General features: G+C 39.2%; 15 protein-coding genes and 1 non-coding gene across 18 annotated transcripts; 12 read left to right on the top strand and 4 right to left on the bottom strand.

Moving 5' to 3' along the window:
• The first annotated feature begins 810 nt into the window (after positions 1–810).
• On the top strand, positions 811–3,893 carry LOC126784437 (transcription factor HHO6). Its single transcript, XM_050509898.1, has 5 exons — positions 811–1,225; positions 1,512–1,765; positions 1,851–2,229; positions 2,705–2,781; positions 2,977–3,893. Exons 1-5 carry the CDS (start codon positions 1,012–1,014, stop codon positions 3,241–3,243), a joined length of 1,191 nt encoding a protein of 396 aa, XP_050365855.1. The 5' UTR covers positions 811–1,011; the 3' UTR covers positions 3,244–3,893.
• Positions 3,894–6,811: 2,918 nt separating this feature from the next.
• On the top strand, positions 6,812–9,634 carry LOC126784442 (la-related protein 6C). Its single transcript, XM_050509903.1, has 10 exons — positions 6,812–7,123; positions 7,838–7,919; positions 8,003–8,097; positions 8,200–8,271; positions 8,359–8,438; positions 8,544–8,622; positions 8,754–8,801; positions 8,871–8,939; positions 9,048–9,179; positions 9,398–9,634. Exons 1-10 carry the CDS (start codon positions 6,812–6,814, stop codon positions 9,632–9,634), a joined length of 1,206 nt encoding a protein of 401 aa, XP_050365860.1.
• A 780-nt stretch (positions 9,635–10,414) lies between these two features.
• On the bottom strand, positions 10,415–10,488 carry TRNAI-AAU (transfer RNA isoleucine (anticodon AAU)). Its single transcript has one exon. It is a non-coding gene; the product is annotated as a tRNA-Ile (tRNA).
• Positions 10,489–12,303: 1,815 nt separating this feature from the next.
• Positions 12,304–14,565, top strand: LOC126784439 (peroxidase 10). Its single transcript, XM_050509900.1, has 4 exons — positions 12,304–12,566; positions 13,299–13,490; positions 13,612–13,777; positions 13,921–14,565. The coding sequence occupies exons 1-4, from the start codon at positions 12,339–12,341 to the stop codon at positions 14,328–14,330; spliced, it is 996 nt and encodes a 331-aa protein (XP_050365857.1). The 5' UTR covers positions 12,304–12,338; the 3' UTR covers positions 14,331–14,565.
• A 1,049-nt stretch (positions 14,566–15,614) lies between these two features.
• LOC126783820 (uncharacterized) lies at positions 15,615–16,130 on the top strand. Its single transcript, XM_050509354.1, has one exon. The coding sequence runs from the start codon at positions 15,615–15,617 to the stop codon at positions 16,128–16,130; it is 516 nt and encodes a 171-aa protein (XP_050365311.1).
• Positions 16,131–24,524: 8,394 nt separating this feature from the next.
• Positions 24,525–27,892, top strand: LOC126784438 (peptidyl-prolyl cis-trans isomerase CYP40). The gene is given in 9 exon segments (XM_050509899.1): positions 24,525–24,908; positions 25,430–25,933; positions 26,084–26,171; positions 26,313–26,365; positions 26,718–26,822; positions 27,019–27,094; positions 27,237–27,274; positions 27,383–27,456; positions 27,697–27,892. Coding segments are annotated over 8 exon segments (1,092 nt in total). The 5' UTR covers positions 24,525–24,734; the 3' UTR covers positions 27,437–27,456; positions 27,697–27,892.
• Positions 27,893–28,893: 1,001 nt separating this feature from the next.
• Positions 28,894–30,762, top strand: LOC126784436 (cysteine protease ATG4-like). Its single transcript, XM_050509897.1, has one exon. The coding sequence runs from the start codon at positions 29,361–29,363 to the stop codon at positions 30,591–30,593; it is 1,233 nt and encodes a 410-aa protein (XP_050365854.1). The 5' UTR covers positions 28,894–29,360; the 3' UTR covers positions 30,594–30,762.
• Positions 30,763–30,829: 67 nt separating this feature from the next.
• On the bottom strand, positions 30,830–34,245 carry LOC126784435 (uncharacterized). Its single transcript, XM_050509896.1, has 8 exons — positions 33,961–34,245; positions 33,492–33,776; positions 33,125–33,408; positions 32,843–32,971; positions 32,334–32,456; positions 31,920–32,024; positions 31,525–31,703; positions 30,830–31,214 (listed from the first exon to the last, which is right to left on the bottom strand). The coding sequence occupies exons 1-8, from the start codon at positions 34,112–34,114 to the stop codon at positions 31,091–31,093; spliced, it is 1,383 nt and encodes a 460-aa protein (XP_050365853.1). The 5' UTR covers positions 34,115–34,245; the 3' UTR covers positions 30,830–31,090.
• A 1,628-nt stretch (positions 34,246–35,873) lies between these two features.
• LOC126784440 (uncharacterized) lies at positions 35,874–36,816 on the top strand. Its single transcript, XM_050509901.1, has 2 exons — positions 35,874–36,182; positions 36,420–36,816. The coding sequence occupies exons 1-2, from the start codon at positions 35,927–35,929 to the stop codon at positions 36,680–36,682; spliced, it is 519 nt and encodes a 172-aa protein (XP_050365858.1). The 5' UTR covers positions 35,874–35,926; the 3' UTR covers positions 36,683–36,816.
• Positions 36,817–39,506: 2,690 nt separating this feature from the next.
• Positions 39,507–40,143, top strand: LOC126783818 (uncharacterized). The gene is made up of 2 exons (XM_050509353.1): positions 39,507–39,699; positions 39,881–40,143. The coding sequence occupies exons 1-2, from the start codon at positions 39,507–39,509 to the stop codon at positions 40,141–40,143; spliced, it is 456 nt and encodes a 151-aa protein (XP_050365310.1).
• Positions 40,144–41,990: 1,847 nt separating this feature from the next.
• LOC126784441 (uncharacterized) lies at positions 41,991–42,917 on the top strand. The gene is made up of 2 exons (XM_050509902.1): positions 41,991–42,322; positions 42,475–42,917. Exons 1-2 carry the CDS (start codon positions 42,067–42,069, stop codon positions 42,729–42,731), a joined length of 513 nt encoding a protein of 170 aa, XP_050365859.1. The 5' UTR covers positions 41,991–42,066; the 3' UTR covers positions 42,732–42,917.
• Positions 42,918–46,850: 3,933 nt separating this feature from the next.
• LOC126783817 (uncharacterized) lies at positions 46,851–53,979 on the top strand. Its single transcript, XM_050509352.1, has 4 exons — positions 46,851–46,874; positions 50,411–50,489; positions 53,404–53,421; positions 53,508–53,979. Exons 1-4 carry the CDS (start codon positions 46,851–46,853, stop codon positions 53,765–53,767), a joined length of 381 nt encoding a protein of 126 aa, XP_050365309.1. The 3' UTR covers positions 53,768–53,979.
• A 19,318-nt stretch (positions 53,980–73,297) lies between these two features.
• Positions 73,298–78,874, top strand: LOC126784433 (CDPK-related kinase 5-like). Its single transcript, XM_050509895.1, has 11 exons — positions 73,298–74,050; positions 75,492–75,622; positions 75,837–75,878; positions 75,981–76,089; positions 76,656–76,734; positions 76,822–77,118; positions 77,207–77,319; positions 77,627–77,734; positions 77,854–77,916; positions 78,031–78,198; positions 78,384–78,874. The coding sequence occupies exons 1-11, from the start codon at positions 73,487–73,489 to the stop codon at positions 78,522–78,524; spliced, it is 1,815 nt and encodes a 604-aa protein (XP_050365852.1). The 5' UTR covers positions 73,298–73,486; the 3' UTR covers positions 78,525–78,874.
• Positions 78,875–103,500: 24,626 nt separating this feature from the next.
• On the bottom strand, positions 103,501–106,231 carry LOC126784530 (protein ACCELERATED CELL DEATH 6-like). Of its 3 annotated transcripts, XM_050509995.1 has the most exons (5): positions 105,892–106,231; positions 105,673–105,768; positions 105,099–105,146; positions 104,575–105,002; positions 103,501–104,185 (listed from the first exon to the last, which is right to left on the bottom strand). In XM_050509995.1, exons 2-5 carry the CDS (start codon positions 105,680–105,682, stop codon positions 103,574–103,576), a joined length of 1,098 nt encoding a protein of 365 aa, XP_050365952.1. In that variant the 5' UTR covers positions 105,683–105,768; positions 105,892–106,231; the 3' UTR covers positions 103,501–103,573. The 3 variants fall into 3 exon arrangements, with proteins under 3 accessions (XP_050365952.1, XP_050365951.1, XP_050365953.1); XM_050509994.1 differs by lacking the exon at positions 105,892–106,231 and having other exon boundaries at positions 105,673–105,870; XM_050509996.1 differs by lacking the exon at positions 105,892–106,231 and having other exon boundaries at positions 104,575–104,876; positions 105,673–105,870.
• Positions 106,232–106,271: 40 nt separating this feature from the next.
• LOC126783816 (uncharacterized) lies at positions 106,272–107,931 on the bottom strand. The gene is made up of 3 exons (XM_050509351.1): positions 107,897–107,931; positions 107,430–107,767; positions 106,272–106,807 (listed from the first exon to the last, which is right to left on the bottom strand). The coding sequence occupies exons 1-3, from the start codon at positions 107,905–107,907 to the stop codon at positions 106,272–106,274; spliced, it is 885 nt and encodes a 294-aa protein (XP_050365308.1). The 5' UTR covers positions 107,908–107,931.
• A 3,870-nt stretch (positions 107,932–111,801) lies between these two features.
• On the top strand, positions 111,802–114,704 carry LOC126782951 (pentatricopeptide repeat-containing protein At5g39710). The gene has a single exon (XM_050508309.1). It carries the CDS (start codon positions 111,820–111,822, stop codon positions 114,073–114,075), a length of 2,256 nt encoding a protein of 751 aa, XP_050364266.1. The 5' UTR covers positions 111,802–111,819; the 3' UTR covers positions 114,076–114,704.
• The last annotated feature ends 7,192 nt before the right edge of the window (positions 114,705–121,896 follow it).

Here is a 121,896-nt window from a genome sequence, read left to right as displayed (position 1 = left end):
TGTAACTCTTAGTCAATAAAAACATGATATACACTTATTACTATATTAAAAATTAATGATTAAATACATATATGTCGATTCAATTCAGTTCGGTTTGATCGGTTTTTACACGGAGGAAACCGCAAACCGAAACCGAACTATTCAATTTGATGTAAAACCGGAACCGATAGATCGATTTTGTTCTGTTTCGGTTTTTCGGTGTCGGTTCGGTACGGTTTTGATCGGTTTTCGGTGTCTAAAAGTCCACTCCTAATGTTCGTGACACGCAATACGCTGCCCATAACACGTGTCCGTGCTTCATAGACCACTACTATCTAGCTAGTAGCATAAAGTCCATGTAATTGTTGTTATTTCTAGCTAGAAACAACTTTTTAATTTTTGTTTAAGTTGGCAATAGCTAGCAGATTTGATGTAATCTGATGTTAAATGAAAGAATCATAAGAAAATAACAAAAATCCCAAAATCCATTTACCTAAGAATCCAAAGCTACTTAAACTACTCAAATTTGTGACCATAAAAGGAATTTAGTTCCTCACCAAATCCCCATCACCCTTCTATAGTGCTATTTGCTTTTGTAGATTCTGTTGCAAAAATTTAGATACGAGTATTTATGATTTACTATTTTGGACAGTAAAATTCTTAATTACCCCAGTTAAACAAGATCTCAGTTTAACTCTAAAATAGGGGAAAAAAAAATGAGACGCCACGTATGGCAATTTCAAATACCAAAGAAAATCGCCGACGCGTTTATCTATATCATCCGAATCTTCTTCCTCTTCCTCTCGATTTTTTTTTTTGTATTTTTCCTTCTCTGATTTCCCAAATACGCAACTCACTGTATATATCTTGTCTATATAAATAGCCCTTCTCTATTTCTGATTCTCGTTTTTCACCTCTCAGTTTCTCTCCGGTGTTGAATCACACAACCAGAGCAAAAACGTAAAACAGAGGAATAGAGATAACAGAACCAAACAACAACGTTAGAGGATCTGAAATCTTATATTACCAAACATGGGTTCGGTTCCTCCTGAACTGAGCTTGGACTTTAGACCCAGTTTTGTTCCGAAAACGATCACTGATTTCCTCAGGGAGGTTTCTTTGATCGGAAATGTGACGCAGAGGCTATCGAAGCTTGACGATTTCGTCAAGCGATTGGAAGAGGAGATGAGGAAGATCGATGCCTTCAAGCGCGAGCTTCCTCTTTGCATGTTCCTCTTGAATGATGGTTGGTCTTTTTCTTTGTTTTAACATTCTTCCATTTTTATAAGCAGAAAAAAGTAGTGATTTTTGAGATGGGTTTTGGTTTTGGAACGATGGGTGTTTGGTGAAATGAGATTCGTTTCGATTCTGGAGATGGGTTTTTGGTTTGTGTTGGTTGGGTTTATGTTTGATGTTTTGTTTTTGTTTTTGTTTTTTTACTCAAATGGGTTTTTGGTTTCAATGATATTGATGTATGAGGTTACGTTGGATTCTGACTCTGTTTTGTTTCTGGAATTTTGTATTGATTGCAGCAATTCAAGCTCTGAAGGAAGATGCAATGCAATGTGCGAAGCCAAATGTCCAACCAGTGTTGGAAGAATTCATACCGTTGAAGAAAGATTGTGATAAAAAGACAGGAGAACTCAATAATCTTAAGAAAGAAAAAGACTCTAGGGATAAGAAGAATTGGATGAGCTCTGTTCAGCTTTGGAACACTGATAATTCTCATCATCCAACTAGTGATTTCCCTTCTGATCGAAAGCAAGGTTCTGAAATTGAATCTAAGGTGAATATAAATGGATGATTGAACTTTGTTTCTTTAACTAGACAATCTGATAAGAAATATCTAATGAGGTTATTAATCATGGCAGAGAAATGAAACCAGAAATGGGATAGCAAATGAGGATCCATTTCAGACATGTAGAAATAGGAATGGTGGAAGAGCATTTATGCCATTCAAGGCATACCCTGCCTTTTCTGTCACACCTGTGAGGAAGGAAGATAAAGAGGATTTGACAGTTCACGGATTGTCTTTGCTCACCCCTGGAATCAAGAATCCAAAGGAAGAATCAGCTTCTAGTGGTTCAAGATCCACTTGTGGAAGGGCAGTCTCCTTCTCTGCTGTCAATGTTCAATCCAATATGAGGATTTCGCCGCAGCAGCCAACTTCCCGGAAACAGAGAAGGTGCTGGTCGCCGGAGCTGCATCGGAGGTTCGTGAATGCTTTGCAGCAACTTGGAGGTTCACAAGGTTAGTGAGACTCGAATTCAAGTTTCTATGTAAATTACTGTATACATGTCTCATTTTTGTGATTGAGAGTCTAGATTTTAGATACTTAAATTGGAGGAGTTTCAATTTTTTTTGTTGTTGTCTTATTTATAGTATTTATGGATTAGATTCTTAAGAAGTATGTGGAACTGCAAGTTACAGTGGTTGAATATGCAAAAGATGGAACCTTGCCATCTGAGTTGCTGTATTCTTCTCTATAGCTACGTAAATATTCCATATGATTGAACTTGAGTTTATTGTGTTTGGAGTAATGTATTTTGTTAGGCATCCATCTAGGTCCTTTGGTACAGATAACTTGTTGCATACCTATATTCATTCATTTGCTAATGATAAATTGCTCTCTGCCTGCATTGTTCTGGTGATTATTATACTCTCTGTACTCCCCTCATCAAGAGTTGTATCTGACTTGAAGTTTATTCTGGATTTTTTCTTTTAGTTGCCACTCCGAAACAAATTAGAGAACTTATGCAGGTTGATGGCCTGACAAATGATGAAGTGAAGAGTCACTTGCAGGTTGGTTCCATGTTTCCCCTTTTCTTGATTCAGTTTGACATTGTGAAAAACTTTCAGAGTAGAAGATTAGAAGTCGTTCTTGAGGAAGACATTAATAAGTTTTTGTCGTTTTGAATGATAGATGGAACTTTCATAAACATTAATAAGTTTTGGAATAATTTGTCTAAAGCCGGGCAAATTTTCTTGTCAATGCAGAAATACCGACTTCATACAAGAAGAGTTCCAGGTGCCAAGTCCGTCGCTTCCAATCAATCTGTAGTTGTTTTGGGGGATCTGTGGATGTCCCAAGATCAATATGATAACTCTTCAAAGGCTAATAGTTCTCAATCTGGCTCACCCCAAGGCCCTCTCCAGTTGGCCGAAAATGGTGGTGATGATGAAGAAGACACTGATGATGATGCAAAATCTGAAAGTCATAGCTGGAAAAGTCATATCCACAAACCTGGAAAAGATGATTTATAGAGTTTATTCACCATCAATTTTGCAGATATAAATTATACAAGGGAGGGAGCTAATGAATATAAAGAGAGAAATAATACATTATACATAAAAGGGGAAGGATGTTGAGAGAGACTGAAACATCGGCTTTCAAAATTTGCAGGCTTAGTTTTCCTTCCCTAGCGCCTTGAATATGAGTCTCTGAAAAATTGGTGTAAGAGTTGTTTCACCGATGCTCATGTTATGGAAGAAACAGTGCCATTTTCCAACATCTCAGCACATAATTTTCATGGACAATGTTTTGAGATGTGTAGCGTATTACGGGTCTCTTGGATAGGCTTTTGAGCATTCAGGTGGAACAAGTCAATCATGCTTTGAGTTTTAAAGTCATCGCAGAAGAAACAAGGGTATTTCTACATGAAGTTCATAGTTTTCATGGAACTTTTTTATGAGTTTTGAAGTCCAAGGAAGGAACAAATGCAATTTTCTTGCAAGTTCATAGTTTCCCTGCAATTTCTTTGTTTTAGTGATTTCAAGCCCTTTGTATCATTTTAGGTAGAACAATTCAATCATGATCTTATCTTTGATCTAGATGGACCCCTTTTGGGATCTATGTTCCCTGCATTCTATTGAAATATTGAGCCTGCAGCCTGGTCATCCCTCCTTATCTTCTACTGCTCATATGTATCATTTTCTCAAGAGAAATGATGAAAATGTGGTCTAATTGTGACAGAAAACCACAGTTTACATTTATTCAACTCTTAGAATAATTGTTTGTCAAAGAAAAAAAAACTCTTAGAATTAAAAGACTTTCCAGATCCTTTGGACAAATTCATGTGTTTAGTTTTGTTGAAGCCAACTCATTGATTTCTACTGAATTAAAAATGAACATAATTTTGTAAATCCAAAGGAAATTGTATTGCTTGGACCAGGAGAAACATGCCTGAATTAGCAATTACTATTCAATTTTCCCATGAATTCATGTCAGTGTTAAATTTGGTGGCTAGCAATTGGCTGTGTTTAGACTTTTTGGTAGTATTTGACAGCGTGAAAGAATAAGATATGGACTTATCTCAGAGAAAAGAATATATTGTATTATGCTTATCTTCTTGTCATCATCTTCCATCTTTTTCAATGATGGTTTCTTATTGATTAGAAAGCAAGAGACAAGGAATAAGTTGACATTATTCTCAAAAATGCAGGCAACCTATAAGTATCCAAGTATGGGTTCTCAATTAGAGACTTTTAGCTGTAATTAGGGTAAAGGAACAATTTAACCAAAAGATGATTATGCCATTTGTCCTAATTGCAGATACATAAATGGCAACAGAAATGATGAAGAATCAAATTGCAGAAGAAGCTTTTGATGAACTCAAATAAACCTACACATAGCCTTTCCTTTTCCAGTAATTTTGTTTCCTCTTTCAGAATTTCTGTTTCTTTTGTCCCTTTAATGATAGAAGCTAAGAGTATTAGGAATACAATACATCTTTTTTTCTTTTTCTTTTTTATCAAGGATAGTTTGGACATGTAGAGATTCAGTCATTCCGGACTAGAACAACGGAATACTAGGGTCACAGGATTCCACACACGGAACCCCTAAGAACAGTAAAAGAGAAGAGGGGATAAACAACTAATAACTCGACGGTTCCACGTGGTTCGAAGGTATAGTCATCTCCAAAAGGGCGATGTATTTCATGGGAAACCAAAAATTAAGAAAAAGAAATTAAATAGCTTATTCTGTAAAAACCAAGAGTTTCATTCTGTAAAAAGCATAATAAGTACTATTTCAAAAGCCATGATCATCAAGTTTCAATCCCAAAATGCTCTACTGTAATTTCAATATCAGTACAAAGAAAACTAAGAAATGTTTTCATGATTATAAGTCAATTATTATTTTTCTTATGGTCTCCGAACAACTTCCCATCCCAATGTAGTTGATTCTGTTATCCTTTTACCTAATCCAGTCATATCCCACTTAATCAAAACACAATCAGTTTGTATGTTTATATGGGTGCATGACAAAAGAGTCGCTCTCAGAAGCAAAATAATAGAGAGAATCTAATAGACGAGCATAAATAGGGAGTCCATATTGATGACCCCATTCTCTGGATGGTATAAATTTTATTTGTTTTGTGGCACAAGTTGGTGAAAAACTGAAAATAATGGAACTTGTCAATTCTCTTTTAACTTAACCTCTTCCTAAAAACAGATTTTAGATTATTCTTCTGGGTTGTCAAATTTAAGGGGTGTGGTTCTATTGGTGGAATAAACTCAATAGCGAATTAGAGATATAATAATATGGAGCAGCTAAGAACAATTGACATGATCACATGGCAGCAGAAGTGATACATAATCAAGCACTTGACCCACAGGAACAAATTTCATATTCAAGATTCCTTCACAAGCATGGATAATGTTCCCTTCTGATAGAAATGGTATGATATGGAATTATTGGAATGGAAAATGCAATCAGTAGGGCAATAAGAGATGATGATCATTGGAAATTTGGTATAAAGTCCAACAACTACCCATTTCCAAGGTGCTTAATCTGGTCCTAAATTCAATCTGAGATTCCATGGGTTGGAAGGCATGCATAATAACAAACTGGTTCGGAGTTTTTGTTGACAAGATCTGTGTCACATTACAGCTTTGGCAACTTGTGAGGACTCAGAGTGCCCGTGATTTTGGGCATTTCATAACCTATTTTGAGATATTTCAACTGTAATTATGAAAATAATGAACGCCTGTAATAATGTTTCTGGCAGAATAGGAGATAATCCACAACTAATGATCCGAAGAACTATAAAAATAAGGTTCTCGACTTAGGTTCGAATCCTGAAGCTGTTAAAGTGACAAGGCATATATTGTCTACAATGCATAGCTGGAGCATTTCCCATGCACGATGGATTTTGGCTTAGGAAAACCTTGAGGGAACTTCAACACATGATTTAAATTTTTTGAGAAGTTCTTGATAAAACTTGGTTCAATGCTAATAAGAACAAAATATTTTGATGGGCCTTTTCACCTTACATTTTTTATATGGAAGATTTCAGGGTCGGCAATTTTATTTGCTTTTGATATTAGCAAACTCAAATGCTATAACTAGTCTTTCGTACCACTTACAAAGAGAGATTATGCCATTAGATCAAATGAGAACAACGACTTTTGCAGAAGGTTTGAGTTCACAGGATTGATGACCATGTCTAGTTCAAGACCTAGCTAGTCTGCCCAAGTCCATGGCCATACTGGGATACAATTGATGTGTGTTTTTCTATGAAACATATTGAATGGTTAGGAGAGAGTTGTGAGATGATGACACTTGGTATGAAGCCCTGCCTCAGAAACCAGTCAAATGCATGAGCAACGGTCATGTGTAAGAAATCAATCCCCCACAAATCCACACTAAAATACGGATGCCCAATATTTGGGCGCCAAACAAGGCATGAATATCAACTTTCTGTTACTAAACTCGAATATCATGAACATCACAGACACACGAAAAACATTTACACAACAACAAAACTAATCTCACTGAAATTCACATAGATCAAACAGAGGAAAACAGTGTGTTAAGCCTTGAGGAGCAAACATGGCACAGGCAAAACCTTTGGAAAGATCCCAAGAATCCTCAGAAATGGAAGTGAAAGATACAGGAAATGCTGCTTCATTCAAATTCAATGCTCAGGCACCTGAGTTTGTTCCCAGATCACATACCCAGATGCCGATTTCCGGTTATTTCTATCCCTGCTTTCACTTTCTAGGTGACACTGCTTCCCCCGATTGGTTTTATATTGGGGACCAAGAGTTACCTCCTTATCTGATGACCAATCCGAATATACCTTTAACCAATCGATCCAAGCATGTTCTACCAGATGAACTTCAGCATAAAATCATCAAACAGGTAGTTTTCTCTGATCAAACAGATGTGTTTTATATAAATGAGAATAGATGTTCTAGACTTCTAGTTTTAATGCCCTACGCATTATCTTTCATGGATTTATACATGGGTTTAATGCCACCTTCTCAATGCAAATTGTTGTTTGATCTGCATGAAATTGGCCGTCTCATTTTAGGTTTGGTATTGTAAAAAGGCAGATTACATATGATTAGATTCAGGATCCATCTGTGGTGACACATGCAATTTGATGAACGTACTTAATGATGGTGCATTTGCTACTCATTCGATTTTGAGGTCTAATGCTTGTCTATACTGTATAGTACCAATGTACCATATGTCTTGGGATTAAACTTCAAATACTTGATCTGGGCTTCTAATTTGAGTTCATGAATAGGATATTCATGTAGTATTACTATAGATCTTATATATCCAGGTTAAGATAAGAAACAATTCCAAGGCTGCTAAAGGGAGCTCCTGTTTTATGTGATTAGATGTCCCATAGGAAAACACTGCTGAAAGCGTCTACAACAGAATGAGTCTAGGTTTTCAGCAGTTCATTTTCGATTTTAATTTGGAAACATGCATGCATGATGTATTATATAAATTAATACATGGATTGAATATCATCCTTATTGAGGACTATACTAATAAACAAAATTGAATTTGAAGTAGGAGAGTGCCACCGAATGAATCTAAGCACTGATTTCTGTAAAACAGGTGGAGTACCAGTTCAGTGACATGAGCCTGTTAGCAAATGAATCATTAGCAAAACATATTAGTAAAGATCCTGAAGGATACGGTAAGAACCCTGGGATATTACTTGTGCAATTTTTTTTAATTCTTCTGCCATTTCACTCATTCATGATTTTTGATGTGTATCAGTTCCTATATCTGTTGTTGCTTCAACAAAAAAGATGAAGGCGCTTATTAGTAACAACTATATGCTCGCACAAGCACTCCGATCCTCTTCAAAGCTTGTAAGTTGTCTCACTGAATGATCAACTTTTTTCTTTTACATTTGTCTTGAAGTATTATGTGAGGATTAATCTCTCACCTTTGTTCATGGATAATGAAATTAGGTTGTAAGTGATGATTCAAAAAAGGTTAAACGTAAGCACCCTTTCACTGAAAAAGACAAAGAAGACTTGCAGGTAAAACATACTTCCTAAACTAACATGAACCTAAATCCTTTATGATGAAACTGGAAATTTCAGTGTTTGCTCTTTTCTTTCTTGCAGGCTCGTACTGTTGTGGCAGAAAACTTGCCAGAAGATCACTCTCATCAAAATCTAGAGAAAATATTTAGTGTGGTTGGGAGGTTAGATATGATATCTGCATACACTCCCTTTCTGTTGATCAAATTATGTTGTATGAAAATCCTGATAACTGCATATTATTCATATATAATTGCTCTCAAGTACAGTGTGAAAACTATCCGAATATGCCATCCTCACGAATCCAATTCTTCCCGGTCCAAAGGCGATTTCATTATTAGCAACAAGGTATAAGATTATACATAATTCTGGGGAAAAAAATGTATACAGAACTTATTTTATACTAAAAGTGATATAATTTAAATGCATTCCCTATAAGTTTTGTTTTAATCTTGAATATTGTTCTGGCTTTGTTGAAGCTCCATGCACTGGTGGAATACGAGACAACAGAAATAGCAGAGAAAGCGGTATGTTGAGTGGTTATGTAAATTTAAAGTTACACCCCTTGTTTTAATGTTGTTCACACATGACATCAGGTTGATAAGTTGAGTGATGAGAGGAACTGGAGAAAAGGACTCCGAGTAAGGACATTGCTCAGACGCACAGTATGTCTCAATGAAATATGAGAGCATATGTTTCCTTCCAATTTATTGCCATGTATAGTCTTCTCAGTTGACAAAGCCTCATTTTTCCTAACTACATTAAATTTTCAGCCAAAGTCTGTTTTGAAGAATAGAAAGTGTGAATTCGATATTTTAGAGGATGATGACACAACACCACACTATGAATCTGCAGAAGATAATTCTCAACCAAGCCACATTGATACAGTTATTGATAATATGAATGTAAGTCATTTGTTGCATAAGTTGCATAACCAATCATACTCTCTTGGTATTATCACTATAATACTATCCCCTATAGCATACAGTTCCTGAATTGCTGTCCAAATTGTATAACCATTTGCATTCAGGAAATAGTGCGTCTGTTTATACTGAGTGACACACATGTACATGTAATCTAGTTACTGACTACATTAATGTTAACTGCATTTATATTGGTATAGGCTGAAGAAAATGCACTGGCATCCAAGAAAGGATGGGCATGGGGACGTGGAAAGGTCCGGGGACGTGGTGCAATCCAGAGTGGACGCGGCCTGATTGCTCCCTCTCCGCAATCAAGCTGTACCATACAGTGTGAAGCATCACCCAAAACAAGTACAAAAGGACCGAGAATGCCAGATGGTACTAGGGGTTTCACCATGGGAAGAGGCAAGCCATTAAGAACCGCAAGTTCCCCTTAAGCGCGATGGATGGTGGCTCATTTTTGTTCTGGTCTGCTTAGTTACTAGTCATGTCTGGCTCTGCTTTCCCTGAGTGTCTTGAAAAAGGAAATGTGGACTTGGTGGCCATTAAATCTGTAATGAAACTATATATTTTAGGTGATGCTGATATAATGTTGGCTTATTTGGAGATGTATACTATGTCGTAAATTTTGGGATAGTTTTTTTGGCAGGTGATCAATATGATCACCATATTTTGTTTCTCATCTTTGTAGAGCTACTTTGCGTTTTACATGGGTTTTTAGTTCTTGTACAATTCATTTTGAATAATAATGTATGGAGTTCTTTATGTGTTGTAACTGTTTCAATATTTATATACTACCTCTCAAGTCTCAACAGGAGATATTTGCCAGAAGCAGCTTATTTGATTCCTAGGAAATCTTTAGCTGGCAGAAAATAGTCAAAATACTACAAATGCTTTCGCCTAAATCCGTTTCTTAAATAATCGAAATGCATGATTCCAGTAGCAGAATAAGGGTGGTATTATGTCTTAATTCGACAAAGAATGAGCTACATTTTGCTCAGTAGTACATATCCCATCTAAATTCTGCAGTGGCTCTCGATCATACCAAACTAGATATAAAAAAGGACTATCTTTCCCTATAAATTTTTCTTGTTATCCTGAACAAAACAGTACGTACCAGAATGTAAAGAAGCTAGTGAAGCTGCAAAGTTTAGGTAACTGCAAAAAAGAAATTGCTCGAAGAAACCGAATTTTTACAAAAAAATATATAATAAAAATGGCCCATGCAGGTCTCGAACCTGCGACCTTCGCGTTATTAGCACGACGCTCTAACCAGCTGAGCTAATAGGCCTAGTTGCCAGTTTGATGAATTATTTATATAACACTGATAGAAGCAGCTAATAGGCCTAGTTGACAGTTTGATGAATTCTTTATATAACACTGATAGAAGCAGCAGCCCTAATTTTGTCTGCATATGCTTTGAAATTCTTTCACGATATATAGATGTACACTATCTTATATTTTATGATGAATCAAGTTTTTGGTTAATGGAATCCGCCACATACTGGCAACTGCCCATTTACAATTATTGGTACACCTTAAAGTAGTCATGAGATATACGCATGTACGTGGGATTCCCCATCCTACCTCAGTTGTTGATTCTGATGTGAGCATCCTTTGTCAACTGGTCAGGGCGGCGCAAAATGCAATGCATGATTTCTCATTATCATCGATCCATGGCCTTCAGAGTTGTGCTCTTTATTCCAATGTGGTAAACTTCATATATTGTCTTATCATACTCTTAGTTTATTGACCATAACTTATCTTTGCACCCTTTTCATGTTGTGCTTGAACTGGTAGCTTTTGCCAATGTAGTTATAGTGTTCGTGATCATTACAGTTCCTGCTAAAAGTCTTAAAACAGAATGTCTTTTCACTCTTTTGTTCTGCAACATGTTGTTGTTCTGTGTATATCTGCAAAGATATATATTTGGTACCATTCATATCATTCTTAACAGAACCTTAGATGTTCTTGCTCATGCATGTATACATATTAGTCATAAGTGAAACCACGCACACGAGACAAGTTATATATAACTAGGTTGCAATACAGATTATTTTGAAAATGATCTTGAACATATGTTTTGATAACCTAATTTGGTTTCAACCCATAAAAGGAAGAGGTAGGTTTTATTAGGTTTACATCATTTCTCCTTGCCAAAAAAGAAGAGCATAAACAATGGAGAATGCAGTTTAAATGGTGATGCACATAAGCAAAGTTCTTTCTCTAATATCAATCATAAGAAAGTGCAACTGCAGTAGTGCAGTTGTATATCATGCAACGTGCTAGTTAAAATATCTTAGGGTGACCCTAAATTTCAGTGACACTTGTACTTCCACTGATATTAACAGCATTTATGTTTCTTGCCTTATCGTGTCATTGACTAATTAGTCTAGCTAGTATAGAAGATATTCCCATGAATCTTTGATATGAGATCCTCGTCAGGTTGTGGAATTTAGAATTCTAACACATTCATTGACCATCGGATAACTTATCTTTCAACATACTAGAATTTCAACTCATGCAACTTCTGATATCTAGCTATTAGAGAACAGAACTCACTGAATATATAAGCTGGTAATGTCTATCAGCTGTAAAAGAACAGCATTATATAGCCTGATTATGTTTACTATGAGGATCTTAAATATGTAGTTCTCATGGAGTCATAGTGTTATTGGCTTATTGCATGCAACAATGAAGATCCAGTTTTATCGGTTTCATGCACATGTTCACTGAGATTTTGGCTGTTTCATTGTGATGTTGCGCCATCTGTGTTAAGTTGGACTATTAGACAATATAGACATTGCGAACTGCATATCTGCTTCAAAAGGAGAACAGTTGAATGCTATATATGGAACTTCGATCACTTTGTTAGCATGGAAAAACAAAGTAATAAAATAGAAAATGCATGATATCATGGATGCGTATCACCTCAAACAACTCCAATGTATTACTTTAATAGGAGATCAGATGGCCATTAGGTTTTTCCAACCATAGTGGCATTACCACTGAGTTTAACCAATGAACTCACACTAGTGCTCCCAGTGTTTCTGCCTATAAATAACCACTATATCAGAATTCCTTATAAACAGATTGAACTGCTGGTTTTAACATTGATCATAACCTAGGACGACTCGCAAAATGTTCTCCTACCTCACACTTCCCTGTTTAATCTTGTTTTTATCTCCCTATGTTCACAGCCAGATGTATCCCTTTCCTTATGGTCAGCAGCTTGATTACCATTTCTACGACAGAACCTGCCCCCGCTTGCCTATGATTGTTAGGTACAATGTCTGGGCCGCTGTCAAGAATGACACCAGGATGGCTGCATCTCTTCTTCGGATGCACTTTCACGACTGTATTGTTGATGTGCGTCTAGTTTCTAATGCCTCTTCTCATATTTGTTTCATTTACATTGATATCTCCAACATCCGCACTTATTTCAGAACTATAGGTTGGCATGCATGTTTAAAGTAAGAGTTGCTAATGATGTGCCTAGACTGTCGACTAGTAGAATTTTTATCTTATACACTTTCTAATCTCGACTGATTTAAGTGGCTGTCCAAAACAAACAAAAAACAAACAAAAAAAACCTGGCAGACCAAATATATAGGGGTGACGTATATATCCGCTGTCCGATCCATACTCTAAATGAACCAGGATTTATAATAAAGCTTTCTGTCTATATACATGGTAGTTGAATTTGTGCTATACCGGAACGTCTAATGCGTTAGAGATGCCTAATGATCGATCATTTGATTGTAAGAGGAGTTTCTGATAAAGGAAAAGAGACTACTGTAATTAAGTAGCATAGACTTATATACCACGATGTCTTTCATCATTTGAGGCCTAGCCTTGTAGTCGTTACTCTTTATCTTAAAAGCAGATACACTATCTTAGGTTTCTAACATCAATCGCAAACTATGAGATCCTTCTTTGCCATTCAAGTCCGTATGTGTTGTTAGCCTCACATACATTATTGTTGGTGTTTAGCTATACTTCAGAATTATAGAGCTATATTCATAGGAGTAAGTCTGGTGATATGATTCTTCATTAGGGTATTCATACTAAGAATATGAATTATGTACTTCCCTTTTGTAGGGATGTGAAGGATCAGTGCTTCTTGATGACACAGAAGACTTCAAGGGCGAGAAGAATGCTCTGCCAAATCGTAACTCACTTCGAGGGTTTGAAGTCATCGACACCATCAAAACAGACTTAGAAAGATTTTGCCCATCAACTGTTTCTTGTGCTGATATTTTGACTCTTGCAGCAAGAGAAGCAGTTGTTATGGTGCGCGCTAAACTCATTTCTGTATCTAATTATAGCAAGTCATGAACATTGCAAATCTATTTTTAGTCTTGCTAGTCGATCTGGCTCAATTCGTCTTCATTTTCTTCTGGTTTAATTTTAGGTAGGAGGACCATTCTGGAATGTCCCATTAGGCCGGAGAGACGGAACAACTGCGAGTCAGAAGTCAGCTAATGAACAAATACCATCACCTATTGAGTCTTTACAGAACATCACTGCCAAGTTCTCATCAAAGGGTCTTGACATTAAAGATGTTGTAGTCCTCTCAGGTTCTTGTTTCCAACTCTCTTTGAGTACATATTTCTATAAACTACGTTGTTAGAATATAGAACACTCATCCAAAAATGAGAAAATATAGAGCATAAGCATGAGTTCACAACCATAATGTGTTTCTTACTGGTGTTTATCGCAGGTGGACACACCTTAGGTTTTGCTCAGTGCTTCACCTTCAAGAGGAGACTCTTCAACTTCGACGGCTCCGGCAACCCTGACCCAACACTTGATTCTTCAGTCCTTACAAACTTGAAAAGCGTGTGTCCAAACAGAGATGCTTCAAACAGCAATCTAGCTCCTCTTGATTCCAGTACTTCCAAATTTGACAATGTCTATTACACAAGCCTAATTAACAACGCAGGTCTTCTAGAATCTGATCAGGCGTTAGTGAAGGATACAAACACTGCTGCAATGGTCAATTCCTATAGTGGGAACTCATTTCTTTTCTCTCAGGATTTTGCTGCATCCATGGTCAAGCTTGGTAATGTGGGAGTCCTGACTGGGCAAAAAGGCCAGATAAGGAAGAAATGTGGATCTGTGAATTACTAAATATGATGGTGTTCTAGTATGCAAGTTACCATGTAAGTTGGTAATTAATGGAACTATGAACATATATATATACATGAATAATTAGTTTGGTGTTCTAGTAATTAGTGAGTGGACCTTCTAATCTCCTAAGTTCTAAAATCTTCAGCAGCTGCGCAATTAAACTGAGTCATGCACTCATGATCATGTCAAGTGTAACAACTCTGACAAGTGTTTACATATTTGATATTTCACAGTACGAGTGCTCCCCGGGCAATTGTTTACATTATCACCTTACTAGCTAAATTGCCAAACAGTATTATCCATCACCAGCATTATTGTAGGGAGGTGGAAAAGACAATGAAGAATAAGATGATATGTCCAAATGCTTTGACATTGTTTAGACTTTTTTCTTCTGCCGAGCGAAGAAATAAGGTGCTGCATGCCAAACCTTTTTGACTATCAACCCCTAAATAAATCTATTCACACCGTACAAATCATATATACCGAGAACGTTTACAAGCGTCATGAATGATGCAGACCATAAATGGCTAAAGAGACGTCGCTCGCATCGATTGGCCAATTACGCCAATATAATATAGCATAACATCTTCGATCTCTGGCGAACCGGGTTTCACAGTTCACATCGACATTCTTCACGTGCTACAGAAATGAAATATTTGCGTTAGACAGTGAGCTACTGGTGAAATTTATTTAACTCAATACTTATTTAAATTCTTTTTGAGGAAATTAAGAGAATGAAAACCACAAAATCACCTCGAATAAGCTGATCTCGATCCATAAAGAGCTGGATCTCCCATTCTCCCTCATCATCTAAGATTCGAAAAGCACAGGAGCTCTGCAGATTATGAAGTGCCAGACATGGATGTCCAGCAAAGAAGCACATGATGAAGAAAAAGCGCAAAAGTGGTTTCTCATTTTTCTTACAGAACCAGGGAACCAGAGGAAAAGGGTTTTTCTTGGGTTTCGCCCCCTAAACATTGCCGTTCCCCCTCCGTCGCTTTCCCACATCTTTACCCTCTCACATTTTCCATCCATCACGTTCATTCTCAGATATTCCCCATCTTCTTTTCCGGCAAATCTGATCAGACTGAAAAGAAAAGGCTAAAAACAACGTAGCTTTGCTGCAGCTTCAGAAATCTGTAGCTTCTTTTCTCTAGCTACTTCACTCACCACTTCAGCCTTCTCTCTTTCAACTTCATAACGCAGAAAGGTTTAGCTTTTCTGGGTTGAAAGTTGACGGAAACCACAGTTTTGTCTCAGTTTCTGAGTACCCTTGCAACACCTATGGATCAGCTACAACCACCACCTCCACCACCACCAGCAGGTTATGTGACCCAGCAAGCTTACACGACCCATTCCGGTAACGGGTCGGTCGGGCCACTGATCGCGGTGCTGGCAGTGATCACCGTCCTCGGAGTTATAGCCGGAATGATCGGCCGGCTCTGTTCCGGTCGTCGGATCATGGGTCATGGACAGTACTATGACTTCGAAGCATGGCTGGAGAAGAAATGCTCGTCTTGCATCGACGGAAGGATTGGCCCTCCTCCTGCAGCGCCACTCCTTATTCCTGATACTGCCATAGTGGAGGAGGTTCCGGCGGCCGAGCCTGTGGTTGAGACCCCGCAAGAGATAAAGGAAGAGGAGCAAGTACAACCTCAGCAGCAGAAAAACCAACGTCAAAATCAACAAGAAGAACACACCAGCACCAGCAACAACAACGTACCACAGCAACAGCAGCCGCAGCCGCAGCAGCGAGCACAACAGGAACATAATTCAGAGGAAACAAGTGGTGCGATTTGATGAATGATGAGAAAGCTTGCTTGATGGCCACTCTTGGGTACTTAAGTTGGTTGTGTAGCCATCATTGCTTTCCAAATGCTAATTATTTTGAAAGATCATTGATATCCAAAAGGGCTGTGTACCATCGTTCATGAATTATGCCTCATGAACATGAACTGATGAAGCAATTATTTATGAAATTGGGGGGTTTTTTCTTCTTCTTTTCATTTTGTTATAATTTACTTCCAGATATTGATTTCATGGTGGGATCCCTTGTTCATCTAGTTTATAATAAGCAAATGGGATTTGTGAATCATGAGCAAAATGAAGAATGGCATAGTTGAAATCCAATTTGTACACACCTTGGCTAAGTTAGGGGTTGGTCTAAAATGTGTCTATGTCATATCTAAATTTTACTTTCCTCTTCAACCCTCAGGTCCATTTTGCTTACAATTGTCTTCTTGTGAGCATCCTTTATATACTACGTTGCGAGTTAAATTAAAAACATACTTTACTATGTTGATGATGAAAAACAGACAATTGGTTTAGTCTATTAATGATTGACATTTATAATTAAGTTTATATTCACTTTGATTCGAAGGTTGTTTTTTTAGGAGAATTAATTAACTTCATTGGGCATAAGCCCTTCCACAACCACAAATATCAAATACAAAAATGACAAGTTATCACATATACACTCTAACAATTAAGAAATCAAATAAATACGCAAAAATGTGTTTATTATACAAATCAAAGTCTGAAAAAGTCCAAAACAAACGGACATCTAGGAATGAAAAATGCAGATCAAGTATGTAACTCCTCAAACCCTAAGCTTTGATGACTCCATCAACTGATTTGGGCCTAAGGCATCAATTTGCGTACCCTAACGGAAGAATGGTCGAAAACCTAGAGATTGAGGAGGATCTTTCCCCATGAGCCGAAAACAAACCAAACACACATGGGAAGAAAGAGGTTTGGACTAAGCTAACCCAAAATACTAAGGCCCAAAAGCCCAACAACTCCATCTCCCACCGTAGCTTCGGCCAGCTCCGACGACATGGTTTCCTCCACCTCCTCAGTCCAGTGGCCTGCCTAGCTTTGGTGCCATAGTGAGGCTAAGAAAGGAACTCGACGTTGCCCCCTCCAAGAACGATTGAGCCGCCGCTAGGGAATTGAGCACACCCCGATTTCAATCAAGGACCAAAACAAACTCAAGTTTGTAAACGCTATTTATTGCGCTATTTGTTGCGAATTGTTGCATTCTGAATGAGAAATCTACCGCTGATGGAGACCTCCCCCTTGCACGGAGCTTGAACCCGCGCTCCTAACCGACCCTTACACGTCGACGACGCATAGAGGATCCCGCAGCAAGAGGCTAAAGCCTAGCGCCGCCTGCACCAGAAACCCTAGGGTTTAGTATTCTCAACTCCGACTTAGACAGTTAAGCTGAGCGATTTTCTTTTCATAGTTACATATATTGGGTTTAGAGAGCTTTGATTTGAAGGTTGTTGATTATGTATGTGGCGGAGAAAATCCATTTTAAATGTTTTAAAGCTGCCGGTGTATCGATCACCATGCCATCTCTCATTTAGGATGCTCTCTCTCTCAAGCACGAAGAATGTATAGTGGTATTCCCCTGCACGATAATATGAAAACTGAACAGTAGTCAGTCTCTTGCAAAAGTGTCGTATTTCTTACACTCACTGAATATAAAGACCGTATTGCATTGATGGAATTACCTTCATTTCAATATGCATGTACAACATTCGAGCTAGTTCTTGTAGAACTCTGGTAGAAATATATAGGATCCTCCATTATTTATCTTTCTTTGTTGTGTCGGGAAAGAATTTTAGAATCTTACGTACACATGCAACATCCGAGCGATGCAGCTGGTACTCATGTCAATGCAAAGTGATACAGATTTCTTCCGTAGTTGTAGTGATTGCAAATGATAAGTCAGATGACTACACACACGGGTTGAAGCTCCCATAGCTTAGTAGCTCTCTGCCTCCCAATTGATCACTGGAGGTGAGCTTTGGTCTAGTTGGTAAATAGATACTAAACAAAAATGAATTGTCCGCAACTAATGAGCCAAAGCAAGCTAGAATCATCTAGGGCTTGGCCCAAACCCGTATTCGTAGATCGAGGGGGAGGCATGAGTACACATGGCTCACTATTAAGAGTAGTTGAGGTTCCCATGGTTAATTCACTCGGATTTGGTGAAGGATTAGGTGTCATGATATAGCTTCAGCTACCTATAAATAAGAAATACAAGATCAAAGTCAATAAACATTGAACATTCAAATCAAGAACAAAGATTTCTATTTGTAATCCTAGATCTAAACTCGAATCCTAAACTACAAAAAATTATCAAAAACACGAGAGGAGGGTGGAATTACTTACATAATCCATCAAAACCCAACTTTTTCCTTACCTCGATTAGGTTTTTTTTTCAGTGCGGAAAGTGGAGGAGATGACTCATACGAGAGAGAGAGAGAGAGAGAGAGAGAGAGAGAGAGAGAGAGAGAGAGAGAGAGAGAGAGAGAGAGAGAGAGAGAGAGAGAGAGAGAGAGAGAGAGAGAGAGAGAGAGAGAGAGAGAGAGTTGAGTAGGGTTTTGTGCGATCCAGTGTGGTTGTGCTCACATAGAGCCAAGTCTAAACCAATAATATGCTAACAATACATTATAATATTAGAATCTAGTATCTATTCCTAAAATCGGTGCAGTCCGTTTTCGAACTGATTTTTGCAATGGCAGTTTTGGCGGTCGTCGGTGCGGTGACCTAATAGGAGCACTTTGTGCGACGTTCTTAACATGTTTTTACCTCTAGTTGTACTTTGCTTAAATCTTATTGTTGTAGTATTGAGTCATTTAGTAGAGTTAGGAGTCTATGGTGGCGTTGGTTGCATTTCGGTGTTAAAACAGGTTGAAAACACAGAAATTGTCGAGAATCCTGTTTAGAGTAGGAATCCTTGTGTAACTAGGAAACCTAGTTAAATTAGGAGTCTTCATTAATCGGCATTTTCTCTAACATTTGTGATATATTGAGAATCCTACTTGCATTAGGAATCCTTTTTAGACTAGAAAGCGTACTATTTAGGAAAGTCATACTTGAACTGAAACGCTTATTCCGTAACTTTCTTAATCTTACTCTCATATTCTAGTAACTTACTTGATCTTTTTATATGAATTATCTTGTCTTTATTATTTTCAGATTTTAAAATATGAGATTGTGTAGCTAGCATGAAGAAGAAAAATAGAGAAAAAGAAGCAAAAGAGGAAAATAAAGAAAAAAGGAGACACCTAAAAAGGACAAAAAAATGAATTTATCAAAGGAGATTTCACCCACCAATGACAAAAATAAGAGAAATAAAATGAAGAGAATAAAAAAATATAATGCAAGAGAGAAAGAATGAGACACCTAAAAAGGAGAAAAAGAAAGAATTTATCAAAAGAGATTGTACCCACCAATGACAAAAATAAGTGAAAAAATTGAGAAAGAAAAAAGAATAGAATAAAAAGAGATAATGCAAGAGAGAAAGAATGAGACACCTAAAAAGAAGAAAAAGAATGAATTTATCAAAAGAGATTGCACCCACAAATGACAAAAATAAGCGAAATAAATTGAGGAGAAAAAGTCCAAGCTATAATATTCAATGAGTCAAAACTCTTTTATAAATAGCACATAATTCACAAAGAAAAATCATCACTTCTCCTTTGCATTCAAGAGCCAAAACTCTACCAAAATACTACCTCAAACATTCTTCACCAAAACTGCAAGCCGTTCTCCCACATATACCAATTCCATCTCCACTAAAATCACCATTAAAGACACACCTCCAAGGTTCCTACAACGTGTGATTCTCGCAACTCATCTCCATGGGTTTGTTCTTTTTTGATTTTCTACAATACTTTGTCTATGAAGATTGTAGTATGATGTTTGTGTGGGATTATTATTTTGTATTAAAAATCGAAATTTTCATATTGTTTTATTGGATTTTTGGATCTTTGTCGAATTGATGGTTTTCTATAATTCATGAGTTTGTATTTCTATTGTTGTGTTCTAATCATCTTTCTCATACTTTTAGATAATTTTCAGATATGTGCATATGAATTTAGTGTTTCGATGCAGTCCCTAAGATTGTGTTTGAGTACTAGATTCATCAACCATATTGACACAAATCGAATCATGCCCTAAGTAGGCTCGGTTTGTATTGATTAAAAGTGGTAAAAATTCAGGAAATTTGCATGTAAAACCATTGTGGGTGACGCCATACATGAAACATGTCTCCAACAAAGATTTGGTGCTTAAATGTAATCTTGTTTGATTTCTACTCTAAGTATTATTGAATTCGATTGCATGCATATTTAGATTAGGCCGTAAGTCAATCTAAATGTTAATTGAAATCTTGCATGATTAGATGATCTCCTAAGGCTCTAATTGTATTGGTGTCTAAAAAGTATGTAATTGGTTGAATTAGAATGCATGATAGGTTCAAACTTGTAATTATGTGGTGTAATGATAAATTTGGTTTAAGTTTGCTAAAGATCAGTCGATCATATAAATAATAATTTAGGTTTTATTTTAGTAGTTAATAATCAATCTCAAACCCCTCATTATTTGTTAACACTAAAAGTTTAGAGTTTCCTTTATTTCCCCGGACTGAACGATCCATGCTTATTTTATACTAATGATAATGTTTTTACATGATTTTATTATATACGTTTTAATTAACGTTGCTCGAATTCACGTTTGACGACCAAATTACTAAGACAACTAAGCCACCTGAAGCATAGTCATCATTTGATTCCTACCTTTCTATAGAATCTTTCTGGGAGAAGAAGAAGCAAAAGCAAAAGCCTAAACAAGGTTCTTGCTTTGAGTTGCCAAATGCTTGATTGATTGATAAGATGGGGCTTCCATTCCATTCAAAGAGAATAAGGGTTTCCCGATGTACTTTTATCTTGGCAAGCACGCTAAAGATTGAAGCATATGAGGCGAGCTAACGTCTTTCCCACACGAAAAGGATGCTCTTTCTTTTTAGTAATTCGATTTTGGATTTTATCCCCAGATGTAATCAAAGACTTTATCGGGGTGAGGTTGCTCACCGTAGGGAAAGTGAAACTCCCTTACTTTAACAAGTAAAAAAGTAAACTCCCTTACTCTACCAAGTAAGAAAGTAAACTCCCTCTCCTAGAAATCATTTCAATAAGAAGGACATTCATGACCTATAGAATAGATACGACGGTTAACCTCACCGCTTTGCTGCTTAGGGGAAAATGTTCCGATCATTGGATAACCCTGTGTTTCTTCAGAATTATGACAAATATTAACTTGATTAACCTTAATGGATATGGATTTTATTATGTTGAAATGATCTCCTTTCACCGTGGGAGACTTTCGAGTAATGTAATCTTTACCATTCTATTATTACCGGTAGTTCGGAAAGGTGGAAAGGATAAAGATAGTGAGCTTTTTGATTATGTGGAAACTACTCTGCCCTCGTCCATCGCCCATGTAAGCCAGCCTGCTCTCGTTCGGCTCTGATATTTTCTTAAGAAGAAAAGAATGTCGGGCGGGGGCGGGCAAATCCACAACTTAAATTTAAAGCAATTTTTTTTCATGCCCGTCCTTTAGAGACCTTTGGAAGGCAGGGAGTGTGACAACGTACACGCTTCCCTTGACTCCATAGGGCCTTCTCATCAGTTGCAGGGTTTGGTGGCCCGAAATTCACTTGGCTTCGCCTGGCCAGATAGAACGAGGAGATAAGGAATACAATACATCAAGACCGAAAACATGATTACTGGGATAGGGTGATAGATATAAGGTAACAACCTACTCATGACCGCACCACTTTTTCCAGTGCAGTCCAGCCTGTTTTGCTAAGCAGATCAGTTTTCGCCCAGCCATAGAATCGTCATCCTCCTCACCATGAACCTCTTGAACCACTTTCGAACAACTCAAAAGAAATAGGAAGTAAGTTAATGATACATGGCAAGGAGGGTGTAAATTAAATCAGAAAAATATAAAGGTAAGAAAGCGGCGAACAATCGAGAAGAATGATTTGAAGATAGGTAATTCGCGCGTTCTAAGGCAACAACCAGCTGCTAAAATATTTAAGAAAATGTTCTTTTGGACTTTTCAGGATGCTCATACAAAATTACAGATTTAAATTCGCGAATCGAATTAGAGCAGAATTTGGCCATAATGTATGTTTGAGACGCATAATACCAGACTGGAATGAGAACGATGAAATCTACAAGGTGAGTCCTGTCAGAATTAAGTGAAATATTGAAGTCTTACCATTTTAATTCTAGATTTAGTATTTTATGCTTATTATATTTTCCTTGTAGAACTCTTTTATTTAGATTATTTGTTTCATTTTCAATTTGGATTCATTAGGTTTTAATGTTAGATTATGACTTTGATTTTGTTTAGGTTATTGATGCCTATATAAGCATCATCTTTTTTTTTCCTTGTATTTGGAGATCTTTGATATCAATAAACTTTTGAGTTTTCTCAATTATCCTAATATACTTTAGAACTTCTTGTGGATTCGAGAAACCCTAATCTTGTGGATTCAAGACTGTAGTTGGTGGATTCTAATGGATTAGTTCTGCTGCATCAGTTAAACTCCCCAAACTAAATTGCCACTCTTCCAACAATAGCCTCCACCATCTCGGTCACAGTAAACATGGCTAAATGGCAAGCAAATACCTCCTACAATAGTAGCCCCGGAATCACTGTAAACCACACCAACCCCCCCACACCGGGTAGTCACATTTTACTATTTAAATGTAAAATGGTAATTTTGTACTCTTCAAATTAGGGGACACATGAGACATTATACTCTTTAAACAATGTGCTGATTGCAATTTATGTTGTACAAATTTTACTACTCATTCTAGAACCATTAAAGAATATGTAATCCGTTACCTCAAAAAAAAAAGTAATCCGATTAAACCTTTCTTTTATGTTTGTATGCTATAATTTGCAAGATATTAATACAACATGTTTCTTTTAGGGAATACAATAACACTTTCTTTTTTGCATGACTTATCGTTACTTCCTCGTCTTTTTTTGTCAAAATAATATGTTTTTTAAAGATGAAATCATTCATATTCATAAGCGCACGTGCATGCCAAGATGGCCAGTACACATCTACCTGTTATGGCCTTTTTCGGATAGATAAGGATTCATGGTTCAAGCACCAAAAGGATACATAGGAACAACCTGTAACCTAAAAATAAAAAACGAGGCTAACAAACAGACAGACAAAACAAAAAAAACAAAAAAAAAGTAAAAGCTAGCCGAACAAATAAAAATGTTGGGTATGAAACTCAAAAAATAAGATCCCACAAGCCCAATCCCAACCACCATATAGCCTTATTAGGCCAAGAGATAAAGGCCCAGACCCAAGCTTGAAAGCCCATGCCCAATCCTACCCACCTTCCAAATCTGCTTCTGCACGCATCGCCGCCAACCTGTAGCTCAGCTCTATTCGCCGCTGACTCGACCTTTCTCTCGCTACCAATCAATCGAGCATGGCACATAAACCTCCTAAAGCATCCCCATGTCGTAAAGCCCAGAACCACCTGACCAAAGAGTACGATCGAGAGCCTTGTTCCGCTCCCAAAATTGGCTCCATCAATCACTCCCGCCATGCCAGTAAGTAAGGCCAACATCCTCAAGCCTAGATCCATTCAACTTTGACCTCTCCAACCACCTTTAAAAGGTGAAGCCGATAGTGGCACAACCATCCGGTTACCCAAACCAACACCTCGAGAAACTATCCTCGAACCCTTACCGAGTGACGCCACCATAGCACCCTAGGTTCTCGTGCTTGATACCTCCAAGAGACTCGGGGCCCCATCACAATATATACTGATCGATCTAAATTGATGTTTCATTGTGGCAAGATGCTACGATACACGACGGCACAAGGCTGCCTACACGCGACCAACAACCGTGCTTGCATAAATACTGAGTAGCTAGGTTAAGAGGCTTACGGTCAAAATCGTATGTAGTTCTTATACGAACACAGTTATTGCAACATTTTCCCTATATATCACCAGTTTTTTTTAATACAAAAAAAGAAGATTACAAGCTGAAGTGCCTAGGCATCCAACATTGACCAGATCGAACATCAGGGCTTTTGAAGCCTCTTGCGGCACGCGATCACTCCAAGAGCAAGCAGTAATTTAGTGACCAAGATTGGCAATGACATCGGCAACAAATTTAAATTCTTAAGGGACATATTTGAAGCTAACCTCCGGTTAGTATTCTAGATAATTACATTACTCTTCCAAATATTAAAAGAAGAAGAAGAAGAAGAAATATCTAAAACATTATGGACCGACTCACCCGAGTGTCTTCTGTCCCCATCATTACAGTTGGGCTAAACTGTAATATACGCTGAACAATCTACTATCGACCTTTCACTTTCTTCATTGAAGAAGGCGGTTGGAGTAAACTATAGAGGCAGCGGCGTTTGAAAGTTGAAAGGACTGTAGACGACTCAGCAGAGACGTTAAATAAATAGGGTTTTTCTAACCCTCCACTGCTTCCCACTCTGTTTGTTTTTTCCTCAATTCCTGAGAGAGAGAGAGAGAGAGAGAGAGAGAGATGGGGGAGAGACCAAGGTGCTTTCTGGACATTAGCATAGGAGGAGAGCTTGAAGGACGGATAGTGATCGAGCTTTACGACCATGTGGTGCCCAAAACCGCAGAGAATTTTAGAGCTCTCTGTACTGGTGAGAAGGGCATTGGTCCCAACACTGGTGTCCCCCTGCACTACAAGGTCCACTCTTTCTTTTGTTTCTTTCTTTTCTTTTTCTTATTTGTTTCTGGGTTCTTGTTACTTATTGATTTTGTCATGAACTTTGCTCAAATTGTTTTGATTGATATAAAGGATTGGTCTTTTCCTTAATCGAAGTTATGGTTTTATGTTTCAGTAAGCAGGCAATCTCAAGACTCGACCTTTATTCTTCTTTTTTCCATTACCTGATTGTAGGAAGAATTTGTCCTTATCTTTGAAATTAAGCACAATAAGGAATTGATTATGTGCCATTGTGGGAACAAATAACATGAACATTTTCACTGTCAGACTCTCTATTGGGCTCTACTTTGAGATTTTGTGGGAGAAGGCTGGACCAATCTATGAGCTAGCTATAGAAATGTTGGATAGTCTCTTAAGCTTGATTTATGTTGTCCTTAAACCCGAATGTGCTTTTGATGGCTTGCAGCATAGATTATAGCCGTCTCTGAGATAAGCAAAGCTTGTTTTTATTATAAAATCTTATTGTTTCCATGTCGTATCAGGGAAACCGTTTTCATCGTGTTATCAAAGGCTTTATGATACAAGGGGGTGATATTTCTGCTGGAGATGGCACGGGAGGAGAGTCTATTTATGGGTTGAAGTTTGAAGATGAAAATTTTGAATTGAAACATGAGAGGAAAGGCATGTTATCCATGGCCAATGCTGGTCCTGACACCAATGGGTCTCAGTTTTTCATCACAACAACTCGCACGGCTCATTTAGATGGGAAACATGTTGTTTTTGGGAAGGTAGTGAAAGGGATGGGAGTGGTTCGTTCAATTTAGCATATTTCCACTGTTGAAGGTGGTGATTCTCCAACTGTTGATGTTGTAATTGCGGACTGTGGAGAAATTCCAGTTGGGGCAGATGATGGAATATCTAACTTATTCAAAGATGGTGACACTTATCCTGATTGGCCAGCTGACCTAGATACTAGTTCAGATGAGCTCTCTTGGTGGATGACTTCTGTAGATTCAATCAAAGCTTTTGGAAATGAATGTTTCAAGGTAGTGACTAATGAGTATCATTTTAGTTTTTCTTGTATTTCATATTTTGATGTACTGAATTATATGTCAGAGTGATTTTGGTATGTTTACCTTGCCATTCCCTCCCACACAAAAATATGTTGTTCAAAGGGTGATATTTACTTTTTACAGAAACAAGACTATAAGATGGCTCTTAGAAAGTATCGCAAATCTTTGCGGTATCTCGATATTTGTTGGGAGAAAGATGGAATTGATGAAGGTAGCTGACTTGTGTTTCGTTATTTGAATGGATATTAAGTTCAATACTACTTTAATTTCCAGTTTCAAATTCACTATGGTCACAATGTTTCATCCTTCTCATGCTAATGATGCTATACTTGTTTTCCATGTGAATCTGCAGAGAAAAGTTCGATTTTAAGAAAAGTCAAGTCACAGATTTTCACTAACAGCTCTGTAAGTTTTGTTAGCCTTATAGTTCGATTGAATTTTGTAGTGAAGAAGTTTGCACTCTTGATAATGACATGGTCACATGCTATGTCCATATAATGCTCACAATGACATAGAGAAACAGAGTTATTTGTATCCAGAGTGTTGAAAATTTCTGAGGGTATCACGAAGTGTAAATCCTTGTAACAAATGTTGGAAAACATAATTGTTTGCTTAAAATTTGACACTATTTGTACATCAATTTCCAATATAGGAAGAATTCATGATTAACCTGTTTTTCATTGTGCTTTTGTTGTTCACTCTCGCCCCCTGTGCTTTTCTCAAATAGTAAATAACCTTTGTTGGTATGCTCTTCTAGGCTTGTAAATTGAAATTGGGGGACCTGAAAGGAGCACTGTTAGACACTGACTTTGCTATGAGGGATGGCGAAAATAATGTGAAGGCTTTGTTTCGACAAGGACAGGTTGGTATCTTCATTCGCAATTTCTCTTTAGTATTTGTGCTCATCCTATGTGTGCTGCTCTGATGTTCTATAATCCTTTTGAAACCTTTTGTTTAATGATGAGAGTGTAGTCCTAAATCTTCTTAATATTGCATCATAATAAATTTATTGCATCACAACACTAAATCCTAATGATTTATTTTCTTCTGGCTATCAGGCGTACATAGCCCTTAATGATATTGATGCTGCAGTTGAGAGCTTCAAAAAGGCATTGGACTTGGAACCAACTGATGGTATGGAGATAGATTTCAAACTTATAAGGCCTAATTAGAACCGTCTGCTTTTGATGTTCTCAATGCTGAGGTGGCAATTATGATTCAATCGTAAGTTGACGGTTTTCTGAGTTTTGCTGATTATTTGCCTCCGTTATTACAGCTGGAATAAAAAAGGAGCTTGCTGCTGCTAAGAAGAAGGTATTTATATAGTATGCAACCTATTTACCTACAATATATTCTATGTTCAATTTTTGTTATTATGTTATGAATGGAACTGGGTGTTGAACGTTTATATTATGTTTACAGATATCTGATAGGAATAATAAGGAGAAGAAGGCCTACAGCAAGATGTTTCAGTAATAGAGCAGTTTTGTCAACTGGTATGTTGAGTTGAAAAATGCTTCAAACCAAATGGTATTATTCAACCTTGATATCAAAAATATTTATTTTATAATACAGGCTGTCAATCCTTTGATAACGCATGATATGGAGTCCTATTATAGTATAGTATTTAGTTCAATTGTTCTTCTGCTAGCCAAGTGCGTTCATCGCATATTTGTTCATAGGATTTGTGGTTTACAAATTTAGGTTGACATGTTATTCTGCTCATTCATTTGCAGGTTCTTCCAGTTCGTAGGAGCGTTGTCTTATCCTTGCAAGAAAAGTGTAGTTGTAAAGAGAATAAGCCTGAAACTCTTCTCATTGAGTCTTCTTCCTCTTCTATTATCAGAAGCCAATGATTTATAACTCTTTATGTCACATCAAACCAAACAATTTTGCCCTGTAAACATTCAGAATCAATTTTGATATGATGGATTGATGGCATGTTGGACCAAGTTTTTCTCAGCTCTGTTTTTTTTTTCTAAATGGAACATAACAAAAGAAAGTTTTAGGGAAGCCACAAGAAAAGCTACTCTTCTTTTCCCTGGTCTCAGGCCCTCAGTGGAGCTGGAGGATGGCTAATGCCACTAAATCTGTCCACCTGCTGGCCTATCGATCCTGTGAACCTTTAAAATTTATTGTTAGGGGTGTTAGAAAAGTTACTACAGGGGTAACTGGTTAGAGCTAAGTGCGTTCATACTGACGTGTTTCATATTCATATCCTTCGATAAGAAGAGTCGACACCGTTATGAAACAGAATCTACCAAGTGTTAGGATTGTATGTTCACTCACCAATAGGGTACGTGACATAGATCCTTAGGCCGCCGTGAGGAAGGTTAGTTTACCTCAGTGATGATTGTGTCTAAAATCTAAATAATAGTTCAACCTAATACTAAAGTAACCGGCGCAACAGTTACTACAACTTTACTTCTTTAAGTTAGACTCTAGGTTAAGATTCAACACATGTGTCCAGCTGTCTATTTTCCCAACTTGTAGAATGGTGAGACAAACACAATGATTTAGGAAACTCAACAATAATGGTGACTCGTTTTTCGACGAGCATCATTCGTTTGTAAACATCTAAATTGTTTGTGTAACGGTTCATTATTAGAATCTAGGTTAAGATTCAACGCATGTGTCCAGCTGTCTGTTTTCCCAACTTGTAGAATGGTGAGACAAACACAATGATTTAGGAAACTCAACAATAATTATGACTCGTTTTTCGACGAGCATCATTCGTTCGTAAACATCTAAATTCTTTGTGCAACGGTTCATTATTCTAGTCCTCTCTTCGAGACACGCGTTACAGAATTTTGCTGATTTTATTTGTTTTTAGTAATAAAAAAAATTCCAATCTCTTAACTATAATGTCCTCGAATCATATGAATACAAAGTCATAGCATGAGTCTCATGAGATGTCACCAAATCGTCTCTCCATCACAGTAGGAGGTAGTATCGTCACCGGAGTAGAGGAGGTAGGTGGCACCCGCTCCAGCTCAGACAATTCGGTGACGGAATAATTCCTTATAAATTTTCCCTTCAATAAACAAAAAAAACGAATTCTTTTCGTACAGAGAAGTGAGGGAGAGGCGTAATAACCCGGTTCAAGTTTCCTGCTGAATAGTTTTTTGGAGTTATCTCAATTTCGGAAGGGCGGAGATTTTCTCTCTCTACGACACCCCAGTTAGCTTCAGTTGAGTCCACCACACGCTCTCTCTCTCTCTTAGGGTTCACAGTTTTGGGGCTTCTTCTCTTATGTTCCTGTTCCGCATCTCCTGCTCCCAATCAGTTCGATCTCCTTGTTGTGTTCTGTTCCAATTCCGGATCTAAAGCCCTGGCCAAACTCCAACTCTACCGAAGAGCCTTCGTCAAGTTCTGGAAGGATCTCGGCCGTCGATTGACGATGGACGGGTCGTGGACGGCGGCTGTGATGCGGAGGATTCACGAGCGTGTAGTCGGATCCAGCCGTACTGCTGCCATCTCCTCCACCAGTGATTTATGGCTTCTCGGAGTTTGCTACAGTTTCGGCGAGTCCTCGGCTTCGCTGCTGGAATTCGAGCAGGACTTCTCGTCGAGGATCTTGATGACGTATAGGAGAGGGTTTGATTCGATTGAGGGTGGAGATTCCAAGAGTTATACGAGCGATATTAACTGGGGGTGCATGATTCGGAGCAGCCAGATGCTTGTGGCGCAGGCATTGCTGTTCCACAGGCTGGGGAGGTCATGGAAGCGGCCGCTCGACAAGAGCTGCGTATTGGAAGGGGAATATGTGGAGATACTGAAGCTGTTTGGGGATTCCGAAACGGCGGCGTTCTCCATTCATAACTTGATTGAGGCTGGAAAGGGTTATAGCCTTTCTGCAGGGTCGTGGGTTGGACCTTATGCTATGTGCCGGTCGTGGGAGACACTTGTGTCCGAGCAGAGGGAGGCTGAGGCGGAGGGAGGTCAGGAGCTTGATGACCAGCCACTGCCGATGGCTGTTTATATTGTGTCTGGAGATGAGAATGGGGAAAGGGGTGGCGCGCCGGTTGTGTGTATTGAGGATGCAGCTAGACATTGTCTGGAGTTTTCGAGAGGAAGAGTTGATTGGACGCCGATTCTTTTGCTGGTTCCTTTGGTTCTTGGACTTGAAGAACTCAATCCCAGGTACATTCCGTCCTTGCGAGCTACATTTACCTTTCCTCAAAGTGTTGGCATCATGGGTGGCAAACCTGGTGTGTCGACTTACATTATTGGTGTGCAAGATGAGAATGCATTGTACCTTGATCCGCATGACGTTCAACCTGTAGTCAATTTGAGTAGGAATGGTGCAGAGGTGGTTGATGGTGATGCCACTTCGTCTTACCACTGCAATGTTATACGCTTAATTCCATTAGTTGCAGTTGATCCGTCCTTGGCGATTGGATTCTATTGCCGTGACAGAGATGATTTTGATGATTTTTGTCTACGAGCTTCGAAGCTGGCTGAGGAATCAAATGGTGCTCCCCTGTTTACTGTGACAGCTGAGACACATAGTTTATCAAAGCCGCCTAGCCAGAGTGGTGATGGTTTGGGTGATAATGGTGGTGATCAAGACAATGAAGACGCGGATGCAGATGGAAGCACTCGTGAAGAAGATGACTGGCAACTCCTTTGAAGTCATAAAAATGGGGTCTGGCAACCTTGTATATTAGCTAGCAAGTGTTCATTCAGGGAGCAGTAGGGTGGTGCTCTATAATCTTCTAAACTGTGTCTATTTCTTGCGCATTGCAGTATCCCTTTAGTTATTGGAATGTACAATGTTTTATTTTAGTAAACAAACACAATTTGTTACATCTGAAACTGCACATTGCAGCACTGAAAGCACCAAACAGGTAGAAAAGTACAACGATAGGCAGTTGTCAATTTCCATTTCATGTAGAGTTCTTTAGCCTTGAAATTCTTGATTCTTGGTCAAGAAGTCTTCTTCCAAACAAGTCTCAAAGAATGTATAATCTCATAAATATCAAACAACCCCAAAGGACCATATAATTTCTTATGGTGTGCTATAAATATCAAGATCCCCCCACTTTTGGAATATCAAAATAAATCACTACATCACAGACCTCAGGCAAAAGCCAAAACAAACAGGGATACATGTGGAGTATATGGATATTACAAGTTGTAATCATCTAATCCCAGGTCCCTTAGCGCGTCTGTAGCAGCCTCCTTACAGCTTGCATGTGTTTGCTTGGCCTTCCTTATGCATTTTTCAACACCACTATTGAGCATTATTGTTCTGTCCAAGGAAAAGAATTGATTACAATAGTTCTCACTATAGGGTAGCTCACTCTTGCATGTGAAATCCATGAATATGTAGCTATTTAACGGGAACCACAGAGACAGCCAAGGCAGAAAATGCTTCATATAATAGACAAACCAAGAGAAAAATGATTGACATGCATAATATTATAGAAACAGGTTATGCCGCTATCACAAAAAGAAGAAGGCAAATCTGATTGGAAGTTATGCAAGTATGTTTCGCCTAAGTATGAGTGTTTAAAGATGATGCAGGGAAAAGGAATGAGATTTTTTAACAGAAAAGGTACCTGTTTTCTGCATTTCTTACAACAAGATTCCGAATCATTAGACAACAATTCCTTAGCAGTAATGGTGCCATGGGATAGTTCTGCATAGCTTGGATTGCAAGTTCTCCAGCCCCAGCTTCAACTGCACGAGCCGCATTTCCAGGCGATCTTAAAGATAGTACCGAAATGAGAGCCATAATCTGTAAATGATGAACAATTTACGTTAATTTAGAAAACTGATTAGATATACACAACTAATAGTTCAGGAAATTATTATGATCTGTGAGAATCTAATCCTGAGAATACTGATCTTATTTATATTAATAATCGATATGACTTCTCTATTAATAAGAATTTTGCATTGAGACATCTATAGCCATTAAAGATGAATAATATTATCTAGAATTGTACTTTACCTCTTGTAAAACTGAAGGGTCATCCGAAAATCTACCGGAGAGTTTGATTAGCCTATCCATGCCCTTCTCAACAATGGCATTCTTATTTGTGTCACTTCCTGCCAACTAAAAAATCATAATACATGAGAGGTGCGGCAAATCTTCACCAAACAATAACTAATACTAGAGCCCAAAGATCCTGAACATAACTTTTTTTCAACAAATTTATTGAATAATCAGTACATTGAACTCGACAGTTTAAAAAACAAAAACTGTATATGAACAAAAACTTAAGCCAAACGCTGTAGTTTCAATTACTTTTTTATACTATCATACTTGAACAATAAACTTTAAAATGTTAAATATCTACACAACATCTTCATAATGTCTTTGATACAAAAATGAATCTGATAATAAGAATGCAATGAGTTATACCTTACAGAGTAAAGAACAGCAAACTTTTGCAACATTATTGTTGCCTTGTTCACCACTATCATCAATGCAAAGGAGAAGCGCATCGATACCACCATTTTCAGATATAGTTGTACATATTTCATCCTGTGACAAAAAAAAACTGTAAATAAAATCTGGAAAATATATATTGTTTGATGTAGAATATAAACACATTTCTAATTAATCAAAACATCTCACTAGAAACATTGTTTAAATGTCTTCAGTGTAAAGTTAGATCATACCGCTATAATTGTAATCCCACTAAAAATTCATCATATGGTTATTTCTTTGACACACTTACACAAGAAAAAAAAAGGAAAAAAAAGGACCCTTCTATCTACATGAGCTATAGTGACATAAATGTGTTAAAAAAAGCCAAATTATACAGAAGTTAATGTCATTGTCTAACTATGCTGTTTAATATAGAACTCCATGAGTTTTATCAATAACATAGACTTCAGACGGCATCTGAAACCTAATAACATACTTACATTGACAGCAACAGCTTTCAAAGCAATGCTTGCTGAAACAAGACTAGGTGAGCTTAGCCCTGCACGTATGGAGTCAACAAGAGCTTCTGCAATTCCAATTTTGGCAAATTTCCGTGCATAGCCAAACACCTGAAAGTTTGAATTCATAGAATGGATATTTTGTAGCATATAAGCATCTATGAGTTACACAAGTTATTTTGTAGCACATTTGCATTATTAATTTAGACTTTCTATCAATATGAGATGACAGATTATGTCATACTGCAAGGGTCCTTGACTTACTTGGGAAGCCAAAACACGAGTGTCATCCGGTGTCAAGAGAATCCTTATGGCATCATACAAACTATCAAGGCTGCCTTCACTTTTTACATTAAGAGCTCGCAGAATAAGCTCATCAGTCTTCAACTCCATGAAAGACTCTTTTATAACCTCATTACCCGTTGCAGCAGCAGCAATGACAGAAAAGCCACTTCTCAATACATCTATATTCTCAAATCCATCACTTATAACACCCACCACCAGCTTTGGTCCGCCACTTGCTCTAAACACCTCTCTACTTTGCAAATCTACAAGTTCAAAAAAAAAAATCACAAACAACACATACAATGCCACAAGAAACCACACAATCATACCACATAACTCATCATACCATTAAGTAACAAAGTCAAAGCATTCAAAGCCGAAACCTTAACACCCTGGCACCCGATCGAAACCTTAGAGCACACCGAACAAATCAATTCAACCGCTCCGTTTCTAGAGGCTATTGCAGCGTTTCCGGAACCTTCAGAGTTACACAGCTCTGTAAGCTCATCTAGTAACGTAACTAGCTCGTCGCCGTTTCGACTGTTTTCACCTGAACAATCCAACTGCCTCAGTCTATCCAAACACTGAATCACAGGGTTACCACCCTCCCCCGGCACACAAGTCACAATGCCTGCAATTCACAACCACCAAAATCTACCTAATCAGATAAGTTACATTTACATGTACATTTACTTTCCCAAATTACTATGCCAAGCTGTGAGTGTTGTCCAGATCAGTGTCGACAGAATAGTTTCTAGATTTTTAAGCGGGAAATAAAGATCAAATCGAATTGGGGAATAGATAGAGGAGCAGACCAAAGAGATCGACGCCCTGGAGAGTTAGGGTTTCGATGGCGTCCTGGAGGGCCTCGGCGGGGTCCATGCCAAGATCGTCGATGTTCTCCTTCACGACTTCGTCGAAGGTCTGCTGTGAAATCGCGCGGCCGGCGGTCTTCGGCGGTGGGCCCATCTCGGATTGGCGTGCGCCGTCGGATCGGAAGGAAGTTGGATGAAGGCGGTGGAGAGTGAGGGAGGATAGTGAAGCGGGGTGATTTGAAAATGAGGGAAGAGGATGGTGAGATTTGGGGGATATTTGGTTTGATGGCCTGTCTGTCAGCAAACTTTTCTCACAGCCAATTAGAGTTCAGAGGGAGAACTATATTGCTCCATCTAGTTAGGAAACGAGAAATAAATTATAAATGTTTTTTTTATAATAATCATAGTTATAAATTTATCTAAAAAAATGGTACTTGACATTTTTTGTGTAAAGTGTGTATGGGTAGGTATGGTACAAGTGAGCGATAAATTTACTAAGTAAATAACCCACGGAGTTAACGACATCAGCCAAAAAATTGGTTTCTCTTGAGACGTGCCCAAACGACACATTAGTGAACGACTCCACGAGCGCCTTTATATATCTCACGAAGGACTAGAGCTTTCAAAGAAATGACAGGGTTCTTGATACAACTGAGTATGAAAGAGGAATCTCTATCCAATTCCTAGGAGTGACAAACAGAGGAAAAGGCTCCAATTAGACTGTCTCTCAAAGCAGAATATTCAGGTTTTGAACTAATGTTGATGCAAGTTTGCGTGCACTAGAAAACTAAGGGATACCATGATGGTCTGATTGGTAAAAGGACTAGCAGCATCAGAAATAGAGGAAACTGAATCATCCAAGTTGAGTTTGAGCAAGTGGCAGCTCTTATACTTCTCAAATGTAAAAATCTATTGTGCAATTCGATTTTAGTTTAATTGCTCACATATTTTCAAAGTTGTATATCTGTATTGGAATGGAGCCATTCATGTATATCTTATACTTTGATCATAAATAAGTTTAACTATTTACGAATTCATTCAGAATTGACAATCCCTAATTCCTAACATTCAATTGACATTTTGCACTCATAAATTACAAGAATGTCACTCTAATCAAGATAGATATGAATCGATGCTCAAAAAATTTACATACAGATCTATGATTGATATTTAATGGGAGCTGAAATTTACGCTCGTTATTTTAGAATCTACACTTCATGTTTTATTTATAACTTATAAGTAACTTGAATTCTATCCTTACTCACGCAATTTTTATTTTTTTAATCAAATAAGGAAACATAGAGTGTGAATTAAAATTTTAAGAGTGTAAATTTAAGCTTGTTTGATTAATGAAAAATAAGTTGATTCCAAGGTCGATCATCTGAACATCTGATTCTACATAAAAGTAGCTCCACCAAATCTAAAATCTTACACCTTCCTAGCTTGACTGCGGTGCGGCGGTGCCGTGATTCTTACTCGTTTTCCCTCATTTCAAGTTGGGTAAAAACCACAAAGCAGAATTTCTAGTAGCATTTGACTTCCAAATACTATGAAGACTAGCAATATATTCATTTGGTGAACAAGATGACTCTCTTTTCCACTGATGGAGTTTTGAGTTTTGACCTATATATAATGGAAGTCATGTTACTCATGGATAGCATGATGAGAAACATAAGTGGAGTGTGACTGAATCAAAAATTATGTCAGATTTAATTAGGAGCATTTCCGATTATTAGTTTACTGCATGCATATTATGATCTTTTTCTTACCAGCCTCCAATTTAGAAATTAAAAGGGTTTGTCAACATCTGGTACTTCTGCACTAATATATACTAGACCAACTTTCTACATCTATAAGAACCATGCATTGCCAACATATGAATTCACCTTCTTATTTCATGTTTCTGATATCCTTTTACCTCCTCACCTCTGTTATTCCAAGTACTGTTTGCATTTCATACAGAAATATGGGTTCCAAGTTAGCACAAACACTTTTTGCGATGCTGCTAATAATTGCCTCAATGATGGCAGCTAGCACAGCCAACAAGGATTGGCAGCAGCGGAACTACACTGGCTGGGGATTCAATCATGGTCCATATCACCTCAACAAGACAGAAGGACCCAACAAGATCATTGTTGGTGGCTCGGAAAAATGGCATTACGGTTTCAACTATGCAGATTGGTCTCTGAAAAATGCCTCATTTTACGTCAAGGACACTCTAGGTGAATATATACTAGCTACTTAATTAATTACTAACTATGCTTTGAAAGAATGAAAGTTTTCAGCCTTAATTTCGGAAAGCATTTCTATAGTATGATGGATACGGTTTATCTCTGCATAACATAATTGCTTCCTTCTCAGCAACATTCTAGTTCTCATGCTAGAAATACCTAGCTATTTCTATATATGTGCGTACGGTCCTATAAACTAATGACGTCTGGTTCTTTTGGTGGTTGCAGTTTTCAAGTATGATCCACCAACCAACTCCACAGGTCCTCACAGCGTGTACTTGCTACCAAACCTCTGGAGCTTCATACACTGCGACTTAAGCCAGGCCAAGATGATCGGAAGTCCGACACAAGGAGGCGGAAATGGTTTTGAATTTGTGCTCAAGAGCTGGCAGCCTTACTACTTCGCTTGCGGTGAGCACGGTGGCGCTCATTGTAAAGATGGAATGATGAGGTTCTTCGTCTTCCCAAAGCTTCGCGGCTGGCATTATTGAGAGTTTGAGATGAGAATGCCTTGACTTCGTTTCTGGAGATGGTTTTTTAGTATTAGATAAATATGCCTTTGAGCAAATAACAAAACTTTGCATTAAGTTTTTTCATATTGTACGTACAACGTACTGGCTTTATAGTTGATACACAACATTTCCTGTATAATCATTCATTTTAGTTGCAAGTTTACTAATAATTAAGTGCGTCTCCATGTATTCATCAGTTAATTTATGCGTGTTTCTACATGTTTAGTAATTTGATTATACTAGTAGAATAATTAAAGAAATTGAAAGTAACTCAAAAGCCTCGAGTCCAAAATAAGTTGGTGGAGTTTAGCAGCACGTACTATTGTGCATTCTTCATACGTACGACTATATCAATCGACGCGCGCCAATGGTAAAAGTGTAAAACTCCAGCATAGGGAGCATTGGTTTATATCTAGGGTAGCTATTGCGTTCTGGGCATGGCGACCATGTAATCTTCAAAATGCAGGTCGTTTTTTGGGACAATTCTTAATTAACTTGAAGGCACAAGTACGAGCTCGAAGATACTAAAAGACTCAACAACAGAACAAGATTATCGTAAAAGTACATAAAAATTAAACAACAGATAAATAAACAAAAGAGACATTTTCTATAGCATGAATTTTTCTTGCCAATCTTACATCAAATAATGGTAAAAAGAGTACATAAACATAACACGATAAACAAGAAAATTAGTGAATTACTTTTCTTAGACTTTTAAATTACTTGAACAACTTCGCTCTCGATCAACGGTCTATCACCAAATTGTGTTTAGATTGAGTGCGTTTTTGGAATAATTTGGATTCCCACTTTTCTGAGGAGGACGCTTTGGAGCTGCAGGGCAAGGAACTTTCTCTGGTGGAGGTAGTTTGGATCCTTTGTCTTTTGGGGTTGTTGAAGGTTTTGAGTTCTTAGCATTCGCAGCTCCATACCCTTGTGAATTGTTTGAAGAACTGTCATACCCTTGCGAATAGTTTGAGCGACTCATCTTTGTTCTACGAATATTGACTAGAACTATACACCGGAACTTGTTGAATTGATGAGAATAACACGAGTAAGGGCCTCTATATATATGACTTTTTTCCCCTTTCCAAAATACAATAGGAGGTTTAGTAGAATTAGGAGTAATCTTTTCAATACATAAAGGAAAGATTTTCTTAATCCAAATCGGAAAAGGAAATAATGTATGGAGAATCTAGATCGTATTTTTGATCGATGTTTAATTGTTTACGAATTAATTAGCATGATCTAGGCAGGGTTTGCCCTGGGGCAAGGCCTAGGCGGCCGCTTAGAGCCCCTAACCTAGGTAGGCCCTAAAAAAAATAAGCCATATATATTTTTTAGTTAAAATTATATTATATATATATATATATAAAGTTCAAGTGAATTAGAGAATTATATGTTTTCTAAATTTTCCTTTGCGGTTGTGACTCTGCGAGTTGTAGGTAATTCTTCTCAGTTTTATACAGTCATACTTTATATCTTGTTATTTTGTCAACTATATTTATAATTATTTTTATCTTATTATAATTGTTTATCATTTGCTCCTTCATGAAAGATTTTTTGTTCTTTTTAGTTTCCAGCATATTTGGGAATTGGACAATAGACAAAGAACAATTTAAATTTAACTATTCATCTTGATTTATTATCCTTTAACATTGAGGGACTCGTTTGTAGTTTCTTTTCTTTTTTGTTCAAAACAAAATTATTGAATTCAACTTATGAGTAAGTCTTATTTGCAAATTTCAATTTGTAAACTTTTTTTAATTCACAAACTATCTTGCATTCGCAGAAAAAGAAATAATTCGTGACTACATTAGAAGATAAGGAGTCACATCTTTTGTTCTGCCTATAACCCCGAAAATCTAGGTAACATGCATGGTCCGTACATGCAGAGACTCCTACGTATAGATGGACAGTAGTACGAACTATATATGTATGTATGGAAACCTGATTCCTTTGATTCGATCTGTACGTGTGATGATAACAATAGAGGATGGGCGCATGCTGTAGAATATTTGATGGATTCTTAATTAGAAGAATTCCTTATTTCAGTCTTATAACACTTGGACCTTCATACGGTATCATGATTACTGTAGGCAACTGCTCATTTTTTGTTAAGCTCAATTTGATCGACCTCTTTTACAGTGGAACATATAATGTATAAAGGACTTTATCGCTGATTTTGTGTGAAGGTAATTGCATGCAACTGGGCTAACTCTTGTATATTTTTCCCCAATTCAACTTCTAGTTTGCAATGCTAGATTATACTATGACCTTGGTCCAATGTCACCACCCTGTCATACGTACGTACATTTTTCTTCAAGCGAGAGGTGCGTTAATTGTTACTCGGTTTCCCCAATTGCAAACTTGCAATGCTTTGACTTATAAACTAGGGTTAGTCTTTTATATATACATATATTTGGCTGAACTTGAACCTAGCCTCTTTCCGGCTGAAGTTTATGTTCTGTTACCAATCCATTGTGTGTTTCCTTCACTAATGACGGTCATAGTTTTAAGGTAGAGAGGGAAGAAGAAAGGGACTCGAGTGGAAGACTACACCTACATAATTAGTTTATATTCGGGCTTACTAGCTAGGGAGCATTAGAATAAATACAATATGTTTGTTTTTCATGCATGCCAGCCACCAATTTAGAAACGGGTTGCCAATCTGGTACTTTTGCACTACACTCAACAGCTGCCTAAATCTATAAGAGGCATGCATGCCAACACCTGACTTATATTCATCCCATTCTTAGCTAGTGTCATATCCTTCTTACTGAAATCCTTCTTCCTTTTTCGAAGTATGGGTTCCAAGTTCGCACAAGCACTTTTTGCAATGCTGCTAATTGCTTCAATGGTGGCAGTTAGCACAGCCAACAAGGATTGGCAGCAGCGGAACTACACTGGCTGGGGTTTTAATCATGGTCCATATCACCTCAACAAGACAGAAGGACCCAACAAGATCATTGTTGGTGGCTCAGAAAATTGGCACTATGGTTTCAACTATGCAGATTGGTCCCTGAAAAATGCCTCATTTTACGTCAAGGACACTCTAGTTGAGTTTATAACTCTGGTTCGAAGATTACTAAACTGCTAAAATTCTTATTTCAACAAATACCTTGTTGGTTTTTTAAATGATCATTTACTCATGAGAATGCGTGCTTTGGGTGCTTGCAGTTTTCAAGTATGATCCACCAACCAACTCCACAGGTCCTCACAGCGTATACTTGCTACCAAACCTCTGGAGCTTCATACACTGCGACTTAAGCCACGCCAAGATGGTCGGAAGTCCGACACAAGGAGGCGGAAACGGCTTCGAGTTTGTGCTCAAGAGCTGGCAGCCTTACTACTTTGCCTGTGGTGAGCATGGTGGTGCTCATTGTAAAGACGGAATGATGAGGTTCTTCGTCTTCCCAAAGCTTCGCGGCTGGCATTATTGAGAGTTCAAGATGTTCGCAGTCTCCTCAGTACCGACACAAAGATACTTGTTTCCGGGCACAATGGAAGCTTTTTTTTTTCTTCCTATTTTGATCTTTACATTTGAGAAAATAACAAGACTTGCACAGAGTTTTGATGTTTCGTATACTCATTTCATGTATTAGTTCTTTGTAGTAACGATGTGTACGCGCGTAGCATGAATTCTTACAATAATTTATATCTTCTTCTTTGTCTGATATAAATTTAGATAATTCAGTGTACGTATCTTCCTTATATATGGGAGTTGTAACTTGTAAGTCATCAAATGTTTCTTCTTAATCTTGTGAAAAGAAAAGTCATTATCACAATGAGTATATCGGATTATCCTGAAACTCACAATAAGTTCGAGAAAACAAGCAAGCTCAACCAATGGAGATTAGCTAGCCTAACTAGGAAACATTAGGCCAAGGGCTACCGCCATTGAGTAATTTCCTAAGACGTCTACGCACGCAAATTTCCAGCATCTTCCTCACATGCATGTGAAAAATCATCAAAGAGATCAGTCGCCCTAGCTTCTACCATACGTGAGCCCCAGTTAATTTGGAAGAGACTCTAGCCCTTAATTAAGATATTGATGGTGGTCGCTTCGATTGTATGATCAGTAATTTAGGGGAAATCTCTCCCTTACGTTACATCGTTGATCGATTGGTCAGAACGATACTTTTAGCTAGCGTAATGAAATTTATTTTGTTGAATTCGAAATTATTCACGGTAAACAGTGGCATGTCGTGAATGAGGCTATGCTAGGGCTAGCCCTTGCTATGTGCCGATGTGCATGTAATGGTGTTTGATATTACGGTGATATATACTATGAATTTTATAGAGCGTTAAATTTTTGTGAGTAGAATTCTACCACCCTTTTTATTAATCCTTTGGAACGAACATGAGTATTAATACATATTACAATCTTCGTTCGAGCGAGTATCCCGCGCGCACCAAAATGCACCTCTAATAACATCAATTACATAAACTTCCTTCATTATTAAATAAAATATTGACTACGAATATAAATTACTGAGATTATTCAGTACATGAGATGTTACTTGCAATTCGATGCATATAAGAATTGACATGTTCAACAGATGTTGTATACGAGAGTAAGGGTAAAACCCTAAGACCTTGAAACAATTTGTCCTCTAGCATTGAGTTTCTGTACAAATTGACCAGAGTATTAACAACAATGTATGTACGTATGCTGATATTCTTCATGCTCTGATGATCATATGTCATATATAGCTCCTTTTGGTTTCTTAATTATTAATCGAACCAATGCAACCAAATTGATCGAATTATAATCATGTCCTAATTACCAATGTCATAACCATGTCACACAATCGTATAGAACATGCATACATTTTCTGTCAAGCTTGGTGCGTAAAGTCGTATTCAATTTCCTGAATTTAGTTCTGTTAAAATCTTAATGCTTAGACTTCCAAAACTCATTTGGTTGACTTGTTCAAAACTCATTCTGTTACAGACCCACTGTGGTTCTTTGATTTGCTAGCTAGTTGCTACACTGCTACAAGAATACAAAACACGCTTAACACATACACATCTGACCTAATGACAGCCATGGCATGGGAAGAAGAAAGAGACTTAAGTGGAGCACTTGCCGACTTAATTAGGAGAAAACTAATGCTCCTAAAATAATTATATTATGTTTTTCTTATTCTTACCAGCCACCAATTTAGAAACGGGTTTTCAGTTCGGTAGTTTTTCACTAAACTGTATCAGCTACGTACCTATATCTATAAAAACCATATGCACCCCAACATCTGAATTCACCAATTAATTCATTCCTAGTGTTCGTATCAGCTTTTACGTTCTTAGTTCTTACTAATATTCATTTTCTCTTTCGAAGTGTTGCATTTGATAGAGGATTAAAAATGGGATCTAATTTTGCACAAGCACTTTCTGCAATATTGCTAATGGCTTCAATGGTGGCAATTAGCACAGGCAGCAAGGATTGGCAGCAGCGGAACTACACTGGCTGGGGTTTTAACCATGGTCGTCCGTATCACCTCAACAAGACAAACGAACCCAGCAAGATTGTTGTGGGTGGCTCCGAAAACTGGCACTATGGTTATAACTATGTTGATTGGTCTCTGAAAAATGGCCCCTTTTACGTTCAGGACACTCTTGGTGAGTTAAACTAGACGTTTAACTGCTTAAACATCGATTATCCTTATCAGCACCATTTTATTCCTTTCTAATATATAGAACTACCTATCTACTAATTTACACGCATGGTCATATTATAATTGCTGCTGGTGTTTATTATTTGGTGCCTGCAGTTTTCAAGTATGATCCGCCAAGCAACACCACACCACCTCACAGCGTCTACATGCTACCAAACCTTTGGAGCTTCATACATTGTGACTTAAGCCAAGCAAGGTTGATCGGAAGTCCAACACAAGGTGGCGGAGACGGTGTTGAGTTGGTGCTCAAGAGCTGGCAGCCGTACTACTTCGCTTGCGGCGAGCACAACGGTACTCATTGTAAAGACGGAATGATGAGGTTCTTCGTCTTCCCAAAGCTTCGCGGCTACTGAGAGCTCGTGACCTGCGCACTCTCAAGAATAGAAAATAACTGGCCAGATAGTCATGCATATTGGTCTGGCGATGGAGCTTAATACAAGACTTGGCATATATAAGAAGTTTTGACATATTGTATTTGAAATAAATTTTCCCCATTTAATTTGATTATTTACCTTTGAGCAGTAAGAAGACTCGGTTGTTTTGGCAAAAAGTTTTGACATATTGGATATTGGATGTGACCCTTGGGACACCCATTTTTTTTTTAAAGGTGTTTATTAGTAAAAGCTTAAGATGACCGTTACATACACTTCCGCTATCACTTATTTCAGGATATATTAACACTCATAATGCCCTAAGAGCAAACCCTAGTACATAAGAGAATCCACATATTCTAAATTCCTCAATTAACAAATAAGACAAGAGCATCATTTAGATGTGAAATTCCTAACTCAAGAAACATGATAAAGACCCAGAACATGCCACGAATAAAGACCCAGAACATGCCAGAAACAAGACAAGAGCATCATTTCAAAAACTTGTTGTGAAATTTTATTTAAAACTCGTAAACGCACGAATCGTCGTTAGTATAGTGTGCAAGTATGAGGTCGTTCCAACTAAGGATTGAGAATCGATTTAATCATAACTTAATTAATCTAAACTAAAAATGACGAGTTTAGTTGCCCTTCACCTACAATGAGTCCCTTGTCACAGTCACGATCCCCATGACCGAACAAGCCGCACTCTTGGTAGATGCCATGACAACGCTCATACCGAAGGTTTAGCATCACCAAGATCTCTGGTGAATAATCAAACCAAGATGTTGCTACAATCCTCCGTCATAGGTCATGGTGTCACTCGAACTCGCTGAACAAGGTCTTTTTGCTACAACGTCGTCAGATTAAACAAAAGAACCCAACTTATTTCCAATAAACTTTAGGGTTTCTTTAGTCCTCATACCAATCCTCAAACCCTTGATTGTGATCCACAACTCCATGTGATTAAAAGATACCGCCTCCAAAGGCCCTATACCATCGTACTTTGCAAGCACCAACATAGAATTGTTGAAATACCATGGCCCTCCATCCAGGACAATATTCCTCACCTTCTAAGTCTTGAACTGAAAGATGATTATTCCTTCTTCTTCCTCCTCTCGTATCAGACGCTTCTCCGTGAGGCCCCAAAGCCTATACACCGTAGCAGCGAGCACCAGAATTACCACTGGTTTCTTCAAGGAAAGAAAACGATCGCACAAGTACGAGAAGGAGTCACGACCCACATCACAACTCCCGATCTGAGTTACCAACTATAAAGGCACCGTTGTCATCACACATGATTAGAGCCGCCGCTAGAGAAACCCTAGCAGAGGATAGCCGAACTTCTAGGACACCCATTTCTTGTAACAGTTCTTTAATTATAGTGACTGTATTTTATAACAAAAATGTGCATGGTTGCGGTTAAAATGATTGAAGTTAATCACATTGATATATCTCAACATGTCATGTCCCAGTTCCAACGCGAGACTTAATATTACATTGCAGAATGTAATAAAAAAATAAAAAAATTACTTGTAGGCTCATCCAACCCTGACTCGGGTGAATCTAAAATTCTCTACAAAATAGTGTAAAAATTGGTATATGAGAAAAACCACACGCTCAGTGAGTAGATTATTTAATATGTCAATGAAGCGATATCATTTTTACACAAGCTATAAAATAATATATGTCGTATACAGATTGATCACAACAATTCATCACATCACATCCTCCTATTATTAGATATTCTTCAATTTAGTGGATCCCACGGACACCTAATGCAACAGTTTATATTTCCTTGTGTCAGTTCCTTACTTCGGCATAACCAATCAAGAAGTTCACATGTTCAATGACTTATCACACAATGGATCCAACACACATATATATTCCACATATGTCGCAAATAAACATGCTTCACTTAAAAATATAGAAATATTTCGAAATTGATCAACATGTTTTTCGACTATTGTAAAAGCATATAAGAATATTTGAAACACATTACAAAAACCACTCACTTTGGCACACTACCCAGTGTACTAAACGTAAAAAGAATCCCTAAACTGAGCCTTCTAGAAATCACCGTTGGATCTAACTCAAATTTCTAGGAGTATCAGAAAATGAAGATAACTTACACAATTCTCTGGCTAAAGACTTGATCACCGAGAATTTGACACCTCCTACTTTGTCCATAGCGGCTGCCAAGTCGGTTAACAATTTATGCTGGTTTTCTAAGGCGGTAGGAAGTTGATTCACACCGGAAAATACCTAAATGAGAAGGCGGTGAAGAAAATAGGAAAGAATAATAAGAAGAAGAAGAATAAGAAGAAGAAGAAGACGACGGTGATGAAGAAGGAAAAATACGACATTTTGTTGTCTTCTACAACAAATGAATTTTCCTTAAAAACTATTTTGGGCTTGGGTATTCGGTTATGGTTATTAGGCTAAACTCTCTCACTTAATTCAAATAAAAAAAAATTATAGCAATAGAACAAAAACATTAGTAAATATATATACTCACACACATAAAAGACATATATAAAAAAAATAAGTATATATATATATATATATAAATCGCATACTGTTACAAAATATCTAGATCGCCATAAACGACTAGTGCACTTGGCCATGGGCGGTACATTTAATTGGCTCAAACTAATTTAACTAGTACAAAGAATACGTACGCTTGATTTTGACACAACAAAAGCAAACAAACGAAAACAAAAATCGGCCAGTTCAATTTGAAAGAAATTGAGATTTATGAAAAGCATTTCCTTCAAAGTGTAAATGAACACAAGAAAGACTTGGAGGCGCTTTACATTATTACTATGCTTTTATTTTCATTGATGGAAAAGATGAGGTTACTTCATTTATTTATAGGACTAGGTGGTAGGTATGTGGCATTGCAAAATAATCATGTGGTTCTGGCATGATTAATTTGCTTATAATATTCGTTAACAGTGAAGTAAAATTACACCCCTTGTGTAAGTTTATAGCCCCACATCTCTTTCAAAAGAAGAGACTTTGGCAACTAATCAAAGGCTGCCCTAACTGGCAACCTAGGGCTATAAACGGTTCCAAAACAGTCAAAAATAACTAGAACCTAAACCGAACTGTGATATTTAAACAGTTCAGATTTTTTGTTTTGAAGGTAGGAACTATAAGGAACATGACCATTAAGAACCGTTACGATTTTGGTTCCTAAACGGTTCTTTCAATTCCTCTCTTATCCACACATCAAATACCTGCAATGAGTATGTGAAAATTGATAAATAAGTTGCAGAACAATTGAATTGAATGGTTGTATGTATAAGGTAATAAATTTCTGGAGTCTTGTCTCAAAATCAATCCAGAATCGATCAATAAGAGACTAAATCTTGTATTCAATTGTTCTTGTTAAAAGATAGAGAAGTGAATCAGTATTGCAAAAGACTAGTAGATTGAGAAGTACTAAATCAGTAAATTCGGAAAGAGGAAACACATGAAACCCATATCCAATACAAACTACAAAGAAGAAGAGCAAGAGCAATCTGAATCGTACTTGAGAATTGAACTGCTTGGGTCCGATCCGAATTGAGAATTGAGTAGTTGAGGCGCATGACCGGAAATTGGGAGATGATCATGTAGATTGCTTAGGTCTGGAACGAGAAGGAATGATGATGATGAGTAGCTTTCACCGCCGAGTTGAGGCACAATATCAGAAATTGGGAATGGAACGAGAAGTCGAGGTTGGGAACAAGAACAAGAAGTTGAAGTCTTATGCGGCCGCATAGTATACTAGTATAATTCATCACCTAAACATATAAATCTAAAGGCCAAGAATAAAGCTTCAAATCCAACGGTTATGGATGAATTTCAGATAAGGAACCGAACCAAACCGTTTATTATTCACATGGTTCAGTTCTAGTGAAAAGTGCATAAGTTTTTCTTAGGAACCGAACTAAACTCATCTTAATTGGTTTGGTTCCAACGGTTTTTTATAAAAACTGAAACCGATTAACAGCCCGCTCCCAACCAATTAAGACTCCAAGAGCATCAACTCCCATCAAGCCATCAACCTAGGTAGGGCTTTGCTCAATTAGACGTTGTGGGCCTACGTTAAGAATGCCGTTAAGGCGCCTTGATCAGGTTAGTTTTTCTTTTTCTTAGAGGTTGTTTGACATATGTATTCTACCTTTTCTTATATATATACATATCGATCGCACCGTACCGTACCATTATCACTTTGCCGGATGAATTATCTTAATTTCCAACCAGAGAGAATTATACATATTGTAATAACCACTGAATAATTAATTATACATATTGTAATAAACAAAATATGTAAAGTGTCAACCTACGTATATCTATCCTGGAAAACGTACTTCATGCATAATAGAGTTTGTAAGATACCATCATCGTTTTTGGCATGCAAGGATACTTCCCTGTATACGAATTTCGTGAGCATTGGCAGAACTATACGGCCTGTACCTCTACGAAAAGTAAAACCCTCTCGATCAACATCTCACGTACACGAATAAAATGAGAATTTGAAGCTAGCATGCGTATCCTAACCTTTAGCATATTCATCAAGTTTCTGTACTCGGCTACTCGTGTTTCTAATTAATTGAATAATTGTTAATTGAATAGAATGCCAAAAAATGGCATACAATGCGCGCGTGATCTCATAGCTCCTTTTGGTTTCTCACACTAGCTAATTAAATTTCAATGGGTCCAATGTATGAAGGAAAATGTGTTCTTCAAGTGGTACGTTAATTCTTACTCGTTTTCCCCAACTTCTAATTCGGTTAAAATCGCAAAGAGACTACTAGTTGACCCTCGATCTTTTCGGTTGACGGAGAAGCTTCATTAGCTGTACTTTTTGTTTACCATGTCTAAAAACCATTAACAATTATAAATACTTCTTTGACCCTAATGGTTGTCATGTAATGGAGGAAAAGAGAGAAAATAAGAGCCCCCAAGGGAGGACTTATAACATATTCAAAAACTTCGACGTGTACTTAGTGCTTGTAGGTGGAAGATATAGACAGCAACATTTTCTACAGCAGTACGTGAGCGCATATAAGCGCCATACCAATAGTTCCTCACTTTCTTTGCTATACATGCAGTGTTTTTCCTGCGTTAATTCGTTGTAGCATAATTACAAGATGATTTCTTTCTTGTTGCCAACCACCAACTTAATTAGAAAAGGGTTGTCAATTTGGCAGTTCTGCACTACACTCTTGCAGCTGTCTACTATATAAAAACCATAACCAACATCTAAATTTACCATCTCATTCTTAGCGCCAGCCTTCTATCTTCTAGCTGATTAATCTCGACACCGCCACACCCTACGGCCTCGCAAGGTCCTCCGCAAGCAACCCCGAGCTCGCTGCCATGAGCTTCCTCGAGACAACCCGAAGCTCGGAGGTTACCCCCACCGTTTCACGCATCTTCGCCGGTGAAGCTAGGGCACGGGGACTAGCTCGTTGTCGCCGCTTCTCCTCCTTGGCACCACCTGCGACCAATCGAGGCGCAGATCGTGTCACCATCGCACTCTCAGCTCAACCTCCACCATCGCCTGGTTCTAGCTCCTCCGGCAACGTCACGGTGGCTTTGAGGAACGATTGAGGTAAATGATTGATTAATTGAGTGTGTGTGATTGAAATTTGTTGGTTTTGAGTGATTTTTGTGGAGATTAGAGATCGAAGAAGGAGGGTGGATTACCGCCGCATTAAGCGGCGCGTGTGGGAGCGTGAGGTGGTGTAGGGGCGGCATTGGGCCGTGCAGGGGTGGAGGAGGAAGAAAAAGAGAGGATTTGGGCGGCGGTGGCGTGCTACGCGCCGGCCTTAGGCTCGGCGCGTGGGCCCCACGCGCTGCCACACTGAGTGGCGCGGCCTGTCGGAGGTGGCGCGTGTACCCCACGCGCCGCCACGTGCGGCGGCGCGTGAACAATGATTTCAAACAGTAATTGTAAAATTTTATTTTTACGATGGTGAATGTAAAAATGTGATTTACGTACGGTAAATATAAATGTAAATTACATTTAGTAAATGTAAAAAGTAAATTCGGAAGGGTAGTTCAGTAATTATTATTTACTGAGCCAGTATTTACATTTGAATAGTATTCATACGTACAGAAATATGTAAACAGTATGTACTCGTACAGGAATACGTAATGGATGTGTATTTGTACAGTAATACATGAATATTAAATACGTGAATAGTACTCAGTGAACAGTAAATTCGTAAAACCAGAAATTACTAAACAGTAACAGATTATTATTGTTTCGGCATTTAAGGTTTATGTAACGATTCTAAATTATTTTCTTATATTTTCAAGGTGATCGCTAAATCAAGAAAATGATATACTTTCGGAATCGTGGAATTACACTCGAAATTCTAAGGTGAGTAAAATCTCACATTCACGAATCTACCCTTGCGGAGATTCAAGATTTTGCAGAATTTTAAAGAATGAAATATGACATGTATTTGATATAGTGGAATATATATATTTGTATAAATGGTAAATATGTACATATATATAGTTTGCTATATTTATTACTGTCGTCATTTCATTGTGAATATATTCATTTTGGAGAATGAGATTTATACATCGAGCATGTGATTTGATTTGTACAATATAACATGATGGTTATTGTACGTGGTTTTAACATTGAGTTTTGTTAAAACGTGTTTGTCTTCGGACGTGATTGATGTCTTCGGACGAGTTTTTGTCTTCGGACATGATTGATGTCTTCGGACGAGTTTTGTCTTCAGACGGGATTTGTCTTCGGACTTGATTTTGTCTTCGGACGTGATTTGTCTTCGGACGCGATTTGTCTTCGGACTTGATTTGTCTTCGGACACGATTTGTCTTCGGACGTGATTTGTCTTCGGACGTGTTTTGTCTTCAGACGGTCTTCAGACGTGTTGGCATGTCGGAACCTAGCCTTTGGTCGGGCGAAAGTTACGATACAGTTAGAGCTCTACTCTGTCTGCCGGAGTACTGCATGTGAGGTAACAGATGGGTTATCGGCTCATGAGTACTCATATTTTTTGACGTTGGGTAGCAGGAGATTGCCCAATATTGGCGGTGTACTACGTGAGGGATAACATAGGTGTACCAGCGTTCATTAGTACCCGTATTATAAATGCATTTGGATAAATAGAGGAGTTGCCCAATTTCTCATGAGCACTTTCATTTTCACATTTTGGACAACCAGAAGGGATGTCCATTGACTCATGAGTGCATTTATATTTGATGTTTTTGTGGATTTCCGTATATATTGATATGCAAGTTTTATTATTGTTTTTACTCATATGAGCTGTAAAGCTTACTGAGTTTGTGTTTAGAATCCCGGTGCACCAATTCGATAGTGTAGTGGATAACTCCGCAGGTGTGGATTAGCGGGAATTGACGGACCGCTTAGAGGACTTGAAGATATTCAGTTCCAGCTTGTGTGAGGATTTTGTGTGACTTTCTTGTGAGGTTTTTGTGAGGATTATACATTTCCATTTGTTATAATGTCGAATTATAATTTGGTTTGTAATAATCGGTTTGACTGAGTTGTATTTTGAACTCAGAGATGATCCGCTGTGACATTTAAAATGATTTCGATTCATTGAGATAGTTTTAGTGTTTTTCATGACTTCGAAATTTGAGTTTCATGCTCGAAATTTTAGGGTCGTGACATTGTTGGTGGTTCAGACTGGCATTATGGTTTCAACTACGCAAATTGGTCTTTGAAAAATAGCTCAATCTGTAATAACCCCAATTTTTCAAAACGATATTTGATTTGAAGTAAATTCTATAAAGTTTTTAAATTCATTTAAATTAAATTTGATTTGTTTGCAAACGTTACGAAACGGAAACGGAAACGTTCCGAGAACGTTTAATAAGAAAACGTTGCGTTTCCGAACGAATTTATCGACTTTTATTCCGTCGCTCGGTTTCAAAAACTTTCTTCACGAAAGTTGTAGAGCTCGTCGATACGAGTTCGTGGATATGTGACGCGTTCGAAACGGACATCGTACGTAAAAGTTATTCACATCGGAAGTTAGTTTCCGATTTGGAAACTAGTATAAAAAGGAATTTTTCTTACTAGGGTTTCCATAACAGGAAACCCCTCAGTTTCTCTCCGCCTCCCTCTCACTTTCTCTCTCTCTCTCACCCGACCCTCTCTTCCTCCCTCCCTGCCGAATCGTTCCCTCCCCGATCACCGCCCTCAGACCTTCGTGGCTTGCACCGCCACTCTCTACGGCCTTGCGAGCTCCCCCGCAAACGACCCCGAGTCCTCTGCACCGTGCCTCGCCGCCACGAGCTTCGACAAGAACCAAGCTCGGAGCTTACCGCCGCTTCACGCATCGTCACCGACGAAGATAGGGCACGGGGACTAGCTCGCTGTCGCCGCTTCTCCTACTTGGCACCACCTGCGACCAAGCAAGGCGCGGATCGAGACACCATCACGCCCTCGGCTCGATTCGACTCCGCCGCGCTCACGAGCCTCTCCGGTGGTCTACACGGCATCGCTGCACCCCCACGAGGTAAGGGTTCGATTGATAGATCGATTGATGTGCTTGATTGTTGAACCGGAGTTGTTTTGGGAGAAATCGGAGGGGGAGGAGATTTAGGGTTACCGCCGCCTAGAGGCGGCGCGTGGATGAGTTTAGGAAAGGTCTGATGTTGTAGGAAGGAAGAGGAGGAGGGGGAGAAGAGATTGGACCCGGCAGTGGCGTGATACGCGCCGTTGGGGGCGTCGGCGCGTGGGCCCCACGCGCCGCCCGCCGGAGGTGGCGCGTGTGCCACACGCGCCGCCACGTGCGGCTGTGTGAACAGTTTTGATAGAAGGGTATTTTGGTAATTTACTGTGTATGGTAAATGTAAATGTAATTTTTATTTACTACGGTAAATGTAATTTAATTTTACCTCCGGTAAATGTAAATATAAATTACTTTCAGTAAATGTAAAAAGTAATTTATAAAAGGTAATTAGTAAATTTTATTTACTGAGATTGTATTTACATTTAAATAGTACGTATACGTACAAAAATACCTATTAATATTCATACGTATAGAAATACGTATATAATATTTATACGTACAGAAATACGTATATAATATTTATACGTACAGAAATACGTATTAATTGTATATTTATACGAACAGAAATATGTATTAATTGTATATTTGTACAGTAACCGTGAATAGTAACAGTGAACAGTAACATTGAACAATAATTTCGTAAAACCGAAAATTGCTGAACAGTAACCGATTATTACTGTTTCGGCATTTAAAGGTTTACGGAACGATTCTAAATTCTTTTTTTATCTTTTCAAGGTGATCGTTAAATCGAGGAAAGGAATTATCATCGGGAATTGTGGGATTACGCTCAAGTCAATAAGGTGAGTAAAATCTCACATATTTACGAATCTACCCTCGCGGTGATTCAAGATTTTTGAAAGAGTATTTAATAATGAATTACAACATGTATACAATTTAGTGGATTATATATATATACTGTATAATGGTAATAAGTGCATATATATAGTTCATTATATTATATACTGTTATTAATTCATTAGAAAGGATCATTTTGATGACGGAAGATTGTGTATTGAGCAAGTGTTGTGAAATATGACATGTATAAGATATAGTGGACTATATATATATTGTATAAATGGTAAATAAGTACGAATATATATAGTTTGCTATATAATATACTGTTATGATTTTATTGTGAATGTATTGAGCATGTGATTTGGATTGGTACAATATGATGTGAGATTATTGTACGTGATTTTAACATTGTGATTGTTAAAATATTGATTTGTCTTCGGACGTGATTTGGTACAATATGATGTGAGATTATTGTACGTGTTTGGCAAGTCGGAACCTAGCCTTTGGCCGGGCGAAAGTTACGATACAGTTAGAGCTCTAGTCTGTCTGCCTTAGTACTGCATGTGAGGTAACGGGTGGTTATCTGCTCATGGGTACTCAGTTTATTTTGGATGTTGGGTAGCGGGTGGCTATCCAATATCAACGGTGTATTACGAGAGGGGTAACAGATGTGTACCAGCGTTCTTGGTACCCGTATTATAAATGCATTGGGTAACCAGAAGGGTTACTTAATTTCCTCATGAGCGTTTTATTTCATATTTCTTTGGGTCAACCAGATGGGCTGACCATTGACTCATGAGGGCATTTATATTTGTTGTTTTGTGATCTTTCGTATATTTTGATATGCGAATTATATTTTGATTTTACTCATACGAGCTATAAGCTTACCGGATTTGTGTTTACAATCCCGGTGCACCAATTCGATGGTGTAGGGGATAATTCCGCAGGTGCTGATTAGTGGAGGTTGAGTGACGACTACAGAGGCTCGAAGTCATTCGTATCCTACTTGTGGTGAGGTTTTAGCGTGGATTTGTGTGTGAGAAGTTGTGTAATTTCATTTGTGAGATTTGTGAGTGATTTGTGAGGATTATTACATTTCCATTTTATGTATGGATTATAATTTGGGTTGTAATAATTGGTTGTCTGAGTTGTATTGAGAACTCGGAATTGATCCGCTGTTACACTTTAATGATTTCGATTTATTTGAGATTTTTTTTGTGTTTAACGACTTTAGAATTTTGAGTTTTTATACTCGAAATTTTGGGGTCGTTACACAATCTACGTCCAGGATACTCTAGGTGAGTTATATTTTTCTTTGTTCATCAAACTATATTGATGATCCGACGATTTCAGACTTCTTGATAATGCTGCTTGTCTAATGCAGTTTTCAAGTATGATCCACCAAACGAAACCACACGTCCTCATAGTGTCTACTTGCTACCAAACCTTTGGAGCTTCATAAGCTGCGATTTTAGCCAGGCCAGGATGGTGGGAAGTCCAACAGAAGGAGGCGGAGACGGCTTTGAGTTTGTGCTCAAGATCTGGCAACCCTACTTCTTCGCTTGTGACGAGCACAATGGTGCTCATTGTAAGGATGGCATGATGAGGTTCTTTGTCTTCCCCAAAATTCGCGGTTGGCATTAGAGTTTGAGATCAAGCACTCTCAGAAAGTATGGGATTCTCTTGTCGATCTGGGGCGCAATGATGCTTGGTCCCTTTTTTTCATATTTGACGTTCTAAACTATTAATATGTTACCTTTGAGTTAGCAAATAACAAGACTTGGCATAAGGACTTGACCAGTGATCACACTCGACACTTGTGTTACATTAAATAATATATCAAAGTGAGCGATTTGTTACAATTTTGGTGCACTCTGTTACAACTTACAACTACTGAATTCAATGTATAAAATAAATTACAACTGCGTTTATTGATACATTACAGCTCCTAGCGTGAAAGGAGTATCGATCACCAATATATGCAAACTATAAAAAAAAAATGAAACATTCAAGGAATGGGCGCGGGGCCCGAGGTTGCACCTTTGTAATAGTACCATGATCAAAGGGATATAGCATTTCCGGCTTATAAGGCTTTTGAGCTTGCTGCGGTGTGTATTAACTTTGTTTCAAACGAATCAAACCACCTTAGCTTGTTTAGTTTGAGTGTTTGACACCCTTTTTTTCTTTGCAATCCCTTGTTTGTAGCTACCATATGGTACTGGTGCATGCCTACGTGACATGGCTAGCTACCTTGCCTTGTAACCCAAGCAAGGTAACCCTCGTGGCCTGTAATGCATTAGTGCCATATTGCTCAGTTGAAAATGAGGATGAGGATGACTTACCCTTTTCTCCTGATCTTTACAATGAGCTGCTCTGCCAGACTTAAAGTACAGTTTCCTTAGAAATGTCGGCTTCTTCCTCATTGATTCTGCTTTCTCATCTCTTTCACCTTGCTTCCCTAACTTGTCCAACTTACTCATCTGACCCAATTGAATAAGTCTGACTTGCCTTGCAAACTCCACTCCTCTCGGCTCAGCTAGCTGCCTCTTTGGAACAATTTGTCTCCTAATTTCTTTCGATATCGTTTCATGTGCAGAATTAGTTGTTGAGTGTTGGTCCCCAGGCTCACTCGTGCTCTGATTGTTTCCAACATATGAGGATGAAGCCGCTGGAGCTTTCTCCTTTTCATCCTTGACGTTCTTCAATGCCGCCATGAATGGATCAAAATCATCATTCCACAACCTCTTATATCCAAAGGGCAATTTAAGCAATAAGTTACTTGGAGAACCCGGGACAGACCCACCAGTCCTTTCTTGGCCTGTTAGCTCTTCATTTCTTTTCATCTGAAGCCGCGGTGGAAGCTTGAGTGGAGGTGCAAGCGGCATGACTTTCCCATCACAGAAAAGCTCATCGGCAAATGCCATGGTGGTCGGAAGTGAACCCCCGCGCTGCCTTGGCTTTCTATCGATACCAAAGCTCGATTGGACCGCATGATCACCAGCATTTAGACTAAAACTTCGACAGGTTTCAAACTGAAAGTCGTCATCGAGATAGGAATTAGCGTCGTGATAGGACATTGGTGTTGGGCACTCATTTAGATCAGTTTCATAACCAAATGGACTAGTATCTGTTGTAGTTTCTCTGGTAGGACTACTGGGAACACTGTAGAAGGGGAGGTCATTGTGAGGGCTGCATAAACCTGCGGGACTGGTGGGAGCACTAATATAAACATCGGGAAAGTGATCATCTGGGATTTCCATGATCGAGCAAGGTCTCACTTCAGGTTTTGGTTTGCTTTAACTTTGTATAGGGTTTTTGGGTTGAGTGTAGAGCTTTTTGCTACCTAAATGAAGGAAACCCTGGTGTGCTATATACCAAGTATATTTCCTTCTTCTTCCAAATTAATCTTCAAAGAGTTTTAACAATTAAGGTAAGTAATCGGATAAATTAAGTCTGGCTTCTCGTCCTTTCCGGCCTATTCTTTGGAGAGTTGATACTCAGAAGGGCTAATATATGGATTCTAGTGAGAATTGTGAGCATTATTTTGTTGGTTTCTTGCTAGTAGTTGATCCCTTGTATTATCTGTGGACTCTGGTTTTTGCTATTTTGTCCGAGATACCGAACCTCGTTGGTTTCTAAATAAACAAAGGTCAAGCCTTCAAATGACCAAAGTAGAGAATCAATTAAGCACCAGCAACCTCGCTACTACAAAGATTTCACTTATAAGTCAAGTCACGAGAATAGATTGTGCTTCAAATAAGTAGCTCAAATACTCAATTGAGACAATCGTATACCGTGACAACACCTATATTGTGTCCTATGACTCCTATCTACTCGACCAATTTCATTACTTTCTTCAAATAAAATAAATAAATACTGTCTCCTTTCTTTTATACTCCCGCAATTTTTCATGACTGTCGTTTAGCACGTACACTGAGATGTAAATTTTGTGGAGGAGCGGATGTATTGTTGTCAGTTTTAAGTAGGAAGCAGCAATCTACGGATATATGGATTTGGAAACCAATCACCAATGATGCATGGTTTTTTTTGTTAAATTCCTAGCCGAAACGAACCAAACCAATTGCAAGAGATTAGACTGGCGTATTTGGTTCGGTTTCTCATATCACACACTACAAGACTTATATATGGAGTCCACGACTCCTAACGGAATCCTATTTCTACAGTTTTTCTGAAGTATTTTAACCTTGAAGCTGATGAATTAGCTTTTATTTACCTTTGAAGCTGTACAAGTCATTGTCAATAGGGGTCACAAGTCTTGGCATATGGAATATGTAAGTGATCGAAAGATTAAAGGTTGATGCTATATAGGTTTTACAGATACCAAATGTCCAAATGTAAGTTCCTCTTTGCTATCACATCAACTTAATAATATCTGAATTTGCTCATAATCAGTGGTGCTAGGTTATATAATTGGAGATGTGATGAGGAAGAAAACAAATCATTTCATGCCAATGGTGAGAGGATTAATTGAGGTGATAGGGTCAATCCCTCCCTAATGGAGTGTGAAAACTATGTGATGTTCACATGAGTAAATCAACCACACCTATTGCTTTGGTGACCCATTAATTAACGGAGTTGATTTTGTTGAAACTTGGAGCAACCTTTGTTGATGGTAAGAAACAAATCTACAACCTTATGGTGGTAGGTGGTTGATTTGTTTGACAAAGAAAGAAGAATGCATTGATGAGCATGCCAACATTGAGCATGAATCAAGGAAGAAGATTGACTTTGCTTCCATGCATGTTACATGCAAATGCATGAATTGCACAAAGATGTTTGCTTATATAAAGGCATGAGAAGTGATGCAATAAATATAGAAGAATAATAAGGGAGAGATCATCTTGTGTGTGATCAAGAGTGAGAGATAGAGAGAAACCTCCAAGTAGAGAGTTTTGTGTGTGTAGCAAAATAAAGTGTGTGAGAGTGTATCCCTTCAAGTGTGAGTCTTGAAATAGTGTTTCTCTCGATGTAACCTTTCTTCGTATAGTGTAGGGTATTTATTGTTACTACCCGTGGACGTAGACACTTTGCCGAACCACGTTAAATTCCGGTATTCTCTATCATTTTTATTTTCCGCTTGTAGTTGTGAGTTATTTCGATTTCCATTCTACAGTTCATTCTTCCGCATTCCTCAATAGTGATATCAGAGCTCCTGGTTCTGACTGGGAGCTGCTAGAATGGAAGGATCACGAAATACCATGATCAGACTCAACCACTCCAACTGGATTACCTGGAAGCCGAGAATGGAGGATATTCTCTATTGCAAAGATTTGCATGAGCCAGTCGAGGGAGACGATGCCAAGCCAAGTGAGATTTCACCAGCAATTTGGACGAAGATGAACCGCAAAGCCATCGGTCATATTCGTGAATGGGTGGACGATAGTGTATTTCACCATGTTACCAATGAAACCAGCGCGCATGAGTTTAGGTTGAAGCTGGAGTCCTTATTTGAGAAAAAGACTACTGCCAGGAAAGCTTTTCTCATTAAAGAGCTCGTCAACATGAAGTATCGAGGAGGCATTCGAGTGACCGAGCACCTCAACAACTTTCAGAGTGTACTCAATCAATTAGCCACGATGAGCATGAAGATTGATGATGAGTTACAAGCGTTGTTGCTACTCGGGTCGTTACCAGATAGCTGGGAGACATTTGTTGTCACTGTAAGTAACTTTGCTCCTAATGGTGTATTATCTATGGAAAATATTAAAGATAATATGTTGAACGAAGAAACAAGAAGAAGTTCTTCATCAAGTTCAGAAAATGGTCAATTCTTCGTTGCAGCGAGGAGAAGAATGAGCAAGAGCAAAGGACCCAGAGGTCACGAAAGGAGTATGAGCAAATCCAAAACAAGGTTCAACGGAAAGTGTCATCATTGTGGTCTTCCATGCCACATGAAGAAAAATTATAAAAAATTGAAGCGGGAATTCAAAGAAGCAAGAGAATACACTACTCATCAACAAAAGGAGGACAGAAACAATGTTGCTGCTGCGGTGTCTCATGATGAGTGTGAGTTCCTATCACTTGGAGGTGAATGTCTACTAGTAGATAATCCTGGAGTTCAATTGATCGTTGATTCTGGAGCTTCGTTTCATGCCACCTCTCACGTAGAGTTCTTCACTACGTACAAAGCAGGTGACTTTGGTAAAGTGAAGATGGGCAATGACAGCTACTCCAATATTGCTGAGATTGGAGATATTTGCTTGCAGACAAATGTGGGTTGTCAATTATTGTTGAAAGATGTGAGACATGTTCCTGGTCTACGTCTCAATCTTATGTCAATTGGTGTACTTGATCGACAAGGCTTTCATCATCATGGGGGTGATGGAAAGTGGAAGCTTACCAAGGGATCTCTTGTAGTTGCCAAAGGAAAAATGTGTTGCACACTCTACAAGACCTATGGAAAGATATGCAAGAGTGAGTTGAATGCAGTTGAGGAATCTTCTCCAAGTTTGTGGCATAGACGTCTTGGCCACATGAGTGAGAAAGGATTGCAGTTGTTGGCAAAGAAGTCGCTAATTCCTATTGCCAAAGGTAACTCACTAGACTGTTGTGATTATTGTTTATTTGGTAAGCATAAGAAAATTAGTTTTTTAAAGACTTTCACTAGGAAAGAAAATATTCTAGATCTTGTACATTCAGATGTGTGTGGCCCGATGGAAGAAGAATCATTATGTATGCATAAATATTTTGTTACTTATATCGACGATGCTTCACGAAAGGTTTGGGTTTATTTGTTGAAATCCAAAGACCAGGTGTTCCAGACATTTACAATTTTCCACACTATGGTGGAAAGGGAGACTGGAAGAAAATTGAAGTGTCTTCATAGTGATAATGGCGGAGAGTACATAGCGCACGAATGTAGAGATTATTGTGCAAAGTATGGCATCAGACATGAGAAGACAGTTCATAGCACCCCTCAACATAATGGCGTAGCAGAGCGGATGAATCGTACCATTATGGAGAAAGTCAGATGCATGTTGAAGATGGAAAAATTATCAAAAGAATTTTAGGGTGAAGCTGTGAAGACTGCGTGCTACTTAATCAACAGAGCACCGTGTGTACCTTTGGAATTTAAGACTCCAAATGAAGTCTGGACTGGGGAAGATGCATCCTACTCACATTTAAGAGTATTTGGATGTAAAGCATTCGCACTTGTATCCAAGGAGCATAGGAAAAAGTTGGATGACAAGGCGACACCATGCATATTTGTCGGCTATGGTGAAGAAGAGTTTGGCTACCGGTTGTGGAATCCAAATAAGAAGAAATTCATAAGAAGCAGAGATGTGGTGTTCCATGAAGACTAATCTATTGCAGATTTCGACAAAGAGGTACTACCAAATGCAACAAGTGATAGTCGCATTTATGATTCACCATTGCAGCATGAATACAACGTTGGGCTGCAAGGTGATAAAGTTGAAAATGTACCTGACACGGGAGATGCTGAAGTCGAAGATGAATGGGAGTTTGATCAGGGGGAGCAACATGTGAATAATCAAGTAGTTGTTCGTAGAAGCACCACGAGGCAAATTTCATCCACCAAGTATCCACCATCTCAATATATTTTGGTGACTAATGATGGAGATGATCCTTATGCAAATTACATCCTTTTGACCAGTGACGGAGAGCCTGAAAGTTTAAGGGAAGCAAAGATTCATCAAGACCACGACAAATGGAGGCTAGCCATGGAGTCTGAGATGGAGTCTTTACTAAAGAACGACACCTATGAGTTGATTAAGCTTCCTAAAGGCTGAAAAGCACTCAAGAACAAGTGGGTGTTCAAGTTAAAGCGAGATGAGAATGAGAAACTGACAAAGTTCAAGGCTCGCTTAGTTGTCAAAGGATTCAGCGAGAAAGAAGGAATTGATTTTGATGAGATTTTCTCACCTGTTGTCAAGATGACTTCGATTAGAGTCATTTTGGGCATGGCTGCGAGCATGGATATAGAGGTGGAGCAGATGGACGTGAAGACTGCATTTCTTCATGGTGATTTAGATGAAGAAATATATATGGAGCAACCAGCAGGCTTCGAAGTCAATGGAAATGAGCATATGGTTTGCAAGTTAAAGAAAAGCCTGTACGGATTGAAGCAAGCACCAAGACAATGGTATAAGAAGTTTGACTCTTTCGTGGTGAGTCATGTGTGCAAAAGAACGTCAGCAGATCCGTGTGTTTATATTCAACAACCCGCTGGAGGTAATTTTATCATCTTACTACTTTATGTAGATGATATGTTAATTGTTGGCAAAGATACTGCTATGATTCAACAGCTAAAGACAGATTTATCAAAGTCCTTTGATATGAAGGATTTGGGACCAGCCAAGCAGATTTTGGGCATGGAGATTGCCCGTGATCGTGGGAACAAGAAATTGTGGTTATCACAAGAAAAGTACATTGAGAAGGTACTAGAGCATTTCCACATGGAGAAAACAAAACCAGTTGCTACTCCACTTGCTAGTCACATGAAGCTCAGCTCAAAGCAGAGTCCTACGAGTCAGAAGGAGGAGGAAGAAATGGCAACAGTGCCATATGCCTCAGCAGTAGGGAGCTTGATGTACGCGATGGTTTGTACTAGACCAGACATAACACATGCAGTTGGTGTTGTTAGTAGATTCTTATCTAATCCAGGCAAGGAGCACTGGAATGCTGTCAAGTGGATTCTGAGATGCTTGCGAGGAACTTCAAAGATGAGTCTATGCTTTGGAAGTGGCAAGTCTGAACTAGTTGGCTACACAGATGCAGATATGGCCGGGGATATTGACACGAGAAAGTCCATATCCGGATACATGATCACGTTTTCAGGGGGAGCTGTCTCGTGGCAATCAAAGCTACAAAAATGTGTTGCTCTGTCAACTACAGAAGCAGAGTATATTGCAGCTACGGAAGCGTGCAAAGATATTTTGTGGTTAAAGAGATTCCTACATAAATTGGGTCATACACAACAAGAGTTTGTCTTGCACTGTGACAGTCAAAGTGCGATTCACTTGAGCAAGAATTTGAGTTTTCACTCGAGGTCAAAACACATTGATGTGAGGTATTACTGGATACGTGATGTACTGGAAGCTAAGGAAATGTTGTTGAAGAAAATTCATATAGACAAGAACAGTTCAGATATGATGACGAAGTCTCTACCGAAGGAGAAGTTCGAGTTCTGCAGAAGCGCGTCTGGAATGACGCATCCCTCCATCTAAGTCGGGAGGGGGAGATTGATAGGGTCAATCCCTCCCTAATGGAGGTGTGAAAAATATGTGATGTTCACATGAGTAAATTAAGCACACCTATTGCTTTGGTGACCCATTAATTAACGGAGTTGATTTTGTTGAAACTTGGAGCAACCTTTGTTGAAGGTAAGAAACAAATCTACAACCTTATGGTGGTAGGTGGTGATTTGTTTGACAAAGAAAGAAGAATGCATTGATGAGCATGCCAACATTGAGCATGAATCAAGGAAGAAGATTGACTTTGCTTCCATGCATGTTACATGCAAATGCATGAATTGCACAAAGATGTTTGCCTATATAAAGGCATGAGAAGTGGTGCAATAAATATAGAAGAACAATAAGGTTGAGATCATCTTGTATGTGATCAAGAGTGAGAGATAGAAAGAAAACTCCAAGTAGAGAGTTTTGTGTGTGTAGCAAAATAAAGTGTGTGAGAGTGTATCCCTTCAAGTATGAGTCTTGAAGTAGTGTTTATCTCGGTGTAACCTTTCTTCGTATAGTGAAGGTTCTTTATTGTTGCTACCCGTGGACGTAGGCACTTTGCCGAACCACGTTAAATCCGCGCATTCTCTATCATTTTTATTTTTCGCTTGTGGTTGTGAGTTATTTCGATTTCCATTCTACAGTTCATTCTTCCGTATTTCCCGAGGGAGATACATATATAATCAAATAGACTGTCCTTCACCTAGTAGCATGATCAATTCGGTAATCATCATTTAGGGTTTTGGTATAATTGGACAGATAGTACGGATGGTGAGTTTATCCCCGGAAATATATGGACGGTCAGAACAGTATGGCCAAAGGTAAGAGTCCCCCAATTTGTAAGATACATGTATGGCCGGTCTCATGAGAGCGTAGCCAAAAACCTAAAAAAACACACAATGGTGATTAATTGCTGAGATGTGATATGTGAGATCTGTCCTTGTTTGCTTGGACATCTATCATATGGTGATCGATTTGATAGTCTGATGTAGCCCATGGATAGAACTGGTTCCAAAAGAAATGGATGCTTCAACAAACAACTACTTACATGTAGTGGTAAAACCCCGACAATGTCAATTGATCGACTTGGCTAGGGTCAGACGTGTACTCCTGGTCCATAGTTCAGTTTTTTTTGCTCAAAGGTAAATATTTTCGATCACTTACATCCACTTCATTTCATTTTCTCATCAAGTCAACTATATAATCATATTTCCATACTCATGCGATATATGCATGTATTAGTGAAAAATCCTTTTATTATATATAATATAATCCACCTACTTATGAGTGTTTACACTCAAGAACCATGATAGCGCCAAGCTATAGGTCTCAATCTAACATAATGTCACGAGCTTACTCTTTTGCTATGCAACTCGTGCGGCCTTAGCAGCTCCCTTATGCTAAGTCAGTCTTACTCTCGCAAATGCCCTGCTAGAACAATTGAAAGGCAAAGAAGAATATCTCGAAAGAGAACTTATATTGAACAAGAGAGAACTTACAAGTATGCTTGATAGTTTGCTTGATTACTTGATGATGTAAATGAGAGGGGTGCCTTGCTATTTATAGGCCTCCTCATCCTACTTTACAAGTTCTAGATACTTCTAGGACTATGTATATTCTAGATAACTCTCCTTGAGTCTATCCAAATCTACAAGGCTAGAGAGTTCTAGATAATTCTCCTTAAGTCTATCCAAATCTATAAGACTTTGAGATTATCCTTGAGTGTTCTAGAGGATTCTTGAATAGTCTAGTTCCACTAGCCTCTCCAAGGTTCTAGAGATTTCCGGAAATGTCCCAAGGCTTCTTGAGACTTCTAACATCTTCTAGGTTCTTCCAAAGGGTTCCACCATATTCCGGACCCGCCTAGAATGCTCAAGGTAAAATTTTGCTTAAGTTTGGCGGGATGTGACATTCTCCCCCACCGAATCCCGCGATGCCCTCATCGCGCTTCATTGTATTGCTGGATCATGTCCTTGAACTGCCAAAGCGTATCCTCGGACTCCCAGCTTGCTTCCGTATCGGGCAGACCTCGCCACTTGATGAGGTACTCTTTGTAACTTGGTACGCCTCGACGTCGAATGACCCGATCTGCGAGCACTTCATCGACTTCCTTGTCGAAGTTGGTGATTACCGCCGTTGGTGCCCGATGCGATATACCCCTTGATGGGTCTTCCTCGTCCTCATTGTATGGCTTCAACATACTCACGTGGAAGACCGGATGTATCTTTAACTTGGGCGGGAGTTTGAGCTTGTATGAAACTTTGCCTATGCGCTTGATCACCTCAAACGGTCCTTCATACCTGCGGATCAAGCCCTTGTGCACCTTCCTAAAGGCCTTGAACTGTTGCGGCAAGAGTTTCACAAGTACAAGGTCGCCTTCCTTGAACTCGACATGCCTCCTCTTCTTGTCTGCCCACTTCTTCATCCTCTTGGCAGCCTTGTGCAACGCCGCTCGAGCTAACTCTGCTTGCTCGTGCCATGACTTGGCAAACTTAAATGCGGCTGGGCTCTTCCCTTCATAGTGAGTGGCAATGGATAGAGGGGTAGTAGGCTGCTGTCCCAAAACGATCTCAAAAGGACTTTTGTTGGTGGCCTCACTTTGCTGCAGGTTGTAGGAAAACTGCGCCACATCTAGAAGCTTGGCCCAATCCTTTTGATTGGCACTCACATAGTGCCGCAAGTATAGCTCCAAGAGAGCATTGATGCGTTCCGTTTGACCGTCGCTTTGTGGATGGAAGCTTGTTGAAAAGTTCAAATCTGACCCCAACATTTTGAATAGCTCCGTCCAAAATCTCCCCGTGAAGCGCGGGTCTCTGTCGCTGACAATGTTCTTTGGAACTCCCCAAAGCTTGACTACATTGCGTAGGAATAGCCTTGCTGTCTCCTCCGCGGTACAGTCGGCTGATGCGGCCATGAAGGTTGCATACTTGCTGAATCTGTCCACTACCACTATGATGCTCCCAAACTGCTCGGACTTCGGCAGGCAAGTGATGAAGTCCATAGAGACACTCTCCCATGGTCTCTCGGGAATGGGTAAAGGGTCTAGCAAGCCCCCCGGCTGCTGCTGAACTATCTTGTCTTGTTGGCAAACTAGACAAGTCCGCACATACTCTTCGACCCCGTCCCGCATCCTTGGCCAATAATACATGGACTTTAGCAAGGCAAGTGTGCGTTTCATACCTGGGTGGCCGGCCGATTTGGAATCATGACACTCCTTGATTAGCTCCCTTCGCAAGCTTCCCCACTTTGGTACGTAGATGCGGCGGCCTGTTGTATAGAGAAGGTCGTCGTCTAGCCAAAACCTCCGAGTTTTGCCTTCTTTTACTAAGGTGATGAGGCTTTGTGCTTGAGGGTCTACCCTTAGTCCCTCCTTGATCTTGCTTAGCAATGGGCTAGTGACTTGCGAGATGCTTGCAAACTCCGTCTTGCGGCTTAGTGCATCCGCTACCACGTTCGCCTTCCCGGGTTTGTACTCCATGGTGTAGTCAAATTCCGCCAAGAAGTCTTGCCACCTTGCTTGCTTTGGACTTAGCTTCTTTTGAGTTTGGAAGAAGCTTGTTGCTACATTGTCGGTCATGATCACGAACTTGGTCCCAAGCAAGTAATGTCGCCACACTCGAAGGCAATGGATGATGGCAGTCATCTCTTTCTCTTGCACGGTGTAGCGCCGCTCCGTGTCATTGAGCTTCCGACTCTCATAAGCAATTGGATGTCCTTCTTGCATGAGGACTCCACCGATGGCAAAGTCGGAAGCATCGGTGTGCACTTCGTATGGCTTGGAGTGATCCGGTAGGCTAAGTACGGGCTCCTCGCATATTGCCTTCTTCAAGTCTTCAAAGGCTTCTTGACACTTTGTTGTCCATTCCCATGCCTTGTTCTTCTTGAGAAGGTCAGTTAATGGTGCAGCCCTCGCCGAGTATCCCTTGATAAAGCGGCGATAATAGTTAACTAGCCCAAGAAAAGATCTTAAGTCATGTACCTTGGTGGGTGGTTCCCATTCTTGGATGGAATGCACTTTGCAATCCTCCATCATAAGCTTGCCGTCCTTGATCTTGTGTCCTAAGAACGACACTTCCGGCTTCGCGAATGAGCATTTCTCCATCTTGACGTATAGCTGGTTTTCCCGCAAAACATTGAGCACTTCCCGCAAATGCTCCACATGCTCCCGCATGGTCTTGCTATATACCACTATGTCGTCCAAGTAGACGACCACAAACCGATCCAAGTAGGGGTGGAATAACTTGTTCATCAAGGTGCAAAATGTCGCCGGTGCATTAGTTAGACCAAATGGCATGACCATGAATTCATAAGAACCGTACCTTGTGATGCATGCGGTCTTTGGCTCATCCCCTTCCGCAATGCGCACTTGGTAGTACCCCGAACGAAGGTCTAACTTTGAGAAGTAGCGTGCATGACCCAATTGATCAAAGAGATCGGCAATGAGAGGGATAGGGTACTTGTTCTTTACCGTGATCTTGTTGAGCGCCCTATAGTCAATGCACATGCGTAGAGATCCGTCCTTCTTCTTTTGGAACAATACCGGGGCACCGAATGGGGCTTTCGAAGGTCTAATGAACCCCGCGTCCAAAAGTTCCTTCAATTGCCTCCTTAGTTCTGCTAACTCCGGTGGCGCCATGCGGTATGCACCCATGGCGGGTGGTTTGGTCCCTGGTTCCAACTCTATCTCATGGTCGATCTCTCTCCTTGGGGGTAGTCTCTTGGGCAGCTCCGCGGGTGATACATCCTTGAACTCCTCAAGAACTGCTGCTACCTCCTTGGGCATGTCATCTTGAGGCCTTGGCTCCTCATCATCAAACTCACTAAGGATGGCCAAGTAGCTCTCCTCTTCCCTCTTGATGCCTTTCTTGAATTGTAGTGCCGACAAGACCTTGATGTCTTGCTTTGCTCCTCGGGTTGTTGGCACCACACACGACCTCTCGCCATCCATAATGCATAAGCTATTGGCGAATGGCACCGGGAATGCCTTGACTTGATCATGGAATTCCAACCCCAAGACTACCTTGTAGTCATCCATCGGTACAATCGAGAAGTCTAGGTTCCCACACCAAGCTCCCACGCTTGTCTTGACTCCTCGAACTACTCCTTATATTGGGCGGGCAGGTGAGTTAACCGCCTTAATGGAACCTCCTCCATTTGTTGCCTTAAGTCCAAGCTTGCGTGCTTCTTCAACGGAAATAAAGTTGTGAGTTGCCCCCGTGTCGAGCATCGCCGTTGTTGGCTTCCCACATATGGTGATGTCCGTATAGAGCAAACCTTTGGCTTGGACCTTGGGTGTTGAGCGGATAGCATTAAGCACCTGCAAAGACCCCAAATGTGCACCTCCATTGCCACCCTCGGCTTCACTCTCGCCTTGATGACTTCCCAAGAGCGCGCTTAGTGCTCTCCTTTGTGGGCAATGTCTAGCCCAATGCGGACCATCGCATAAGAAGCACTTGTTGTCATTTGGCTTGTCCGAGCTCCGCATGTCTCTTGACTTGCCTTTATCCTTGAACCTTGCCGAGTGGCTCTCACGGCGGGGCTCCTCCTTGCGTTGGATTTTGTCTCCCCCACCTTTGGCATAGCTGCTCCTCTTCTCCTTGGGCTTGGTGGACTCTCTTGGACTTGAGAAATCAACTAAGCTTTCGGCCACGGCTATGGCGGTAGCAAGGTCTTGCACTCCTCGTCGCCTTAGCTCCGTCTTGGTCCATGATTGGAGACCATCCATGAAGTTGAAGAGAGCATCCTTGTCGGATAGGTCGGGAATCTCAAGCACCAAGTTAGTGAATTCTCTAACATAATCACAAATTGGCCCGGTGTGCTTGAGCCTTCGCAAGCGAGCTCTTGCCTCATCCTCGGCATTCTCGGGATAAAACTGCTTCTTAAGCTCTTTCACAAAGTCATCAAAGGTAGAGATGGTGCACGTACCTCTTTCGACATCTCCTCGCCTTCTCCTCCACCATAACATGGCGGTGTCGGTGAGATAAAGAGACGCGGTCTTTATCTTGGCATCTTCCTCCATGATGCCTACGGCCCCAAAGTATTGATCTAGCCCCCATAAGAAGTTGTCTACTTCTCGAGCGTTGCGCATGCCTCCGAAGCTCTTTGGCTTTGGCGCCTCGATCCGCTTGGCCTCTACGCTACTGCTGGTGCTAGCCCCCGCGGCTAGTGCGCGCTTGCATAGGGCAAGGTCTGCCTGCATAGCTTCCATGCGTGCAGAATCTGCCTGCATCTCCTCCATGCGTGCAAGCATGCTATTGTGCTCCCTTTCTTGAACTTTACGCATCCGGGCGAGTTCCCCCATGAACTCCTCGCGAACCTTGTCTATCTCGCCTTGCAAGGACTCCTCTAGCTTGAGCATCATGCCCTTGATCGCAGTGTGGATTGCGGCATCCTCTGCCTCCAAGTCTTCCACCTGGGCTCCCATGCCACTCACGCTCTCTTCCACTTGGGTTAGTCGTGAGTCGATTGCAGCTAGTATGTCCTTCATTCGTTCCTTCTTTGGAACCGTCGGGTTGACAAGTTCTTCATGACCCTTCTCTTGCGTGTCGTCGGAAACACTACCAACAGGATTGCCGTTCTTTGCCATTGTGTCGAGCTAGCCTCTTGATCGAACTTCGGCTCTGATACCAACTGTCACGAGCTTACTCTTTTGCTATGCAACTCGTGCGGCCTTAGCAGCTCCCTTATGCTAAGTCAGCCTTACTCTCGCAAATGCCCTGCTAGAACAATTGAAAGGCAAAGAAGAATATCTCGAAAGAGAACTTATATTGAACAAGAGAGAACTTACAAGTATGCTTGATAGTTTGCTTGATTACTTGATGATGTAAATGAGAGGGGTGCCTTGCTATTTATAGGCCTCCTCATCCTACTTTACAAGTTCTAGATACTTCTAGGACTATGTATATTCTAGATAACTCTCCTTGAGTCTATCCAAATCTACAAGGCTAGAGAGTTCTAGATAATTCTCCTTAAGTCTATCCAAATCTATAAGACTTTGAGATTATCCTTGAGTGTTCTAGAGGATTCTTGAATAGTCTAGTTCCACTAGCCTCTCCAAGGTTCTAGAGATTTCCGGAAATGTCCCAAGGCTTCTTGAGACTTCTAACATCTTCTAGGTTCTTCCAAAGGGTTCCACCATATTCCGGACCCGCCTAGAATGCTCAAGGTAAAATTTTGCTTAAGTTTGGCGGGATGTGACAATAGGCAACCTATCCTCAAACACCCTCAGAGTAAGGCGTGTTGACACTCAATCAAGTGTTTAATCTCTGAATCACTCGGCCAACTCTTTAGGTACATACGATGGAGAGCTGGCTTAGTGATATGGCATCAGAAGGAGAGTAGGGAGTGAAGCTTAAGTTATAATGGTATGTGGGTATTCATGGTAGTGGTTGCTTTCACTTTCACAAAGGGGGTTGAGTATCACTGTATCACAGCATATGATTCTCTCTTTAACTTCAACGATCGTTGATCACTATCAGTTGGGTGGGTCTTTTATGTTTATGGGGTAAGGCTGCGGATAGGTCAGAAACTCAGAACTGCAAAGCTAATCTCATATCAACATCGATGGTCACCAGCGACGCGCTTTGTTCCAGAATTCGAAGGTAAATTAAAACTGCAAGTTAGCTGCAGGTTTTGGATTCTTTGGGGATTTTCCCAACCTCTGCTCACGGCCTCACCCATTTACTTCATCACAAAAGTGAGGCAATAATGTCCCATCAATTTTTATATTTAGAGACATGAATTGAAGTTTCAAAATTTGGCATTTGACCAAAAGAAATACATGAAAAGATTACTATGATAAATCACTTCAAGTCTTCAAGATAGCAAAAAAGATGTTAAGGCGTAAAAGAAGTGTTTCAGCATACCATATGATAGTATTTTCTCATGATACACTTCCTCGATCATTCATATGATGAAAGCCATTTGTATTAGACAAGTACATGGTTTATAATAAGTTGATGTATAATAAGCATCCAGTGGATGTATGCAATAAACCCTTTTTGCTTGCTTTGATCAAACACTGGAAATTATGAGTACTGTAAAATGTGCTTCATGAATTTTATAGCATTTAGGTTTATAGAGGTGAAATGTCGTGTGCCAAAAACATCTTGATGAGAAAGAAAGCCTGTTTATTCCCTTACAATGACTTATAGTGGGAAACCGACTCATTGAAGTACCATAACATAAGGATAATGGAGGGCAAGGAATTTCAAAGTCGCTTGGACTTGGGGAACGAATAATTTTGAGGACCCTTTAAGAAACAACAAAGCTTGTGGAATTTGAAGAATAAAGGAAAGTGGGAATTTTTACGAGAGGCTTTGGAACCCTCTTTAGCGGTGTCAATTACAAAGAAATAGCACAAACCACCCAAATAGAATCACAGTCACAAAGGACTCACAGCCATCATTCTTTGGACTGCTTTAGCTTCTCCACTTTTTGAATGGAAAGTTCAATCACTATATGAGAGATAGGAATAACAAAAGCTCAACAGCAAAAATGTGGTTGTAGTCTTGAATTGTAAGTAATTGATTCCAACTAGTTATCGAAAAAAAGTAATTGATTCCAACTTGGGCCACAATTAAAGAAAAAAAATAGTGATAACTATAGTCGATCTTCTTACAGCCAAACACAAACAAAAGCGTTAACAAAAAAACGTTGTAACTTACAAGATAGGCATGACCAAAAATCAAAATCTTCGAGAATGGAAAACTAGGAGGATTCACTATCCCGAAACTGGGACAATAGGAGGATATGGTATTAGGCAACATCATGCCAATCAATGTGGACAAAAGTCGTTGTCAAACCATTAACCAACTTTGATCAAACCACAAGCAAGCGAACGTACGAGTAGAGTAGCTCAGTGGACAGCGGCTAATGCAAGATTTCATCAACTTATTCACGATCAAGAAGAGTTTTTTTTTTTCAAAATAAATTGTCACAAATAGTACGTTGATCTCTAAAGAACTCATTTACAAATTACAATCATGTTTTCCTAATTTTATAACTTTTTTAATGTACCATTTTATACCTAGATACTCACAACAAGTGTCCTTGGTTTTCTTCACTACATTTGTCTTCCTTGGGTGAAAAAATTGGTCACGTTATTTTCAACATTAGCAGGTTGGTTTGGTTTGTGTTCTTTGTTTGAACTTTGTCGATCTCTCTAAAATCTCAGTTGTAATCTTCTGACCCAACAACAAAGAATTAAAGATCTAAAATTACATAGAACTAAGAGAAATTGGCTGACTAAAGAATGGGGATACGATCCTTTTTTACCACTTCTCATTTGTACTACTCTCTGTGCTTCCCTGTTTCCCGTATTCATTTCTCAATAATTGCGCTTCTATTTTTAAATTAACCACATAATTACGAATATATTAAGACTTGCGTTACTTAAGGATATGATTTTGAATTAAAATTTCTTGCCAATTTGCATTAACAAAGTACTTGCTTTAATTTACAAATAACGCTAAAAAAGGGTATTGTGTCAGATTTATATAGTATCCAAAAGTGAAATCGGGATTTGTAATCGTGGATTACAACTGTTTTGACTGGATTTTATACGTAGCAATCATATGATAATAGTTTGGTACCAACCACCAATTGAGTACCTTTTGATGTTTAGCTAGAAAATGACAATGGCTTTGAACTTTATTGACAATTGTAAATTGTTTGCAATTGTTAACACATTGTTGTTCAAAGGCTATAGCTTTTTTAGAGTTAGCTCAGATGGCGCAAAGCTAGAGATGTCTCAAGTTAAATTAAGTTCGGGTATTATTCAATTTTTATCAAGTATAATTAAGAAAACAATTATCGAAGGTATGGAGCAGAATTTCGAATCAAGACCATCTTAATTTTGAAATCAAGGTACGTGCATGAATTGGTGCATGGTGATAATTCATTAGATTAGATAATACTAGATTTGCATTTTAATTTGCACATGAAGATCCGTGTTCTAGTTTTAGTTAATCATTCGAGTAGATAATCCGTCACATCAACTCCTTCTGACCAAAAAATTAACAATAAAACTCACAAGAATCATATTGTGTACTTAACAATATTGTTCCCAAATTAAATAATCGTAGGCATGTGGAGTCCCCCTTCTCAATAATTTTAGTTAATTTTGTTCCACAAACAAAATCAATTTGAAAGCAAATTTTATGTAATTTGAGTTCACTATTTGATCTGTGATAGTGAGATTCGGTATCCTATGTAATGGTGTGTGGATTAATAGAACTTGATGCAGGGAGGGAGTTAGGATTAGATATTAGCTTGGACTGATCATTTTTAATATAATATAGCTGGGTGAAGTCATATATCAACTTAGTATAATATTTGATAAAATAAGGGAAGTTCTATGCTACAACTCTCTTAGCCCATATATCATTTTCTATGGGTGAGAGTTGGTGCCGAAACTGACCGTCCCGTACTGAATACTGACGGGTCGGGACGAATCGGTAAATTTTTTTTCGTCTGGTACTAAATTTAATACCGACACTTTTATAAACGGTTCGGTTCGGTATATGTATAATTCGTACCGAATGTATAAAATATATTAAATCTATGATGTGATGTTTTCTTTAGCTTTTTAGGTCTACATTGTATTTTTAAAGACTTATAATATTAATTTAGATTAGCTAATAGTTATAAATAGAGAAATACATGCAAAAGTGTATAATTTTACCGAACCGAACTCATCCCGAATCAATATGTACGAGTTTAATTCGGTATCAGTTTCAAATTTATAATCCCAAACCGAAAATTGAAACCGAATAAATCGATAATATCGACCGAATCCCGAACTGGACCGTATCGGTTCCAGCCCTACCATCCTCAGTAATTGTTGACTTGATGGGTTGCTTCTTCGAGTTTTTCCTGGATCATAACCACGGATGTGCTCAGGGCTCCCTTGTCTAATTACTTTTATTTCATAAAAAAAATTAGCAGAGTTTTTATTAGGTTTTCGTTCAACATCAAGAGGTTAATTGGATTATATTGTGGTAGTTCACGTGTCTTGATTTATGTCGAATGAATGAATGAAGTGGACATTGCACACTATCGAAAAATGTGTGTTGGCTTCAAATTAGGTTGTTGTTCTCAAGAGTGGCATAGTCGAACTTGGCAGCTTGGGGGTCATACGTTTAGCTTAATGATCAACTAGTGGAATGTACGTTTGTCTAAGAACTTGTATTTTGGACATGAATAGGTATCGTGTAGCAACTCAGACCAATTTTTATTTTATTGAAATAATGCATCGATTTCATTGGTGTCAATTGGATCTTGCAATTGTATCGATGCCAGTCAATTTTCAGATATCGATATATTGCATAAGATTTATAGAGATATGGATTTCATTTACAATAGACTTCGAATAAGGTGTATATATAATTATAGAATTTATGTTTGTTTTGAAGTGAAAGTTAGATTGCATTAGAGTTATCTTCTTTCTTTTTACACCAAATGTCCTATCTTTTTATTTACGTAATCATAAGAATTGTTAGAGATCTCAAATTCTTATCACACTTCGTGGATTCAAGAAAATATTAGTTATTCTGAAAAAAAATCTTATTAAGTAAAAGTTACACGATCTTTTTAATGCATTTTTAGAATATGAACCCAAATTTAGAAGGTGATAAAGCATTATGAAACCAATGGGCAATGTTATGGCATAAATGGCGCAAAGACCCGTCATCCATTTTCCCCCAACCTTCTCACAAACCCAACTTCAACAAAATTGGCAGAATTCATCATATTCTGACACGTGGACCGTGAGATCATCATCATATCATCCCCCCCGACATTAATCTAGAGATCACACTTTCAGTCATCACTCTCCCCTTTCCCTCTCTATCTCTCCCTTTCTTCCCCCCAACAAATCCACATACACACACACACACACACACTCTCTCTCTCTCTCTCTCTCTCATATTTACACCTCCCCCACCCTTCCCTATTTACTCCACCAGCTCCACCACTCTCTCTTCTCCTCTGTCTCTCTCAAAGACAAACAGGAAATTGAAGCAACAAACAACAACACACTCTCACCCACTTGCACTCCCCAAACCCTACACCCTCTCCCTCACCATTCTCCATTTCCTCCTCAAAACAACCCAGAAGAAAAAAAGCTTCCACCTTTCAACTCATGGGAACCTGCACCTCCAAACCACCAAAACCAAACCCCTACGCCTCCAGAGACCCAAATGACCAATCTGACCCTCCCCAAACCCCCAAATCCCTCCCCTCCCTAACCCCCCACCACTCCTCCAAAGACGACGCCGTCTCCGCCCACCGCCACTCCCACTCCCACTCCCAGTCCCCCTTCTTCCCTTTCTACTCCCCCAGCCCCGCCCACTACCTCAAGAAGTCTCCGGCCACCGCTACCAAGACCAAGAGCGGCGCCTCCACTCCCAGCCGCTTTTTCCGGCGACCCTTCCCGCCGCCGTCGCCGGCGAAGCACATTAAGGCCGTGCTGGCGCGGCGGCTCGGGAAAAAGGCGTCGGCTTCGGTGGCGATACCGGAAGACTGTGAAGATGAGGATGGAGTTGATCTGGATAAGAGGTTTGGGTTCTCTAAAGAGTTAACTAGCAGATTGGAGGTAGGGGATGAAGTGGGGCGGGGGCATTTTGGGTATACTTGCTCTGCTGTCTTCAAAAAGGGTGAGTTTAAGGGCCAGCAGGTAGCTGTCAAAGTCATCCCTAAAGCAAAGGTTGGTGCTTTAATTACCTTTATCTCCTTCCCTCTCTGTTTTAGCTTCAGGGTTGGATTCCAATGCTCTTATTTGCTTCATTTTTTGAATAAAGTTTTGTTCTTTTTGCTGCATTTGAGCCTTTTCTTTGTTACAATGGCGGGTTGTTGATTAGAAACTAACCTGGGTTTAGTGTTAAATTTGAGGCGATTAGTATTAGATTAGGCCGAAGATCTTTGGAAGATGTTGTCATGTGTTGTAGATGAATGGACTCTCTTGGAGTCTTTCCGGATGTGGGAACATTAGGCATTAATTTAAGATGTATACAACTCTGCGTACCGGAACAATGAGTGAGCGAGGCCTAAAGCGACCAACTTGTCGGTTTGTTGCCTTTTCTCTCTGTCAATGATAGGTATCGACCCTATTGGCTTACTTGATCCACCTGAATGGTTAACATCGCGATTTGTCCAAACTAAACTTTGGATGTTTTGTTCTCAATCACATTATGGTCTGAAAGGCAGTTTTCTCTTAACAGTCTGTATTTTTTTGTGATTGGTTGAATTCCATGGAAATGGGGATAGGAACAAACGCTTCTTTAATGGCTTCTTCATATAACAAAGTTTTTTCTAAAGGATAAACAGAAAATGCAGTCCAATGGTTGTGAGTGGGCCAAATCATTGATAAAAAGTCATGGTTCTTACTGTGGTATTGGCCTTGACAGGGCCATACAATTCGATTAGATCATATGCATGGCCATTCGGATTATGGCCAGCAACTCTCCAAGCATACAGCCATCTAAAACTGGCCAAAACCATTGGTGGGACCTGTTTCACTACTACAAGCCGCAGTAGGTGTTCTGATGCTTATTCCAAGAGGAAAAAAACAATGTACTTAATATCGTATGATTTTTCTTATTCTTATGATCCTGCAAGATGGAAGTGGCTTACCGGTAATAGGAGTTGTATGAACAATTCCTAATATAGTTCCTTGAATCAAGATCTAAGTGTGTAACCAATATCAAAGGAGTAGGATGATTGAAATCATGTATCAAATGCCAAGACCTACCTAACTTATAAAAGATAATGACTAGTACATTTGAAGATTGATTAGTACAAATCTACCCCTTTGACCAATGTGAAGTCAGAGCAAGAGAAATGTTCCAAAACCCGGGCTAATTGAATATTGGAATTTATCAACTCATAAATCTCTTTTGCTTCAAGTAAGTTGTTGAGGTTAAATTTGATTTATGAGGCACCTGATAAAGTATACAGAGAGGGTCTGTGATACATTGAGATATGAACTCATTACATGTATGAAGTAAAACATCGTTGCAACATAATGCTATACAATACGGTTGTTATTTTTCGTTTCTTTTGTTCTTTGTATGTGAATTTAATGCATTTTCTGCTATTTTGACTGCGGTTCTGTTAATTTTGTTTGATAATGTATATTTTATTGTCAGATGACAACTGCTATCGCAATTGAGGATGTAAGAAGGGAGGTCAAAATATTGCGTGCCTTGACTGGACATACAAATCTTGTTCAGTTCTATGATGCATTTGAAGATAGTGATAATGTCTACATAGTAATGGAGTAAGCTTATTAGTTGACTTCCCTTTTAAAAGAACATTTTATCGTGCGTTTGCACAAATTATAATTATTCAGCACACTTCAAAGTCATATCATTCTCAATACGTCATAAGATTTCCGTCTATTGATTATCATGGGTGTGGTATAATACTGGTTTGTATATTTCATTCTACATTAACTCATCTCTAACATTATGCTATGCAACTTTGCATTGCAGGTTGTGTGAAGGTGGGGAACTTTTGGATAGAATACTTTCAAGGTATGCTTTAGATTTTAAATATGTAGATATTAAAAATCTTCATTGGAACTTCCAGATGTTGTGAATAACCACTAATTATTGTATGTTCTATTACTTCTTAAGGGGCGGAAAATACTCTGAAGATGATGCAAAGACTGTCATGGTTCAAATACTGAACGTTGTTGCATTTTGTCATCTTCAGGGTGTGGTGCACCGCGATCTTAAGCCAGAGGTGGAACTTTTCTTTTCCTTTGTATATAATTAGTAGATAACATGCCTTTATTATAGTTACCTAAAAACTGTTTAAAATTATTGTACTTGTACATGATCGATATTTGTATAGTGTGGACTGAAATTAAACATTATTCCAAGTAGGTCTATCACCTATTCTGAAATTTTCATCTAGAGGAATGAGTACGTTTGAATACTTGCAATCATCACAGTCGATTTTAAGTTGGTCTCAAAGTAATGAGTTTGTATCTTAAGTTAACTGGTTTCTGACATCATTTCTCTGTAGTTCTAAAGTTTTGTAATTTCCCCCCACCTTTTAGGTGAACTTAAACTAAAATGTTCAAATGGTAGTTTCCCCTTAGATGTTCGTTTCTACAAACTAGACAAGAAAATGAGGGTTATGGAACATCATAACAGGCTACATGACATTGTTTTCTGTTGACAAAGATTTTCTTACACCCGACTGTCCTTCGTCAATATGTTTCTGGCTTTTTTTATCATGGCAGCTATGCTTTTGCGTCCTGTTCTCTATATATTAAACTAATTCTCTTGTTCCTTTATTTTCAGAACTTTTTGTATACTGCTAAGGATGAGAGTTCGCCATTGAAAGCCATTGACTTTGGCTTATCAGATTTTGCCAAACCAGGTCTGTTCTTTCTTAATGACACGATTGCTTTTGTTATCAATTTCTTCATACTATGGATGAGATTTTGACACTCATTCTGGCTTACAGATGAGAGGCTTAATGATATTGTTGGAAGTGCATACTACGTGGCTCCTGAGGTTCTACATAGATCTTATAGTTCGGAGGCTGATGTATGGAGTATAGGTGTAATAGCATATATTCTCTTATGTGGTAGTCGGCCATTTTGGGCTCGGACAGAGTCTGGAATTTTTCGAGCGGTCTTGAAAGCTGATCCCAGTTTTGATGAAGCACCTTGGCCTTCATTATCTCTTGAAGCGAAGGACTTCGTCAAACGGTTATTAAATAAGGACCCTCGGAAGCGGATGACAGCTGCTCAAGCATTAAGTGAGTACTCCATTTCTCTCTGATGTTTTCAGTTTCTGCTATATTGTATGGAGCCCCTTAGTCACTGGCCGTAATCTTTTGTTGGCAGGTCATCCTTGGATGAGGAATTATAATGATGTAAAAATGCCCCTTGATATCTTAATATTTAGACTCATGAAGATGTACATGCGATCGTCATCCCTTCGAAAGGCTGCTTTAAGGGTGTGTATATGTTTTTTCACTCATAAAAGAAGCGAGACTTTATGTTGTTCCGATCAGTTCTTTTGGTCCTAAAGAAATTTCTATAGCACAAATTTTGTCGGTTTCCCTATCACTCTAAAGTTCTAAAAAAAAATTTCACTTTTTTTCTTAACTATTATCTGGGAAAATGGCTTCCTCGAACTTCCTTTTTAAATATGTTTCCATTTTTGCAATTTCACATATTATTTGTTTTTTCTTTGCATATTTATATATTCGAGACCTTTGCAATTTAACAATCTCTTAGTATTCATTTACGTAAATGTGTCAGGCGTTGTCTAAGACATTGACTGTGGATGAACTCTATTATCTGAAGGAGCAGTTTGCATTATTAGTACCAAACAAGAATGGGACTATCACTCTTGACAATATTAGAATGGTTGGTCTCTCTCTCTCTCTCTCTCTCTCTCTCTCTGTAGACACATTATTTATATACACAAAAACTTAGATGAGATAAATTGATGTGCCAAGTTTTCTTTTGGTTTTGTCTTTGCACAGGCTCTAATGAAAAATGCTACAGATGCAATGAAGGAGTCTCGGATTCCTGATCTTATTGCATCGGTAGTAAGCTATAACTTCTTTGTTAATTTTCCTTTGATGTTCATGATTTTTGCAATAGTTATGCACTTATATATGTTACATAGGTTCTGACTGATTAATAATCTTCCATGACAGCTAAATGCACTTCATTACAGAAGAATGGATTTTGAGGAGTTCTGTGCAGCTGCGCTGAGTGTACATCAGCTTGAGGCACTTGATCATTGGGAGCAACATGCTCGATGTGCATATGAACTTTTTGAGAAGGATGGAAACAGGGCAATTGTCATTGAAGAACTTGCTTCAGTAAGTTGATTGTTCTTTGTTACATTTTGCAGTCAGACTACATTAAATTATGAACTTGAATCCCAATTTTAACCAAAAATGACAAACACAGATTAGTTATAATTCTGACCTCTAGATTAAATATAAAAGATATACAAGGCTTGGTTATCTGACGACTAGTAACACTTTCTGCGACCTCTATTCAGGAACTTGGACTTGGTCCCTCCATTCCATTACATGTGGTTCTCCATGACTGGATTAGGCACACTGATGGGAAATTAAGCTTCCTTGGGTTTGTAAAGTTATTGCATGGTGTGTCCAGCCGGACATTTGTGAAGGCTCAGTGAAGATATGCAGTAGTATTTATATATGCGTTTTAGCCAAATGGAATGAGCATGTGTTGCATAAACTTGGTGCACCAAATGGTTGATTTTCGAGATCTGGAGGTCTTTCAAGATGGTCCATTTCAACCGGCTTTTGCAACACCCAGTGAATTGGAGTAAGCAATTCATCAATATTAGAAGTACCCCCGACACTGCCCGTACAAGCTTGGTTACTGGTTTGAATGTTGCCTGGATCTTGAGTGTAAAGCTGTAGTTAGTTTGCCTAAATGGGCAATTACATATTTATTCTTCACTTGTTTAACGTTGCTGCCTTGTATACGTTAAATCGTGGTCTGCAATATCAGAGTTCTAAATTATGGCTAAGATCAAAACAAAGTCCTACGTTGCTTCAACTTATATGTCAATTGACATGAAACTGCTATATGGGGTTAGCCTGGTTTGGTATCATATGATCTCTCTAATTTTTAAGTAGATTATTTGTCAAGGTTATTGAGTTTAGCTTATTCTCAGAGCAAGATTTTACATTTTATTTGAACTCATGATTTACGCCTGATTTCAACCGCTTCCCTGTGAAATCTGTTATCAAAGTTGATGACCCAAACGAGGTTTCTCTTCTCCTTTTTGGATTAACTTAATCGTACCTTTTATGTACTGAAGAGATTTTTTCTAATCCTACTAATTTTCCTGTTGTAATTTGGACAGGAAAAACAAGCCCTATTATAGAGGCCCTTCAATTTCTCATCAATTCAACAAGTTCCAGTTCAAACTTCTAGTCAATATTCGTTCTCAAATATAAGTCCTCAAACTACACAGAAGGGTATGGAGCGGCGAATGCTAACAACTCAAAATCTTTAACTGTAATAACCCGAATTTTCCAATTCATATTCCTAGTAATTTCTCCAAAATTATGAAATGGTGATTTGAGTAAAATCTCATTGTACGCCTTCGACTTAGTCATTGTTTGAAGTCGAATCGATTTCGAGAATCAAAAGCTTGAAAAACGATTATGTCTTTGAAAACTTTCTTCATGAAAGTCGTAGAGCTTGTCGAAACAAGTTCTAAGACACGTGGCATGCCTAAATCGGACATCGAATGAAAAAGTTATAAATAAAAAATGATGAAGAACATTTTTGAAAGTCGTAAAAATATGGGTAGAAAAGAAAGGAACACTAAAACAAGAAAATCATATTTTTTTTAAGAGGAGCCACACCCCCTTTTCTTTCTTTCTCTTCCTCCCTGACTCCTTCCCTCACCACAGAACTTCTCCGGCTGATTTCTCCGTCGTCCGGCCACCTCTTCGGCTGCCACCGGTCCCATTCGAACCGTCTCTCCTCCACCGTCCATTTGAGTCCAACCTCAAGCCACGTCGTCGTCTCGAGCTTTTCTGGCGACTCTAAGGTAAGAGGCTCATATGTTTCTGTATTTTCCTTTCCTCTTGGCATGAATTCAATGGTTTTGGAGCTCGGTTTAACGTTTTAAGAAATTGGTTGAAATTAGAATTTTAGGAACTTTCCGGCCACTTCCCGGACGTGTTGGCTCTTGCTGCTGTCACGAAAGGTAACCCTCTCTGTGTGATCTACATCTTTGTAGTTGAAATCGTGGCGTTTTGGTGAGATTTAGGCACCAGCGCGTTTGGTCTGGGTTAGAGTGATGGTTTGCTCTAGTGTCGTGCTCGTTGATACTAGCGTGTGCATATATAATTTGTATGTGTTTGGATTGAGTTGAGGGTATTGACTGATATTGTTGTGAGTATGTTTACGTTAAGTTATCTTATGTAACCGTATGTTGTTGTCTCAATGTTGTTGACTTATGAGGTTAAATGACTCTCCAATGACCTTGGAAGGTCATGAAGGGAGATTGCCTTTTGGCAATTATGAGGGCTATGAGAGATAGTAATAACAATGTTTTGTTTGCTTACCAAATTAAATTATTTTATTTAGGCTTTGGATTGGAAGCTTTGTGTTTGTCTTGGTGATATTGAAGGTATTGAGGGAATAAAAAGGGCGAGTAATACAATTGATGCAAATTCTTATATGCATCTTGTAATAACCCTAAATTTCAGTACATTATTTGAATTAATTTGAGTGCTATAAAGACATGAATTTCAGTTTAAATGAATTTGATTTGTTTGCAAACGTTACGAAACGGAAACGGAAACGTTCCGAGAACGTTTAATAAGAAAACGTTACGTTTCCGAACGAATTTATCGACTTTTATTTCGTCGCTCGGTTGCGAAAACTTCCTTCACGAAAGTTGTAGAGCTCGTCGATACGAGTTCGTGGATATGTGACGCGTTCTAATCGGACGACGTACGTAAAAGTTATTAACGACGAAAGTTAGTTTCCGATTTTGGGAGGGGGTATAAAAGGAAATGTTATCAGTTAGGGTTCCCATAATTGGAAACCCTTTCATTTCTCTCTCACCCCGCCTCCCTCAGTTCTCTCTCCCTCTCGACCCCGAGCTCACTCCCATCTCCCTCTCCCTCTCGACCCGAACTCTCTCTCTCTCTCTCTCTCTCTCTCCCTCGCACCCTCCCTCTCCTCACCGACGGCAGCTGCGCCTCACCGCCGTCCCCTGGGCATCACGAGACCCCCTGCTACCACCGCTAGCACGCCGTGCCTCTTTCCGCCGCCAAGGAGCCACAACGAAGAGGGAAGCTCCTGCACGAAGCTCTTCACCGATTCAAGCATTCCCGACGCGTTTTGGACTCCGATCTAGGTAAGGAGGCATTTGATTCATGGTTGTGATGTTTTTGGATGAATTGGGAGGTTGTTGGTGGAGATCGGAGAGAGGTGGAAGGAGAGTTACCGCCGCCTAGAGGCGGCACGTGGAGGAGCTTGGGAGGAGTAGGAGGCGGCCTAGGACCAGAGAGAGGAAGAGGGGAGAAAGGAGGAGGGTTTTGGGGTGGTGGTGACATCACACGCGCCGGTTTTGGGCTTGGCGCGTGGGCCCCACGCGCTGCCTGTCGGAGGTGGCGCGTGTACCCCACGCCCCGCCACGTGCGGCGGTGTGACAGTGTTTCCGATAGGGGTATTTTGGTAATTTACTTAAATGTAAATGTAAATTTTATTTACTACGGTAAATGAAATTAAATTTTACCTTCGGTAAATGTAAATATAAATTACTTTCAGTAAATGTAAAAAGTAATTTGTAAAAGGTAATTAGTAAATTTTATTTACTGAGATTGTATTTACATTAAACAGTATATATACGTACAGAAATACGTATATAATATTTATACGTACAGAAATACGTATATAATATTTATACGTACAGAAATACGTATATAATATTTATACGTACAGAAATACGTATTAATTGTATATTTGTACAGTAACCGTGAATAGTAACAGTGAACAGTAACCCTGAACAGTAACTTCGTAAAACCAAAAATTGCTGAACAGTATCCGATTATTACTGTTTCGGCATTTAAAGGTTTACGAAACGATTCTAAATTCTTTTCTTATCTTTTCAAGGTGATCGTTAAATCGAAGAAAGGAATTATCTTCGGGAATTGTGGAATTACGCTCAAGTCAATAAGGTGAGTAAAATCTCACATATTTACGAATCTACCCTCGCGGTGATTCAAGATTTTGCAAGAGTATTTAATAATGAATTACAACATGTATACAATTTAGTGGATTACATATATACTGTATAATGGTAATAAGTACATGTATATATATAATTCATTATATTATATACTGTTATTAATTCATTAGAAATGGTCATTTCGATGACGGAAGTTTGTGTATTGAGCATGTGTGGTGAAATATGACATGTATAAGATATAGTGGACTATATATATATTGTATAAATGGTAAATAAGTACGAATATATATAGCTTGCTATATGATATACTGTTATGATTTCATTACGATTATATTGAGCATGTGATTGAATTGTACAATATGATGTGAGATTATTGTACGTGATTTTTAACATTGTGATTGTTAAAATGTGAATTGTCTTCGGACCCGATTTTTGGTACAATATGATGTGAGATTATTGTACGTGTTTGGCAAGTCGAAACCTAGCCTTTGGCCGGGCGAAAGTTACGATATAGTTAGAGCTCTAGTCTGTCTGCCTTAGTACTGCATGTGAGGTAACGGGTGGTTATCTGCTCATGGGTACTCAGTTTATTTTGGATGTTGGGTAGCGGGTGGCTATCCAATATCAGTGGTGTATTACGAGAGGGGTAACAGATGTGTACCAGCGTTCTTGGTACCCGTATTATAAATGCATTGGGTAACCAGAAGGGTTACTTAATTTTCTCATGAGCATTTCATTTCATATTTCTTTGGGACAACCAGATGGGCTGTCCATTGACTCATGAGGGCATTTATATTTGTTTGATTTGTGATCTTTCGTATATTTTGATATGCGAATTATATTTTGATTTTACTCATACGAGCTATAAGCTTACCGGGTTTGTGTTTACAATCCCAGTGCACCAATTCGATGGTGTAGGGGATAATTCCGCAGGTGCTGATTAGTGGAGGTTGAGTGACGACTACAGAGGCTCGAAGTCGTTCGTATCCTACTTGTGGTGAGGTTTTAGCGTGGATTTGTGTGTGAGAATTTGTGTAATTTCATTCGTGAGATTTGTGAGGATTATTACATTTCCATTTTGTGTATGGATTATAAATTTGGGTTGTAATAATTGGTTGTCTGAGTTGTATTGAGAACTCAGAATTGATCCGCTGTTACACTTTAATGATTTCGATTTATTTGAGATTATTTTGTATTTAACGACTTTAGAATTTTGAGTTTTTAAGCTCGAAATTTTGGGGTCGTTACAGTTGGTATCAGAGCCTAAGTGCATATTTGGCGATTATCAATACCATCCGGGAGCGATGATCCGACTGCAGGCGGGCTCCCATCACATGCTCCTCGGTATAGATATGTCGTCGGGTAAGCGAGAGTGTTTTAGGAGCCATACTTTACGGTTTGGTCCTCTAGGGAGTATCGTGATGATACTTCGATGATTTATCTGATTTTGGAATGTCATGTTAATATCTTTGGATCTGTTTTGGCTGAGTTCGAGATTACTTGAGTATTGACTGAGTGTATCGTTTTTGAAGGTGATGAACTCTGATAAGGGCCGAGGACAGGGCCGAGGACGGGCGAGAGGCCGAGGTCGAGGTAGGACCACAGGTCGAGTCCGCAACGTGGAAAACCTTTATGAGGAGGCTGCTCCACAGGAAGAGCAGGTAGGCCGAGGTCGAGGTAGGACCACAGGCCGAGTCCGCAACGTGGAAAACCTTTATGAGGAGGCCGCTCCATAGGAAGAGCAGGTTGAGCCTGCTGCTGCGGTTAGAGATGATGGACGAGTGTTGAAGCTGATCAAGGACATCAGTGCACTGTCAGCACCTACTTTTCATGGTGGACTAGATCATATGGTAGCTGACCATTGGATCGAGGGCATGGAGACATATTTTGAGATGATAGAGTGCACAGCGATTGAGAAGAGAAAGATAGCTACTTTCTTTCTAAGAGATGATGCTCTAGACTGGTGGAAGAGCATGAGACAGACAGTGGATGTGGCTACATTGACATGGGAGGGTTTCACTGCTCTTTTTCAAGAGAAGTACTTTCCAGCCTCCGTACAGGAGAACATGTAGCTTGAGTTTCTGGCACTGGTCCAGGGAGACATGACCGTTAGAGAGTATGATGCTCGATTTTCGCAGCTGTACCGGTATGTCAGGCCTATGATTGCGACCTCTTTGGCTCAGAAGTATCTACGTGGGCTGAAACAAGAGTACAAGACCATGATATCGGTCCTTTGCTTGACTACAAGGGAGCAGATATTTGAGAGTGCTATGAGCTTGGAGCAAGCAGAGAAGACTCAAGCAGGTGATGTGGGGAACAGAGATGCAAAGGGAAAAGGCAAGGCAATCTATACAGGCAGCGAGCACTCAGGGCCGAAGGATAGGTCATGGAAGAGGCCAAGACCCCACTATCAGGCCCCGACAAGGGCACCACGCCTAGCTATCAGGGGAGCACCAGTCAGCTCATTGGCAGCGGTGAGGTGTTATGGCTGCAACGAGATGAGACATTACGCCTCAGCATGTCCGAAACCGAAGAGAGCAGGCTGCCACCGGTGCGGGCAAGTGGGACACATAGCTCGAGATTGTACCCGATCACTTTAGGGTAGGCAGGAACGGCTGCAGAGACAGCTACCAGCGGGCCAAGCTAGAGTGTTCGCAGTGGGTCAGCGAGACACAGGAGTGGAAGGTACATTATCACTGTTTGACTACCTTGCTAGAGTATTGTTTGATACGGGAGCATCGCATTCTTTCATTGCTAGTTCGGTAGTAGAGATGCTAGGATTGATTCCTACACCTCTTGGGGACGCCTTATGTGTCACTTCACCCCTTGGAGTGTCACTTGAGTTAGAGACAATCTGCAAAGCTTATCCTATTTGGATTGGAAGTAGAGAGTTCTCTGCTTCGTTGATTGTGATTCCGGACCACACTTATGATGTGATCTTGGGGATTGATTGGTTGAGACCACAGCATGCTGTGATTGATTGTTTTGACATGGTAGTGTCATTTCATAGACTCGGAGAGCCAGTGTTTCGTTATCGTTGTCTCAAGTCTGATAACGCCATGAGATCAGGAGTTTTGGCACATGTGGAGTCAGTGGATCAGAAAGTTGTATCGCGTATAGAGGTTTGGTTCTCCCTACCTTAGTGGACTTGTATGATGTTTTGCTTGCTGATAGTACTTTATCCCTGGTAATCACTGTATGTTAATTATGTCATCTTGCTGATAGGTACTAAGTTTCTTGCAATTTATATCTTCAGGTTACCTCATATGCTCATGGGTCATCTGATTTGTTGGGCATTCAGATTGATGCAGCAATTAATCCTGGTTAGTGTATATAACAAACACCACAACAAACTCATCCAAGTACGGACTAAATACTTGGTTCATCAAACTCATGAAGACAGCTGGTGCATTCGTTAGACCAAATGGCATTACGACAAACTCATAATGTCCATACCGGGTCCTGAAGGCTGTCTTCGATATATATTCTTCCTTCACTCTGAGTTGATGATAACCGGATCTCAAATCAATCTTAGAGATTCTGATATACTCCAAGACACAAGAAGAACATGTGGTGCATCTGAGAACAGTGTTGCAGACCTTGAAGGAGGCGAGACTGTATGCCAAGCTAGAGAAGTGTGAGTTCTGGAAAGAAGAGGTCAAATTCCTTGGTCATGTTGTCTCAAAAGATGGAGTACTAGTGGACCCGTCAAAGGTAGAGGCAGTAAAGAATTGGAGTCGTCCAAAGAACCCTACAGAGATACGTAGTTTCCTCGGTTTGGCAGGATACTACAGGAGGTTTATCGAGGGGTTTTCTAGTATTGCATCTTCATTGACCAAGTTGACCAAGAAAGATACTCCGTTCGTGTGGACAGATGCATGTGAGGAAGCATTCAGCAAACTAAAGACTAGACTTACCACAGCTCCAGTATTGACGATTCCTTCTAGTGGTGGTGGCTATGTCATTTACAGTGATGCTTCGCTCCAAGGTTTGGGTTATGTGTTGATGCAGCATGGAGGAGTTGTCGCTTATGGCTCGAGACAATTGAAGATTCATGAGAAGAATTATCCGACACACGACCTAGAGCTTGCGGCAGTTGTGTTTGCCCTGAAGATTTGGAGACATTACTTGTATGGAGAGAAGTTTCAACTCTTTTCAGATCATAAGAGTTTGAAGTACTTGTTTTCTCAGAAGGAGCTGAACATGAGGCAAAGGAGATGGATGGAACTCCTCAAGGACTATGACTTCACATTAGAGTACCACCCGGGGAAGGCAAATGTGGTGGCCAATGCCTTGAGCAGGAAACCGAGAGGCGTGGTGGCCTCACTTATGGTCCAGGAATGGTTCATGCTCGAAACTGCATCGAAGTTTGATTTAGTACAATCGGGAGGAGAACCAAGGGTCTTCCTTGGTAGTTTCACGGTGCAACCCACATTGATCACGAGGATCATACAGGGTCAGGCGCAGGATAGACTCTCACAAGCTAAGTTGGCAGATCTTGTAGTTGATACGCTTGATGAGTGCCCTTCTGAGTGGAGAGTTGGACCCGATGGAGGGTTGGGGTTTGGGGCAAGATTGTGTGTCCCAAATTGTGATGATCTTCGGGAGGAGGTTCTTCGTACGGCACATCGATCACGTTATACCATTCATCCAGGGAACACCAAGATGTACAAGGACCTATGCAGACAATTCTGGTGGAACGGTATGAAGAAAGATGTAGCAGAGTTCGTATCGAAGTGCCTTACATGTCAGCAAGTGAAAGCAGAACATCAACGACCAGCTGGCATGTTGAAACCACTGACTATTCCTCTTTGGAAGTGGGAGCAGATATCCATGGATTTTGTGACCGGATTGCCTCGATCGAAGAAGGGTCACGATGCCATATGGGTGATTGTCGATCGGTTGACGAAGTCGGCTCATTTTCTCCCAGTGTCGATGAAGTACTCAGTGGACGTGCTTGGGAAGCTATATGTGGATGAGGTAGTGAGACTGCATGGTGCTCCAGTTTCTATTGTTTCTGATAGAGATGCGCGTTTCACTTCGAAGTTCTGGGGTGGTTTACATAAGGCGATGGGCACTACCTTGGATATGAGTACAGCTTTTCACCCTCAGACGGATGGACAGACAGAGAGGGTGAATCAGGTGATGGAAGACATGTTGAGAGCATGTGTGTTGGATTTCAAGGGCAGCTGGGAAGATCATTTGAGATTGATTGAGTTTGCCTACAACAACAGTTACCATTCTAGCATTGGCATGGCACCTTATGAGGCACTTTACGGTAGACCATGTCGATCTCCGATCTGCTGGGCCGAAGTTGGTGATGAGGCACTGATGGGTCCAGAGGTGGTTCAGGAAACCACTGAGAAGATCTCGATCATTCGAGATAGAATCCGGACCGCGCAGAGCAAACAGAAGAGCTATGCGGACTTGAAGAGGAGACATGTGGAATTTGAGATTGGTGATCATGTGTTCTTGAAAGTTTCACCTACGAGGGGTGTAGTGAGATTCGGTAAGAAGGGAAAGTTGGCACCGAGGTATGTTGGGCCCTTTGAGATACTTGAGAAGGTGGGCGAACTAGCATATCAGCTAGCCTTGCCTACTAGCATGTCGGGCGTTCACAATGTCTTCCACATTTCCATGCTGAGGAAGTATGTACCAGATGAGTCACATGTGATCGAACATAGCACCATTAAAGTGAAGGAAAATGCCACCTTTGTGGTTGAGCCGGTTCGTATCCTGGATAGGTCCACAAAGAAGCTTCGGAGGAAAGATGTGGAGCTAGTCAAGGTATTGTGGAGTCACCACGACGAGGGTGATGCACCATGGGAGCTAGAGTCAGACATGATGACCAGATATCCACTGTTGTTTGTTGAGTGAGTTTGAATTTCGGGAAGAAATTCCTTTAAGGGGGGTAGATTGTAATAACCCTAAATTTCTGTACATTATTTGAATTAATTTGAGTGCTATAAAGACATGAATTTCAGTTTAAATGAATTTTATTTGTTTGCAAATGTTACGAAACGGAAACGGAAACGTTCCGAAAACGTTTAATAAGGAAACGCTACGTTTCCGAACGAATTTATCGACTTTTATTTCGTCGCTCGGTTGCGAAAACTTCCTTCACGAAAGTTGTAGAGCTCGTCGATACGAGTTCGTGGATATGTGACGCGTTCTAATCGGACGACGTACGTAAAAGTTATTAACGACGAAAGTTAGTTTCCGATTTTGGGAGGGGGTATAAAAGGAAATGTTATCAGTTAGGGTTCCCATAATTGGAAACCCTTTCATTTCTCTCTCACCCCGCCTCCCTCAGTTCTCTCTCCCTCTCGACCCCGAGCTCACTCCCATCTCCCTCTCCCTCTCGACCCGAACTCTCTCTCTCTCTCTCTCTCCCTCGCACCCTCCCTCTCCTCACCAACGGCAGCTGCGCCTCACCGCCGTCCCCTGGGCATCACGAGACCCCCTGCTATCACCGCTAGCACGCCGTACCTCCTTCCGCCGCCAAGGAGCCACAACGAAGAGGGAAGCTCCTGCACGAAGCTCTTCACCGATTCAAGCATTCCCGACGCGTTTTGGACTCCGATCTAGGTAAGGAGGCATTTGATTCATGGTTGTGATGTTTTTGGATGATTGGGAGGTTGTTGGTGGAGATCAGAGAGAGAGGTGGAAGGAGAGTTACCGCCGCCTAGAGGCGGCGCGTGGACTGGCTTGGGAGGAGTAGGAGGCGGCCTAGGACCGGAGACAGGAAGAGGGGAGAAAGGAGGAGGGTTTTGGGGTGGTGGTGACATCACACGCGCCGGTTTTGGGCTTGGCGCGTGGGCCCCACGCGCTGCCTGTCGGAGGTGGCGCGTGTACCCCACGCGCCAACACGTGCGGCGGTGTGACAGTGTTTCCGATAGGGGTATTTTGGTAATTTACTTAAATGTAAATTTAAATTTTATTTACTACGGTAAATGTAATTAAATTTTACCTTCGGTAAATGTAAATATAAATTACTTTCAGTAAATGTAAAAAGTAATTTATAAAAGGTAATTAGTAAATTTTATTTACTGAGATTGTATTTACATTAAACAGTATATATACGTACAGAAATACGTATATAATATTTATACGTACAGAAAATATGTATATAATATTTATACGTACAGAAATACGTATTAATGGTATATTTGTACAGTAACCGTGAATAGTAACAGTGAACAGTAACCCTAAACAGTAACTTCGTAAAACCGAAAATTGCTGAACAGTATCCGATTATTACTGTTTCGGCATTTAAAGGTTTACGAAACGATTCTAAATTTTTTTATTATCTTTTCAAGGTGATCGTTAAATCGATAAAAGGAATTATCTTCGGGAATTGTGGTATTACGCTCAAGTCAATAAGGTGAGTAAAATCTCACATATTTACGAATCTACCCTCGCGGTGATTCAAGATTTTGCAAGAGTATTTAATAATGAATTACAACATGTATAAAATATAATGGATTATATATATATACTGTATAATGGTAATAAGTGCATATATATATATATAGTTCATTATATTATATACTGTTATTAATTCATTAGAAATGGTCATTTTGATGACGGAAGATTGTGTATTGAGCATGTGTTGTGAAATATGACATGTATAAGATATAGTGGACTATATATATATATTGTATAAATGGTAAATAAGTACGAATATATATAGCTTGCTATATGATATACTGTTATGATTTCATTACGATTATATTGAGCATGTGATTGAATTGTACAATATGATATGAGATTATTGTACGTGATTTTTAACATTGTGATTGTTAAAATGTGAATTGTCTTCGGACCCGATTTTTGGTACAATATGTAACGACCCCAAAATTTCTAGCTTAAAACTCAAAATTCTGAAGTCGTTAAACACAAAATAATCTCAAATAAATCGAAATCATTAAAGTGTAACAGCGGATCGATTCTGAGTTTTCAATACAACTCAGTCAACCAATTATTACAACCTAAATTTATAATTCATACATAAAATGGAAATGTAATAATCCTCACAAATCACTCACAAATCTCACAAATAAAATTACACAAATTCTCACACACGAATCCAAGCTAAAACCTCACCACAAGTAGGATACGAACGACTTCGAGCCTCTGTAGTCGTCACATAACCTCCACTAATCAGCACCTGCGGAATTATCCCCTACACCATCGAATTGGTGCACCGGGATTGTAAACACAAACCCGGTAAGCTTATAGCTCGTATGAATAAAATCAAAATATAATTCGCATATCAAAATAGACGAAAGATCACAAAACAACAAATACAAATGAATCGCTCATGAGAAAATTAAGTAACCCTTCTGGTTACCCAATGCATTTATAATACGGGTACCAAGAACGCTGGTACACATCTGTTACCCCTCTCGTAATACACCGCTGATATTGGATAGCCACCCGCTACCCAACATCCAAAATAAACTGAGTACCCATGAGCAGATAACCACCTGTTACCTCACATGCAGTACTAAGGCAGACAGACTAGAGCTCTAACTGTATCGTAACTTTCGCCCGGCCAAAGGCTAGGTTTCGACTTGCCAAACACGTACAATAATCTCACATCATATTGTACCAAAAATCAGGTCCGAAGACAATTCACATTTTAACAATCTCAATGTTAAAAATCACGTACAATAATCTCACATCATATTGTACAATTCACATCACATGCTCAATATAATCACAATAAAATCATAACAGTATATTATATAGCAAACTATATATATCCGTACTTATTTACCATTTATACAACGCATATATAGTCCACTATATCTTATACATATCATATTTCACCACACATGCTCAATACACAAACTTCCGTCATCGAAATGACCATTTCTAATGAATTAATAACAGTATATAATATAATGAATTATATATATGTACTTATTACAATTATACAGTATATATGTAATCCACTAAATTGTATACATGTTGTAATTCATTATTAAATACTCTTGCAAAATCTTGAATCACCGCGAGGGTAGATTCGTAAATATGTGAGATTTTACTCACCTTATTGACTTGAGCGTAATCCCACAATTCCCGAAGATAATTCCTTTCCTTGATTTAACGATCACCTTCAAAAGTTAAGAAAAGAATTTAGAATTGTTTCGTAAACCTTTAAATGCCGAAACAGTAATAATCGGTTACTGTTCAGCAATTTTTGGTTTTACGAAATTATTGTTCAGTGTTACTGTTCACTGTTACTATTCACGGTTACTGTACAAATATACAATTAATACGTATTTCTGTACGTATAAATATTATATACGTATTTCTGTACGTATAAATACTATATACATATTTCTGTACGTATAAATATTAATACGTATTTCTGTACATATAAATATTATATACGTATTTCTGTACGTATAAATATTAATACGTATTTCTGCACGTATAAATATTATATACGTATTTATGTACGTATAAATATTACATACGTATTTCTGTACGTATAAATATTATATACGTATTTCTGTACGTATAAATATTATATACGTATTTCTGTATGTATAAATATTAATACGTATTTTTGTACGTATAAATATTATATACGTATTTCTGTACGTATAAATATTAATACGTATTTTTGTACGTATACGTACTATTTAAATGTAAATACAATCTCAGTAAATAAAATTTACTAATTACCTTTTACAAATTAGTTTTTACATTTACTGAAAGTAATTTATATTTACATTTACCGAAGGTAAAATTTAATTACATTTACCGTAGTAAATAAAATTTACATTTACATTTAAGTAAATTACCAAAATACCCCTATCGGAAAACACTGTCACACCGCCGCACGTGGCGGCGCGTGGGGTACACGCGCCACCCGCCGGTAGGCGGCGCGTGGGGCTCACTCGCCGACGCCACCAACGGCGCGTGTCACGCCACCGCCATGCCCAAACTCTCCCCCTCCTCCTCCTCTACCTTTCTACGGCCTCCGACTACCCCTAGGCTATCCCTAGCCTCCTCACGCGCCGCCTCTAGGCGGTGGTATCTCCTCCTTCTTCTTCTCCGCTCCCCCTCTCCGATCTACTTCAAAACTTCCCCAAAACATTCACAATTACATCAACAAGCAATCCAACTAACCAACACCCTTACCTAAAACACGAATTGAAGTCGTTGAAGTTCCTTGGTTGGTTCGGTCCGCCTGCGTTTGCATCCGAGAGTCACGCCGAGCCTCACGGCGTCGCTGGTGACCGCGCCTTGCTCGTGGGGAGGTCGCGTCGTGGTGGTGAGGTCGCAGCTGCCGGCGGTGAGGAGCGACGCTCGGAGGAGAAGGGAGAGAGACTCGGAGGGAAGAGGGAACCGAGAGAGAGAGAGAGAGAGAAAGAGGGAGGCGGGGTGAGAGAGAAACAAAAGGGTTTCCAATTATGGGAACCCTAGCTGAAAAACTTCCTTTTATACCCCCTCCCAAAATCGGAAACTAACTTCCGTCGTTAATAACTTTTACGTACGTCGTCCGATTAGAACGCGTCACATATCCCCGAACTCGTAACGACGAGCTCTACAACTTTCGTGAAGAAAGGTTTAGCAACCGAGCGACGAAATAAAAGTCGATAAAGTCGTTCTGAAACGTAACGTTTTCTTATTAAACGTTCTCGGAACGTTTCCGTTTTCGTTTCGTAACGTTTGCAAACAAATCAAATTCATTTAAAATGAAATTCATGTCTTTATAGAACTCAAATTAATTCAAATAATGTATTGAAATTTAGGGTTATTACAATCTACCCCCCATAAGGTGCCATGCCAATGCTAGAATGGTAACTGTTGTTGTAGGCAAACTCAATCAATCTCAAATGATCTTCCCAGCTACCCTTGAAATCCAACACACATGCTCTCAACATGTCTTCCATCACCTGATTCACCCTCTCTGTCTGTCCATCCGTCTGAGGGTGAAAAGCGGTACTCATATCCAAGGTAGTGCCCATCGCCTTCTGTAAACCACCCCAGAACTTCGAAGTGAAACGTGCAGCTCGATCAGAAACAATAGAAACTGGGGCACCATGAAGTCTCACTACCTCATCCACATATAGTTTCCCAAGCACGTCCACTGAGTACTTCATTGACACTGGGAGAAAATGAGCCGACTTCGTCAACCGATCGACAATCACCCATATGGCATCGTGACCCTTCTTCGATCTAGGAAATCCGGTCACGAAATCCATAGATATCTGCTCCCACTTCCAAAGGGGAATAGTCAGTGGTTTCAACATGCCAGCTGGTCGTTGATGTTCTGCTTTCACTTGCTGACATGTAAGGCACTTCGATACAAACTCTGCTACATCTTTCTTCATACCGTTCCACCAGAATTGCCTGCAAAGGTCCTTGTACATCTTGGTGTTCCCTGGATGGACGGTATAGCGTGAATGATGTGCCGTACGAAGAACCTCCTCCCGGAGATCATCACAATCTGGGACACACAATCTTGCCCCAAACCTCAACCCTCCATCGGGTCCAACTCTCCAGTCAGAAGGACACTCATCAAGCGTATCAACTACAAGATCCGCCAACCTAGCTCGTGAGAGTCTATCCTGCGCCTGACCCTGTATGATCCTCGTGATCAATGTGGGTTGCACTGTGACACTACCAAAAAAGACCCTTGGTTCTCCTCCCGATGGTACCAAATCAAACTCTGATGCAGCTTCTAGCATGAACCACTCGTGGACCATAAGTGAAGCTACCACGCCTCTCGGTTTTCTGCTCAAGGCATCAGCCACCACATTTGCCTTCCCCGGTGGTACTCTAATGTGAAGTCATAGTCCTTGAGGAGTTCCATCCATCTCCTCTGCCTCATATTCAGCTCCTTCTGTGAGAACAAGTACTTCAAACTCTTATGATCTGAAAAGAGTTGAAATTTCTCACCATACAAGTAATGTCTCCAAATCTTCAAGGCAAATACAACTGCCGCAAGCTCTAGGTCGTGTGTCGGATAATTCTTCTCATGAATCTTCAACTGTCTCGAGCCATAAGCAACAACTCCTCCATTCTGCATCAACACACAACCCAACCCTTGGAGCGAAGCATCACTGTAAATGACATAACCACCACCACTAGAAGGAATCGTCAACACTGGAGCTGTGGTCAGTCTAGTCTTTAGTTTGCTGAATGCTTCCTCACATGCATCCGTCCACATGAACGGAGTATCTTTCTTGGTCAACTTGGTCAATGAAGATGCAATACTAGAAAACCCCTCGATAAACCTCCTGTAGTATCCTGCCAAACCGAGGAAACTACGTATCTCCGTAGGGTTCTTTGGATGACTCCAATTCTTTATTGCCTCTACCTTTGACGGGTCCACTAGTACTCCATCTTTTGAGACAACATGACCAAGGAATTTGACCTCTTCTTTCCACAACTCACACTTCTCTAGCTTGGCATACAGTCTCGCCTCCTTCAAAGTCTGTAACACTGTTCTCAGATGCACCACATGTTCTTCTTGTGTCTTGGAGTATATCAAAATGTCATCCACAAACACCACTACGAACTCATCCAAGTACGGACTAAATACTTGGTTCATCAAACTCATGAAGACAGCTGGTGCATTCGTTAGGCCAAATGGCATGACGACAAACTCATAATGTCCATACCGGGTTCTGAAGGCTGTCTTCGATATATCTTCTTCCTTCACTCTGAGTTGATGATAACCGGATCTCAAATCAATCTTAGAGAACACTGTAGCACCTTTGAGCTGATCGAACAAGTAATCAATCCTAGGTAAGGGATACCTATTCTTGATGGTCACCTTGTTCAGTTCTCTGTAGTCCACACATAACCGCAGAGAACCATCTTTCTTCTTCACGAACAAAACAGGTGCTCCCCAAGGTGAAACGCTAGGTCTAATGAACCATTGGTCTAATAGCTCATCGATCTGTACCTTCAGCTCCTTAAGTTCATTCTGCCCCATTATATATGGCGCCTTTGACACAGGTGCTGTACCGGGTACTACATCAATGCAGAAATCTACCACTCTTCGAGGAGGTAGCCCCGGTATCTCTTGGAACACTTCACCAAACTCAAATACGACCACAATGTCTGCGATAGTCACTTTCTGATCCACTGACTCCACATGTGCCAAAACTCCTGATCTCATGGCGTTGTCGGACTTGAGGCAACGATAACGAAACACTGGCTCTCCAGGTCTATGAAAGGACACTACCATGTCAAAACAATCAATCACAGCATGTTGTGGTCTCAACCAATCAATCCCCAAGATCACATCATAAGTGTGGTCCGGAATCACAATCAACGAAGCAGAGAACTCTCCCATAAGGCGTCCCCAAGAGGTGTAGGAATCAATCCTAGCATCTCTACTACCGAACTAGCAATGAATGAGTGCGATGCTCCCGTATCGAACAGTACTCTAGCAAGGTAGTCAAAAAGTGATAATGTACCTTCCACCCCTGTGTCTCGCTGACCCACTGCGAACACTCTAGCTTGGCCCGCTGGTAGCTGTCTCTGCGGCCGTTCCTGTCTACCCGGAACTGGTCGGGTACAATCTCGAGTTATGTGTCCCACCTGCCCGCACCGGTGGCAGCCTGCTCTCTTCGGCTTCGGACATGCTGAGGCGTAATGTCCCATCTCGTTGCAGCCATAACACCTCACCGCTGCCAATGGTCTGACTGGTGCTGCCCTGATAGCTAGGGGTGGTGCCCTTGTCGGGGCCTGATAGTGGGGTCTTGGCCTCTTCCATGACCTATCCTTCGGCCCTGAGTGCTCGCTGCCTGTATAGATTGCCTTGCCTTTTCCCTTTGCATCTCTGTTCCCCACATCACCTACTTGAGTCTTCTCTGCTTGCTCCAAGCTCATAGCACTCTCAAATATCTGCTCCCTTGAAGCCAGGCAAATGACTGATATCATGGTTTTGTACTCATGTTTCAGCCCTCGTAGATACTTCTGAGCTAAAGCGGTCGTACCCATAGGCCTGACATACCGATACAGCTGCCAGAATCGAGCATCATACTCTCTAATGGTCATGTCTCCCTGTACCAGTGCCAGAAACTCCAACTCTAAGTCCTCCTGTACTGAGGCTGGAAAATACTTCTCTCGGAATATGGTGGTGAAACCTCCCCATGTGAATGTAGACACATCCACAGTCTGTCTCATGCTCTTCCACCAGTCTAGAGCATCATCCTTGAGAAAGAAAGTAACTATCTTTCTCTTCTCAATCTCTGTGCACTCTATCATCTCAAAATAAGTCTCTATACCCTCGATCTAATGGTCAGCTACCATATGATCTAGTCCCCCATGAAAGATCGGTGCTGACAGTGCACTAATATCCTTGATCAGCTTCAACACTCGACCGTCATCTCTAACCGCAGGAGCTGGCTCAACCTGCTCCTCCTGTGGAGCAGCCTCCTCATAAAGGTTTTCCACGTTGCGGACTCGGCCTGTGGTCCTACCTCGACCTCGGCCTACCTGCTCTTCCTGTGGAGCAGCCTCCTCATAAAGGTTTTCCACGTTGCGGACTCGGCCTGTGGTCCTACCTCGACCTCGGCCTACCTGCTCTTCCTGTGGAGCAGCCTCCTCATAAAGGTTTTCCACGTTGCGGACTCGGCCTGTGGTCCTACCTCGACCTCGGCCTCTCGCCCGTCCTCGGCCCTGTCCTCGGCCCTTATCAGCGTTCATCACCTTCAAACAACGAAACACTTAGTCAATACTTGTGAAATCTCGAATTCAACTAAAACAGATTCAATAGGTATTAACATGAAATCTCAGGATAAGATGAATCATCGAAGTATCATCACGATACTTCCCAGAGGACCAAACCATTAGGTATGGCTCCTAAAACACTCTCGCGTACCCGACAACATATCAATACCGAGGAGCATGTGATGGGTGCCCGGCTGCAGTCGGATCATCGCCCCCTGATGGTATAGATAATCGCCAAATACGCACTTAGGCTCTGATACCAACTGTAACGACCCCAAAATTTCGAGCTTAAAACTCAAAATTCTAAAGTCGTTAAACACAAAATAATCTCAAATAAATCGAAATCATTAAAGTGTAACAGCGGATCGATTCTGAGTTCTCAATACAACTCAGTCAACCAATTATTACAACCCAAATTTATAATTCATACATAAAATGGAAATGTAATAATCCTCACAAATCACTCACAAATCTCACAAATAAAATTACACAAATTCTCACACACGAATCCAAGCTAAAACCTCACCCCAAGTAGGATACGAACGACTTCGAGCCTCTGTAGTCGTCACACAACCTCCACTAATCAGCACCTGCGGAATTATCCCCTACACCATCGAATTGGTGCACCGGGATTGTAAACACAAACCCGGTAAGCTTATAGCTCGTATGAATAAAATCAAAATATAATTCGCATATCAAAATATACGAAAGATCACAAAACAACAAATATAAATGCCCTCATGAGTCAATGGACAGCCCATCTGGTTGTCCCAAAGAAATATGAAATGAAACGCTCATGAGAAAATTAAGTAACCCTTCTGGTTACCCAATGCATTTATACTACGGGTACCAAGAACGGTGGTACACATCTGTTACCCCTCTCGTAATACACCGCTGATATTGGATAGCCACCCGCTACCCAACATCCAAAATAAACTGAGTACCCATGAGCAGATAACCACCCGTTACCTCACATGCAGTACTAAGGCAGACAGACTAGAGCTCTAACTGTATCGTAACTTTCGCCAGGCCAAAGGCTAGGTTTCGACTTGCCAAACACGTACAATAATCTCACATCATATTGTACCAAAAATCAGGTCCGAAGACAATTCACATTTTAACAATCTCAATGTTAAAAATCACGTACAATAATCTCACATCATATTGTACAATTCACATCACATGCTCAATATAATCACAATAAAATCATAACAGTATATTATATAGCAAACTATATATATCCGTACTTATTTACCATTTATACAACGCATATATAGTCCACTATATCTTATACATGTCATATTTCACCACACATGCTCAATACACAAACTTCCGTCATCGAAATGACCATTTCTAATGAATTAATAACAGTATATAATATAATGAATTATATATATATGTACTTATTACCATTATACAGTATATATGTAATCCACTAAATTGTATACATGTTGTAATTCATTATTAAATACTCTTGCAAAATCTTGAATCACCGCGAGGGTAGATTCGTAAATATGTGAGATTTTACTCACCTTATTGACTTGAGCGTAATCCCACAATTCCCGAAGATAATTCTTTTCCTTGATTTAACGATCACCTTGAAAAGATAAGAAAAGAATTTAGAATTGTTTCGTAAACCTTTAAATGCCGAAACAGTAATAATCGGTTACTGTTCAGCAATTTTCGGTTTTACGAAATTATTGTTCAGTTTTACTGTTCACTGTTACTATTCACGGTTACTGTACAAATATACAATTAATACGTATTTCTGTACGTATAAATATTATATATGTATTTCTGTACGTATAAATACTATATACATATTTCTGTACGTATAAATATTAATACGTATTTCTGTACGTATAAATCTTATATATGTATTTCTGTAAGTATAAATATTAATACGTATTTCTGCACGTATAAATATTATATACGTATTTCTGTACGTATAAATATTACATACGTATTTCTGTACGTATAAATATTATATACGTATTTCTGTACGTATAAATATTATATACGTATTTCTGTATGTATAAATATTAATACGTATTTTTGTACGTATAAATATTATATACGTATTTCTGTACGTATAAATATTAATACGTATTTTTGTACGTATACGTACTATTTAAATGTAAATACAATCTCAGTAAATAAAATTTACTAATTACCTTTTACAAATTAGTTTTTACATTTACTGAAAGTAATTTATATTTACATTTACCGAAGGTAAAATTTAATTACATTTACCGTAGTAAATAAAATTTACATTTACATTTAAGTAAATTACCAAAATACCCCTATCGGAAAACACTGTCACACCGCCGCACGTGGCGGCGCGTGGGGTACACGCGCCACCCGCCGGCAGGCGGCGCGTGGGGCTCACTCGCCGACGCCACCAACGGCGCGTGTCACGCCACCGCCATGCCCAAACTCTCCCCCTCCTCCTCCTCTACCTTTCTACGGCCTCCGACTACCCCTAGGCTATCCCTAGCCTCCTCACGCGCCGCCTCTAGGCGGTGGTATCTCCTCCTTCTTCTTCTCCGCTCCCCCTCTCCGATCTACTTCAAAACTTCCCCAAAACATTCACAATTACATCAACAAGCAACCCAAGTAACAAACACCCTTACCTAAAACACGAATTGAAGTCGTTGAAGTTCCTTGGTTGGTTCGGTCCGCCTGCGTTTGCATCCGAGAGTCACGCCGAGCCTCACGGCGTCGCTGGTGACCGCACCTTGCTCGTGGGGAGGTCGCGTCGTGGTGGTGAGGTCGCAGCTGCCGCCGGTGAGGAGCGACGCTCGGAGGAGAAGGGAGAGAGACTCGGAGGGAAGAGGGAACCGAGAGAGAGAGAGAGAGAGAGAGAAAGAGGGAGGCGGGGTGAGAGAGAAACAAAAGGGTTTCCAATTATGGGAACCCTAGCTGAAAAATTCCTTTTATACCCCCTCCCAAAATCGGAAACTAACTTCCGTCGTTAATAACTTTTACGTACGTCGTCCGATTAGAACGCGTCACATATCCCCGAACTCGTAACGACGAGCTCTACAACTTTCGTGAAGAAAGTTTTAGCAACCGAGCGACGAAATAAAAGTCGATAAATTCGTTCGGAAACGTAACGTTTTCTTATTAAACGTTCTCGGAACGTTTCCGTTTTCGTTTCGTAACGTTTGCAAACAAATCAAATTCATTTAAACTGAAATTCATGTCTTTATAGAACTCAAATTAATTCAAATAATGTATTGAAATTTAGGGTTATTACACAATATGATGTGAGATTATTGTACGTGTTTGGCAAGTCGAAACCTAGCCTTTGGCCTGGCGAAAGTTACGATACAGTTAGAGCTCTAGTCTGTCTGCCTTAGTACTGCATGTGAGGTAACGGGTGGTTATCTGCTCATGGGTACTCAGTTTATTTTGGATGTTGGGTAGCGGGTGGCTATCCAATATCAGCGGTGTATTACGAGAGGGGTAACAGATGTGTACCAGCTTTCTTGGTACCCGTATTATAAATGCATTGGGTAACTAGAAGGGTTACTTAATTTTCTCATGAGCATTTCATTTCATATTTCTTTGGGACAACCAGATGGGCTGTCCATTGACTCATGAGGGCATTTATATTTGTTTGATTTGTGATCTTTCGTATATTTTGATATGCGAATTAAATTTTGATTTTACTCATACGAGCTATAAGCTTACCGGGTTTGTGTTTACAATCCCGGTGCACCAATTCGATGGTGTAGGAGATAATTCCGCAGGTACTGATTAGTGGAGGTTGAGTGACGACTACAGAGGCTCGAAGTCGTTCGTATCCTACTTGTGGTGAGGTTTTAGCGTGGATCTGTGTGTGAGAATTTGTGTAATTTCATTCGTGAGATTTGTGAGTGATTTGTGAGGATTATTACATTTCCATTTTGTGTATGGATTATAAATTTGGGTTGTAATAATTGGTTGTCTGAGTTGTATTGAGAACTCAGAATTGATCCGCTGTTACACTTTAATGATTTCGATTTATTTGAGATTATTTTGTGTTTAACGACTTTAGAATTTTGAGTTTTTAAGCTCGAAATTTTGGGGTCGTTACACATCTAAACGTAGTATACGTTTCATTAACTTATAAAATTGGTTTCTACAATAAGCTCTATTTTGAATTACATGTGCTTTATTGTCTACGGATTATGGAAAGTAAATTGATATTTTAAAAGGAAAAATGGTATGAAGAACTTTTGTGATTATGGACATTGGGTAATACAAGTGAATGTTATTCGAATAAGTAGGATGTTATAGATATAATATAGTTTTTATATATGTGTATTTAGTGGTAATAATAATATACATGTATACTTAGCTATGTGATATTGTGTAATGTTTTTACTTCATGGTAGTGGAATTGTGGAATATGTGATACTTGTGACATTTGAAGTTTGAGTAGGACATTCCATGAATTATGTTTCCTTGTTGTCTTAATGTAATGAGAAATTATTGGAGAAAATATATTTTGTTTTAAAGTAATATGAACTTGATCGTCAACGGTTCATAGTTAAGTAAAACATTTTCCTTTATAAAACTCACTCCTATGATTTCTCTTACAATGTGATTGGTTGTTGGTGAGATAATTTCAATTTGTACGCATAATTATGTATATAAATTTGTATATAATTATATTGTTTATGCGAGTACGGAATGGTTATAAGGACTTGATGTTTATGTATGTTGAAGGCAATTGGTTAATGAATTGAGTTTACATTGTTAGTAGTGAACTACGACTGGTATTGTGGAAATTGATGATGTTGAGTTGGTTATGTGACTTGGTGAAGACGTTGGTTTGGTAACCAATGTTATAGTTGTAAGTTAGGGTCTCTCCTATCTGGTGAATGAGACCTATGTTGTGGGATGATTATAATCTCTCATGAGTGGCGTATGAGATCGTTGATTCCTTCTTAGTGGCGAAGGAGATCATTGGGCCTAATTGTGTTAAGGGTAATGACGTTGATCATTATGTCAAGAGTGAATTAGGAAGTGGGGTAAAGGTGTACCTCTTATTTGTCTAGGAAGATGTCTAATGATGTGTATGACTAGTGATGATGTGAGCATATTCTTGGATAAAGTCCTTGTTTTATTAAGGTAACCCGATTAAATTTGTTTACTCATACAAGTATCATAAGCTTACTGGGTTTGTTGTCTCAACCTGGTGCACCAATTTATGGTGTAGTGGTTGATTTTGTAGGCGAGGGACAGTAGGGTTGAGACATCTTCAGTTGGGATATAGCTGGTGGGTGAGGACATTGTTTTAGTAGTTCGTAGAGTTGTAGCGAGTTTGAGAGAGCTTTTCATTTATGTTTCTCTTCAAGTTGTAAACATTTGACAATGTAACTTGAGTTGTTGGAGTTATACATTTGATCTCAGTCTTGATACTTGGTCATTTGTAATAAGTTTCAAAGTATTCTTTGAATTACTGTTGCTCACACCTTAACATTTGAATTTTATCATTCTAAAAATTTGGGATCGTGACATTCACATTAACAACCCCAAAGACAAAGGATCGAAACTACCTCCACCAGAGAAAGTTCCTTGCCCAGCAACCCAAAACGTCCTCGTCCAAAAAGTTGGAATAACAATTATTCAGCGCACTTGATCTAAACACAATTTGGTGATAAAATAGTTGATTGAAGAGAAACTTGAGAAGTTTAAGAGTTTAGAAAAGTAGTTTCGATGTATCTTTAGAAAAGATAACTAAGAAAATCTTATGCTATAGAAAAAATATCCATTCATCCATTGTTTAAAGTTTGCATACTTTCTACGATTATTTTGATGTATGATGACAACATATCTTCTTGTGTACTTTTTCACAAACATTTTGATTTATGATGTAGACATATCTTATTAAGTTATGCTATCGAAAACATACGTTTAGACTTCAGCGTCTCCCTCATTTCATTAGCATTCTCTTATTAAAAATGGAAAAATGATGGCAAGCATTCAATGTTATTAGCTTCTCCGATTAACCAAGTATCTGAGTGCATAATTATCTGAGTTTTGGGTTTTGCCAGACAAATTATTACTTTACTGTTGCTATGGTGGCTTGCTGCAATGAACCCTGCTATTACTAACTGCTGCCGTGCCCTTTTCACTCTATGCATTCAGTTATATGCATGCTGGCAGCGAACTTTGGGTTAAATATGGTTTGGTTTTATGCGATTTAGAGCTGCTGCTGTCCCCAAACGATGAATAAAAAGTAGTTGTGCTATTTACCCCGATTTCCGTTAGACGACGCTTTTGATAATCACTCATAAACTACCCTGATCGGCTGATCTTTCCCAGCAAGGCATTGTGGATCTCCAACAGAGTTGGACTTCGATAATGGACTTCCATGTTGGCATGAATTAACAAATTTCCCTTTCCCTTTTGGGTGGAAGAAAATCTTCCAGTGTGTATGGTATAGATACTCCTCATCAGGTAATGTTTTGTATAAGAAAACAAGCAAGTTCTGACCAAGGTCCTTTGCATGGGAGTAATATGCTAGATGCCTATAATCCCTATATGAACAACCATGTAACTCTCTTCGTTGCTTGGACTTATTGCTTCAACTTGCATGGTAGTATGCTAGATATGATCACTGACATCGAAGCTACTTGTTAAACTTATCCTCAGATTTACCTTTTATTTGAACTAAAGAACTATGAGCATCAACATACTACTTTGCACAAGTTTGCAGAATGAATTTACATAATAGTTAATGAAAAAATTGTGAAAAATAATTGTAAATAAATGAATGCATAATTAATTGCATAGCCTTATAGCCATTTGTCGACCTTGTTATTGAATATTCCTCGTCCATAAGTTGACGCAATCATATGGACCAGAAGTGGAATTTTTATTGCTGCGAATAACGTCACCGGAACACAAGAGAGCAAAATGATTGGAATGGCTGTCCACGGTTTCTCTTGCAATATAAGTAGAAGGGCAGCACAGAAAGCTATCATCATGGTTGTAATAGAGAAAAAGAGCGTGAATAGCCCAATTATCATTTTTGTAGGTAACAATTTTAGGAAATCATCTTCTGCATAACGTGAAGTCAAGATGCCCAGAAACATCAATGATGAAGTTGTTGCAGAAAATAACGATGTGGCATCAGAAATTATAAACACCATGAATAACCTTTCGTCTATGAAGATGGGGAGACCTGTATCTTGATTATATCCTCCCGGAACAGTAAACGCAGTAGCAAACATCAATGTGACAATGAGAGCACCGACGACTGTAAAAGAAGTCGCCGTCTCTTTCATCCAACTTTCTCCATCTTTCAACAATTTACTGTGAGTTTTTGTGAAAAGCTCTCGTGGAGTCATATGGTCTGTCCAGTTAACAAGTTCACGAGCCTTAGGAGCTACAATGTTCTCTACCTCCTGTTATATAATTGGAATTTCATCAAGTACAAAATACATATGATCAACTTCATAACAAAGAATTTGTTTGGGTAATATATACTACTCTTGGGGTAAACTTGAAATTGCAATCAATAAAGTAGTTCTTTGACCATTTTTACTAAATATTAGCTTAATTATTAGTTCCAAACTATTCAGCAGGAATATAAAATCATAGAGATAGGGTATAATCAGGAATATAATTAAGTTACAACGTGGTGATTATCTGTGTGTGGGTGAATTAATCAATGTGATGTATTTGAAATTTTTTACTTTTAGAAATTTCGTGCACATCATGCTCTGAAAATTCAAGTATTCATAATGAAAGCTTTATTCTCACTAATATTCACACAAAAAGGTAGAATTCTAACCTTGAACCATTGTAGTTCTCTCTGCATTTGCATAGCCGCACTTGGAATTTTATGAAGTTGCGAGAATGGGGACAAAAATGCGGCCATATGTAACATGTTATTGTTGGAATGATCTGTAATTGTTGAAATCGCACTTCTCATGTCATGCCCGTATATAAGGCTATAAACTTTTTCCTGCCGGCATTCAATTGCGTAATGAAATATGCTCCTTCCGAGTTCATTAGTACTACGCACAAGTTCTCGATTTTCTTTACATACACGAGTAACGAACTCAGGAATCCCCCGTTCAACAGCTCGTAATACTGCAGCATATACCATACCATCTTGAATAGCTTTGTGGTTTAAGTCCTTTATCACTTCGCACATGCACTCAAGAAAATCATTAGACCGATCATGAATCCGTTTGGTTTCGTATATTTCAGGAATTCCTAAAAAATTGATTGAAGGGGTAAGTCTGCTGTTCAGTTACTCATCAATCTACAACTGAAAAAGTATTTAAAATCAGCGAGGTTGCTGTCCCGTACCTGTATGCTTCCACAAATTCCTATAAATTCTGGCGAGTGAACCTGCAACTACAACATTAATCCAAATTTTCTTTTAGTAAACTTAGATAACAAGCGATATCAACACTTCTGAAGTGTTCAAAAACAAACCCACACATGTTCACTCTTAGAATTTTTACTAACCCACATCCTATCTCCAACTCACCATTCAAAGTTGAGCTAAATTATGATTTATCTAAAAACCGTCATATGTAGACTCAACCACTATTCAAGCGGTCTATTTACCACCTCTACCTTCGTGTATGATACCCTCATTTACACATTTAATGACAAATTTCTTGTCTTTGTAGTACATAAAATGGCACTTTAATTTGGATTATTTTAGTTATGTTAGTTGTTATATATTACTTCACATACACAAGTTATCTATGTGGTAAATTGGTTTAATTACTTCACATACTTTTAGCTATTCCATTCTCTAAATTTGACTATTTTTAACGTAAAATTTCAATGTAAAATCGGCCTCGTAGTAATACTGTAGACACACACGTCTTGTAAATGATGTAATGAAATTAAATAATGAGGTGCAACATACCTGTATCCATTATACTGTTTTTTTTTACTTGGCCATTTTCAATATTCTGAACGTTATCGGGGATGTTAATGGTAACAGAAGAATCATGCTTTTGACCTGTGAAAGTATGGATCATAGGATGCACGAATGAATTAATTGCTTTAAGAGATTAGTCTTTTAACAACGATAAATTTCTTTTCATTCCTATAGCTACATTACTAAAACTCTCGAACTCCATACCTTGGCTATTTCCTGCATTATGAACATTTGCATCACCATCATGTGAAAGAGTAGAAGAATGCTGCTTTTTTATGCCTATTAGTCGAAATTAATCAAAACACTATAATAGTCATGAGCTTGTAATTAAGCGTATTCAAAGTATAGCTAATAGAAGGTAAGGTGAGTGTGAGAAAAGATAGATAGAGTTAGCTAGTAACCGTCATAGATCCACTGCTTCCAAAATATGAGTCGCTTGCCACATGGGAATGAGGAAGGAACTGAAGCCAATGCATATATAGGGGTTTCACCAAAGAGGTCTTTTGTAACAGCTAACTCTGGACAACGTTGTAATAGATGCCAAGCAATATCTGAAATGTAAGATAAAAGTATGTAGTGTGATATTATAAAGTCCTTAGTATTGATAAATATTCAAGAACTAAAAATCTCTTACCATATTTTTTCGCATAAAAACATTGAGAAATAAGAGTTGCACCATTTGGTCCATTCTCTGGCATAAGGTCTTCAGGTGGTGTATTCTCATAAAGATATTTAGCCAAATTCCAGTGGCTATTGCGATAAGCCAACACAACTGGTAGTCTTCCGGAACGATCAGGGATGCTAACTAACTTCTTATTCTTTGTTACCATGCAGCGAGCCATTTCAATGTCTCCTCTATTAGTAGCAACAACAAGAGCTGTTTTCTCATCCTTCCCTTTTATTGCTAAGTCGTCTTCTTTCATCAATTCCACCAAAGATTTAACAATATCCAAATGCCCCGCATCTGCTGCTGTGTGGAGAGCTGTCTTGCCTAAATATGTAATCTTTGCTCTTACGGCATCAGGATGTTTAATAAGATGCACACTTGCTTTGTTCCAATCGTTGTTCTTCACAGCATGATAAAGCACTTCATGTTTACCAAATTCTTCTTCATTGTTGTCTGCATGACACAATTAACATATATAATCAAGGGCGGAGTCAAAATTTCATAATGGGTTGAAGTAGAAAATTTTCTTACGATTATTTATTAACTATATATAGAAATTTGGGATATGATAATATTTAAAATTTAAATTTTCACACTAAAATTAGCTAAAAATACAAGTTTTTTAGTAATTTGAAATAGACTGCAGTCCACCGAAACCCGTGTGTAGCTACGTCTTTGTATATAATTATATATGACACAATTATTCTTCTTCTTTTATTTGACGTGCTCACACATATTTGAATTGATCATGCTTTTTGCCAATTAAGCAAATTAGAACATGGGGTTGATATAAATTTTAAAAAGTGAATATTTGGAAAGTCTTGGTCCTCTTGGAGGGGCATTCTCAAAAAAAAAAAAAAAAGGTGGCCCGGGGCGTAGTTGAATTTTGTAAGGAAAGAGCTGTAAACACGAAGTACATAATTTTTGATATTTTACTTGATTATTGAGCTGAGGAATTTTCTAATGAATGTCGGGATCATACTATCATATTGACCATGACTTATTCTTCTTTTAACAATAAGATATCATGCATGATATGCTAGTAATTCATAAATTTGTCAAAATAGAGGATTACCTGGTGCGTTATCTGGTTTGAACATTGTTGACAACTTATGCCACGCCTTACTGGCCGAAGTCTCATCCCGAATTAAAGCAAACTGATCAGGCCCGCAACACTTTCGGATTATATGCAAAGCCCTGGCATTGTTCTTCCTCCAAAACTTGAATTCAGCTTTATAGTGTGCTTGTTTAGGAATTTCACTCGTGCTTTCCACAACGTCCCAAAGATCTTCCCCCAACAAGTAGGTTTCGACGTGCTTACTCCAATCCTGATAGTTATCTCCATACGCGTTCCGGGCATGGTGAACAATTGAAGCAGGGGCTGCTGTAGTTGCATCTGAGTTCCACCTCAACCTGTCAATTCAGTCAGTAGAGAAATTTACCCTAGCTAGGTCGTCTAACATGCTTCTTTTGAAAGTAAACCTTGAAACTGAAATAAATCAAGTAAAGTAATTAACCCTTTAAGAGTCGTTAACTACTCACATATTGATCATCTGAGACTATCCGCACAAAGTTTCTATAAACACGAGGTTTGAGAAGAAATTTCACTCTCTTTACATATTTATAGGACTAGAGGAAGTTTTCGGCGGAAAATACTAGGGTGCGCTGCTGTATAAGATACAGCAACTGCATCCATCACACAATCATACTACCATCCCACGTGCATTATACTCTTCCCTCTCTATAATCTTCAGATCTTTTGTATGCTATAGCAGATGTACCCGTCTTCTGCCAGATCGATGGTTTGACATGCAAGACATGGACATTAATTTATTCAAACTAATTGGTCATATAGATTAGCAGAACTGCACGTTATCAATTGCAATTTGCAAATTATAGAATGACTTGACAAGTTGACATGCAATAAATATGAAAATGAAAATTTGACCGGATCAAGAACATAGATTAAGGGTCAGATTGGGACAATTTTCTGAGCTGTTTTTGGTCTCAAAAGCGATTTTAGATCTACCATGAGGTGTTTGGTAACACTCACAAAACTGATTTACATGGAAGATGATCCTCTCAAAAGCAGGTTTAGGAGAAGCTAGTATATGGTTGCTTTGCGAGTTGCTTCTACGGAAACACGGAGCTCTTAAATGAATTTTATTAAGAGTTTTTTTCACCAACAGTCCCTCAACTCTGGTGTACCTACCAATGTGATACCTCAACTCTTAATCGTACCAATGTGATACCCAGACTCTAGTATTGCTATCATTGAAGTAGTTCCGTAAGTTTTTTTCAACTTCTTCGTCATCTTGGTGACGTGGCAAGTACGTGAGGCCCACAAAAAGGGTTAAAAGACAAAATTAACCCCATCTGAGAGGAGCAATATTTTTCCCGCCCTTTACCTTGAGAAAGACACCTAACAATTCCAATTTTGGCGCCAATTTTCCCTCCATACTCCTTAATTTGTGTCTCTTATCTAAACAAAAGAACTACCGCCAATCAGTCAACCACAATCTGATAAAACCTAGATCAATCTCATTTTCTATTTTTACCCTAGCACTTGTTAAACTAACAGAATAAATATAGAAATTTATATGGAAAATCTCATTTCCACAATCTCATAAGAATATAGAAACGCATAACTTAACGAAATTCAAATACATGTTTAAGTACCATTAGTTGCCACCTTTTATGTTGATCTGCCATGATTTTTGCTTGTAAGAACTAATGGTACTTAAACATATATTTGAATTTCGTTAAGTTATGTGTTTCTATATTCTTATGAGATTGTGGAAATGAGATGTTCCATATAAATTTCTATATTTATTATGTTAGTTTAACAAGTGCTAGAGTAAAAATAGAAAATGAGATTGATCTAGGTTTTATCAGATTGTGGTCGACTGGTTGGCGGTAGTTCTTTAGTTTAGATAAGAGACACAAATTAAGGAGTAGGGAGAGAAAATTGGCGCCAAAATTGGAATTGTTGGGTGTCTTTCTCAAGGTAAAGGGCGGGAAAAACATTGCTCCTCTCAGATGGGGTTAATTTTATCTTTTAACCCTTTTTGTGGGCCTCACGTACTTGCCACGTCACCAAGATGACGAAGAAGTTGAAAAAAACTGACGGAAGTATTTCAATGATAGCAATACTAGAGTCTGGGTATCACATTGGTACGATTAAGAGTTGAGGTATCACATTAGTAGGTACACCAGAATTAAGGGACTGTTGGTGAAAAAAACTCTTTTATTAATAACCTTATTTTCCCTCTTTCTTTTTCTTCAATTTATAGCCACTACCTATCTCTCGTCATCGTCATCGCAAACCCTAAACAACCATCATCATCAAAAACTTGGTAGCCCAGGTCGTCCCCAATGCTAATAGATAAACTCTCCTGCAACCATTTACATAACTGTGTGGTTTAATTGTTTTTTATTAACAGATCTTGATTTTTAATATACCATACATTCTGATTTTGGTTTTGTTCTTGGTCATTATTGTTTATGGGTTGTTGGGTTTGCTAGATTTTAGATTTAGTCAGATAGTACGAAAGACTCGAGCGACTAATAGAGGGGAACATAAGAGAAAGATATATGGTCGGCTGCCTTCACCGAGAATCATGGTGGGATTTAAGAATAGGTGTATGAGTATGACATTGGAGGTTATCTTGGAATCTTGGATCCGAATAAATAATGAGACACAAAAATGATGGGTGTTTGGTGTAAATGAGATTCATTTCGATTCTAGAGATGGGTTTTTGGTTTGTGTTTGTTGGGTTTATGTTTGATGTTTGATGTTTTGTTTTTTTGCCGAATGGGTTTTTGGTTTCAATGATATTGATGTATGTGGTTATGTTGGATTTTGACTCTGTTTTGTTTCTGGGATATGGTATTGAATGCAGCAATTCAAGTTCTGAAGGAAGATGCAATGCAATGTGCTAGGCCAAATGTTCAACCAGTGTTGGAAGAATTCACACCATTGAAGAAAGATTGTGATAAAAAGACAGGAGAACCCAATAATCTAAAGAAGAAAAATACTCTAGGAATAAGAAGAATTGGATGAGCTCTGTTAAGCTTTGGAACACAGATAATTCTCAAAGTTCATCGGTTGTCTTTGCTAACCCTTGGAATCAAGAATCCAAAGGAAAAATCAGTTTATATGTCTATTTTATTAATTATACCACTCTAACTAAATATTCAAAATTGTTTTTTGGTCTCACATAATTTTCAAAACAATTTACTGTCATCTCACAACAGTTTTAAAAGTATTTCTCCTCATAACAGCTTTAAAAACAATTTTATCCGCATAACTGTGTCAAATTGGGCCTAATATATATAAAAGAAAGACTTCGACACCGAAGGTCATGCATGCAGAAAGAACCAAGAACCTTCAGTATTGAGACTGGATGATTACAGTTGGCCATGTGAACCCAAGATTTAGCCATGAATTAGGGAATTGTTATAGTCAATAAGATACAACTACCTAAATTATAGTTGCAGTCGTCCAGAATAAAAGAAAAATAAAGCAATTAGGGGTTGGTTTTGGTGTTTTCTTCAGTGAGATGCTTGTTATTTTCAATACTAAATAGTCATTTTTTTGATACGTTAATGTACTATATCTACTGGCTCAAGAAATTTCAATCAAGTGTAGAATACACATGTAACAAAAATTAAAGTAGGGTCATTGACAAGTAGCTAATTTTTTAGCATTAGTCATCCTTTAAATAATGTGATGAACTTGAATTCATTCAATCTTGAACTAAACTCTTACGTAGGGATGCGAACGTACATCATACCAGACATTGTTTTGATATAAGCACCGTCACAAGGAATGATAAATCTTCTAGAGTCTACGTGTGGCCGGTCTGGCTTTTCATTAAATTCTTCTTTAACATGTGATTTGAAGTTCTATTATTTTATTTGATGGAAAAGGAAATTAATATGCATACGTAAAAATCAATTATGAGAGCTATGCTAGAAATTGGAAAACAAGTACATGGTCCGGGGTGCCGTGCTAAAAATAAGACTTTTCCAGATTAACTACAAGTCTACAAGTAATGTATTTAGTAATCTATTTATATGACCGAACACATCAGTAATTTAAATGAATACTTGCAACTTTAGTTAATTTGGAAGTAGAAATTAGTGATTAAAATAAAATTTTGTACATTATTGCATGTTGTGAAATTCAAAGATGTGACAAACTATTAATTAATAATGATTGTACAAAGAAAGAGAAACAATTAGAAAAAGGAGTGGGCAAGAGAGCACTAATCGTGTGCCACCACGTTTCACTGACGCCCCTAGATATCTGTAGTGTAATTTTTTTTTCTGATTTTTTTTTTGTTTTTTTTTCTGATACTGCCGACCCGGCCCACAAGCCACAAAAAGGGTAAGTCTCACTCTTTCACTACCTCTCATTCTCTGTAACTCGGTTCTGGGTTCCGATTTCCACCATTACCGAAATGCCCCTCCCAAGACCACATATCCCAACCCAGTCCCCATTCCGCTTCGCTCCCTCCGACGCCCTCCTCGCGGACAAAGCAATCACCTACCTCAAGCGCCACCCTCACAACCTCCATTCTTTCTCTTCCGATTTTACCCCTGAAGCCGCCTCCTGCCTACTCCTCAAGTCCCAATTCGACCAAACCCTAACCCTAAAGTTCCTCAACTGGGCCCGCCACCGCAACTTCTTCACCTTCCAATCCAAGTGCCTCGCCCTCCACATCCTCACCCGCTTCAAGCTCTACAGGTCCGCCCAGGCCCTCGCCGAGGACGTCGCCGTCACCGCCGAAGATGACAAGGGCAAGTTGGTCTTTGACTGCCTCACTGACTCAATGCAGGTCTGCAATTCCAGCTCGGCGGTTTTCGACTTGGTAGTCAAGTCTTACTCTCATTTGAATTTAGTTGATAAGGCTTTAAATGTTGTTGATTTAGCTAAAGCTCATGGATTTATGCCCGCCGTGCTTTCCTATAATGCGATTTTAGATGCTGTGATTAGGTCTAGAGGCTCTGTTCAGTTTGCCGAGGAGGTGTTTAGTGAGATGATTAGGAGTGGTGTCTCGCCGAATGTCTATACTTATAATATTTTGATTAGGGGGTACAGCGCGGCGGGGAATGTGGAAATGGTGTTGTATTTTTGGGGTGAGATGGAGAGGAATGGGTGCTTGCCGAATGTGGTTACGTATAATACGTTGATTGATGCTTATTGTAAGTTAAAGAGGATGGATGACGCGTTCGGGTTGTTGAGGTCGATGGCGTTGAAGGGCCTGGAGCCGAATTTGATTTCGTATAATGTGGTGATTAATGGGTTGTGTCGAGAAGGGAGAATGGAGGAGACAAGTCAGGTTGTTGAGGAAATGAAAAGGAAGGGTTTTGTTCCGGATGAGGTGACTTATAATACACTTATTAGTGGGTATTGTAAGGAAGGTAATTTTCACCAAGCACTTGTGTTGCAGGAGGAGATGCAGAGGAGCGGTTTGTGTCCAAATGTTGTCACTTATACAGCATTGATCAATGCAATGTGCAAGGCTAACAATTTGAATCGAGCGATGGAGTTTTTCGAGCAGATGCGTGTTAGAGGACTTCGTCCGAATGAGAGGACGTATACTACATTGATAGATGGCTTCTCCCAACAGGGTTTATTAAATGAAGCTCATGGTCTTCTGAATGAAATGGTTGGGAGTGGATTCCTACCTTCAGTTGTGACTTACAATGCCCTTATCAATGGATACTGCTTATTAGGCAGGATGGAAGAGGCCCTGGGAATTGTACAAGATATGGTAGGGAAAGGGCTCGCCCCTGATGTAATAAGTTATAGTACTATCATCACCGGGTTTTGTCGGCATCAGGAATTGGAGAGTGCGTTCCAAATGAAGATGGAGATGTTGGAGAAGGGGATATCACCAGATTCTGTAACCTATTCATCACTAATTCAAGGTGTCTCTCAGCAAGGGAGATTAGTTGACGCTTGTGACCTTTTCCAAGAAATGATAAGTATGGGTTTGGGTCCTGATGAATTCACATACACAACCTTGATAAATGCTTACTGCAAGGAAGGGGATTTGAATAAGGCTCTTCAGTTGAATGATGAAATGATAAAGAAAGGTTTCCTACCTGATGTTGTGACATATAGTGTGCTTATCAATGGACTTAATAAACAAGCTCGGACGAGAGAAGCAAAGAAGCTTCTACTCAAATTGTTCTACGACAAGTCTGTCCCAGATGATGTCACATACAATACTTTAATAGAGAGCTGCACAAATGTTGAATTTAAGAGTGTGGTGGCTCTTGTGAAGGGATTCTGTATGAAGGGTTTGATGAAAGAGGCAGATCAAGTTTTTGAAACAGTTATTAAGAGGAAATACAAACCTAATGGTGCAGTTTATGACGTTATCATACATGGTCATTGTAGGGAAGGAAATGTTCAGAAGGCATTGGATCTGTACAAGGAGATGTTGCGTTCTGGTTTTCTCCCTCATACTGTGGCTGTTATTGCGCTGATTAGAGAACTTTTTACAGAGGGAATGAATAATGAACTGAGTCAAGTCATTGAGAACACTTTGAGGAGCTCTGAGCTTACTGATGCTGAGCTTGCAAAGCTACTTGTTGAAACAAACCATAAAGAAGGAAATATGGATGCAGTTTTCAATGTCCTTGGTGAAATGGCCAAGGATGGTCTCCTTCCAAACAGTGGACCAAGCACTTGTGAAGGGGGATGAACAATGGCAAATCAGGTCGTAACCCAAGTATATCAGGAAGGTGATATGCCGAAATTGCATAATTATCCGAGTTTTTTTTTGTTGCCAGAAAAATTACCTTACTGATGCTATGGTGGCCTGCTGCAATGAACTGTGTTCCTCCTTTTCCATGTTCGTCGGCCAATTTATTTGTGAGGATTCTTCATTTGTCACTGCGCTTTCCTTCATTTACTGGAAAGTTCCTGATACAAGTAACCATACATGCATGCTTATGCGACTCTGAGTATAGTTTTTGTATAATAGCTGTATTTGGTTTGAATTACATTAGGATTTCATTTTTGGTAGATAGCGTTATATCTGTACAGAAACTTTAAAGTGTTTTGTAGATCTTTCTTTCTTTCTTCCTAACCTTGATTTCATTCTATCTCCATGATTCAATTGTAAGAGGTTCTCACAAGGTCATCAAACAATTTCTGAGAACACTATCTTGTGATTTTGGGTACCGCTTGCTGCTCCTTTGTCCTTTTTACTTGTTCCATTAGACGATGTGATGTTTGTAAAGTTGATGACTCTAGAGGCAGTGTGGATTTACAACTGACTTGGACTTCCACACATTAGAAATTTCCCTGTTCCTATTTGGAATGAGAAAATCTTTCCTCTTTGTATTGAAAAGATTAGTCCTAATCCCACTATATTCCTTTTGTATTTGGGAAAGGAAAATAAGCCCCTATCTATAGAAGCCCTTACTTTAGTTATTCTCATCAATTCAACAAGTTCCGGTTCAACTTCGAGTCAGTATTTGTTCTCCAAAGATGAGTTCCTCAAACTATTCACAAGCGTATGACAGTTCATCAAACAATTCACAAGGGTATGGAGCTGCGAATGCTAACAACTCAAAAAGTACAACACCCAAAAGACAAAGGATCCAAACTACCTCCACGGCTCCACCAGAGAAGGTTCCTTGCCCAGCAGCCCCAAAGTGTCCTCCTCCAAAAAGTGGGAATGGCAATTATTCCAGCGCACTGAATTTGAACACAATTTGGTGATAAACAGTATATCGAGAGAGAAGCTCAAGTTTAAGAGTTTAGAAAAGTAGTTTTTATAGATAAATAGTTTGCTCGCCTATTTTGTAATGTTTATGTACGATTTACAATGATTTTTATGTAAGATTGCTAAGAAAATATTATGCTATAGAAAACATATCTTTAGTTCATTCATCTATTGTTTAAAGTTTGCATACTTTCTATGTTTATTTGATGTGTGATGAAAACATATCTTATTAACTATACTTATTATAAATGTTTTGATTTATGATGTTGACCTATCTTATTAAATATTATAACTAGTTTACAATTTGCTGATTCCAGGTCTATCTGATTTGGTTGCATTCACTATTGGATCGTGTTTTAATTTGAAGCCTTTCAGTGTTTATGTGAAAATAGTGTTCATCCAATCTCCCATGCATTGTCTTGATTCTGATAAGTGTTTCTTCTATATGTGTTGGAGAATAAGGGTTAACTCTACTTGATCGGAGTCAAATAAGACAAGATTTGGAGAATGAATTTTCTGATATTTATTCATCTCACACTAGATGCTACATATAGAGAATACATTGTACTACAATCCTATGTACTACATATTATTATATACATAATATGTAAGTACTAAGTACATGATGTACATCCCTAAATTACATTATACGACTCATGCTGACACTCTCCCTCAAGCTGGCGTATACACATCAACCATGTCCAGCTTGCTAAGTGAGTCATAAAACGCATTCTTAGAAAATCTTTTAGTGAGTATATCTGCAAGCTGATCTTCAGTATGGACAAAAGAGAAGCTAATAATCTTTGCATCTAGCTTCTCTTTTATAAAGTGATGATCCACTTCCACATGTTTAGTATGATCATGTTGTACTGGATTTTGTGATATATCAATTGCTACTTTGTTGTCACAATACAATTGCATAACACTTTTCAACTTAATACTCAAATCACGTAGCAGAACTCAACCACAACAATTGACACACTCTATGAGCCATATCTCTATACTCAGCCTCAGCACCCGATTGAGCCACAACTTTCTACTTCTTACTCTTCCAAGCGACTAAATTACCTCCCACAAAAGTAAAGTAACATGATGTCGACCTTCTGTTTGTAATATTCCTAGCCTAGTCTGCATCTATAAAGCCACTAACCTTAAGAATGTTGTTGTGTTTAGAGAACATTACTTCTCTTCCTGGGACTGACTTCAAATACCTTAAAACGTGGGAATACCAATTATTCCAACACAATCAATCTAAACACAATTTGGTGATAGACAATTGATTGAGAGCGAAATTGTTCAAGTTGATTTTTAAGAGTCTAAGTAAAGTAGTTTTTGATTTATCACTAGTTTATTTGTTTATCGTGTTATTTACATACTTTTTACAATTATTTTGATGTAAGATTGATAAAAAAAATTTATGCTATAAAAAATTATCTTTAGTTTGTGCTTATGTTTTATTTTATAGAATCCACTAGGATTTTATATAAAACGAAGGTCTGAATAATCATTACATACTCCTCTGTTGTTATCGTGCTGCAGACAAGAGGTCTTAGGCCGAAACTCAAACTTAGTGCATAACATAGGTTTATTCTTTAAGAACTATCCCCGAAAAAACAGAAAAAAAAACATATTCTATGACTTATCGAAGCATAGCAATAGGCTAGAAACTAGTCAAAACTGTTCTAGGCCAGCAGGCTAAACCCGGCCCCTTCAGCAAGACCAAAAGCCCATTTGGTTAGGCCCAAGTAGCAACCGACTCCAGATCAGACACCGGCATCTCCAAGGACACACCACCAGAGTTGCCACCCACCACCGTAGCCACACATATCTAACTCCAACAAGGGCAAACCCTAATCTGTGCAACGCAGCCTCGGAACAACCATGTTGTCTTCCTTCCACTACTGGCAGAGCCGCCAATATCCATCATCATCGCATGGACCCAGATCTCCGCCATAGCAAGGATCCGATCCCCACGGCCTTGAAGCACTTCGACATCAGCGCTCTGCCGATCCACCTACACAACACCCTCAACTAGGAAGCAAACCGATCAGAGCCTTTGGAAAACACGATTAGGAGCCCGGCTTACAGACCGCTCCCACGCAGCCATCCTCCTGCCGGCGCTTGGTTTGGAAAGCACAAGGCTCTCCGCCTCTGTCATGATCAGCCATCATCGATCGATGAGATGTCGCTGCCGCCATGAAGATTTCGGTCAAAACACCCACCGCTAGGAAAAACCTTAGCATTTTGATATTTGTTTAGTTTGTGCTTCTGTTGTTTAATGTTTATGGACATTTACGATAATTTTGATATCATAGTGCAAATTGCATATGTTCGTAAATATGTTTTTAGTTTTTACTACAACATATGTGCCATATAATTATGTGACTGTGACTGAGTACCGTCCTCGCTCTCTCTTTTCTTAGGAAGATCGGGTAACTTTCCTTGCTGGTTTTAGATATGCGAAGCAAATTCAATGGTCTGTGTCGGTGTGCAAATTAAACAGTAATCGGATAAAAAAACAGTAATCGGCTTTGACCAAGAAACAAGATTTAGTCACCAAGACACCATTACGACTTTGACCTCTCGTTTGCCATAGATCAATTGAAAATCGTCGGCTCTTCTGTTTTAGTAGAGACAAACTCTTTGTGTTTCAGTCTCCAGTGTTTCACCCAAGGGTCATCAATCTTTCCTCCTAATGCTCCTAGACCTCCTTGAGTCCTTGATCACCACGACTCCATCGACGCAATCAACTCCCTCGCTCATATGGTTCTCCAAGGCCGCGACGGCTTGCGCTGCCTTACGGCAAGTTGTATCCCTTCTTTACAACCATGGTCGAGAAGCTCAAACACCACATTGCCCTCTCCAACCTCTCCCTCCCTTCCACATAGTGGAGGAAGCGCTTCTGCCAGGGGTCACAATGGAAAATAAATAAGAGTAAAATGGTGACAAAATAATGTCTTTGATTACTGCAATCTAATGAACCCGTAGAAAAAAAAATATATATATATATATGAGAATTTTCAGGTGTGGATGTTTGTATTTTACGTAAGATACGAATTTGCCGATTCCGGCAACGGCAGGCCGCAATGGCAAGAAGGACCAGTACATCCACACTCTCCACCTCCCGGTGATCCCATCTATGCCGGTTGGAGCTCCATTAGCGACCCACGGCGGCCGGAATCGCGAAATCGCCGGAATTTGCCCAGAAACTTGAGTTTTGCAGATTCCGACCGCCGTGGGTCGCCGATCGAGTTTCAGCCGGCATAGACGGGATCGTCGAGAGGTGGGTAGTGCAACTTGCTGGTCCACCGCGCCGTTGTAGCCTGCCGTCGCCGAAATCGGCGAATCAGTATGGTGCGGATGTCTGCACCTAAAACGACCTGAAACGGATTATATATATATATATAGTTTCTATCTAGAGTGAAGCTTCACTCTGGAATTACAAAGTGAAGTTCTAATTTTGGCACATTTTTCGTTCAATTTTTTTCACCATAGGCGATTCAATATTTAGGTATGCTATTCAAGATCATCTCTACAAAATTTCATCTAATTCGGACATCGTTAAGGTATTGAAATTAGATTAAATCAATGAATGAATTAAAACTGTTCAACGTGAACCGTTCATGTAAATCTCGATTTTGAAAGCTCAAACCATTGTCAAATTCGATGAAACTTTGTAGAGATGATCTTGAATAACATACCTAAATATTGAATCGCTTATGGTGAAAAAAATTGACCGAAAAGTGTGCCAAAATTGGAACTTCACTCTGGATAAAGACTGTATATATATAACCCATAGATGGGGAACTCTTGCTCAAGCATTTCAGTCTTATTTTCAGCTTGCTCATCAGATGGCATTCACGTCAATTAGAGAAGGTTGAACCACGCCATTCATATGCAAGCCAACATACCAGCTAGCTATATATGCTTAATTATAAGTTCACAGATATCACAGAACTTCATTCACCTGCCTCTTCATTCTGGTTTCCCACCAATTTTGGCCACTCGATCACTCATCCCGTGCTTTCGCTACTCTCCTTCAAGTTATGACATGAGAAAAAAAACACTTGTTTTTTCATCTGCATTGAGGAAAACAATCAGTTTACAATGTATCTGTCCGAATGATGTTTAAAGAGTTGAGATAGAGTCATCATGGCTGGATTTCTGGATAAGAATGGATCATAACAATTGGACTTCAACGACAAAAGACTTCTATGTTGGCGACATTAGGTAAGCTCTTTTTTTTTTTTTTTAAGAGTTGGACAGATAGTACGTAAGTTCGCAATGCAGTCGAGCTGTATGGATATGATATGACATACGTCGCGCTGTAATTTGCCAAATACCAATCATAATAAGATGGTAAACATGTTAATGTTAACATAGGTTTGTTGACGTATAGGTTTTATTCATGGCGCTGAACGCCTCACTCAAATATACAGTGGACACCTTCTTTTGAGTATAGTAGTTCATCTCATTTTTGAGCGGGAAGGAGATTCCAGGATTCTTGAATTAATTAATGACGCATTTTGTTGAAGATTCTTGATTATTACATAGACATTCAAATTCAAGCTCATGTATGTCGCCAATCAAGATAATCTGAGTTTCGCCAATCAAGCTCATGTTCTTTGTGAGACATTTGTATGACCAATGTTGTAAATGCGACCAGTCATTATGTCATTAAATGCTAGCTATTTTTCAGGATGCTTTACTTGGAAGCTCCCACAAGTCACACCCAGCCCGATAAAAACAATTAGCAAGTAAAGCCTCATTGAACTCAGTTAACAATGGCGATCGCGACCAAAAAACAGTAATAAGGGAGCAGCTACGTACAACACCAATACATAGCACCATTCTAAGATCTAGCTAGAGACATAACAGTACCTGCTGATCGATGAAGAAAAGAAGAAATATTGCCCTTACTTGTGTAGTTGTGTTATGGTACCAGTCAACAACCTTTTACACAAGAACGTTAATCTGATTTTTTTTTTAAGGTACTGTAATGTGTTCAAAGAGTACAACATGTCAATCAAAAAATGTTGTTATAAAGTCACCAATCACCAACGGTTTAATTTCGTGCTGTTTAGCTTCAGCTCTGCCCCAGACATAATACATCTTCACCTTTTCCATGTATACCAAAGAAGAACTGCCTTGATTTCCTTTAGAGGATGCTTTTGATGTTTTTGCAAATCTGGGCTTCTACACAGGACTTCGATATAAATTTCTAGAGACATTAGGAAACTTCACTTTTCCTTTTTGGATTGAGAAAATATTCCTGAATGTATTGAAAATATTACTCCTAATCCTACTAAAGTTCCTGTTGTATTTTGGAAAGGAAAAAAAAATTCCTATATATAGAGGCTCTTACTCTTGTTATTCTCATCAATTCAACGAGTTCTGGTTCAGTCAATATACATTCTCCAAAGATGAGTTCCTCAAACTACTCACAAGGTTATGACAGTTCTTCAAACAATTCACAAGGGTACGGAGCTGCGAATGCTAACTACTCAAAATCTTCAACAACCCCGAAAGACAAAGGATCCAAATTACCTCCACCAGAGAAAAATCCTTGCCCAGCAGCTCCAAAGCGTCCTCCTCCAAAAAGTGGGAATACCAATTATTCCAGCGCACTCAATCTGAACACAATTTGGTGATTGACAATTGATCGAGAGCGAAGCTGTTCAAGTGAATTTAAAAGTCTAAAAAAAGTAGTTTTTGATTTATCACTAATTTGCTTGTTTATCGTGTTATTTACGTATTTTTTTACAATTATTTTGATGTAAGATTGATAAGAAAATTTTATGCTATCACCGAGACACCATTAAGTTAACAGATATCACAGAACTTCACTCACCTGCCTCTTCATTCTGGTTACACACCAATTTTGGGCACTCGATCACTCACCCCGTGCTTTCTCCCCTTCCCCGTAAGTAATGACATGAGAATGAAAACACTATCTCATGACTGATATTTAAAGAGCCAGTTTACAATGTATCTATCCGGATGATATTTAAAGAGTTGATGACTCTATCTCATGGCTGGAATTCTGGATCATAACAATTAGACTTCAACGACAAAAGACTTCTAGGTTGGGAGGGAGAGGATTAATATTGAACTAATGATGCATTTTGTTGAAGATTCTTGAGTTTTACATAGAAAAACATGAGCATCTCGCCGGCCAATCAAGATAATTAATCTGAGTTTTACGTACTCAAAGAACATGTTCTTTGTGAGACATTTGTATGACCAATGTTGTAAATGCGACCGGTCGATTATTAATTTGTTAAATGCTAGCTGTTGGCAGGATGCTTTACCTCAGTAGCAGATTTAATAAAGAGTTCCTATTTAATTGTGGGATCTTGTATTTAATAAATAATTTTGTTCTATAACACCAATGGTTTAGCTTCAGCTCTGTCCCTAAATGTGTACAGTATACTTACTGTACAAGAGCTCTGTCCCCAATATTTTCTCAACTTGTTCTGTTTGCATCTTAACATTTTCCATGTACTAAAGAACTACCCTGATTTCCGTTAGACTATGTTTTTGATCAATTTTGCAAACGAATTCGACACTGGACCTACTTCGATTCAAGACGCTAGAGACATTAGGAAATTTCCCTTTTTCCCTTTTGGATTAAGACAATTTTTCGTTATGTATTGAAAAGATTACTCCTACTCCTACTAACAGCAGGAATTTATTTTGGAAGGGAAAAAACAAGCCGTATATATAGGCCCTTACTCTTGTTATTCTCATCAATTCAACAAGTAGTTAATAATTTTTCTCTAAAGATGAGTT

The sequence above is a fragment of the Argentina anserina genome, chromosome 2 (assembly GCF_933775445.1).
Source record: "Argentina anserina chromosome 2, drPotAnse1.1, whole genome shotgun sequence".
In the NCBI taxonomy this organism is placed as follows: domain Eukaryota; kingdom Viridiplantae; phylum Streptophyta; class Magnoliopsida; order Rosales; family Rosaceae; genus Argentina; species Argentina anserina.
The sequence above is the reverse complement of the archived record's forward strand: the minus strand, read 5'-3'. Positions and strand labels throughout refer to the sequence as shown.

Bases quoted from the DNA above. Each gene is read 5' to 3' on its own strand.
- LOC126783818 (XM_050509353.1), top strand. From the start codon at position 39,507: ATGGGTTCCAAGTTCGCACAAGCACTTTTTGCAATGCTGCTAATTGCT. The intron at 39,700-39,880 runs GTTTCAACTATG...GGGTGCTTGCAG, and splicing joins CTCAGAAAATTGGCACTATG to TTTTCAAGTATGATCCACCA.
- LOC126784435 (XM_050509896.1), bottom strand. From the start codon at position 34,114: ATGGGCCCACCGCCGAAGACCGCCGGCCGCGCGATTTCACAGCAGACC. The intron at 33,409-33,491 runs GTATGATGAGTT...TTGAACTTGTAG, and splicing joins TTTGACTTTGTTACTTAATG to ATTTGCAAAGTAGAGAGGTG. The intron at 32,972-33,124 runs GTAAGTCAAGGA...TCAAACTTTCAG, and splicing joins CTCGTGTTTTGGCTTCCCAA to GTGTTTGGCTATGCACGGAA.
- LOC126784433 (XM_050509895.1), top strand. From the start codon at position 73,487: ATGGGAACCTGCACCTCCAAACCACCAAAACCAAACCCCTACGCCTCC. The intron at 75,879-75,980 runs GTATGCTTTAGA...TTACTTCTTAAG, and splicing joins TTGGATAGAATACTTTCAAG to GGGCGGAAAATACTCTGAAG. The intron at 77,320-77,626 runs GTGTGTATATGT...TAAATGTGTCAG, and splicing joins TTCGAAAGGCTGCTTTAAGG to GCGTTGTCTAAGACATTGAC.
- LOC126784439 (XM_050509900.1), top strand. From the start codon at position 12,339: ATGTTCTCCTACCTCACACTTCCCTGTTTAATCTTGTTTTTATCTCCC. The intron at 12,567-13,298 runs GTGCGTCTAGTT...TCCCTTTTGTAG, and splicing joins TTCACGACTGTATTGTTGAT to GGATGTGAAGGATCAGTGCT. The intron at 13,778-13,920 runs GTTCTTGTTTCC...TGTTTATCGCAG, and splicing joins AGATGTTGTAGTCCTCTCAG to GTGGACACACCTTAGGTTTT.
- LOC126784436 (XM_050509897.1), top strand. From the start codon at position 29,361: ATGGACGGGTCGTGGACGGCGGCTGTGATGCGGAGGATTCACGAGCGT.
- LOC126784530 (XM_050509994.1), bottom strand. From the start codon at position 105,787: ATGATCCATACTTTCACAGGTCAAAAGCATGATTCTTCTGTTACCATT. The intron at 105,147-105,672 runs GTATGTTGCACC...TTAATGTTGTAG, and splicing joins AAACAGTATAATGGATACAG to TTGCAGGTTCACTCGCCAGA. The intron at 105,003-105,098 runs GTACGGGACAGC...TCAATTTTTTAG, and splicing joins GAATTTGTGGAAGCATACAG to GAATTCCTGAAATATACGAA.
- LOC126784441 (XM_050509902.1), top strand. From the start codon at position 42,067: ATGGGATCTAATTTTGCACAAGCACTTTCTGCAATATTGCTAATGGCT. The intron at 42,323-42,474 runs GTGAGTTAAACT...TGGTGCCTGCAG, and splicing joins TTACGTTCAGGACACTCTTG to TTTTCAAGTATGATCCGCCA.
- LOC126783816 (XM_050509351.1), bottom strand. The intron at 106,808-107,429 runs GTAATCCTCTAT...TGTGTCATGCAG, and splicing joins CAAACCAGATAACGCACCAG to ACAACAATGAAGAAGAATTT.
- LOC126783820 (XM_050509354.1), top strand. From the start codon at position 15,615: ATGGATCAGCTACAACCACCACCTCCACCACCACCAGCAGGTTATGTG.
- LOC126783817 (XM_050509352.1), top strand. From the start codon at position 46,851: ATGCCGTTAAGGCGCCTTGATCAG. The intron at 46,875-50,410 runs GTTAGTTTTTCT...TCGAAATTTTAG, and splicing joins CGTTAAGGCGCCTTGATCAG to GGTCGTGACATTGTTGGTGG.
- LOC126784437 (XM_050509898.1), top strand. From the start codon at position 1,012: ATGGGTTCGGTTCCTCCTGAACTGAGCTTGGACTTTAGACCCAGTTTT. The intron at 1,226-1,511 runs GTTGGTCTTTTT...TATTGATTGCAG, and splicing joins CATGTTCCTCTTGAATGATG to CAATTCAAGCTCTGAAGGAA. The intron at 1,766-1,850 runs GTGAATATAAAT...TAATCATGGCAG, and splicing joins GTTCTGAAATTGAATCTAAG to AGAAATGAAACCAGAAATGG.
- LOC126784440 (XM_050509901.1), top strand. From the start codon at position 35,927: ATGGGTTCCAAGTTAGCACAAACACTTTTTGCGATGCTGCTAATAATT. The intron at 36,183-36,419 runs GTGAATATATAC...TGGTGGTTGCAG, and splicing joins TTACGTCAAGGACACTCTAG to TTTTCAAGTATGATCCACCA.
- LOC126784442 (XM_050509903.1), top strand. From the start codon at position 6,812: ATGGCACAGGCAAAACCTTTGGAAAGATCCCAAGAATCCTCAGAAATG. The intron at 7,124-7,837 runs GTAGTTTTCTCT...TCTGTAAAACAG, and splicing joins AGCATAAAATCATCAAACAG to GTGGAGTACCAGTTCAGTGA. The intron at 8,272-8,358 runs GTAAAACATACT...TCTTTCTTGCAG, and splicing joins AAGACAAAGAAGACTTGCAG to GCTCGTACTGTTGTGGCAGA.
- LOC126782951 (XM_050508309.1), top strand. From the start codon at position 111,820: ATGCCCCTCCCAAGACCACATATCCCAACCCAGTCCCCATTCCGCTTC.